Source organism: Dermacentor andersoni, chromosome 7 (genome assembly GCF_023375885.2).
Source record: "Dermacentor andersoni chromosome 7, qqDerAnde1_hic_scaffold, whole genome shotgun sequence".
NCBI classification, from domain to species: domain Eukaryota; kingdom Metazoa; phylum Arthropoda; class Arachnida; order Ixodida; family Ixodidae; genus Dermacentor; species Dermacentor andersoni.
Window position 1 is genome coordinate 82,430,201 of NC_092820.1, and position 104,154 is coordinate 82,534,354.

Genomic DNA, 104,154 nt, shown 5'->3' on the forward strand with positions numbered 1-104,154 from the left:
TATATATATATATATATATATATATATATATATAAACCAAACGTTGGATAACCAAACCAAGCGCTGTTATTGCCTCGAGTGGCCACTACCGCGGCAATTTCGTGTGCGTTCGCGGGTGTTACGTTTCGCCTACGACGCGCGGTATAGCCGGCGCGGACGCAACGGACGCCGGGGCTTCGTTCAAAGCGGCGGACATTTTGGCCCGTTCAGCGCCGCCGATACGCCTCCCCGCCAAGCGCGTCCAGGCGTGTTTCAGTGCCACGTGTCTTCGTGTGTGTGTGTGTGTGTGTGTGTGCCACGCTTGTCAAAGCGCAGCAGCCGGGGAGAGGAGCTCCCCAAGTGTGAAGCGAGGAGGTCTGATCGGCGCCGGCTCGGCGATGCGTCACTACACTCGTCTCAACATGTCTCTCAGCCTGTCCGGGCCCAGAGTCACGTGGTCTCATCCCGAGACGTTCCTTCTTGCCCTCAACTCCGAGAGTATAAGAGCAGCTGCCCCCGGACGCCGAGAGAGAGGCTCCGATTTCTTCGGTTGAGTAACGTGCACTCCCGTCTCTCCACTTCGGTCGACCTGACCGGCCGCTCTTTTGCGATGTTAGAATAAACAAGTTGTTCTGTTACCAGTTGACTCATGCTTTGCCGGGACCTTCGGATGCTTCCAGTGCCCCAGGCCGCCAGGCCAACGCTACCCTTGGGGCTTGCGACCCATTTGCAACAACGGGCGTCAGCACTGAGGTTGCAACAACTCGTGCCAGCGGTGCGATTCCAACAGCTGGTTGCCAGCGGTGAGATCGCGACAACGGAGGCCAGCAGCGAATATATGCGGTTGACTGTATGCTGAGCAGCACAACGACCATCCGGGAGCAGTGCAACGAGCCCTGTGTGATGACTGGTTGCCTGCAGCGGAACGACTGCGCTGAATTCTTGGCTGCGAGGTTTGGTGAGTGCGGGACTTTCTTCTACTGAGTTTTGCCAGGCTTTTGTTAGTGTCAGAAACAGAGCTGGTAATTGTGGTTGTCGTTGCTGCCGGGTTAGTTTGCGGCAAGACAATAGTAGGCAGTAGAGAAAGCAGCATTCAGAGCAGCCATGGATTTGAAGTCGTTGCGCAAACCGAAATTGCTGGAGCTTGCAAGAGAGCTGGGTCTGGATGTCTCAGACAAACTCAGAAAACCAGAACTGCTGAGGGCTATTCTTGAGTTAGAAGCTGAGGATGACGAGCTGTCGGAATGCCTTGAGACCATTGAGGAGAGGGAGACGGCAAAAAGACAGGAGCGCGAACTTAAAGAACAGAATCAGGAGCGCGAACGAAAAGAGCAGAAAGAAAAAGAAGAGCGCGACCACGCTTTGGAAATGAAGCGTCTCGAGGTAGAGATGGAACGCGCTCGTAATGGAAGTCAGGCACACGGTGCAGGAGAACGAGTATCGTTCAAAATGACTGACCTGATGCGGCCGTTTAAGCTCTGAGAGGACATTGGTTTGTTCCTGGTTAACTTTGAGCGAACGTGCGAGAAGCAGGGGTTCTCTCGGGAAACGTGGCCACAGCGCTTGCTCACTTTGTTACCCGGCGAGGAGGCCGACGTAGTCGCTCGCTTGGAGAGAGAGGAGGCAGAGGATTTCGACAAAGTGAAATCGAGTCTGCTAAAAAAGTACAGGCTGTCAGCGGAGGCATTCCGTCGGAAGTTTCGGGAAAATGAGAAAGGCAAAAGTGAGTCATATACAGAGTTTGCCTACAGGCTAATGTCAAACAAGCAGGAGTGGCTCAAAGAAGAGAAAGCGCTTGGTGACCACGAGAAAGTTCTGCAGTGTTTCGGGCTAGAACAGTTTTATAGTCGGTTACCTGAGAACGTGCGGTACTGGGTCTTGGATAGGCCAGACGTTAGTACGGTGGCTAGAGCCGCCGAGCTAGCCGAGGAGTTTGTGACGCGTCGGGCTCGCGGAGCTAAGGACGGTCAAAAGGGTGAATTTGGCTCCATGTTTGAGAGGCCGAAGTTCACGCCCATGCGAGCAAAGGGGGACACACGTAGTGCGGATGCGAGTGAAAGCAGTCCGACCGAACGTAAGGAGACGGCGGCAACCGAAGCCGAACGCAGAAAGAGGTTCGAGACGAGGCAAGCGCGCGTTTGTTATACTTGCCAGAAGCCGGGTCACTTTTCGGCGCAGTGTCCAGAAACAAAAACAAAAGTCGTGTTTTTGTCATTATGCAGCACTGACGAGAACATGAAGCTTCTCGAGCCTTACATGCGAGACCTCCTCGTGAACGGGAAAGAGTGCCGAGTGCTTCGCGATTCCGCAGCTACAATGGATGTAGTTCACCCCTCCTACGTAGAACCCGATATGTTCACGGGCGAGTGTGCATGGATCAAGCAAGCCGTGGAAGCTCATAGCGTGTGTCTGCCGGTAGCAAAAGTGCTTATTGAAGGACCTTTCGGAGCACTTGAGACGGAGGCCGCAGTGTCATCTATGCTGCCCCCCCAGTACCCGTACCTATTCTCGAACAGGTCCGATCACCTCCTGCGCGAGAAGGGGCTTTTGTTTGGTGAGGCTAGCGTTCAGGCCTTAACCAGATCGAAGGTTCGGGAGCTCGCTGCAAAGGCGGTAGTTGCGGGGCCGACGTTGTCGAACGATGAGAAAGGGTCAGAGGCGCAGCAAGCTGATATTCAGAGCACGCCCGAACTGGATAAAATTGAGCCTGTAGCGTTAAAGGCACCAGATACTGGAGAGGAAATTCCCGATGCGGGAAAGTTAGAAGAGCTATCTGCAGATTTGCTCATCGCGCCTACGTCAGACGGACTTAATAGGTTGCTAAAAGTCAGCCGGTCGGCTTTGATAGCGGAGCAAAAGAAGGATGGCAGCCTAGAAAACATACGCTGCATTGTCAAGGAAGGCAACGCCAAGAAAAATGCTCGCTTTGTGGAAAGAGGTGGGGTCCTGTACCGGAAGTATCTAGACCGCAGGGGAGTGGAGTTCGATCAGCTGATCGGGCCTCAATGCTATCGTCAGGATCTGTTGCACTTGTCGCATGGGGGTTCGTGGTCCGGACACCTAGGAGTTAAGAAAACTAAGGACCGTCTCTTGCAAGAGTACTATTGGCCAGGGTGTTTTCGGGACGCAGACCACTTTGTGAAGACATGTGACACCTGTCAGCGGGTGGGCAAACCAGGGGACAAATCGAGGGCGCCGTTGAAGTTGGTACCTATCATTACGGAGCCTTTCAGACGGCTCGTTATTGATACAGTGGGACCTCTGCCGGTAACAGCCACGGGATACAGACACATTTTGACTGTGATCTGCCCAGCGACAAAGTTCCCTGAAGCAGTGCCGCTTAAAGAACTCAGCTCAGTTGAGATAGTCAATGCACTACTGTCCATATTTGCGCGAATTGGTTTTCCTGCGGAAATCCAATCAGATCAGGGCACAGTGTTTACTAGCGCTTTGACGACAACTTTTCTCGAAAGGTGTGGGGTAAAGCTGTTACACAGCTCAGTGTACCACCCACAGTCGAATTCCGTTGAGAAGCTCCACTCCGTCATGAAGCGCGTGTTGAGAGCATTGTGGTTTGAGCAAACTGACTAGGAGCTGTGTCTGCCTGGAGTGATGTTTGCATTAAGGACCGCGCCGCATGCGGCTACGGGGTTTTCGCCAGCTGAGCTAGTGTACGGTCGCTCGCTGCGATCTCCGCTTCGCATGCCTCGAGATGGATCACTGCCCTCTCCAATGGCTGCAGACCATCTCTTCCACAAATGGCCTCCTCCTGCACTGGAGCCTCGCTTTGCAACAACATTCCTTTGAGGTGCGTTAAAAAAGGGGAGTCTCAACGGTAACGCCGATGGCTTAAGTCGAAGCCCCTAACGTGGGAATCAGCCTCAAAATTGTTTGTTACTGATGTTTTTCTTCCTGAGGCAGGATTTTTAACATATTGCTTTTGTGTAGTGTTTCAAAGTGATGATGTGCTTTCTAGTGCAATTTTCCGATTTGTGGACGCGTTCTGAGTGCTGCTAAACTACTGTAAGGAACTAGGCAGTAGTATAAAAGGGGAAAGAGCTTGGCAGGGCTTAGTGAGGGTTGTGCCGTGCTTGCTGACTGAGCGATTGACTTTCGGCGTAGTTCTAACGCTTGCCGGGAACGAGAACAAAAATGTCAACTCTCCCGAAGTCACTTTGCAGTGTCCTGTGTGAACCTGAACGAGAGAACGAGGCCTTCTCTGTGCGCTGCGCTCAAGAAACGCCGAAGGACGACCGACTTCGGTTATGAGCATCATCAAGCGACATCCCTCCGGACAGCGGATGCAGTCCCCTGACCATCGGGATCTCCTTCCCCCGGCGGGGCGGTCTGTTACGTTTCGCCTACGACGCGCGGTATAGCCGGCGCGGATGCAACGGACGCCGGGGCTTCGTTCAAAGCGGCGGACATTTTGGCCCGTTCAGCGCCGCCGATACGCCTCCCCGCCAAGCGCGTCCAGGCGTGTTTCAGTGCCACGTGTCTTCGTGTGTGCGTGTGTGTGTGTGTGCCACGCTTGTCAAAGCGCAGCAGCCGGGGAGAGGAGCTCCCCAAGTGTGAAGCGAGGAGGTCTGATCGGCGCCGGCTCGGCGATGCGTCACTACACACGTCTCAACATGTCTCTCAGCCTGTCCGGGCCCAGAGTCACGTGGTCTCAACCCGAGACGTTCCTTCTTGCCCTCAACTCCGAGAGTATAAGAGCAGCTGCCCCCGGACGCCGAGAGAGAGGCTCCGATTTCTTCGGTTGAGTAACGTGCACTCCCGTCTCTCCACTTCGGTCGACCTGACCGGCCGCTCTTTTGCGATGTTAGAACAAACAAGTTGTTCTGTTACCAGTTGACTCATGCTGTGCCGGGACCTTCGGATGCTTCCAGTGCCCCAGGCCGCCAGGCCAACGCTACCCTTGGGGCTTGCGACCCATTTGCAACAACGGGCGTCAGCACTGAGGTTGCAACAACTCGTGCCAGCGGTGCGATTACAACACGGGCTACTTTCACGCTCAGAACAACTTTTCTGTAACACGCATTTAACAACAGAAAGCTGTATCGGGAGTTTTTCATGTTGCTTTAGAATTTTCTCAGTGACACCTTTCATCTAATTATAACCTTTGAGAAGTTGATTAATTAAGATCACTTGTGTAATTATGCTCAATGCAATAAACAATATCAGTATCTCCAAGCGACAGCACACAACGTTACCTTGGTTCTGTCCAGCTACGTTGCATTTGCATATTTTTAAAACCTGGTGTATGGTACTTGGCACACCTTCAATATTTGGGTGTAGTATAGTGTCGCCCCCTGTCAGATCTCTGTGTCATCGTACATGTATGTTTTGTAGTTGTTTAGCTAGATGGCGCACCCCCCTTCTGTCATGTGACAAGCTTGGACCAATCGGGAGGTGTCATCTAGCGTGTGAAGCCTTTATAAGTAATAAACAGCCGCGGGTCGGCGGAGTCTTCGTTCCGGTTTTCATCGGGAGCAGTTAGCTCCGTGTCTCCTTCACTGCGCCGGCGCTAGCCGCGCGTTCGCCCGTCGAGGCCCCCCGCTTGCCTGCCGCTGCCGACACAACATCTTTTGGCGACGAAGATGGGATTCCCGCAGCGGTTCCGACCGAAGCCCCGGGAAACCAACCAGCTTCGTAAGTGAAGCGACCCTTCCCGTGTCCGCACGGCAGGCAAACGCCGCCGACGCACTTGGCGTCGCGAGGCTTCCGAGCCTAGGCCTTCTCGCCCCCTTTGTTCTTGATCCTTGCCCCACTCCTGCTGCGAGCTCCGGCTTGTTTACTGCACTGTCTCCTGCACGCTACCGGGCATGGCGTCTTTCACGGCGAACCTTCCCGTTTTTCTGGAATTGCCCGGGCCACCGTTAATTCCATGGCAACGATGGAAAAAAATTTTTCAGGCCCACCTCGAAGCGGCCGGCGGTGGCGACTGGACGGACGCGCGACGAGCGTCCGCGCTCGTCAGCGCTCTCGGGCGTGAGGGACAACGGAAGTACTTTGCAGACGAGGAGCAGGAAGCAGCAAGGCAGTTAACCAGCGCAGCGTCAGCTTCAAGCGAAGCAGCAAGGCAGTCGACTGGCGCAGCGTCAACGTCAAGTGATGCGGTCCCGCCAGCGTCAGAGTTTCCGAGACTCTTGGAGCGGCTTGACCGGCTGTTCGCCGCGTCAACAAATGTCCTGGCGGAACGGCACGAATTCACCAGTCGGAAGCAGTTCGAGGGAGAAGGATTCCTGGAATTCGTGACCGCATTGAAGGAGAAGGCGGTACAGTGCAACTTCGGCACAGCCTACAACGAGCGCGTCCGAGACCAAATCATACATGGCGTAGCGAACGTCAGCGTTCGCGAAAAGTTGCTGGCTCATGGCGAAACCCTGTCCCTGGACAAGGCAGAAGAAATTGGACGCTCGTTAGAAGCCTTGCATCGAGCGAACCGCGCGTTCGGCTCCGAAAATGTTCGAAGAATTGAGGCATCCCAACTTGGCGTTCCGTCGGCGGGCCAAGATGGCCGACTTCTTCCGGGGAGCCGCCAAGATGGCCGACGTAGTCCGGGAGGCCATGAAGACGACCGACTTCTTCCGGGAAGCCGCCGAGACGACCGGCTTCTTCCGGGAAGCCGCCGAGACGACCGGCTTCTTCCGGGAAGCCGCCGAGACGACCGGCTTCTTCCGGGAAGCCGCCCAGACGACCGACTTCTTCCGAGAAGCCGCCAAGAGGGCCGACATTTCGCACATGGCTCCTCCGGGAACCGTGGTGCATGCGATCGGTGTGGCAGCACGAAGCATATTGCAACGTACAGGAATTGTCCAGCAAGAAACCGGCGGTGCAACGCCTGCCACACGTTGGGCCATTTTGCATCAGTATGCCGAAAAACCCGTACTGTTCAACACGTCTCCTCCGCAGAGACGCTGTCTTCAACTTCCGCAGGGCAGCCGTCCGCGTCTGTCTTGACGGTAAGCGCTTTTGAAACTAAAAAAGATTTGGAAGTTCCAGTCGTAGTGAACGGCATCTCCATGCGACTGCCGGTGGATACGGGAGCGTCTGTCTCATTGATGACGGCCGAAGATTTTGGAAAGCACTTTGGTCGACAGCACAGACTGTCACAAACAGTGGACTTGAAAAATTTCTCCAAGCAATGCATCGACATTCAAGGCCTGTTTCAAGCCACTGTCCAGTTTTTCCAAAGGTCATGCTCCGTCACGTTCCACGTAACGACTACAGGAACATCACTGCTGGGTTTAGACGCCATCCAACGCTTGGGCATACAGATCGACGGTACGTCGCTGACATGTCGTCTACCATCGCTTCCTTCAGTACAGAGCCCCACAGGTGTGCCTCCGGGTTTTGATCACCTTTCCAGTGACGAGTTGGGCCTCGTCAACAACTTTGTGCACCGAATTCATCGGCAGCAAGATGCGAAACCAGTATCTTCAAAGTTGCGCCGACTACCCCTGGCTCTCCGTGACCAGGTCACACATGAATTGCGACGTCTCGAGGACTGCGACATCATCGAGCGCGTCGAGGCTACTGAGTGGGTGTCTCCACTCGTGGTGGTGCACAAGAAGGATGGAACCATGCGGCTCTGTGTAGATCTACGAGAACAGGACAGTCTTGTGTCTCAAGTGCAAGAAAGGGTCTTGCAGAAACAGTCGCAGACTAAACAGTACGTAGACAAACGTAGAGGTGCTCAGGCAACTCGTATCAAGGTGGGAGACACCGTCAGAATAAGATTTAACAGGAAAGGAATTTTTAAGTACAGTAAACCTCGTACAGTTAAGGCCCAGGTAGGACCATCCTCTTTTGTACTCAGTGATGGGAAGACGTGGAATGCGTCTAAGTTAACCACAGTAGTAGATAATTCAAAACATAGTACATTGTCCACAACGGATAAAGATTTTTTGTACTCGTATTCAAACCTGGATAGTCATTCCGATGACTCGTCTGTAGTGACATCGTCCTTTCATAGGCATCAGTTAAGTAGTTCGTCTGGCTGTATCACTTCCGAGTCTGCACAGTCAGCAGTCGTCTCTGATTCCGTGGAGGAATCAGTAGCCTCCCAGGACTTGTTGGGACTTCGAGAGGAGCCTCCTGGGCAACCCTCTCCAGCTTTGAGCGCTAACCACATTCAATTGTCCAACCAGGGGGAGGGAAATAGTAGTGGGACGACTGGGTCTTCGAAGTCGACCGATACGCGTCGCAACCCCCAAAGTTCTTCTGAGGTACGCACGCGTCCTCATCGTGACAGAAAACGGCCTCCGTGGCTCGATGATTTTGTTTATGTAGTGTAGAGTGTATTTCCGTCTTCGAAATGCCACGGCTAGGGGCCTCGTTGAGACAGTCCACATGTTTCATTAACACAGGTATAAAATGTGCTCCTTGTTGCGGTGCAGTGAGTTTTGTGCCGTGTTCTTTGTCAGACTTAGTGAGTGCCTGTGTTTTGGTGCCCAAGACTGGTGCACGTGTATGTGAACTTGGGCGGGGATGAATTGAATTTGTTGTGGACTTAAGTGCGTGCTTGTGCGCATCTGGTGCACGTGTGTGTGAACGTGGGGGGAACGAACTGAATTTGTCTTTGGACTTAAGTGCGCGCCTTGCGTGCGCGTTTCACTGTATGCTTGCTTTGTTTCCAGGGGGGGATGATGTAGTATAGTGTCGCCCCCTGTCAGATCTCTGTGTCATCGTACATGTATGTTTTGTAGTTGTTTAGCTAGATGGCGCACCCCCCTTCTGTCATGTGACAAGCTTGGACCAATCGGGAGGTGTCATCTAGCGTGTGAAGCCTTTATAAGTAATAAACAGCCGCGGGTCGGCGGAGTCTTCGTTCCGGTTTTCATCGGGAGCAGTTAGCTCCGTGTCTCCTTCACTGCGCCGGCGCTAGCCGCGCGTTCGCCCGTCGGGGGCCCCCCGCTTGCCTGCCGCTGCCGACACAACATTGGGTTCGTTACACGAATGTAACTGGTTGTTCGTTTCTTTCTTTCTTTGTTCGGGCTCTTCAAACTGCAGTGACATTAACCAAACGGCCCCACACAGTGATCGCTGCCGCGTACGAAGCCGTGTTTCAACACAAAATCGAGAACGTCTCTGCCCTATTCGATTGTAGCGCGGACCCTTCTGAAGTGCTGCCTGCCCAATAACCTCGGTGGCGCGGAGGTCGACACCGTTCTCGCCGACTGTGACAAAGACGTCAGCAACGGCAACAAGTTAATTGTGCATGCACTCGTCGCTTCACTGTTACCTACAACTGCAGTGCGCATGTGTAATCGATGAACAAAGCGTACTGCGGGCATACGCGCCGTTTCCTGTTTCTCGGCGAGATCCCTTTGGACCCTGTAGGGTGCACCTGCTGCGTATGCGCGGCGTGTTGCCGCGCCGTGCATTATGGGATGGCATACGACGCCATTTCTTTTTGGGTCGCGTGGTCGCACTCTTCCCGCAGCAAGAGCGCAGCTTGTGTTTGCCAGTTTTTTTTTTTTTTCGTGATTTTTGCGGTACGGAAGCAGCAAATCGCAGGCAATGCTAACTCGGTGAGGTTCCGTAGGCTGCGCGAATTTCAGGAGCAAAGACGGAGCTGTCACTCTGTTTAGATTTCTTGCTGCCGGCTTGCATGCAGCCAAACGAATTCAGGCAATGAGCCGCGTCATTCTCGGCGGCTGACCGCGGCCACCATCGGCCAACTCTCGAGTGTGCTGCAGACATTTCTTACAAGGTAAGTTACTTTCTTTTTTTTTTTTTTTCTGTGTAGTCGCAAGCAATGTGGTGTAGCGCCGTTAGCAAGCAATTGCTGGCCTATCCGTCGCGCAGTCAGTTTGGCGACGCTTTGCACGATCATTGTCTACAATGCATTTTTGTGGGCTACGAAGTAAAATGACGCCTGCATTTTTCGGGGATGGGCTGTAATCGTTCTTGCAACCTGCCATCTTAGTGAAGTTGTCGGCGCCGGTCAAGCGTTACGTACACCCTGCGACAAAATATTGCGGGGCACGAGATCCGAGAAAAAGCCGAATATATTCGCAGCCTGGTATTTGCATTTCTGGCATCGACTGGAATATGCTAATAGCATTGTCGTGTACAGTATTACTCAATACTGCTACAATACAATGCTTTCGGAAATCCCGTGGCCCGCAAGCTTTTGTCGTCTGCGCGTGAAGACCCGGCGACACGACGGATGCTTGAGTGCAGTTTATAATATTTTTTTGAAGGAGAGCCATCGCGTTTACCCACACGTGCCGTCTGTCTTGAATCACAAGTCGTAGCGGAGCCTTACCTCGCTTCAACAGATTGGGGGAGGGAAAAAAAAGGCGTGGTATACGTGTTACTGGGACGTGCCCCCGTCACCTGTCTTGTTCGTCATTAACCGTATTTAATCGTTGTGCGCGATCACGCAACTGACCGTACGTTCACTTGGATGACGCCCGCAGTTGATGGACTTCTTAGCTACTTTCATTCGCTGTGTTTGAATGCCAAACTATGGATCACGAAGAAGTCGTCGAACGAGGACGATATCGTCAGGTTGGAGCTACATTCCCTGCTTGACGACTTTTCATCCCTTAAATATTTCATTTCCCCCTGCACTCCTGTCCCTTGTTTGAATAACTGTACATTAGAGACACGCTTTCTGAGCAAGTTTGAAGCGATACACAGGCGCGGTGTCACTGTGCACCGCATGCTATCGCATCACCGCTCGCGTGAGGGCAGTATAGAAGCGTCGGACTCGTAAATTTGTTTATCTATTACTTCCCCATCTGCGTGATCGGCACACATTTTTATCCCGCGCTGTATTCTGGATTGTGCCGAGCTCTCACGTGTGATGGTGTGCTAATTTAAAATAATTTCCGGGGGTGATCTGATCACGAGGCGGAAGGCAGTTGGCGGAGGAGGGAGAAGCGCTCGCGGTGAAATGTCGGGCTTCCGTGCCAGCGGTCCTCTGTTCGAATCGAGTCAAATAAATTATTTGAAAAAAGAAGAACACTGGCAGTATTGCACGAATGGCAAGCCGTCAACAGCAACAGTGATAGGTTCAGCGTTGTGCCAGGAGATGATTCTTAAAGTGTACTATAGCGTGGTGTATCAGGCCATGACGCAGCTCTTAAGGCGAACTGCTGCTCGAAGCAAGTAACAGCACCCTGTCCTGCAACGTAACCTCTGACAACACTTGCGTGACGGCGAGCGCCAGCGATGGTGTTGTGCGACGGTGTGCACAAGGTGAGACCGAGTATCGGAAAAATGGGCCAAGCGTTTCCTCGCGCTGGCTGTCAGGCGGGAGGGAAACCTTTTTTTTTTTTTTTTTTTTTAAGGATGTTCTGTCCCGGTCACTCACGGCGTACCACGTTTGTGGGTGCGACTTATCTTTGCCATTACCGCGCAGTGGTTGCGAGAGAAACAACAACGAACATCAAGCTTCGAGTAAATTGATCATTCTGCTTTCCTAAGGTACACCCATTTCACGTCTGAGTGAAATGTACCGCTTCAGACGACTGCTTTGATGAAGGCACTACCGTGTTTGACGCGGGACGTTTGAAGTGAGGCGTTTCTGTAGCGAGTGTGAGATTTTTTTCCTCTTGTAAGGCTTGCGCCCAACAACTAATCTGCGCGTGTAAGTCGAGCGGATGATCCAATATTTTTCAACGAAAAAACGTAGCATGACTTACTCTACAATAAAGAAATATTTAGTTACTCTCCGTTAATGATGGGTCCCTATAAAATGGACAAAGTCAGTCTCATCCTACCTTGACTTGCTTTCGATGCAGTCTCCAGTACCTTGGCATAAAACTATGCGTTTCACAGATTTATCCACAGCCAAACGTAATTCGTGACTGAAGGGGCTATTCTGCCTAGTGTACCTGTGCGTTTGAGTAGCGCGCTTCTGCGGTGCTCGTACCGTGATCAAGGACTTCGCCTTTAAAAAATAAAGTAGGAAAGAGCTCAGGCGCTGCTTGGTTTTCGTCACCCCCCCCCCCCCTTTTTTTTTTTGGCTCACGAGGATATTCTCGCAGGCCCCCTGCTCACACCACCGCCGCATCTGTGGTATTTGCACAAGCACATAGAGGTGGCGCCATTGTTCGAGGAATCCCCCGTCGTGTAGGACCAAAGACCCTCTGTGACCCCTTTCCGGGAAGAGCGTCGGTCAAGTGGGAGGGCGCGCGACAACACCCTCCGCCCGGGAAGGATGGCGCGCGGCGCAAAGTCTCGGAGATAATGCCCGTCCGAGTTCGCATTAGTCCGCTAGGGGAAAGACGAGCGCTCGCGTCGGCGGAGGAACGAGGGGGTACACGCTGGCGAGGGAGACCAACGCCACCTAGAACTTGGCGGGAACCGCCACGTTTCTGTCTGATCGAGACAAGTGTGACAGGGAGGGGCAAGCTGTTTGCGCTTTTCTCTGCTCGTTTCTGACTGTGCAGTTCTGGTGACAAGCGGACTCATTTGGTTGTGCGCCCGCCTCGCCCGTCTCCAAGGAAGAGACCACGCCACGTGAAGCACCGTCTCGCCGCGCTCTGACACACCTGTAAGGTGAGCGACAACGTCTCCTTTCTTTTTTTTTTCGTTTCCCTAGATTAAGCAAATGTTCGAGCAATGTTTCACGCCGTATGTCCATAAAGTTGGTGTTTAAAACAAAAAGCACGCCTTCATTTAAACTTGAAGGCACTCGCACGACTGACTAAACAGGGTGTACTGTAGATGATGCAGCTCGTGGGCAGGAGAGATGTTTGGAGAGCTGAAACCTTCGATTGTGTCATTATTATTCAGGTCGATTCGTGCAAGAATTGAGAACTAGCAAAACCTAGGCATTTTGGGAAAGTAATTTCTTCGGGACATTAACATCGAACAAATGGATGCGTTGTGGTGTTTCGCGGCTGCTTTACAAAATGCTGCAGAAGTGGGGTATTCAGAGCAACACAAGGCACTCTCCCGATTCTGTCCTGCCAGATTAGAGAGAAGCTCTGCCAACGTGGGACGTTAAGAGCGCGAACTATTGATATAAGGGAATTGCTCTATTTATTCACTTATTACTACTTGCACCCCGCGTCACTGCAGCCGACGTCAGATTTCTAGCTTTGCAATGGTCAGCCTGGCGAGCACGATTATCGACATGGTGAAAGATAGCGGGGAAAGGTAGTGGGACGGGCATAGTGGAAAACGTGTCACGGAACTTGCGGCTCTTATTTCAGTGCCCCCCCCCCCTTTTTTTTTCTGCTTTCAATGAACTGCATGTCTAGCATGCTTCTCAATTTCCGCAAATACGAAAGTGGGCCCTTCAAGTGCAAGTCGCAGTGATTTTGCCTCCCTCCCCCCCTCCCGTATATGTATTTCGTGTGCTTGAGCTGTTCAGTATGTTGACCTTAGGTCCATCATTGTCTTGTGACGTAGAATATGACAGTGGATACTTGTGACATCTGCGTAAATTGGCTACCCTGCAAAAGGGCGGCGCGCCTCCCTAATTTCCTGCATCAAGTGCATGCTGCTCAGGCCAAGTGCTGTTGTAGCAACGTCTGCGACATTGGCATGTCTACTGTAATTTCCTGTTATATTTCCAAATGCCGACTATCTCCCGAAAAACACCCCCAACCCTACTACAAAGAAAAAAAAACAGCCATTAATTACCAATATGCTGGAAGCAACTAGCCGAACTCACATTTAAACCAAGACCCGTTATATTTTGGCAGTGTGGCCTAACTCGATTGGTTCGCTCCAGGTCGAGAAACGTGCCTCAAAGGCGCGTTAGGTAAAGTCGCAATACGCGTTACATAATCACCGGATTGTTTTGGTCAGCTTCGGCGCAATGTGGTTGTAGTTGTGCGGTGAAGCAGATTGAGTGGGAAGGGCCAGGGCCACTACGCATCAATTGAAGTCATAACGCTGGATTGACACGGACAAGAAAGACGACAGGATGTTCGCTAACTATCAACTGAATTTTATTTCAGAAAAGCATGGCAATCATACCGGCTCACTCAAACGAGTGGAAATCATCGCACGCGTAACCCAACATTTTCCAGCCGCCAGGCCATTTCCTTTCCGCTCAGAGAAATCGACGTAGCGCTGACACAGTTTGCACCTTCTTTTACAATCAAGCTTCCTTCTACAATCTCCCTCGTAGCTTTATCTGTATTTATAAACGCGACTACACAATTCTTAAACAGTTGTTTACACCCGCAATCATCACAATGAACGGAGACAGGTCAATCTCGATAACAGTTCAGTTTTTGCTTGTGTTCCCTTAGCCTGTCATTGAGGCTGTCAGGCCGCACAGATTCAAATCCTCAATGCCAATCGTGGGTGGTCTTCGCCGAGTTTGAACTTGATGACAGCCGCCTGCCTAAAGAATTATAACCCAAAGAAAAGTAAAGATACACAGAAAACTATAGAGACGTCCGTTGGGCTTTAGACGAACTAGAGGGAAGAACTGTCGGCGTCTAGAAAGAGAAAGTGCACAAAAGAGTCGAGAAGCATCCTCGAACTGTTTGGGAAATTAGAAGACGCCGCTTCTGTCGCCAGCACAAAGGCGGGCGACAACGCGGTCGGCCGGCCGGACCCTTAGGCGGAACGGGTGGTGCCGCGTGGGAGATTCCCCCCGTCGGCCTCCCCACTCGTGGGCGAAAAGACAGCTTGAGAGAAAAGCGATCAAGAAAGAACACTGCCACACAGCACAGGCGACGCAAAAAACGCAAGCAAAGAAAGCTACGCGACATCTCCCCTCTACAAGATAAGAATATCCCGACTCTTATTAAGCAGGAAGCTATAAAATCATAAGTGCGCCCACATTCAGAATAAAAAATCTAGAGAAGTCTATAATGCACTCTCGAAACACCATAGCACTCTCGCACAGTTATAAGAAAAGACATCATCATTATAACGTGCAGAAAAGGCGAATAAATCTACTAAGAATATTTCGCACATGTGAAAACCCTACTAGCACCTATACCAAGACTGAACTGCAGATGCTCAGAAGTAAAACTGGACTCAAAGCAAAATAGACGGCAAACATATGCCACTAACTAGCATTGCTGGGCACACATCTGTCTGAAGGCACACACAACGCCACATACAGTTTTAACTAGTCTTGAGTTTTAGTCAACATCACTTGCGGTGTAATAAATCTGTGTCACTGTCACCGGTCACCAGTTATTTCGGTTCGGTGTCGGACGGCAGTTCCCTGTAACGCGCACGCGGATCAAAGTACACCTCAGTGTCACTAGCTGAACGTTTCCTTCCGTGGTCACTGGCGGGCGGAACTGCTGCGCCACCCTGCGGCACTGTGGCGTCATAGCGTGCAGAACACTCGCACTCACCATCACTCTCATCGTCCGCGTCGTCGGCGAGACATGTACGTGGGCGACACAGCTTTAACCGCGCTATGTATACAATGTCCCTTTTGTTGCCGGCGCGGCTCACGACTTCACGAGTTGTTCTCCGCTACTTGCCGAAGGAGGCGAAACGGTCCACGGGAGCGGTGGAGGAGCTTTGTTGTTTTGCCCGTTGCTCGCGAGGGCATCCACACGTAGACGAATAGCCCCGGGCGAAACACTGCACCCCGCCGTCGAGCGTCGTATGCTTTCTTGTTTTTTGCTTGCTGGCCCATCTCGCGCTTGGCTACGAGCTCTCGGGCTTTGCGAAGCCTGCGCGCCACTGCACATGGGTCGATGACACCCTCGTCACCACGTTGAAGGCTGAGGCTCGCGTCAATGGGCAAAGTCGGCTCGCGGCCGTGCAACAAGAAAAACGGAGTGAAGCCGGTTGTCTCCTGTTGTGAAGAGTTGTAACCGAAGACAACATAAGGGAGCAATTCGTCCCAATCCCGGTGGTTTGCAGAAACATACATGCTGAGCGTGTCTGCAAGCATACGGTTGAGCCGCTTGCACAGGCCATTTGTCTGTGGATGGTAGGCGGTAGGTGTGATATGGTTACTCCCCGTTACTTGGAATAAATCTTCAATAAAATTAACAAGATTCTTGCCCTGCTCAGTGATTATTTTCTCTGGTGCTCCGTGTCGCAAAACCACTTGCTCCACAAAAGCTTGGGCTGCCTCAGTGGCCGTTGCAGCGGGGCAGGCGACCGCTTCTACCCATTTTGTGGGGTAGCCCATCATCACAATTACATAACGATTGCCACGTTTACTCTACACAAATGGTCCCACAATGTCCATGCCGCTTGCTCAAATGGCCGCCCCACAGGAGGTATAGGTTGTAGCAAACCCTTGGGTTTGCAGGGTGCTGCTTTTCTCGTCTGGGCACGTCGCTACATATTTTGTTACCGACGAAAACATTTTCGGCCAGAAGTAACGGCTCCACACCTTCTCCCAAGTTCGCGAACTCCGAGGTGACCTGCTGTAATGTCATCATGGCAATGTTTTAAAACCTGAGCCCTCAAGCGCGAGCGGTCTCCATCGAAGCCCTCGGCTTTTCGGTACAGCACTCCATCGATGAGCCGGAAACAACGCGCGGCTCTTTCCATCAATCTCGCGACGGGCGTATCAGGATTCTCCAAATGCTGTCTTATCTGCCTAATCAAGTATCACCCCTCTGTTTTTCACCGACGTCCACATAATACAGCGCGAGTAGCGGTAGTGCATTTCATTCACTAATCGACAAAGGATCATGGGGCAGTCGGGAAAGCATGTCCGCGTTCCCGTTCTTCAAACCTGGACGGTGCCTCATTCCCATGTCATACTCCTGCAGGAGTAACGGCCATCTCATGAGCCGTCCATTTGGATGTTTGACTCATCAGCCAAGCTAGACAAGCCTGATCGGCCACTACGGTGAAGTGGCACCCGAAGATATAAGGGCGAAACAGTCTGCAGGCATAAACGGCGGCGAGACACTCCTTCTCTGTCGTGCTGTAGTTGCTTTTAGCTTTGTTGAGGTGGCGACTGGCGTATGCAACGACGCGTTCCTGGGAACCCTCCTTCTCACCGAGCACAGCGCCGATTCCGTAAACGCAGGCATCTGTGTGAATTTCAATTGCTTTGCCCGGTTCGAACTGACGAAGCACCGGTGCCGTGGCTAATTTGGCTATGAGCGTTCGCATAGCCTCCTCACATGCCATATTCAATTCAAAAGCTTCATTTTTCTTAGTTAACGTTGTTAATGGCGGGGATATCCGCACAAAGTCCTCAATGAAGCGCCGATAATAGTTACAGATGCCGAGGAAGCTCTGTACCTGACTTTTGCTCTTTGGTGTCGGAAATTTCTCCATGGCAGATACTTTTTGTGGAACAGGGGTTATAGTGTCACCAGTGATCACGGTGTCCCAGGTACCTAATTACCTCGTGGGCAAACGTGCACTTCTCATGTTTTAGCCTCAAATTAGCTTCTTCTAGGGCAACAAGTACTTTCTCGAGGTCGTCCAGATGGGATGCCAGCGTCTTTGAGAAAATAACTATGTCGTCAAGGTACACCAAGCACACTTTCCAGAGGAGACCACTTAGCACTTTGTTTATCATCCTCTGAAAGGTAGCCGGAGCATTACACAGCCCGAAAGGGACGACATTGAATTCATAGTCCTCGCCCGCATGAAAATGCTGTTTTAGGCTTATCCTCCTCTCTGATTCTAATGTGCCAGTAGCCTGATGTCATTTCCAGTGTCGTGAAGTAGCGGGATCACTGCAGCACATCAAAAATATCGTCGATGCTCGGCAAAGGGTGCACGTCTCTTTTCGTGACGGCATTGACTCTTGTCAAATCGATCCAGAAGCGCCAGCCGCCATACGGCTTCTTTGCTAGAACCACGGGGGAAGACCAAAGGCTGTTCGACTCTCTGATCACTCCATCACGAAGCATCTCATCAACCTGCTCGCTAATCACTTCCCTTTCGAAGGCGGAATGTCGGTACGGATGTTGATGAATTGGAGCCGAATCACCTGTATCTATGGCATGCTCCGTGACGTCAATTCTTTGAATTGGGTTGTGTTTTCCGGTAAACAAATGGCGGAACTTATTGACAAGTGGTAGCAGCTCATCTCTTTCAGAAGGGTGCAAATGGGCGCCAGTGTCAACTTCGAAGTCGCTGCTACCGGCTGTGCAGTGCGGCGCGGTGACGCCCAGCTGCGCCTCATAAATGGACGTAGCCCAACCAAGTTTTGTGCCGCAATGTAGAGTCACTGGCGACGTAGTAGGATTGGCCACGTGGACAATGCGGAGTCCACTCAGCATATTGGTTACAGTTCGTGCAACTCACAACCCGTTTCTCAAAGTCTCGTTTGGCTCGACAATGTGGACGCCATCTATAGAAATTTGTACAGGCACAACCGTCTCGGTGCGCGGCTCTAGGCGGATCTGCTCTTCGCACCGCGCTGGAACACCACCGTGTGTGGCACTCTTCGACTTGACTTCAAGATCAAACACTTCCTTTCCAACTCGCAGTTTCTCCGCAGAAACATCTACGAGTAACCCAGCTGCTCGGAAAAATGGGAGGCCACCGAGCAGCTCGTAAGGGCAGTCCTTTACAATTAGAAATTTCTCAGCGATTTGTGTGGCACCGAATTGTATTATTCCCGCTTCCCCTCGGGCGAGAGGACATGTCCTCCGAATCCTCTTAATAAAATTCCATTCCCTCTCAATCGTTGAACTGAAGCGATGTTGAGCGCGAGATCTAAGGAAACAGCATTTACAGACGAGCCCGTGTCTACAATTAGTCTGCCGCTTGTTCCATTTGCCCTGACAGGCACAGAGATTAGTTGGTTTTCTGAGAGTGTGCAGACTGAACGGCCCTAGGCTGGCCTCCTATGCCCGGCCGTTCCCGTTTCCCGAGTCAAAGTGCTGCTCCCCGTTACGACTCTCCTCGTACCATTGCTGCCGCTGTTGGTCTTCGTACTGCATCTGGCATTGTGCGCGATGTGGCCGAGGCGATGGAAATAGTAGCACCGGGGGCGCCCATCGTCGCCGCGAGACGTCCTAATAGGCCGTGGTGCAGGTGGCCGGCACACCTCTGCCTCTGCAGCTTTCAGTTGTCAGCAAGTGAGCCAATAGACTCAGCGATGGCCTTCATTTCCATGTTGCCCGTGGAAACGCCTTGTCGGTAATTGTGGGTGTACGCCAAGCATGTCGACACAGAGTGTTGGCGCTCGTGAATGGAGAAGCTCGCCAAAGTGCTGTGCTGCGGCGGCGACGGTGGCTGGGCCGTTTGGTTCCCCGGGAATGGTCGCTGACCACGGCTGCGGGCCGGTGGGAGGAGGGTATTCCTTCGAAGGCGTCAAATGGGCACGGGTCATAAATGCAGCGTGGTTTCTACCTTGGAGAGATTGCAGAAATTCTGCACAGGTTGTAGGGGTAGCGAGGATCAACTTCTCCTGCGTATCGGCCCGAAGTCTGCGCAAAAGATGACGCAAGCGCTCCTCCTCCTTCATGGCTGCGTCTAGTCGGGCACAAAGTTGCAGCACACCGTAGTGACGCTGCTCTGGGCTCTCAGACGGCAGCTGCACTCTGTTTTCCAATCGCAGGTGCGCTATTTCTGCTGCGTGGCAGCTACTGAAGCAAAATTTCAGCAGCGCAGCCCACTTCTGCCACGTATTTGGGGCACCGGTCAAAATTTTGGTGGTGTACCATTTTTTCGCGTCGCCTTCCAAAGCCAAATAAAGAAATTTCCCTTTGGTGTCATCGTCCCAGGTGTTGAGTGATGAGATGTTCATAGCAAGTTGGCTACTCCGAGACTGATTCTTCAGGGGTACCTTTGAAGAGGGGGGGTCCGATGAATGGTCTTGATGTCCCAGCAGTTGGAAGGTGGGCCATTGTCGCAGCGCCGTTCGTACTGTTCTGGCTTCTCAAGGTCTGGCTCATCACCGTACAGGAAGTCGATACCCCGCACCTCCACCACTTTGTAGCGTAGGATGTTGTCCGCTGTGATGAGGCGAGCCCACTGGAGATCCGTAGACATTTCCTGATTTGTTTTATTTGAACTTTAGTTATTGGAATTAGACATTTAGGCAGTTGTACAATTCATAACCACATCTCAGCAGCACTCGCTGCGACCTGGTCCCTTGGCGTCTCCGGCTCCAACTCCCCTGCGACCCTCGGGAAACGTCACAACACCTCGTCAGAGAGCAAACAGAACTCCAATCCCAACTCCTCGTCGACCAGAGCCAATCAGGCCGCACAGACTGAAATCCTCACAGACAGTCGTGGGTGGTCTTCGCCGAGTCTGAACCTGATGACAGCTGCCTGCCTAAAGAAGTATAACCCAAAGATGCACAGAAAACTACAGAGACATCCGTTCGGCTTTAGACGAACAAGAAGGAAGAACTATCGGCGTCTAGAAAGAGAAAGTGCACAGAAGAGTCGAGAAGCATCCTCGAACAGTTTGGGAAATTAGAAGACGCCGCTCCTGTCGCCCGTACATAGGCGGGCGACAACGCTGTCGGCCGGCCGGACCCTCAGACAACTACAAAGAGTTGTTTTGGTTAGTCACTACAAAGCACTTGGTGGACTCCTTCACCTGAATTCGTTGACGAATCATTTAAGAAAATTTCGGGCGCATGCTGGGATCGCATAGCAGCTATCTGAAACTTCGACTGACATAACTGATGCCTCCCAAGTTTAATCCGCCCTGAAGAAAGGCTCCGTATCATGGTGGAAACAGAAAACAGCCAGTTAGGCTAAGTAGGACTTGTTTGCCCATAAGCCACAGTTAACTGCCAGCTCTTCGTTGGTGTACGGCTCCAAACAGTTGAAGGATGGAGACAGAATTAAAGCTTTGCGTTTGCGCACGAGCCTATATCCGACACGAACGTTATCAAACAGACACGCCACCGACCCGAGTACGCGACTATGTTGCCGCTGTAACCAAGGACCTGAGACAGCATTTCACATTCTACAGGAGTGTCCCAGCGTCCATCTTCCAAGAGTAGAGCGCCACAATTTCATCACCAGAAATGTGGTTCGCATGATAAAAGAGCGACAACCTCAAGCTACAGACCTAACGGAAATACTTCTCTTAACAAAAGATAATGTCCGCCTGAAACCAGATCTTGTGGTCAAAAATGGCAACCAAGTGACGATTCTGGATCTTGAAGTTAACGAGGGCATACTGCTTCGCATGTGTGCCGCCAAAAGAAGGAAGTATGCAGCGCTAAAAAAACTTTTTCCCGGAAGGACGGTAGGAATCTATGGGATGGCCTCTGGAGAAAGATCTATGCACTGCCGAGAAACGTTGAGAGCTGGCGAATGTCTAGTGTTGTCTAAGAGAGGCGCCGGGTGGCTATCTCTCCTAACCTTGTTCGGCAGCATTATTGTGTTGAGCAGATTCTCTACATTAGTTTGCTAACTTCCAACTATTATCTCAATTTTTTTCCTTCTTTTTCGTTTGGTTCTCTCTCAAGTTATATGCAGTGTCGATACCTAACTATAACTATATAATTTTCCTCATTTGCTTTTACCCCAGCACACAACAGTGTATCCAACCACACGAGGCGTCTTTTAAGCATTAGCTACCTGACGTCTCGCATGAGGGCATTGAATCCAACCAAGGAAGGGCTTCGGTCCTACCCGAGTGCGGACGTCAAGGCCCGAGCAACAGGGGGGCTTCTTGGGGACGCCTTTTTAACTCTGTGAATGCAAGGAAAGTTTTGTGATTAGCCTGCTTCCAGTAGCCGATCTTTTTGTCTCGAAAAACTCCCAGACATCCGGTGGGGGCATGATTTGAAGGGCGCATTCACAAAACATAGATTTGCGATTGCTCGCTCTCCAACTTTGAATCTGACGAGGCATGCGCAAGCAGCATCTCTGTTTTCCTAGGGTGATATTCCCAACAGCAATGATTGGCGGTCACGTTTAGTTTTATATCTAAAAACTAGATAACATTATTATTAGGTAGCTCATGTGTAATAACCATATTGTCAAGACAGCTACCTAAGCTATCAACAAAGACTACCTAACAGCGATACCAAGCAAAAATTTAACTGTTATCGAGATGGAATGTCTCCGTGCATTGTGATGATTGCGGGTGTAAACCACTGTTTAAGGATTGCGTAGTCGTGTTTAGAAATACAGATAAAGATACGTGGGAGACTGTAGAAGCAAGGTTGATTCCAAAAGAAGGTGCCAACTGCGTCAGCACTCCGTCGATTTCTATGAGAAGAAAGGAAACGGACTATCTGGAAAATGCTGCGTTAAGCGTGCGATGATTTCCACTCGTTTGAGCCGGTATAAGTATCATGCTTTTCTGAAATAAAATCCACTTGATAGTTAGCGCACGTCCTCTCGCCTTTCTTGTCCGTGCCAATCCAGCCTTATGACTTGAATTCATGCAAAGAACCAACTAGCCCAAAAATCTCCACTACTAGACATGGGTATGCGTTCGTTCTCAATGCGCCTGCTTGCGTGCCGTCTCTGGTCACATTACAAGCACTGGGGACGTCCTTACTGGCAGCCATTCGAAGCTGTTTCTGACGGTGCTGTGGCCCCAGGGAAAATGCAGCGATTTTTAAAAAAATAAATATGTTTGAACTAGCATCTGAGAAGGGCTCCCCCTTTTAATGCGTCAGCATTAGGAGTGTCAAAGTGTGCGTTGAGTGTGGGAAGCCGGTTATGCGTTAGGAGTAGAGAGGTGATGGGAGAGCTTATAATAGCGTATCTGTGAGCATTGATACATACATACATATATATATATATATATATATATATATATATATATATATATATATATATACTCTTAGGGTTAGTTCTAGCAGTAAAACATGAATGCCCAAGAAAGTGGATGGAAAAGGGCGCCGCGGTAGCTCATTTGGTTAGAGGATCGCACGCGTAAGGCGAAGACTTGAGATCGTTCCCCACCTGCGGCAAGTTGTTTTTTCATCCACTGTCATGTCCTTTAATTTATCATTTCTTTAATTTCATTAGTAAGCACAATTTTCTATGTTGTCCTTTGTGTCACTTATTGTTGGCTTCTTATGATGCGACCAATATATATATATATATATATATATATATATATATATATATATATATATATATATATATATATATATATATATATATAATCAGAGAGAGACAGAGTAAGTGAGCTTAACGCACGTGCTTCAAAAGGACAAAAGATGAAAGGTAGTTCAACGCAACCTCGAAGCGTATAGCATGGTTTTGTGCGATTCCCACTCCATCAGCAAATCAATGTACCCATGCAAATGTTCCACCGGGACGCTCCGGGTGCAGACCCCATGATGACCACATGATCGGTTGGGCAGTGCAAGGCAGAAACAAATTGAACATGCCCATTAGAAATAGACGTCCCTCCGTATCTAAAAAAATGGCACGTATGAAAGACGGAGTGGGACTTCAGGCAGCAAGTATTTATTTATCTCTCTTCGGAAACTGGATATGGAGGTCAGCTCGCGCCGTTTGTGTATCCAAACAACGGGAAACGAAACTGGTGTCCAGCAAAAGATTGATAGTACAAACCACACAGATATTAAGAAATGTTATTTTTTTTTAGAACGAGTCGCTAGCCTGGTATTTTCGCTACGCTGGCATAAACGTTACCATAGCCTTGACAAACGTGTCTTTCGTCAAAAGTAATGGGTGGTCATTACGTGCGACTGCGTGTAGTTCTTTTGCAGAGCAGTCTGAGGTTCCAAAAACCCAGAACACAGATTGTTTTCCATATCGCCTGCATAAAAATGCGCCGTCCACGGCCTTATAGCGAATTCGCCACCTTGACATCAGCAGCGCAAGTTTCTCTCCATTTGAGTTGCGTCTCATTTATTGTTATTATTATTCCATATGTGTCAGGGCATAAAGTGGTCTTATTAGGGGATGGAGATAATTACTTTTAAAAAAGTGAGGTACAGTAGATAAATACTGCGGGACTCATTGCTTCCATTCGTATGTGCTGCTTGAATGCAATGACTCGTTAATATTTTACTAAATATTCTACCTTCCTATACTCGTAGCACAGAGTGTTCCAAGCTGTCGTAACCAGCTTACTTGGTAGGGAAACTTCTCTTCATCTGCCGTCGTCGTCAGTTCTCCTCTTCCATCGGAGATGGAACGCCATAGACGTTTGCACTTAGAGAATAGACTTTATGTACACAATATTTACATCGACAGCTATTTACCGTGAGTCTGACGTATCAACTCGACATAGCCGATAATGCATAACACCGTTCGTGCGTCAAGACCATTCCGTTACACTGGGACCGGCGCCTTAACTCGGCAGAGCCGAAAGTGCAGAGCACTTTTCCTGCTCCCGGAACCGCCGTGAGGAGTCGGGAACATCACAGAGTATTTGGCTGAGATAGGATAACACTGCGAAAGAGAATGATATAGTGAGCTAAAATAACAAATTGCAGTTATTATTGGTTGCACACTGCCAAGAGACTATCACAGCTGACAGGATTAACTGTGCCATAGCATCACAGAGTATTCGGCTGAGATAGGATAAGACTGCGAAAGAGAATGATATAGTGAGCTAAAATAACAAATTGAAGTTATTATTGGTTGCACACTGTCCAGAGACTATCACAGCTGATAGGATTAATAATGTAAAATAAGGGTAGTAACAAGAAATGTACACAAAGTAATCTAGGCTATTTTGGGTAATATGACATAACAAAGTGATGCAAACAGAAATGAATGAAAGGCAAATATTCTTGCCTACACACAAAATGAAACGATTGTCTGGAGTTGCTGGTTTGGATAATATAGCAAAATAAAAAATGTAAACCAAAATGAATAAAATTGAAAGAACTTTGTCTACACACAAAACCTCAGTTGTCTGGACTAGCATAATAAGGTAGGACGGCAATAGTAACATTTAAAAAGAGCCTTTAGAACTCGTAATGACAGAAGTGGAATAGAATAAAATATCCATGACGCTATTTTGCTGGAGGTTCAGCACTGACAGGGGCGACGGTGGACAGCCACTGCACTTGCTGCAGTGCCCTGTAATTGCTAGCCACTCCACTGCAACAACAATACGAGCCTGGTACGCAGATTCGTTGGCCAGTGTGTTCTCTTGAACAGCTGCCATCCGCTCCAGTGCTGTGACCTGGCGTGCTTGCGAGTCGGCCAGTGCCTCTGTAGCAGCAGCCAGGCGATGCAGGGTAGCTGATTGGCCCAGCATCGTGTCTGCCTCTCGCTGGAAGCTTGTCGCAACTACACCCACCACGTCTTTAAGCTGCTGCAGTTCCTGTTTGTAGAATAGCGCTGACTGTTATATTACTCTTTCTTGCTAACAACCATGCAGCAAAGGGAATATGTACATACAGATTTGATTTCAGCTGCCAAGTCTAAAGACTGTTGATAGCCAGCAGCAATTTCTGGCAAGAAATCTTCAGCAGCTGGCCTGAGCGATGGTGTGCACCGCTCCTGTTGCTGGCTTGTCCCTGAGGATACGCACAGAAAAGACATTGTTGCAGCGCTTCACCTATGCAGTCTAGATCTGATCATCAGATAGCGGTTTATACAATGGCATGCAATGGGGAAGCTTGATATCATTGGTGACGAATCGTGTGCATTGCTGGACTTACGTGACAAGCCACTCTTACCGGGTCGATCTCCAACAGAAACACGTGATTTAAATCGTTGCCCTCGTGGAGTGGCTTGGTCACCAGGAGCTGTGACGGGCTGCACAGCAGTTGTTGGAGTGAGCTGCTTGGAGCACGCCCATCCAGGTATTGTGCAGAACACGGCAGGGTGCTATCCTGAGCACACAAGGCCACCACAATGAGCAGCGGTACTTTGACTCCATGGTCTGCTTGAATAACCTCAATAATTAATATATAATTGTAGAAAAGTGTTTAAGTAAATTTTTCTACCTCTTCCTACTCTCGTAGCACAGAGTGCTCCAAGCTGGCGTAACCAGCTTACTTGGTATAGATACTTTTCTTCAGCTGTCGTCGTTTCTCCTCTTTCATCACGGATGGGACACCATAGACGTTTTCATTTAGAGAAAAGACTTTATGTACACACTATTTACATGGACAGCTATTTACAGTGGGTCTGACGTATCAACTCAACATAGCCGATAGTGCATAACACCGTTCGTACGTCAAGACCCTTCGGTTACACTGGGACCGGCGCCTTAACTCGGCAGAGCCAAAAGTGCAGAGCACCTTTCCTGCGCCCGGAACCCCCGTGAGAGGTCGGGAGCCAGGTTTTAACCCTTCAGTTGCTCCTCCCAAATCCCCTCACGGCAAATCACGACACCCCAGTGACCTGATTGGGTCAACTGCGCTTTCACTAATTCGACACACTCTCTCTCACCCTATCCCTGCGTTTCTCGGAACGTTCAGAGAGATAGAGAGAGAGAAAGGAACCACCAAACAACAAATGAACAAATAACATCCCAAACATCCTGCTCTGCGACATGTATGGGAAAGTCTCCCAACACTTTGAAGAACACTTACGGGGAACGAACATCTGCGTCGCCCCGTTCTAGCTCCGTAATTAAAACCATCGCGCACTGCGTGCCGCAAAGCGCACCCCTGCCGATGCGCACCGACCGATTCACCATGCCGTCTTGTGCATGGTTCGTCTCCACCGGCGGGCCCATAAAGCTAAGTGCAGAGATGGATTGTGTCTCCGGAGCCAGCCTGCATTTCAAGAGACCGCGCATCGGGTCACCGATCCCTCTGGCTTTAAGTTGCCCCTTTGTACCCCAGGCATGCCCATTGACGCCCTAATGACGCCTTGCCCATGGTCCGTCCCAGGCAGGGCGCCTCCGTCCACGCTTCCGGGCCAAAGGGCCCCCAACTTCGCACCCTTTCATACGTTTCAAGACCGCACGTGCGACAGGTTAAGATGTCCCGAGGTGGCGGCGCGGGCTATCTGCCGCCAAAGAGCGCCTCCCGACTCATTACCAAAGTGCCCGGCTGGTTTTACTCTCGGCGAATCCCGAAAATGGCGATCTCCCACAATTCTGGGGCGAAATTACCTCTCAGCGTCCATGCCGTTTGTCAACATCCTTTACAGTTTAGAACAAAATATATTTTCTTAACATGGCACTCGACACAACATTTTGAACATGCTTGCAGTTGCATTTTTGCAAACTCAAACTAACTGGATCAATTAGACTCTGCATAATTACCCTGCAACGTTGGTCTGCATAAATAGTCTCCCAAAAATGCATGTGCGCTGTTGTATATATACAGTGCTCAATTATAATGCATTGGGAACTTTGTACCTGACTATATGTTTATTACTACTCCAAACAAAGGTGCATTCACAGTAAACAGAAAATTACTACTAACTAACGGATGTCTTTTTTTTTAAATGTCGTAAAAGGGACCGAGAAAAGTAACGCTGAAAGCATACCATCAGTTCATCAAATAGTTAAAACGTAGTCACTGGTCTAAGGATCGCGATTATTTGCAACCACCTCCATTTACTTTTGAAATTACTTCTGTTAGGAAATATGCAGTTCATGTCGAACATACCTCTTCGAAAAATCCGTCACACACGCCTACTGCACTTGAGTGGCCGACAAGATCGAGGATGCGGCCCCGCAACCCGCACAGACGGCCGCCGCCGGTACCCCTAAGAAGTAAACGAGCCGCTTGTTACGCAAAAGCAAACGTGCACTCCGGATCATTGCACTCACCTGTGTTCAGCGGCCACGACGGCTACGTCGTGGCGGGGAGTTATAGACTTCTTTTTTCCACAACTGGCGCCACTGGTCCGCTGTTTTCGTTGCTGGCCCCTCTGCATTTAAAATCTCTGCGAGCTCACGCCACAACCGCGCTTTGCTTGCTTTTGTAACTTCTGGCGTCAAAACAGATGGCCCTTTCACGAGTCACGGGTGTTGCTCCATCAACTCTACAAGCAAAGTACGCTGTCGCGGCGAAACATGTAGGCCAAGAGGCCGGCGAGTCGCTGCTCGTGCCATTGCGAATCTTCGTGTCAGAAACGGAACCAAAGGCAGACGGAACTTCAACGCGCGCGCCAAAAAGCCCACAATTTCCCAGATGGCACCGCGCGCGCGCGTATGCGACACCGTCTACCAACAGAAAAGAGAAACATGTATCAAAAGAAACGTCAAAATAGTTCTTTACTGCACTCTCTTGCACGTACTGTGACTTCTTATTAAATATTATGTATTACCATTTATTTGTGATATTTGATTTCTTTTTAAAACAACCTATATTTTAGTGTACGGCCCCCGAAAAAGCCAGCCAGTCGTGCGCCGGGCTCCCGCGAGTTCGTGCGCTCGCCGATTGGCCGTTCGCTTCCCCTTTCTCCTCGCGGTCTTCGCTGTCGTCATTTTGACGTCATTCCGAAAAGGAACGGTTCGGAGACGGAACCGAAGTGGAATCTGGCCCCTGGTTTCAGCCCTTCAGTTGCTCCTCCCGAATCTTCTCACGGCAAATCACGACACCCCAGTGACCTGATTGAGTCAACTGCGCTGTCACTCGCTGGTCACTCTTTTTCTCACCCTCTGCTTGCGTTCCTCGGAACATTCAGAGAGATAGAGGGAGAGAAAGGAACCGCCAAACAACAAATGAACAAAAAACATCCCAACCATCCTCCTCTACGACATGTATAGGAAAGTCTCCCGACATGTTCAAGAACACTTACGGGGACCGAACATCTGCGTCGCCCCGTCCTCGCACTGCGTGCCGCAAAGGGCATCCCTGCCGAAGCGCACCCACGGATTCCCCATGCCGTCTTGTGCGTGGTTCGTCTCCTCCGGCGGGCCCGTAAAACTGTAAGTGCCGAGATGGATTGTGTCTCCGGTGCCAAGCCTGTCTTTTAAGAGACCGCGCATCGGGTCACCGATCCCTCTGGCTTTAAGTTGCCCCTTTGTACCCTAGGCACGCCCATTGACGCCCTAATGACGCTTTGCCCGTGGTCCGTCCCAGGCAGGGCGCCTCCGTCCGCGCTTCCGGGCCGAAGAGCCCCCAACGACACACCCTTTCCCACGTTTCCAGACAGCACGTGCGACAGGTTACGATGCCCCGAGGTGGCGACGCGGGCTCTTTGCCGCCAAAGAGCGCCTGTTTACTCACTCACCAAGCGCCCAGCTAGCTGGTTTTGCTCTCGGCGAAGCCCGAAAACGGTCATGTTCCACAATTCTGGGGCGAAATTACTTCTCAGCCCCCCTGCCATTTGTCAACATCCTTTACGGAAACTTTGTAAATAAGCTATAACAGCAGCAAAACTTATGGCCAGGGACACAACTACAACGTCTGAGTACTCATATCACAAGACAAACATTCAGCTTACGTTCCACAGCAGTTCCTTTTTCCAAGTACCGTGAGCAGCCATAAAAGCCGTTGAACTGCTTCATATTGCTGCTTTTGCTGGAGAGTCCACGCAGCAGCATGTCACGAAGACTTTTGAAGTAATTTTTTCTCCAGCACGTTGCCAAGAAATCATGTTCAGGTTGTTGAACACTTTTACAAAAGTCCACGTGAACAGGTGCGCTGGAGGGTGGCCCTTCACAAACCACAGTGCTCCAACAACAATGTTGCAGAAGCGAATGGCAAATGGCAGTGCATTAATCAAAAGTTCAATGGGCCACGCACTGTATTTGCTGGACTTGAACACTGGTGATCCGTCAATCTTGATAATCACGGTAATGTCACACCATTCTGAATTCACACGTTCCCTGAAGCTGCGGTTCAGGCAACCATCAGTGATATCGGAATATATTCCATATACTGTGGATGCTGCTGATTTTAATCGTTCAAACAGTTCCGTTGAGGCTTGCGAGAGCACACTGAGCAGTTGTTTTTTCAAGTCAAAGAGCAAAAAGAAGCTGCCTTTAAAAAACAGCCAGCTTACAGTTTCCGTCAATCTACATTGGCTACAAGTGAAATCCCTTGATCTGTCCTTGAGATTTTAGGATCCAAGCTAACCATAACAACGCTGACAAAAGACGTGCACACCAAGTGACTTCATTCTGTTTTGCCACATTTTCCTAAACAGGTACTTTTTTCAGGCGCCACTTTGGTCCCACAGAGGGTATTAACAAGCTTCAGTAGTCCATCCACTTGTGACCATGTCAGTCCTGCATATAAAACAGGCCATAACAAGCAACATCTCTTGGGCTTTATTAATGGCCTGATTAGGCAAGGTTTCCTTCTCACGCATCTCGAAGAACTGTCTGACGACATTGTCGTCTACATCATCGGTCGTCGAGTCGTCGCTATGATCGGGGAAGTTTCGCAGTCGTCATCTTCCTCTTCTTCGTCGCGGTCATCAGCTTGTTCTTTGAGAAAGTCGCCACTAAATTCGCAGTTGTCACCTTCCTCTTCGTCGCGGTCATCATCTTGTTCTTTGGGGCCCTGAGTTTATCCATCGCCGCGGTTGTCAGCTCGTTGATCCTCGAAATCGTCAGTCTGTTCTTGGTCGCTGACGCCGCATTCTAGATATTCACACTAATTTGCAGCCTCTCCTTCGCAAACAGCATCTCCTGTTCGTAAGTCGACGCGTTCTTGTGGGATGTCGCCAACGTTTTCGCAATAAGAAAATTCTTCGTCCAGTTGGTCGACATAAGCCACCGGAAATTGATCCGAGTAGGTTGGCGAGTCCGGCCGGCGTTCGTCGCTGGCCGACGAGCTTTCGCTGACGCCGTCAGGGTGCACCGCATCGCCCTGCTCCACGCGTTGATTGTGACGTGTTGGTGAACATAGCGCGATCGCTCAGGCTCTAGGTACCGTCTGTACCGCTTCGCTCGCGGAGAACGCATGTTAATTGCGTGGAAGTTACCCACAAACAATCCTCAATAACACTTACACCGCGGACAGATTTATCATCCTCAATCGAAGAGAGCTGAGTAGGCTTTTTAACACAACAAAATATATTATAAATCGCTATGAAGGTGAGGAAAACGAAAAAAACAAGCAGAGTAAGATCATACGCACACCTCGTTGACGGGGGTTCAAAAGAGATCTTTATTTCAGCATCAAGAAAGGGACTGACAGATGGAATAGCACACTGTCGTATAACGTTTGTAAACGGGGATAAGGTGCCTAAGAAAGGCTGGCCAACGTTTCGATAGGAGGACCTATCTTCGTCAAAGGCGGCCTCGTCATCCTCGGCATGTTAGTTTTAAAGGATTAGTGCAGTGACGTCACGTGCCGTTTTTTGTCGGTGGCGGTTGGTTATAAAGGGAGATACTTCAGAGGTAATGAGCGCTGTCGCCTGGCGTCTGTGAGCCTCGTTCCCAAGACGAGGGGACAAGAGCAAGAGAGTGGGAAGGTGGGGAGAAAAGAAAGAAAAGGAGAGAGAAAGAACGGGGGGGGGGGACACCGAGAGAAAAAAAGGGGGAGGAAACAGAAAAAAAAAGGAAGGGGGCATGGGACGGTGGTGGGTAAGCGAGAGGTTAGGGACCATCTGAGGTGTCGTTGGCGGCATGTTCTTGTGGCATTAGAAGAGCCGGTCAGGCGCTCAGTGCGCGAGTAACACAAAAGCGCCCTCCCCCTCAACAAAAAAAGATAGAAACCTTTATTTCAGCGGTATTTTACGATCGGTGGAAGAGCACCTTTTCCAACTCCAGTTCCAGGCGTCTCACCGCCATGGTCTCGGGATCTGGTATGCTCGGAACCTGCGAAGCTCCTTGCGTGAATGAATGAATTTGTTGTTTTATGGCGCAAGGGCCTGTTATGACCAAAGAGCGCCAGGTCAGTGATTATGGGTTTGCGGTGGGTAGATGCATTCCGTAAGTTATTGTGACGTAACTGTAAAGGGGCCTAAAAGCGATCTCTGTAAAGTGCATAAAAGCTATATGTAATAAAATTATGGCAATGACTAATGAGTACTAATACGAACACAAAAGATACATTGTGATAGAATGATCATATCTTAAAATACTTGAAAGCAAACGTTTGCAAGACGCACTACTGCCTAAGAGAGCCCTTAAAACGGAAGGGCCTGAAGGCATGTGCTGTACAAAAATATCGCAGCGGCATCATCTTGAGAGATGATGTGCTACAATTTCGTAGGGCTAACAACATGTAAGACAACATCGTTTAAGAAACTTAGGACTGCTGTAGTGTGAAACAACAGTTCTTTACCAAGAAACATTACAGGCTGAAGGGGGATGTGCTGCCGGTATGCTAGCGGAAAGTGTTTCTTTCTCTCTGTTTCGGCTTGCCGACACTCCAGGAGGGCGTTGAGGACGGTGAGCCTTTCACCGCATCTACCCCAGGATGGTGGTTCATTTCCAGTTAGCAGGAAACGGTGTGTGGCATATGTGTGTCCTATTCTCAGACGACAGAATAGGACATCTGTTCGTCGTGTTTTTGTTGCGGAGGGCCAATTACCCACTTTTGGTTTAATCAAGTGAAGCTTATCATTTGCTTCAGCATCCCATAAGCGCTGCCAGTGGCTTCTGAGTTTCTTTCGGATGAAATGCTTTAGGTCTAAGGCAGATAGTGCAGTGGTAGAATGGATATATTGTGAAGCAATTGATGTGGCAATTTGGTCAGCCAGCATATTACCCTCAATGCCCCTGTGTCCAGGTACCCAGCATATTGTGACTTGCTGCTGAGACATGTACCATGTGCAAATAACGGAATAAAGCTCGGTAAGTACAGGGTTTCGATGATTGCGGAGGAACATTAGGGCTTTTACGACGCTTAGAAAGTCGGTGTATATAATGGCTTTGTGCAACTTTGCTTTCTTGATTTGTTTAACGGCAGATAGAATTGCGTAATATGCTTGTTTCTGGATGCAGTCCATCGGACTCGGAGAAGGATGGTCCGATTGCAGCATGAAACACGCCGGCATGTGATTTAGAAGCGTCAGTGTAAAACTCTATGCACGAGTACTTTGAAGTTCCAAGAAGTGCATTCGAATATGTACCTCTGGGGCATGTTTCGTCATCTCTACGAATTATGTATCGCTTTCTATGGGCTTCCACTGCCACGGCGGCAATGGCTTAGCTGGGACCGTCAGGTTTTGCTGAAGAATTGGAACTTGCATTTCCTCAGCAAGCTTTCTAATGCTCAGAGACAATGGTTCTCTTGCTGCAGGTCGATTATTAAAGAGCATTGCAGATGCCACGTCATTAATGCTTGCATAAGAGGGATGGTCGCAGTTTGCGTTCACTTTTATAAAGTACATGAAACTGGAGTATGACCTCTGAAGATGAAGCGACCACTCATTAGCTTCAACGTAGAGACTCTCTACAGGACTTGTCCTGAAGGCACCGGTCGCCAAGCGGATACCTAAGTGGTGAACAGGGTCAAGCATCTTCAAGGCGCTTGGACTGGCAGATTGATATACTATGTCCCAATAGTCTAAGCGTGTGCGTATAAGACTTGTGTACGCGTTCATCAGACACTTCCTGTCGCTGCCCCATGTTGTATGTGATGAAAGTTTAAGGATGTTCATTGTTTTTAGACATTTCTCTTTCAGGTGCTTTAAGTGTGGAATGAAGGTCAGTTTTGAATCTAATATGACTCCTAAAAATTTGTGTTGTGTGACAACTGGTATGTGCTGTCCATGTAGTTCTACACTGGGCTCTGCAAATAGGCCTCTTTTTCGTGTGAAAAGGACACATGAGCTTTTAACAGGATTCAGTTTAAAGCCGTTTTCCTCTGCCCATTTGCACACTTTGTTCAAGCCATGCTGGACATGTCGCTCACAAATAGAAAGGTTACATGACTTGAAATCTAATTATACGTCATCTACGTATACCGAATAAAACATGCTCTGCGTTATAGATAAGCGCAAGGAATTCATTTTGATTATAAAAAGGTTACAGCTTAATACGCCTCCTTGCGGCCCCCCAGTTTCTTGTGTAAATGGCCTGGATAGAGCATTGCCCACTCTAACGCGAAATGTACGGTTTGATAGGTAACTTTCAATTACATTAGGCATATTCCCTCGAATACCCATTTCTGAAAAGTCTCGCAAAATCCCATATCTCCAAGTCGTGTCATACGCCTTTTTCATGTCTAGGAAAACAGAAAGAAAGAACCGCTTATGGATAAAGTCGTCGCGAATGCTTGTCTCAATGCACACGAGCTGGTCAGTAGTCGATCTACCCTCTATGAAGCCGCACTGATGAGGGTCGAGCATTTTATTCGATTCAAGGAAATGTAAAAGACGACGATTTATCATTTTATCGAAGTGTTTGCATAAACAACTTGTCAGTGCTATTGGACGGTAACTTGAAACGTCGGATGGGTTCTCGCCTTGATTCAAGACCGGTATTATGATAGCTTCTTTCCATGGGTATCCAGCAGCCCAAACAGAGCTAAAAAGTGCCAGAAGTGTCATCTGTGTATCAGTATGTAGGTTTTTAATCATGTCATACATGATTTTGTCAACTCCAGGTGCAGAGCTCATACACGAGCTCAACGCAGCTCTAAGCTCGGCAATATTAAAAGGACAGTTGTATGGTAGATTTGGTCTGCATTTACGGTTAATTGACTCAATTTCTGCTATTTGCTTATATTTAAGGAATGTTCGTGAATAGTTTATGGAACTTGATACACGCACAACATGTAATCCAAGGGCATCGGCCTGGTTTTCCAAGGTATTTCCTCGCTCATCAATCAATGGTAATGGGTTGATCTGCTGCCCTTTTAGGCTTCTCAGCCCATGCCATACTTTAGCATCCTGGGTATAGGAATTGATGCCTCAGAGAAACCTCTCCCAGCTTGCTCTTCTAGCCTGCCGTCTCGTGCGCCGTCCTTGTGACTTGATGTGTTTAAATGCGATGCGATTTTCCGCTGTAGGATATTGGCGCAATCTGCCCCATGCCTTATTTTGTCTTTTTCGTGCATCCCTGCAGTCTTCATTCCACCAGGGAACACGTTTCTTAGATGACTGACCATTTGTTTGTGAAATGAAATTTTCAGCTGCATCAATAATAAAGGTGGTAAAATATGCTACAGCATTATCTATGCTAAAATCGCGTATAAAATCTTGTGATAAGTAAGTAGATTCCTTAAAACGCTTCCAATCAGCGGAGTCAAGTTTCCAGCGAGGTACCTGTGGGCGAATGTCGTGTCGTGTTAGTAAGTTTAAAGTTATTAAAAAGTGGTCGCTCCCGAATGGAATTTCTATAACATTCCAGTCTAAGTAAGAAAAAAGTATGGAAGATCCAAGCGCTAAATATATCGAGGAGTATGAATTATGCGCAATATTATAGTAGGTAGGTTTTTTCCTATTAAATAGGCACAAACCGAACGTAACAAGAAAGGATTCGATCAGTCGGCCCCTCGAATCAGTCCTGGAATCTCCCCAGAGACTGTTAGGAGCAGTAAAGTCCCCGACAATAAGAAACGGCTCAGGAAGTTTATTAATAAGTTCGTAGAATTCTATTTTGCTCATGTGATAGCTTGGAGGTATGTAGATAGAGCAGACGGCTGTTAATTTATTTAAAAAATTGCTCGAACTGCAAATGCCTCGAGAGACGTCCGAAGCGGCAAGTGTTGGCAAGCAATAGTTTTATTGGCAATTATGGCTACACCGCCGAATGAGGTGTTCACCTCCTCACGATCTTTACGAAAGATAGTGTGCGACCGGAGAAAATTTGTCTGTGTAGCTTTTAGGTGCGTTACCTGGACACACAGTACCTTTGGATTAAGTTTGTGTAGAAGTTCTGCTACGTCGTCAAGATTGTGGATGAGACTTCTCACATTCCATTGCATAATTTGTGTATCCATTTTGATAGAGTTGGATACTGTGTGTTCTGGAAAAGAAAGGTTAGTTCACGGGCCCTTTGCAAGCGCCGTGACGGGAGTTTTATCTCTTTTGGAGCGATCGAGAGAGCCTCGCCGCTCCTTAGGCGCTGGTGGTGCCTTCTTGCTGGTGGTTGTGTCCATTGCCTCTGGCGAGGCGCTGGACACGCGCTCTTCCGAGCGCTTTGTTTGACGTGAAGGCCTCGGCACGTTGGACGAGACCTTCGATGTCACCTGCCCGGAGGTAGATGGCCCCTTCTGCTGTGGTGACGGAGCAGCGCTAGCTGCAACCGCCGCGGGGGCAGGTGGCGTAACTGCCGACTCACTGCTTGTGGGTCGGACAGCCGCCGGAAGCCGTTGTGTCGCTGCCCCCTGACACGTCACATCGGCAAAGCTGCTCTTAGGCAGGTATGACACCCACCTACGTGCCTCCTTGAAAGATATGTTTTCTTTGACTAAGATTGTCACAATTTCTTTTTCTCTTTTCCAAGACGGGCAGCACCGCGAGTATGCGGCATGCTCGCCATCACAGTTGACACAATGTGGAGTGTTCTGGCACGTTTCGGAGGAATGTTCATTGTCACTGCACTTAGCACATGTCAGCCGGCCTCGACAGTTCTGAGAACTGTGGCCGAACCGTTGGCACTTAAAGCATCTAAGAGGATTGGGCACGTATGGCCTAACACGAAGTTTGATATAACCGGCCTCGATGGACTTGGAAAGGACACTTGAGCCGAAGGTGAGTATCAGGTGTTTCGTCTTGATCTCTTTACCACCTCGCCTCATCTTAATTCGTTTAACATTTATGACATTCTGTTCACTGAAGCCCTCGAAGAGTTCACCTTCAGTGAACTCCAGCAAGTCATCGTCCGAGACAATGCCGCGGGTGGTGTTCATAGTACAGTGCGGGGTTACTGTTACTTGGGTCTCCCTAAATGACGCAAGTTTCGGCAGTTTCTCATACTGCTTCTGATCGTGGAGCTCCAAGAGGAAATCACCACTTGCCATTCTAGACGCCTTATATCCTGTTCCAAAAAGTTCAAAGACTTGGAAACAAGGAACGGTGAAATGTTTCGCAACACTTTGTCTGGCTTTTCTGAGTGAATTACGTGCAATCGAGGAAAGTTGTGGACTTGTCCAAAAAACTGAAGGAAATCTTCGGTGCGCCCTCGTTTCTGAGGGTGATCAGGTAGTTTAGAAAAAGCATTTTCCATAAGTTAGTTGGGTTTTCGGCCGCGATGCGAACCACCCACCATGGAGCCCAACAGGGGGACGTGACAGAAGTTCCTGCGAGAGAAACCCTGCCAACGCCAGCTGTACTTCGCTGCTATTACCAAATACAGCATAACCAAGGCTGGCCAGCCACACAAGGTTAACCCTTGCCGCCAATGAAAAGGAAGTAAATGGAAGAGAGAAGGAGACAGGAAAGATGAAAAAGGCGACAGAGAAAGACGAAGATCGTAGAGGAGGACAGAAAAAGGCGACTGACGTTTCCCCCAGGTGGGTCAGTCTGGAGGTGCCGCCTATGTGAAGCAGAGGCCGAAGAGGTGTGTTGCCTCCGCCGGGGGGCCTTAAAGGTCCAGACACCCAGCATCGGCTCAACCTCCAGGATCCCCCTTTCCCCAGCCACGGCTAAGCCGCGCACGGCTACACGCGGGAGGGTCCAACCCTCGTGTGCTCGGGTACGTGGTGTCGCAACACACCAAACGCCTGCTCACGCAGACGCCCCTGTGGGGAGCTCCTTGCGTCTCACTAGCAATAAGAGTATCAGACGTCTAAGACTCGGTCTCTACGGAGCGTTGCAGTTCCTGCCGTCTCTGACGCTCTCTTTGTTCAGATGCAATATCAATGTCTACGTTAGCCTCCATCGCGTTTGCAATTTTGCGCATGAACATCATTAACCTAACTGAATAACATCCATGCCAACTTAGACAAAACGCAAGGAATCCCGTTCACCCGTTGATGCTGGAATCCCATTCACCCGTTGCCCCCTGACGTCCTGGCCCAAATGAATTGCAACCCTTGCGGAATTGGCTGGTGGCCCTCTGTTGCCTTGCACTTGGCTCAATGGACGCCTGCTCGTTGCGTGGCTTGCCGATCCTGTCGTGCTGCACCAGTAAAATTGATCTCGTTCACTTGTCGTCGCTTCTCCGTTGGAACATGAAGTTTCTAGGACGATGATGGGCAGTTGTTAATCGAATGCAGACAGGAAGCGATGGAGATCAGATGTACAAGAAATATTTATAGGTGAACTTTTTGTATACACAGCAGACAAAACAAATGTATTACAACCTGAACAATTGGGAAACAGTCTCACTCTTCTACTGTCGCAATGTCTGTTAGAGCCCAGACTCGTTCTAACGTACATGGTACGGAGACTGACTAATCTATCAGCAATTCTGATTTTAGCCAAGTCTCATGTACACGGCACATAGCCCCACTGATCTATCAGCAATCCTGATTTCAGCCAACCCTGAGGGACAGCATGTCGGCCCGATTATTATAGCCCTAATAGCCAAAGAAAAGGGCGGTAGGGCTGTTGGCCCGTCCCACAGATTAAGTTGCCAATGAGAGTCAAAAGTTTGTTAAGCCACAACCTAAAGGGATGAGTTTATTCCGAAAAACGAACATATTGGAAAACGAAACTATTTTCCTTCTTTCCTAAAGCTCCGTTCCCATCTCATTTCTACGTAGTCAGTGACGGCCTCAGAAAAACACGCCAGGCCCGCACAATTTATTGCTAAACCGTCTGAAACCCTGATGGCATCTCTAGACCGCAAATGCCTCGGAAGCCGGAGTTTCAACACCGCGTACTGCAGCTGCACTCAAGGTTTCTCCGCGTGGGAGATTTATGAGCGTCCACGGCACGTGCACACTGCATCCCTACCACGCACACTGTAAGCTCTCATTTGACACCACGCGGGCTTTTCTTCGCACCCAGCAACAAAGGCCGACGATTGTCCCCCGGACGAGTAGAACAATAGACCCCCGCTCCGTACGAGGTCAAAGTTGCTAGGCCCTTCTTAACCTCGGCGGCGTCTCCAATTAGCCACGGACTCGGGAGCCTGCGCCAGAACACAGCGCATACAAGTCCCATTCCAGGTTGGTCTGTGTGGACCTGTATGGCCGTAGGTGGTATGCCAGCTCAGTGCGCACAGTACCACCTTCCCCGAATCCGCAGCTCGCACTCCCTGACGCATGCCATGACTCATCACCCGACACCACGCGGTTCTTCTGACCCCTCATAAAACACAAACGGTTGCCCCGCGGACGTGGAGGGAAGTGGACCCCCTCTCTATGCACAAAGCACGTGGGCGGCTCGCGACACTTAAGTACACAAAACAATCAATGCGGCCTTACACTTTCTTTGCGATGATCCTTGACTTTAGAAAGGCATTCGACTCAGTGTCCCACAATTCTCTGTTCATGCCCTTCTCGGAGCGGGGTATTCCTGAACGTATGAGGTATATTCTAAACGATATGTATCGACATTGCTCCACTACATTTCGGTGTGGGGGCTTAACGGATTCACTAAGGGTTCCTGTGGGGCGGGGCATCAAGCAGGGTGATCCACTATCACCTTTCTCGTTCAACTGTGTCCTTGATCCTCTCTTAGAAAGACTGAACATGTCGAAACTGGGTGTTAAGCTTAATGGCACCCATATGTCAGCCATGGCATTTGCAGACGACCTGCTTCTGGTGTCCGACAAATATGAAGAGCATTCCTCACTGATTAAACAAACATTTCTTTCAAATGTTCGTTTCCAAATTAAGCCACGTAAATCCCAGTATTTTAATTGGCGGGCGAACCGTCAATCCAAAGGCTTTGACTATTGCATAGATTCCATGCCATTTGCAGGGACTGAGGTCCACCCAGTTTTGAAAAATCAACCCATCAAATATTTAGGACTACATTTCTTCGTCAACAAGGCGCCTTCTGTCGAATCAGATAAGGCGATCGAACTCCTGGAGCACATTGGAAAAGCCAAACTTAAACTCTTTCAAAAGATTGATTGCCGGAGACTGTTAGTTCAGCCGGCATGTCTTTATGGGGCCTCAAATTTACTTCAATTGCAAGCAGACGCAGGGCGCCTTGATGGTCGTCTTTCTAAAGAGATGAAGTCGACACTGCATCTTCCTCAATGCTTCCCAAACAGACACATTTGGAAGCCAGCAAGTGTGGTGGTCTGGGGATGTTGCAACTACAAAGAGTTGTTTTGGCTACGCACTACAAAGCACTTAGTCGACTCGTTCGCCTTGGCGACGAATTCGTTGAAGAACCATTTCAGGAAATTTTGGGTGCATGCAGGGCATTTGCAGACGCATAGCAGCTATCTTTGAAACTTCGAATCAGATAAGTGACGCCTCCCAAATGATATTCGCCTTGATATGTGAATAAGTACATTAATAGCGCTTGAAATTTAATTTAAAGTTTTCTTCTTCATTGCATACTTCACTGTTTAGCCAAGGAAAGTATCGTTTTTAGTACACAATTTTCACAGTTTTTTTTCAGTTTTCTCAGCCTCGGGTTCTTTAACATGTACCTAAATCCAAGTGCGCGAAGTTCTTGCATTCCACCCCCCTTGTAACATGCGGCCAGTGCAAACGGTAATCGAAACCTCAACATCATGCTTAGCAGCACAACTCCACGACCACTAAGTCACTGCAGCAAGTTGCGATATATATATCTATGTATTTTTCATTCAACTGTTGTTACCTGGGAACTAGTCCCCCAATCATTGCGGAAAATCCATACTGAAAAGGTTTGTTATCATGTTTTACTGCTGTGACCAAACTTGTTTCATAACACTGGATTCTTTTGGTGGTATTCAGTGTTGTGGAATTACCTGTCATTCAAATTTTGTATGTTTGCGTGCCTTCCCTGTATTTTCATACAGGCAAACTGCATCTCCCAATTTGGTAATGCTGTGATAATGTGAACTAGGCCTTATTAAGTAGACCGTAATGGTTTGCTGTATATATGCACTCTTGTGCAGTACTACGGCCATTGCATCTCTCACTTTGATAATGTTGTGGTAATATGAACTAGGCTTTACTAGGTACACTGTAATGGTTTGTTTTATATACATATACTTTCGTGCAATAGCAAGGCCATTACTGTGTTGTTTCCTTGTCTCGCCTGTTTCTTCGTACACGTGAACTGAATCTCCCAATTTGATAATGCTGTGATAATGTGAACTAGGCCTTATTAAGTAGACCGTAATGGTTTGCTGTATATATGCACTCTTGTGCAGTATTACGGCCATTGCATCTCTCACTTTGATAATGCTGCGATAATGTGAACTAGGCTTTATTAAGTACACTGTAATAGTTTGCTTAATATATATTGCTGTGCAATATTAAGACCACTGCAACTCTCAATTTGGTAACGCTATGATAAGGTGAACCAGGGCTTATGAAGTAGACCGTAATGGTGTGCTGTATATACGCACTGTTGTGCAATATTAAGGCCATTCCTGTGGTATCATTTGGAAAAATTTTCTAGTCTACCCTTCCTAACTAGTTTTTGGTCCAACTCACTGATAAAGGAGTGTGTGTTTAAACAAGGCACTAAAGATACCATGTTGATCACATGCGTGGCAGGTATTTGGGGCATTTTGTTTGATTTAAATGTTAGTTCCTTGTGCCAGTGTTTGTCCTGCTGGCTCCTTGTACTTGTGCAGCCATATTTTTTGTGTTTCTGGAACCACCCCACTTACTTTCTAGGTTACCACTTTTGTTTCCTTCATGCAGTTTCCTTGCACAGGACCTTGTGAACACCATTGTCTTTGTCGTTTACAACTATAGTGCTTCCTGTTTACCATTTCATATTTAGGCAGGTTTTGTAATGCGTTCGGGCCAATAAAAAATTTTCAAATACTCCTTATCACTGTTGCGATAATGCGAGACACCTAAATAACGAAGCAAGTAAAGAAATTTAGTTCCACCATCATAATGCCCGTCATCCTTGAATGATTTTTTAACGCAACTACACTGAATTGCACTCGTTCACCTAACCAACATCACCGCATTCCAGAAATAAGCAATACGAAATGAAATGCACAGAAGGGCCACAGAACAGAATATCGTAAATCCTGCGGCTCACTGCCAAAACATTAAGTAGGTAGCCCTGAAGAGGGCTGTTGGGTTCTTCATGGAGTCCAGCAGCGCGTGTTCTTGGCCTTGAGGCAGCCAGGTCTACACCGTCCTACAAGCTTGTCACCCGTGGCAGGTCCCACTGCCAAGACACCTGCCCTTCGTCCTTGAAATACTCGATGAACTGCTTGCGCACCGAATTAGCAGCACTTGTGCAGTTGCGGGCCTTTGCTCCCTGCAAACCAAACACAGCAGCAGTTGCCGCCCCTTGTCGCCAAGTGCCGTCACGGACACACCCGAACATGTCCTGGCAGTCTGCATATCCAGGAGGGCAGTAGGTCGCTGAAGCGCTGGACGTCACGGATAAAAAGTTGTGAAGTACGCAGGTTGCCTTCACAACACTCTCCACATTTTCCGGCTGCAGGTTCATCTGCCTCACGTATATCCGCCAGCGGGAAACGAGAATCCCGAAGGCGTTCTCTATACATCGTCTGAAAAAGACAAACATATTCCGACTTAAAAATGCACAAAATATGTAAAAAATGCACATGTGATTCTTTAAAAATTACGGTTGTAAACGTGCAGTAGAGCCCGCACCAAATTAAAAAAAAATGGAGCACTAAATGGCGATGACATGTTGTGCACTGTGGTGCACAAAGACACCAAACACCAGCATTGTATAGGCAATGTCACAATTTATAAATGTGAAAAAATATTCACGTAGTTAAACGGAATACATAAACAGAGGTATCATTGCAGGATTACGGTTTTAATGATTACGGTTTAACAATTACGATTTTAAACCTGATATGGTACAGACCTGGCACGACTGAGGCGGTAGTTGAAGATGATCTCCTCAGCTTTAGTCCGGGTGCCCGGAGGGCAAACTCTCGGAGCCTGGTAGCTTAGCTGCCCGAGGCAGATTGAGCTTGCCCTCGTGCAGTCGTTTGCCAATGGGGGAATCTTTGAAAATTCCCCCATCACTAAACTTCCCAGGTGCGCCCACATCAATAAGGCGAAACAGGTACTGGCTGTCGGCCACAGCCATGAGGACAATGGAGTGGGTGCCCTAGAAGCATTGGAAATAAGAATAACAACAAAGAATTCTTGTAATTGGAATCTTTCATTACACTTTGCTTCATTGCAGTGTTGCAAGGCACACATAAAAAATGGTTACCGTTTTACTATACTACAAGCTTTGCCTAGAGTATCTACATGATTTTTCCATCTTGTCGTCGTCCTCTGCTACTCGCATATATCATCCCCTCTATGCTACAACTAGTCAAACGGCACCCACAAGACACTATCTCCTTTGTCATCATTGCATTTCTTTAAAAAAAAACTCTCCCTTACTTTCCCACAATCATAAATAACGCTGTAGATGTTACATTCTCATGTCAGATAGATTGCTGCAGTCCTCTGCTTGCAGGTTGCAAAAAGGGAAGGATGGAATTGTATTCCCCCTTTTAACAAAGCGCACGAACAGGCTCTTCTCAAAGTCATTTAAAAGCAGTAGGCTGTGTCTTATGCACAAGGTTGTTCCCATACAATACTCCTGTCGAATTTAGGAGTGTTTGCATTTGCAAAGCTGACCCTTCAACTGCAAATATTCTGCATGCAATACTGCAATGTTCTGTTACATACCTTGTAGTTGAAGTACAGGCTCCCAGCCTTTCTTGGACATCTAATCCTCACGTGTTTGCCGTCCACAGCACCCAGGCAATTCGGGAACTGCCAACGACTGCCAAATCCTGAGGCGATGTCCCTCCATTCTCCCTCTGTTGGAGGCTGCATAATACAGATTTGAACTTTGATGCACACCAATCACCGGCAGACTTTACTTCTGCATTATTCACCTATGTACCCTCATGCTCTGTCTATCCGCATGTGTTATTTAAGTTATGCCGCTACTTCAGCTACTGCAAATCTCACTGTCACACACAGTACACTTTACTGCTGCTGGTTTCACCTAATTTAATCTGATGTCTTTGTATATGCATGTAAACGAGAAGAAAGGGGGCTAACCGAGTGGCCCGATTTTTATTAGGCATATCATAGGAAGCCAACAAACACGCACACCGGTGGATGTGGAACATCCTTTCTGCCGCAGGCGCCGCGAGAATGCGATCTTTTTGGGTGTGATATTGACCGGTTGCATTCACACAAAAAAATACGTTCTCGTGAAGCCTGTGGCAGAAAGGATGTTCCACATCCACCGCCAGGGTTTGTGAGTGGTGCCGCTTGCTACCACTCCCAAGGTTCTACTAAGAAAGATAAATACCCAAGACAGTGTATGGGGAAATGGCGCCGCGGTAGCTCAATTGGCAGAGCATGGCATGCAAAATGTGACGGTTGTGGGATCGTTCCCCACCTGCGGCAAGCTGTTTTTTCATCCACTTTCATCTCTATTAATTTATCGTTTCCTTATTTAGTTTAATAAAACACAAGTAATTTCCCCTATGTTGTCCTTGGTGTCAGTGTTTGTTGGCTTCTTATATGTATATGCATGTAGTATTTTAAGCCATGATCCATTTTCTAAGGACATGCATGTGTTGTACCATCTCAGACATTCGTGCTAAATAATACTGAACAAACAACACTAGCATTGATTGAAATCCACTCAAAATACTGAGAAAGGCGACTAATACTGAGCCATTGCTTAAGTGTGAACGTAAGACCATGCTTATTGGTACCACTCCACCTTGTACCATGTTATGAAAACATTTTAAGCGCACCTTCATGTACACAGGGGACAGCACCTCCCATGGCACATTGCACGTCAGGTGGATTGCCTTGCGTGCAGTCTCCAGCCCCACTCTGAAGGCCATTGCTGCATCTCGCACGAGCATACCGGACGACAGGTATCTGAAAGCACACAAGATCATACAGCACGATCGACGCAGTAAAGTTTTGTACTGGTGAACGGCGAGTTTCTACCGAATCTAAGAAGTACTGAAGTGACAAAATGGTCATACCGCAGCGTCAGTGCGAGGCGCTCGCCAGATGAAATCGATTCTCGGCAGACCCATTCCTTCGTCAGCCGGTCCCGCACCATGTCGTGGAGCGCGTCGAATGTCTCCGGCGACATTCTGTAGAACTTGAAGAACAGCGCGTCGTCGCCGTTCTTCATGAGCTTCATCTGTAACAAGGCAATGAAAGCGCATTAAGTTGTACTGCGTTGACGCATTAAGTCCTTTGTCTCTTACCGCTGTGAAGAACTCGCTTTCGTCCGCTCGCTTGGTCCAGACCGGCCGAACCCAGAGCTTGCGGGACAGCGCCTGCTTCCTCTTCATTATCAAAAGCAGCTGTAAAGCAGCTAGTTTTCTACGCCGCTCCATCACACGCGCAGAAAACTTTACAGCGGGGACAGAATTGTAGAATCATTGTAGCAAGTGCCACACCAGGTTTGGTGCTAACTCGATCCTCTAATACCGGCAACACTGGAAAGCCGTAGCGCGAGGCGGTCGCTCGCTTGGAGCTTGTCTTCTGGGCGACGAGCGAACGCGACATCCATCTCCATCGCGTCGCTTGTCGCTGTCGCGCGAGAAATCGCTTGCATGGGGTTTATACTTGACTCGTCACCCGACACCACGCGGTCCTTCTGACTCCTCATAACACACAAACGGTTGCCCCGCGGACGTGGAGGGAAGTCGACCCCCTCTCTATACACAAAGCACGTGGGCGACTCGCGACACTTAAGTACACAAAACAATCAATGCGGCCTTACACTTTCTTTGCGATGAGCCTTGACTTTAGAAAGGCATTTGACTCAGTGTCCCACAATTCTATGTTCATGGCTCTCTCGGATACGCGGTATTCCTGAACGCATGAGGTATATTCTAAAAGATATGTATCGACATTGCTCCACTACCTTCTGGTGTGAGGGCTTAACGGATTCACTAAGGATTCCTGTGGGGCGGGCTATCAAGCAGGGTGATCCACTATCACCTTTCTTGTTCAACTGTGTCCTTGATCCTCTCTTAGAAAGATTGAACATGTCGAAACTGGGGGTTAAGCTTGATGGCACCCATATGTCAGCCATGGCATCTGCAGACGACCTGGTTCTGGTGTCCGACAAATATGAAGAACGTTCCGCGCTGATTATACAAACAAACATTTCTTTCAAATGTAGGTCTCCAAATTAATCCACGTAAATCCCTGTATTTTGGTTGGTGGGCGAACCATCAATCAAAAGGCTTTGACTATTGCATAGATTCGATGCCAGTTGCAGAGAGTGAGGTCCACCCAGTTTTGAAAAATCAACCCATCAGATATTTATGACTACATTTCTTCGTCAACAAGGCGCCTTCTGCCGAATCAGATAAGGCGAACCAACTCCTGGAGCACATCGGAAAAGCCAAATTTAACCTCTTTCAAATGATTCATTGCCGAAGACGTTTAGTTCAGCCGGCATATCTTTATGGGGCCTCAAATTTACTTCAATTGCAGGCAGAGGCAGGGCGCCTTGATCGTCGTCTTTCTAAAGAGATGAAGTCCACACTGCATCTTCCTCAAGGCTTTCCAAACAGACACATTTGGAAGCCAGCAAGATGTGGTCGTCTGCGGTTGTTGCAACTACAAAGAGTTGTTTCGGCTACTCACTACAAAGTACTTAGTCGACTCGTTCGCCTTGGCGACGAATTCGTTGACGAATCATTTAAGGAAATTTCGGGCGCATGCAGGGCATTTGCAGACGCATAGAAGCTATCTTGGTAACTTCGACTGAGATAACTGATGCCTCCCAAGTGAAATCCGCCTTGAAGAAAGGCTCCGTATCATGGTGGAAAAAGTAAACAGCCAGATACGCTAGCCAGGACTTGTTTGCCCATAAGGCACAGTTCACTGCAAACTCTTGATTGGCGTACGGCTCCAAACAGTTGAAGGATGGAGACAGAATTGAAACGTTGCAGTTGCGCACGAACCTATATGCGACATAAACCTTATCAGAGACGCCAGCGACCCGAGTACGCGACTATGTCACCGCTGTAACCAAAAATCTGAGACAGCATTTCACATTCTACAGAAGTGTCCCAGCGTCCACCTTCCAAGAGTAGAGCGCCACAATTTCATCACCAAAATGTGGTTCACATGATAAAATAGCGAAACCCTCATGCCATCGTCCAAACGGAAAGCCTTCCTCTGACAAAACATAATGTCCGCCTGAAACCTGATCTTGTGGTCGAAAATGGCAACCACGTGACGATTGTGGATTTTGCAGTCAAAGAGGGCCTACTGCTTCGCATGTGTGCCGCCAAAAGAAGGAAGTATGCAGCGCTAAAATAATTTTTTCCCGGAAAGACGGTAGGAATCTATTGGATGTCCTTTGGAGCCACGTCTATGCTCCGCCGAGAAACGTTGAGAACTGGGGAATATCTAGAACTGTCTTACAGGGACGTCGGGTCGCTGTCTGCCAAAACCTTGTTGGCAACATTATTGTGCTTAGCAGATTCTCTACATTGGTTTGCTAACTTCTTCCAACTATTGTCTCTATTTTTTCATTTTTTTTAATTCACTCTCGAGTTATACGCAGTGTCGATAACTAATTCTAACCAACTTTCCCCATTTACTTTTACCCCAGCACACAACATTGTATCCAACCACACGAGGCGTCTTTTAAGCATTAGCTACCTGACGTCTCGCATAAGGGCATTGAATCCAACCAAGGAAGGGCTTCGGTCCTACCCGAGTGCGAACGTCAAGGCCCGAGCAACAGGGGGCTTATTGGGGTCACCTTTTTAATTCTGTGAAAGCTGGGAAAGTTTTGTGATTAGCCTGCTTCCAGTAGCCACTCTTTTTGTCTCAAGAAACTCCCAGGCATCCGGTGGGGGCATGATTTGAAGGGGGGGCGCATTCACAAAACATAGGTTTGCGATTGCTCGCTTCACCAACTTTGAATGTGTCGAGGCATGCGCAAGCAGCATCATTGTTTTCCTAGGGTGATATTCCCAACAGCAATTATTGGCGGTCAAATTGAGTTTTATATCTAAAAACTAGATAGCATTATTGTTAGGTAGCTCATGTGTAATAACCAGATTGTCAAGACAACTACCTAAGCTATCAACAAAGGCTACCTAACAGCGATACCAAGCAAAATTGAACTGTTATCGAGATGGAATGTCTCCGTGCATTGTGATGATTGCGGGTGTAAATCACTGCCTAAGGATTGTGTAGTTTTTATAAATGCAGATAAAGATACGAGGGAGATTGTAGAAGCAAGCTTGATTGCAAAAGAAGGTGCAAACTGCGTCAGCACTCCGTCGATTTTTCTGAGAAGGGAAACGGCCTATTTTGAAAATGCTGGGTTGCACGTGCGATGATTTCCACTCGTTTGAGCCGGTATAAGTGTCATGCTTTTCTTAAATAAAATTCACTTGATAGCGCACGTCCTGTCTCCTTGTCTTTGTCAATCCAGTGCTATGACTTCAATTCATGCAAAGAACCAGCTAGCCCAAAAATCTCCACTACTAGGCAGGAGTACGCGTTCTTTCTCAATGCAAGTGCTCGTGTTCCATCTCTGGTCACAGTACGAGCACTGGGGACGTCTTTACTGGCAGCCATTCGATACTCTTTCTGACGTTGCTGTGTCCCAAGAGAAAATGGAGTGATTTTAAAAAAATAAATATGTTTGAACTAGAATCTGAGAAGGGCTCCCCCTTTTAATGCATCAGCATTCGGAGTGTCAAAGTGGAAAAAAGTTGGTGTGCGTTAAGTGTGGGAAGCCGGTTATGCGTTAGGAGTAGAGAGGTTACGGGAGAGCTTAAATAGCGTATCTGTGAGCATTGATACATACATACACATTATATATATATATATATATATATATATATATATATATATATACACACACATATACCCTCCCAGGGTTAGTACCAGAAGTAAAACATAAATACCCAAGAAAGTGGATGGAAAAGGCCGCCGCGGTAGCACATTTGGTTAGAGGATCGCACGCGTAAGGCGAAGACTTGAGATCGTTCCCCACCTGCGGCAAGTTATTTTTTCATGCACTGTCATGTCCTTTAATTTATCATTTCTTTAATTTCATAAGTAAGCACAATTTCCTATGTTGTCCTTTGTGTCATTGTTTGTTGGCTTGTGATTTGACTATATATGAGAGAGAGAGAAAGTGAGCTTAACGTACATGCTTCAAAAGGAAAAAAAATGAGGGGTGGTTCAACGCTACCTCGAAGCGTATCGCAGGCTGTGTGCGATTCCCACTCCATCAGCAAATCAATGTACCCATGCAGGTGTTCCACCGGGACACCCTGAGTGCAGACCACATGATGATCATATGATTGGCTGGGCAGTGCAAGGCTGAAACAAATTGAACATGCCCATTAAAAATAACCGTCTCTCTGTACCTAAAAAAAATGGCAAATATGAAAGACGGAGTGGAACTTCAGGCAGCAAGTTTTTATTTATCTCTCATCTGAAACTGTATATAGAGCTCAGCTCGCGCCGTTTGTGTATCCAAACAACGGGACACGAAACTGGTGTCCAGCAAACGTTTGATAGTACAAACCACATAGATATTGAGAAATATTATTTTCTTTCGGAATGAGTCGTTAGCACTAGCTGTTCTGGTATTTTCGCTACGCTGGCATCAACGAAACCATTGCCTTGACAAACGTGTCTTTCGTCAAAAGAATGGGCGGTCATTACGTGCGATTGCGTGTAGTTCTTTTGCAGAGCAGTGTGAGGTTCCAAAAGCCCAGAACACAGATTGTTTTCCATATCGCCTGCATAAAAACGCGCCGTCCGCGGCCTTGTAGCGAATTCGCCACCTTGACATCAGCAGCGCAAGTTTCTCTCCATTTGAGTTGCGTCTCTTTTTTTTTGTTATTATTATTCGGTATGTGTCAGGGCATAAAGTGGTCTTATTAGGGGATGGAGATAATTACTTTTAAAAAAGTGAGTACAGTAGATAAATACTCCGGGACTCATTGCTTCCATTCGTATGTGCTGCTTGAATGCAATGACTCGTTAATATTTTACTATATATTCTACCTTCCTCTACTCGTAGCAGAGTGTTCCAAGCTATCCTAACCAGCTTACTTGGTAGGGAAACTTCTCTTCATCTGCCGTCGTCGTCAGTTCTCCTTTTCCATCGGAGATGGAATGCCATAGACGTTTGCACTTAGAGACTTTATGTACACAATATTTACATCGACAGCTATTTACCGTGAGTCCGACGTATCAACTCGACATAGCCGATAGTGCATAACACCGTTCGTGCGTCAAGACCCTTCCGTTACACTGGGACCAGCGCCTTAACTCGGCAGAGCCGAAAGTGCAGAGCACCTTTCCTGCTCCCGGAACCACCGTGAGGGGTCGGGAACCTCAGCCCTTCAGTTGCTCCTCCCGAATCCTCTCACGGCAAATCACGACAACCCAGTGACGTGATTGAGTCAACTGGGCTGTCACTCGCTGGTCACTCTTTCTCTCACCCTCTGCTAGCGTTCCTCGGAACATTCAGAGAGATAGAGGGAGAGAAAGGAACCGCCAAACAACAAATGAACAAAAAACATCCCAACCATCCTCCTCTGCGACATGTATGGGAAAGTCTCCCGACATCTTGAAGAACACTTACGGGGAACGAACATCTGCGTCGGCCTTGCACCTTGCACCTTAATTGCACCGTCGGCCTCCTTGCACCTTAATTAAAACCATCGCGCACTGCGTGGTGCCGCAAAGGGCATCCCTGCCGAAGCGCACCCACCGATTCCCCATGCCGTCTTGTGCGTGGTTCGTCTCCTACGGCGGGCCCGTAAAACTAAGTGCAGAGATGGATTGTGTCTCCGGTGCCAAGCCTGTCTTTTAAGAGACCGCGCATCGGGTCACCGATCCCTTTGGCTTTAAGTTGCCCCTTTGTACCCTAGGCATGCCCACTGACGCCCTAATGACGCTTTGCCCGTGGTCCGTCCCAGGCAGGGCGCCTCCGTCCGCGCTTCCGGGCCAAAGAGCCCCCAACGACACACCCTTTCCCACGTTTCCAGACAGCAAGTGCGACAGGTTACGATGCCCCGAGGTGGCGACGCGGGCTTTTTGCCGCCAAAGAGCGCTTACTCACTGACCAATCGCTCAGCTGGTTTTGCTCTCGGCGAAGCCCGAAAACGGTGATCTTCCACAATTCTGGGTCGAAATTACTTCTCAGCCCCCGTGCCATTTGTCAACATTCTTTACGGAGGCTTTGTAAATAAGCTATAAAAGTAGCAAAACATATTGCCAGGGACACAACTGCAACGTCTGAGTACTCATATCACAAGACAAACATTCAGCTTACGTTCCACAGCAGTTCCTTTTTCCAAGTACCATGAGCAGCCATGAAAGCCGTTGAACTGCTTCATATTTAATAATGAAGCTTTTGCTGGAGAGTCCACGCAGCAGCATGTCACGAAGACTTTTGGAGTAATTTTTTCTCCAGCACGTTGCCAAGAAATCGGGTTCAGGTTGTTGAACACTTTTACAAAAGTCCGCGTGAACAGGTGCGCTGGAGGGTGGCCCAACGCAAACCACAGTGCTCCAACCACAATGTTGCAGAAGCGAATGTGAAATGGCAGTTCATTAATCAAAAGTTGAATGGGCCACGCACTGTATTTGCTGGACTTGAACACTGGTGATCCGTCAATGTTGATAATCACGGTAATGTCACACCATCCTGAATTCACACGTTCCCTGATGCTGCGGTACAGGCAACCATCAGTGATATCAGAATATATTCCATACACTGTGGATGCTGCTGATTTTTATCGTTCCAACAGTTCCGTTGAGGCTTGCGAGAGCAGACTGAGCAGTTGTTTCTTCAAGTCAAAGACCAAAAAGAAGCTGCCTTTCAAGAACAGCCAGCTTACAGTTCTCGTCACTCTACACTGGCTACAAGTGAAATTCCTTGATTCCTTGAGATTTTAGGATCCAAGGTAACCATAACAACGCTGACAAAAGAAGTGCACACTAAGTGACTTCATTCTGTTTTGCCACATTTTCCTAAACAGGTACTTTTTTCAGGCGCCACTTCGGTCCCACAGAGGGTATTAACAAGCTTCAGTAGTCCATCCACTTGTGACCATGTCAGTCCTGCATATAAAACAGGCCATAATAAGTAACATCTCTTGGGCTGTATTAATGGCCTGATTAGGCAAGGTTTCCTTCTCACACATCTCAAAGAACTGCCTGACGTCATTGTCGTCTACGTCATCGGTCGTCGAGTCGTCGCTATCATCGGGGAAGTTGCCACTAAATTCGCAATCGTCATCTTCCTCTTCTTCGTCACGGTCATCAGCTTGTTCTTCGAGAAAGTCGCCACTAAATTCGCAGTCGTCACCTTCCTCTTCGTCGCGGTCATCAGCTTGTTCTTCGGGGCCCTCAGTTTGTCCATCGCCGCGGTTGTCAGCTCGTTGATCCTCGAAATCGTGAGTCTGTTCTTGGTCGCTGACGCCGCATTCTACATATTCACACTCATTTCCAGCCTCTCCTTCGCAAACAGCATCTTCTCTTCGTAAGTCGACGCGTTCTTGTGGGATGTCGTCAGCTTTTTCGCAATAAAAAAAAATCTTCGTCCAGTTGGTCGACATCAGCCATAGTTGAAAGGGAGCTAACAGCGCGAATGATTGGATATAGGGGAGATGACAGACACAGCATCTTCCCTCCCGTTGCGTCTTTGCGTTGCTCCATCACCTTCGACATGCCCCAACCAGCCCAGTCAAGCACACTCCTGCTGTTCAAAAATCGTAGTGACGTATGTAGACCGTAAACTGGTCCCTGGTAGTTTTCATAAGTGCGTTATGTTTTTTGCGGGCCAAGTAGTTGTATATTTATTAAATTTCATCGAATGTGTACTTCATAAATTCAAGTAGCTCGAACTCCAGTGTTTTTTTTTATGTCTTCGGGCACAGACGCAGTTTGTGGGCTAAGATTTGTCCATACAAAGAAGCCTCATCTCTGTCATCCATTGATCAGCTGATTTACTTTCCCTATTTCAAGCTTCCCGTGATTCCTACCTTTTGTGGTGCTCTTCCTCTTCGGTGTAGCAACACCGCACTGAAGTGTTGGTTCAGGGCAGCTTTCGTAGCTTGATGCGTGGGGGGTGCTTGGCACAGCATTGCTTGTTTCTTGACTCCTCATTTGTTGGCAGCTAGCTGGTACACCATGAGGCAGTACTTCACCCGAAAGCTCTGCTTCTGGCGCTTCCAAGCATAAGAAATTGTCAGACAGCAGACAAATTAGAGTGCATTAATTGTGCTACAATGCAGCATTTGTCAGCAGAATTTCCCAAAAACTTCAAAGGCACTTCTGACCAAGCAAGGTTGTATAAAAATACTTGATATTTATGCAAGCAAAGCGCGAGCTTTTCTATTTAGCTGATCATATTATAGTCATAGATCAGAGAAATGACCATTACAGTTCTACATTTATTTTGCACAAAGCACAATGAGTGACCATACGAAACGTTCAAAAGGTATAGCTGCCAACGATCTCAACAATGCGGCAGTGGTACATAAAGTGCCTTTGCGAGCAACATTTTTTAAGTGTCATTTTGTTTCTTTCTGTGGGACTATGCTCTGTTTAAAGAGGCAGAAGTCACGAAAGCTAGCAGTAACCAACTATTCGCTTTTTAATTCCGGGTAGAGTGACAGGCAGTACTATTCATTAAAAATGTCATACTCATTGCAGTAATATGCCAGTGCTGGTATGATGAGATCATTATTGCAAGATTCTGATACGAAGATTTTTTTTTTACCTTCTTCGCTGTACATTCCCCGCAGCAAACTTTCTGCCGTGTCTTCAACTGGCTCCCACATGTTGGACATGATCCTTAGAACAATAGAAGTGTACAAAAATATAAACATAAACAGCACTGCACAAACAAAAACGAACAAATCATGGCAGCGTCAAGGCTATCATAAACATAGAAACTAAATTTATCTCTTTGACAGCGCGATCCTTGCCTGGCTTAGACAGGAATCTGCTTATTATTCGATATATGATGTGCCTCAAACATTTCCTTCGTGTTTTGATCGCGCCTCCTGCACAATACAACAGTATTATAAAAAAAAAAAGGAACAGATCCCCCATTCTCGGCAATGCAGAACTAAGTGCAACTTTGAATTATTTTTACTGCATTTTCATGTTCATTAAAACGCACATTAACACATCACTCTATCAGGCCAACATTTTTACGGCAGCATGACAAACATTTTTTTAATTCTTTATGACCCACCTTTACGAGTTCTTCCAAAAATGAATCAACATTAACTCACACAATTTTCATATACAAATAGCCAAGAGACAATGTTTTGCAAAGTTGGGAAACGGAGTAATGCTAAACGAGCGAGTATACGGACATAAAAACACACATCATCGTGTGTTGCCATTCTCAATCAACCTTGTCTCTTTAGCTCAACTCAGTTTCCCTTTCTGACAGACCAACGTGCCAGATATTATTTCTTGGTCAACAATGCTTGGACAATGCTTGGACAATCAAATGTTCAATAGCCAGCAACGAAATACGTCCACATCGCAAATATTATGAAATAATATCAGGTGCCTCATCAGCATTTGTATCTAAATAAGACATACCACCCAAACGATAAATGGACACACCTGCCAATATCCATCTGGTCCTTCAGGAACATTAGCTGGTGGAAGTACAGCCAGCGTAAATGCTTTGACTCGCTCGCTCCAGAGCCACTGGGTGCACCATCCTTCCAAACGCGGTATTTTTTTTTTCTTAATGTGTCCCCGAGGCTCTTCCACCTTGCTTGGACATTTGAACCTGGATGCAGGGACGCGTTAATATTAACCGTACTTATAACACATCACAAGCCAACAGCAAAACAACATCTTGCCGAATGAATATTTCTCACTCTGATTAAAGCTAAACATTCATCGATTTCAGCTGTGGTTTTCATAGAAGCGCATCGCTCACCTGTTTGCGCGTCGCAGCCGAGCGTGATCATAAAATAACTTGGTAAAAAAAAATTAGAATAGTTACTAATCTAAACACGCGCGGTGTAAACAACGCCAGAATCTGCTGCACCCAAACACGGCCTGGCGCCCAAAACATTCCGTGTGTTCAAAACCAGTGCGCGATCTATGTGTGCGTGCAAACTATATTCTGAGATAAAGGGGAATGAAAAAGAAATAAAACAACAAGAGGAAAGCAGAAGGAATGAGTTTGATGGGGCATCAAGGGCTCAAGGATTATATAACTATCCTACAATTAGAACGGCAATAATGTGGCGCGACAAATATATAAATCAACGCGGTCGTGTACAGAAAGCACAAGGGGTGGTATCATCGGGTGATCACTTCCGGATATAAATTTGTTTTCATCAGTACCAACATTGTGAACTCACCTTCTGGATCGGTTCCGATATCGGCGACGATCTCTGCCCACGCCGCAGCTTTCTTTCGCTGGTCCATGTAGTCCTGGCGACCACAATCCCAAATTATGCCACGTATTTGCACTGCTGAAATGAGCTTATCATTGTATTCTAGTCTCGCTGCTTTACATGACTTTGCCATGGTTACAATGCTGTCCCTAGAGCACTTGGATACTGTGCAGCCTCCGCGCACCTCTTGCAATCCGCGACAACCGTATGCCGAGCGGGCGCTTTCTCTTCCTACCAACGCTTGGCAGTGTCATGTAGTTGTCTGGGACACCCGCTTTCTCTGTAAACTACTCCGACGCCTTTCGGCATTTCACGTGGAAGCAGAATCCTTCGGTATATTCACATGTGCGCTCCTTGGACGCTCCCCGGCGCCGTGGGTCACCATATGTGTCGCATTAGTTTCGTCTGCCGCTCACCTCGGAGCATACAGCTTGCCGCGTACCCTTCTGGATTTCGTTAGGCTTTTAGCGTACCAGTTTCAGGTGTCCCTTTGTATGCTGTCTTTGCCAGCGTCGCCTTTTCTATACGTACGCCGACAACAGCACGTGCAAGCTGCGACGCGGAAGTCAGCAATTTATAAAAGTTACTTTATTTAGTGTACGCATTTTTCTTTTTATTTGCTTTCGTACGTTCAATTTCTTTTCTCGTCCTTGTTACCGACCATTTTTGGAAATAACTCTTGGCAGCGATTGTATTAATAATAGCGGGTTGTTTCTGTGCGTCCCCGTACGCGTAGAGCGCTCTGTCTTCTCAGACATGATCAGTGCAAGATATTTTCAGTGTGCGGGCAGCGACAGAAGCGAGTGGTGCCTGAGCACGAATCTTGCACAACGACATAGTCTTTTTCGCAGCGCTAAAAATGAGATACTGCAACAACGGGGCCGAAACATCAAAGGTGGTGACAAATATTTGGATGATGCCACTGTAATCTGCGAGCGACACTTCGAAGCGTGCTATAGCCAGTCGAAATGCCACGCGATGTGCCTCAGCTGAAAAACGAAGCGGTGCCATTCCCATGCCATGGTGCCATCTTCCCCGATGTTCCAGAGTATGAATGGAAGCCTGCTACTTGGAAAAGAAAAGAGCGCAATCTGTGTGATCAAGCACCACCAAAAGTCGCGAAAAGACGAAATAGTAGTTCAGATTAGCCAATGCTAGCTCATAGCACCCACGCGACGGTTATAGTGGCGCTGGCGTCACCAGTAAATTCAAAGTGTTTAATACCCCATCACCCCCGACGAAAGTTAACTTCTTAAAACGGGGAAATGTTATCGAGGACATCGGCACCAATTTTTTTTTAGACTTCCATGACGTGCTTATTGGAGTTCGCCGGGTTTACTGCAATTTGACGTTGTAGATATGGGCAAAGTTTACCTTAACTATCACTTATTTTCCAGCATTTCGTTTAATAATCAACACTTACGCAGAATAAAGGTTTTAAGCAGGATATTTCACAGTAATTTCAATTTTTGAAAGCGTTGGTAAGAAAACTGAACCGCAGATATAATTATCTCTTTCGTGAGCACGTCACTTAAGTTTGTAGACTGAAAATACGTATACACAAATTTGTACTCATCACTTAATGCTCTCAAACATTCACCATTCGGCTGTAACGATCGATGGTGTCCTTTGCACGCGCAGAGACCAAAAGTGCGCGTCCAAACAAGCGCAAACGCCCACATTCTGTCGCTCCAGTGCGGCCGCGCGACGCACGCTCCCACGGAGGCACCAGCTAAAAAGGAAAAAAACCACTCAAAAACGTTTGGCGGCTGCTGGAAGTCGGTGGGAGACCGATCGTCGCGACGCCTGGTGAGCACGAGAGGCACTCCCGCCACTTCCGCCGGCGTCGATCGCCGGGCGTTGGCTATTACGACCGGACCGGATAGCCGGCGGGAGTCGAATTTTTGCACGCCGAGGGGCGAGCGTTCGACGCCGGGCGTTTTTCGCCGCCTGGACGCCGGTGTTCCGCTCCATGAATCCCAGGCTTTAGGTTGATTGCTCCGTGCGACCTCACGATCTCTGGTGGGACGGCGTTCTCGAGCAACACTGCAATCTCCGTGCCCAGAACTGCATCAATATGCCTATCCCTACAGTCGAAAGAACACGGGAATGAGGTCGCTGTGCGCAGCTACTGGCTCTCCTATTGGAACGTGCGCCGACAGCTGTCGCTCTCAGCGCCCGGAACGTTCGATGTTTGCTGCCCCAGGCCCAGGAGGCAATTCCACTTCATATGGCCACTAGAGCCGCATGAGAAGCAGCCTCTAAACTTGCGTTTTGTCTCCGCGACTCGACCTTCCCCTCCACCGCGACTACTTTGCTGTACGCCTGACTTAACACTCGGGCCTTGCGAATCTGCCGACTTTTGTTTCAGCTGCTTCCATGCGCTGTTTTTTGCCTTGCGCCTCCTCGAATGTCCGCAGTAGCGCGGCTAGGTCTGGTGCTCTTGGCCAGATTTTGCCTTCCTGCAGCGTGACGTACCGGAGCGCGTCATCTGACAGGTTTTTCTTCAGTTGGTCTGCAACCAACAGTTTAACCAGCTCCTCATACGTTGACACGCCTCTCGAGACAAGGTAAAAGTGCAGGTAGCTTTGAAGGCGAGTAGCATAAGGTCTCCATCCTTCGTGCATACACTTTCCTGACCCCAAGAACCTTTTCAGGTATTCCCCTGCAGAAAGTTTGAGCTCGTCAAGTACTGTTTCCTTGATTTTCGGATACTCCTTGTGTTCCATCGAGCTAAGTCTCGTGGACAAAAACGGAACCTTCTCCGCCACCAGCGGGAAAACAATCGGTCCCCAAAATCCCCTCGGCACTTCATACGCCTCCAGGGCACTCTCAACCGACTCAAACCACACCGGAGCCTTGGCCTCTGACGAAAATTTGGGAAGCAGTCCAGCGAGACACGTACGCTCCAACCAGACGTACGCGTTGGAACGCGTCCGCACGCGCCGCGCTCACTCGACGTCACGTCGCGCCCGACGGAGGAAGAGGGCGCGCACCCAAACGATGCACGACTTGCCGCGCGCCGGCACGCATTTAGTTGCGGCGGCACAGTGTTGTTAGGTTCCTGTGTTGAAAGCAGCCCACCCTTCGCCTAACGGTCACATTAAGCAGTTTGCTAAAGATGGCAATAAAACACAATAAGGTTTAACTTAAGATTTGTTTTTATATTTAAAAAAAGATATTTTAGGATTCCTAGTGGTTCAGGTAGCTCAACTGCGACTTAATACCGAATATTGTGAACACGGTGAAACCTGCAGCAGCATCTGCATAGCATCACTCGCGTGCTATATGGTCTACGTGTGCTGGACGCTGTGTCAGGTCCCGAACTTCGGCGATGAACATTTCATTAATGCAGTCGTTACGGCTGAAGACTTCAGTAGCTGTCACCATAAAATACCAATACCCGCGCGGAACTCCGTTCACAACGCACGCAGCATGCCCGAGCTTGCCTGCACGCCGCACGAAGAATCTTTCCGGAAGTAACGTTGGTTCGCCGTGGTCACGTGAGGCGCGTCGGGCGCGTGACGCGGGCGGCAGACGAGCAGCAGAAAGCACGAAGGAAGACAGCCCGCCAACGCCGCTGGTGGGTTCGCCCCGCCTTGCAAGAACGAGAGAGAATGGGTCATGCCAGTGCTTTGATTCTTGTATTCAGTGTCCTTGTATACGTCGTGTCTCTTGTCATATAGCATCGAGCAACATTTGATTGTGTCAATCAAAAGTGCAGCGCAAAATCCAGCTGTCTCGGTGGAAGCCATTTTCAGTCGGCTTGTCTCCTAGAACCCTGGTTGACTGCGGGAAACCGGGAAGCTCCGGCGGGGCGGTCAAAATCGGTCCGAGAGCGATCGGGCTGCCCGCCTCGTTTTCCGCCTGCTTTGCCCGCTCGGCGAGGGGTATTTATATTGTACGGGTACCGGAAACTGTCAGCCTTTGCGTACCTTTAGCTCCTGCACCTTTCTTGAACTGTACTCAAGCAAAAATAAAGATTCAGTTTACAACATCACCACAGGAGTCTGCTACGCATTTTGTGGTGTAGGAAGGTTGGTGTGCGCCCGTTGCCATGAAACTGCACCTTCTTTTATAAAATATGCCGCGGAAATGTTTCGTGTATCAGCAGAACTTTTGGTGTACTTTCTTGATAGTGTGGCTTCCAAGTCAATCAGGTCACTTAACAGGGTCTGAGTCTTCTGGCTCCCTGTTGGGTATGCACATACAAATTAGAATTTCAATACTTTGACAGTGTTCAAAAGTGCATAAAGGCAACGTGTTCCAAGAGTACCAATGGAACTTTTCAACAATGTAACGACACTGTATTATTTCCAGAATATGGTCATGCTGCGCCACAAACAATCTTGGTAGTTTCAGGTTGAAGGTAGTGGGCATATGTTGGTAAACCCATCAACGGGCACACACAATAAGCACTTGCCTGATGTCTTCATCAGAAGCCGCTGTGTCTGCACCTTCGGGGAACCTTCATTGCAGACAAAGGATGTCAGGTTGGCAATAGAGAAGTAGCTCTGAGCACACTTACATTTGCGAAAATAGTGTTTGAGCCGTCGACTCATCACTTGGGTCACTGCAGCAGTACGGAGAATAAATTTGTATCCACTCTGGACTCGCGAAGTCACTGCAAATAATTTGTAAATACTTACTCCTCCTGAAGTGGGGTGCTTACGCTGCAGCGCAGTACTGACCTGTAAAAAAGCAGCTGTTAAGTCAATTTGCAAAAGAAAAACATAAAATGGTCATTTATTCATTGTAATCTTAAAACGATGTGCTACATATATCGCCACTGGTTACCAGGTACCTTCGTTCTGTTTCCGGTACATTGGTGGAAGCCCTGAGAGAAAAAAAAAGAGGCGTGAAAGAGCGCAAGCGACAGCTGATTGAAAAACAAGCATGCAGCGACTCCTGACAGCGCGCACTGCCTTTTCTACATGCACCAAACAGCGCTGTAAAACAAAACCGGGGAACGAGTCGACAGCGCCCCCCGTCGTTTGGCACTGCATGACCTGGCAATAGCGATAAATGCACGTTGAAAGTTACCCCTCGGAGTAGCGGGCTGTGCCCCTCAGCATACAGTCGACGATACCATACAGCGCCCACTTGGGAGTCTTGTTCGCAGCGCTGCCTCCAGCACCACTTCGCGCTGTGCGATCTTGCTCCGTTCATATTTTGTTCCATCGATCTCTCGCATGCCTGAACTTCGTCATAGCCTGATGACCTAAAGCAAATGGAACCATTGTCTCAGCCCGCGCGCACATTACGTCCTTCCACAGCGCGGGCGAAGGAGATGCTACATGCATACATGTGCTTGCCTGTTGCAAATTCCTTCCCGATTAGGTGCCACCTGTTCATTTTCGCTTCCGTGTCTTTGTAGTCGTGGTTTGTTTTGTCATATAAAAATGGATACTGCCGCAAGACTTCGAAAAATCTCTCCATCGGGAATTCCATTTATGTTTATCGGAGAGCGTACACACACGAATATGGACCCTAGCAGACAGTGCCAAGCGCGCGAACTCAAGCGGCGGTGCGGTGACGTAGCCATGACAACCACTCCCCGGTCGCTGATTGGCCACGTAGCCGTACGGCAGCCGCACCAATGGGTCCTCGTCCCATCCTCCGAACGGCAAGGAAATCTCGCCGTTCAAGAGCAAAACCGCCGTCGCACGGCGGCCCGCGAACGGCAAACGGCGTGCGGCGAGTTGCCGTGCCGGTAACGTGGACGCGCATTAAGTGCAGAGATGGATTGTGTCTCCGGTGCCAGCCTGTCTTTCAGGAGACCGCGCATCGGGTCACGGATCCCTCTGGCTTTGAAGTTGCCCCCTTTGTCACCCATGCATGCCCATTGACGCCCTAATGACGATTTGCCCGTGGTCCATCCCAGGCAGGACGCCTGCGTCCGCGCTTCCGGGTCAAAGAGCCCCCAAAGTCACACCCTTTCCCACGTTTCCAGACCGCACGTGCGACAGGTTACGATGTCCCGAGGTGGGGACACGGGCTCTCTGCCGCCAAAGAGCGCCTCCAGACTCACAAACCAAGCGCCCAGCTGGTTTTGCTCTCGGCGAAGCCCCGAAAACGGTGATCTTCCACAATTCTGAGGCGAAATTACTTCTCAGCCACCCTGCCGTTTGTCAACATCCTTTACAGAGGCTTTGTAAATAAACTAACAGTAGCAAAACTTTTGTTCAGGGACACAACTGCAACGTCTGAGTACTCATATCACAAGGCAAACATTCAACTTACGTTCCACAGCAGTTTCTTTTTCCAGCAGCCATAAAAGTCGTTGAACTGCTTCATACTTAACTATGAAGCTTTTGCTGGAGAGTCAATCCAGCAGCCCGTCACGAAGATTTTTGAATTTTTTTCTCCAGCATGTTGCCAAGAAATCGTGTTCATGTTGTTGAGCACTTTTACAGAAGTCTGCATGAACAGGTGCGCTGGAGGGTGGCACTTCGCAAATCACAGTGCTCCAACAACAATGTTGCAGAAGCGAATGTCAAATGGCAGTTCATTAATCAAAAGTTGAATGGGCCACACACTATTTGCTAGACTTAAACACTGGTGATCCGTCAGTGTTGATAATCACGGTGATGTCACACCACTCTGCATTCACACGTTCTCTGATGCCGTGGTACCGGCGCCCATCAGTGATATCAGAATACATCGCATATACTGTAGATGCTGCTGATTTTAATCGTTCAAACAGTTTCGTTGAGGCTTGCTAGAGCACACTGAGCAGTTGTTTCTTCAAGAAAACACCAAAAAGAAAGCTGCCTTTCAAGAACAGCCAGCTTACAGTTCTCGTCACTTTACACCGGCTACAAGTGAAATTCCTTTATCTGTCCTTGAGATTTTGGGATCCAAGGTAACCATAACAACGCTGACAAATGAAGTGCACACCAATTGTGACTTCATTGTGTTCTGCCACATTTTCCTAAAAAGGTAATTTTTCAGGCGCCACTTCGGTCTCACAGAGGGTATTAACAAGCTTCAGTAGTCCATCGACTTGTGACCATGTCAGTCCTGCATATAAAACATAAGCCATAATAAGCAACATCGCTTGGGCTTTATTATTGGCCTGATTAGGCAACGTTTCCTTCTCACACTTCTCGAAGAACTGCCTCACGTCATCGGTCGTCGAGTCGTCGCTATCATCGGGGAAGTTGCCACTAAATTCGCAGTCGTCAACTTCCTGTTCGTCGCGGTCATCAGCTTGTTCTTCAGGGCCCTCAGTTTGTCCATCGCCGCCATTGTCAGCTCGTTCATCCTCGAAATCGTCAGTCTGTTCTTGGTCGCTGATGCCGCATTCTACATATTCACTCATTTCCAGCGTCTCCTTAGCAAGCAGCAGCTTCTGTTACTAAGTCGACGCGTTCTTGTCAGCTTCTTCGCAATCAAAAAATTATTCGTCCAGTTGGTCGACATCAGGCACCGGAAGTCCGGCCGGCGTTCGTCGCTGGCCGATGAGCTTTCGCTGACGTCGTCAGCCTGTGCCGCATCGCCCTGCCTCATGCGTTGATTGTGACGTGTCTGTCGGTGAACAGAGAGCGATCGCTCAGGCCCTAGGTACCGTCTGTACCACTTCGGTCGCGGAGAACTCATGTTAATTGTGTGGAAGTTACCCACAAACAATCCTTAATAGCACTTACACCGTGGACAGATTTATCATCCTCAATCGAAGAGAGCTGAGTAGGCTTTTTAACACAACAAAATATGTTATAAATCGCTAGGAAGGAGAGGAAAACGAAAAAAAAGTAGAGTAAGATCATACGCAAACCTCGTTGACGGGGGTTCAAAAGTGACCTTTATTTCAGAGGTCTTTACGATGGGTGGATTTCCAACTCTAGTTCCAGGCGTCTCATCGCCATGGCCTCTGGATCTGGCATACTCGGAACCTGCGAAGTTTCTTGCGTCTCACTAGCAATAAGAGTATCCGACGTCTTAGACTCGGTCTCTCCGGAGAGTTGCAGTTACTGCCGTCTCCCTTTATTCAGATGCAATATCAATTTTTACGTTAGCCTCCATCGCGTTTACCATTCCGCGCGTGAACATCATTAACCTCACTGAACAACAGCCATGCCAACTTAGACAAAACTCAAGGAATCCCGCTCACCCATTGCTGCTAGGGGCGCCGCCTGACGTGCTCGTCCAAATCAACTTTAACACTTGCGGAATTGGCTGGTGGCAATCTGATGCCTTGCACTTGGATCAATGGACGCCTGCTCGTCGCGTGGCTTGCCGATCCTGTCGTGCTGCACCAGTAAAATTTCTTTCGTTCTCTTTTCCTCGCTTCTCCATCGGAACGTGAAGTTTCTCGGAAGATGATCGGCAGTTGTTAGTCGAATGCAGACAGGAAGCGGTGAAGATCAGCTGTACAAGAAATATTTATAGGTAAACTTTTGTATATACACAGCAGAAAAAACAAATGTATTACAACTTGAACAATAGAGAAACAAAGTGTCACTCTTCTACTTTCTCAATGACTGTTAGAGCCCAAACTCGTTCTGACGTACATGGTACGGAGCCTCACTGATCTATCAGTAATTGATTTTAGCCAAGTCTCATGTACACGGTACCGAGCCTCATTGATCTATCAGCAATCCTGATTTCAGCCAAGTCTCAGGGACAGCATGTCGTCCCGATCATTATAACCCAAATAGACGAAGAAAAAGGACGGTAGGGCCGTCCCACAGATTAATTTGCCAGTGAGAGTCAGAAGTTTGTTAAGGCGCAAGCCGAAGGGATGAGCTTACTCTTCAAATTAAACATATTGGAAAACAAAACTGTTTTCCTTCACTAAAAACTCCGTTCCCATCTCATTTCTACGTAGTCAGTGACGGCCTCAGCAAAACACGCAAGGCTCACACAATATATTGCTAAACCGTCTCAACCCCTGATGGCATCTCTAGACCGCAGATGTCGCAGAATCCGGGGCTTCAACACCGCGTACCGCAGCTGCACTCAAGGTTTGCCCGAGTAGGAGGTTTATGACCGTCCATGGTATGTCCACAAGTCTAACCCCCGAATGCACAGATCTAACTTGGCTCGAACTTGACTTTCGCTGACTCGAGCTGCTTTCGACTTGACTTGACTCGAGCTGCTTTCGAGTTTGCTTGCCACGCCACGGATACAGCATTTTCAGAGGTGCATTCCTTACCAAGAATTCCGCGACCCGCCCTACGTGACCGAGGGAATCCGATGGAGCTGTACGACGACGAACAATTCCTCGGTCGCTACAGATTCACGAAGAACGCCGTGCGGCAGCTTCTCGCTATGTTACCTATCCGGGAAAGTGGAGACAACAGAGGACAGCCTGTGCCTCTCATGCTGCAGTTGCTGATGGCTCTGAGGTTTTACGGGGCTGGCTCGTTTCAAACAGACACCGGGGATCTGGTCCCCGCATTCCTCAGTCAACAGTGTGCCGCGCAGTTGGAAAAATGACTCTGCTCATCGCGAAGCACCTGCACCCCATGTTGGTGCGCTTCCCGCAGTCAGCGAGACTTCCCAAAGTGATGCGGCATTTTTATGAAGTGGCTGAATTTCCTGGCGTAACCGGATGAGTTGACTGCACACACGTGTACCTTAAAAGCCCCGGCGGTAACGACGCGGAGGTCTTCCGTAACCGCGAGGGCCTTTTCTCTATCAACGTGCAGGTAAGCAATGAAAATTGAAACACACTGAACAGTTTAGCTCGCCTGTATTTCGTGCACTGCATGTGCTGTGCTTTTTTTCTCTTTTATTATTCTGGCGGGACGTACATTCATTAGCTCGCTTGTATCGAGCGCTGGCGGAGTAAATAAGAATATATATAAATGCAGCTAATATGTAGGGGCTCGGAGCTTGTACCTTCGTCGCATGTGTTGCTGCGCTCGAGGTCCGTCATTTTATTTTAAATGGAGCGATTGTATTAGAATGTACCTTCGTTTCTTATAATGTGCATGACTAGAACGTTCTAACACTTTATTTTTTTTTTCGTTTTCTGTTTGCCCATTAATGCGGGTTTCCCGGGGGTTCTTGAAGGAGGGCTACTGTCTGCGGTTCGTGATCCAAAGACTTTTTTTATCGACATTGATTGAGCGCAACAACATGCATCCGTACTACACGGGTAGTTTATCCCGAACTCACGAAGTAAATGCGCCTTAATTCTGCTGAATGATAAGTTGCTGGTTTGATGCAGGCTGTCGCCGGACCACAATTGCAATTTTTTGACATCGTTGCCGGCTGGCCAGGCTCGGTGCACGATATACAAATTTTTGACAATTCTCGCTTGCGGGTGCTCTACGAGGAGAGCAGGGTGCCTAGAGTGTTGTTGGGAGATGCAGGGTATTCATGTCAGCCATTCTTGCTGACATCGCTCTCAGACCCTGGCCCAGCACACACACCACAAGGAAGGTAAGTTAACATGTCGGTGACGTTGCATGACGGAAACATTGACCATGTTGTTGAGGTGTGGAATCGAATCGTAATGCTTGTAGGGTAACGTGTAATAAACCTTTACACAAACAGGTACCACAAAGCCCACATAAGGACACGCAACATTGTTGAAAGGGCGTTCGGCGTCTGGAAGCGCCGTTTTCCTTGCCTGGATATGGAGCTGCAGCATAAGGAGGGAAACATCGTCCTCATTATAACAGCCTGTGCAGCACTGCACAACTTGGGCTGTCTGCTGAAGGAGCCGCAGCCTCCTGTTCACAGAGTTCCCCCAAGCCCCTCCAGCGTGACAACGGCAAAGCGAACACTGCACTTTCCACCAGTTGATCGCCTCACTGACAGCTTTTCAGGAATGCAAGCACCGCAGCTGCTTATCCAGAAGAGCTTCACTTAGGTAAAGACTACAGATTTCTCCTCAGTGCGCCATACATCTGAACTCAAGCATGATTGCGAAGCGCAGCTACGTGTACGACTACCGACATCCTATCGTCTTTTGCAAGAATTAGAACGTGTTTTATTTTCTTCTTAGCTTGGGAGGCTGTTGAATCACAAATCAGTTGCACCTTACAGAGCTGTTTTTCCTTTAAAATCATCAAGTTCAAGCTGCTGCACTTGTTATTACGTTCGCTTTGATTAAATTCTCTCACAATGCTGTATTGATCTTTCAGAAAATGAATGCTATTGAGGAAATATTTGCTGCCGTCATTCTCTGTTGCTAGTGTGGCTGCCGAAGCTGCGCCACATTTTCCCTAATCTTGACTGTTCCAAAACGTGCTGCCTGATCACCGTGCATATCAGTGGTGCAGTTGATTGCTTGACAGGCATGCAAAAGCTTCTCAGGACTGCTACACTCGGCCATGCACTTTTGAACAATGGGTGCATCCAAACGTACTGTTGCGTGGTTTCAGCACACCACATTTTTGCTGACAGATTCTTTTATTTTTCAGGTGTCGCAGTACACCGCAGCCTGCGGAGCTGTTCGTTTATAATTTCTTTTTCTATTTGAAGAATCTCCATGTCCAGCTTTTGTTTCTCCAGCTCATTTTTTTGCTTCATAAGCTCAGGCTCTTCTACTTGCTTTTGAAAGGCCCTTCTCGTTCGTGCAGCATGGCGGCGTGGTCCTCCTGAAACAGCCGCACACGGAAAGCATGTTCCTCCCTCAGCAGCTCTAAACGGACGTCGTTTTCAGCGTTCAACGTCTTTTCCAAAAGGTCCAACCGCCCCCTTGGAGTCCTGCAGACATCCCCAGTGGCAGTTGCTGCAGCACAACTGCAGCTAACAGCAGCTCCAGAAGCATTGGAGCTGTTGGTGTGGCCTGCTGCAGGAGCGTTTTGGTCGGTATTGGGCTGCACGATTGAAGAGGAGGTGTTGTCCTCATTTGTTTCAGTACCTGCTGGTGGCTGTGATTGCTCAGCAAGGCTGGCGGCATCCCGCTGATCATCTGTAATAAACGAAAGGTGGTGTAACGTTACATATGGAGCACTATATGACGCAGGCAATGAAATCCATCACTGCATGCAGAGAAGAGTTATGCATTTCTGGGAACTACATATTGAAACTGTTCACAGCTGCAAAAATTACACAGTTGAGAATGCTTAAAACATGAGAAACAATCACCAATTAGATGAGAATATCAAAGCATGTGCACTTAAAATGGTAATCATTCCGAGGAACCCAAACTGGTTTCCGAGGAGCCCTAGGGCTGTGAACACACGTGCCGATGTAGCAGTGATTCCTCACCTTCACAATTTCTTCCATAATTTCAGAAAGCTAGGTAACCATTCCAAAGCTAACTTCTTTGCTCCATGCAAACAAAGTAGTTTGTGTCGTTTACGATACGGTGTTGATTGTATGAGTAGGTGTAATTAAAACGCAGAGGAGTTTGCCAGTTGTATCTACAACGCGGTTTACAAGGTTTCGCTTTCATATCGTAAGCTGTATATAGATAAGATGGGTCGCTGCCTTAACGATCGCGTTCGTGAGTATGCAAATCGGGTGAAAAATACTCGTGATGGTTGGCTGGTGATTAACTGTACAAGCTGTGGATTCAAGACTTCATTTGACGCATGTACTGTTGTCTGTAAGGATCGCAACCGGTTGAGACCTTAAATTATCGAAGCCAATGTGATTTTAGGTCTTGGCCAAAACTGTGTAAACTCCGTCATTGCTTCTGAGTAATAAAGAGAATGACTTCCTGAAACGGTGATTTGCGCTGTCACGTGATGTCGCCTAAATGTACATTAACCGTTGTTTCTTTAAACAAAGCTTGTTGGAAGTTAGCGATCTGTCTTTCCTTGTATCCTTCTGACGATCTTGAGCTATGCATCATTCTTTACCGCTCACTACCACCTCACAAGAGCCTTACCCATGCCTTCTGCTACAAAACAACTTCACGCCAAATGCACGCACGTCGCTTGAAAAAACAAACGTGCAATGTGCTACCCAGTACAGAAACAGCTTGAGGTAGGTCACCCTTTTGACATCCCACCGATGCAGTCATTTTATAGTTTCACAGTCACACAAGCGTATCTACAGTGCCTCTGTACAGTAGTGTTTCCTATCACCTTGGGGTGAAGTGCCCGCTGGAAATGCAGCGTACAGCGCTCTATGTCTATGTAGAAACCACATTCCGCAGCAAAAAAATAATCCCTTTCTTATGACCCAAGGGCATTTCACATGCAAAACACCCTACCTTGAAAGTCAAAGTCCAGCTCATTTTGCCCATCGACCATTGGTTACAGTAGCTTCACCACAGGTATACACTTTCGACGGGGCGCTGGTATTGGGTCCCATCTGAATCGGAAGGGTTATCTACCCTCGTTGCTATGTGGCCAGCAATCGATCCCACCAACTGGTGGATGGGGGTCATGTTCGAATGTGCCGGTCCACCTCCTAACGAGAAATAAAGAAGTTTCAGCACAAAACAGACGCACTTTTCAAGAGCTGCTTCAATAAATAATTGTACTCCGCCACTTTTTATCTTTGGAGTGTAAACTGCTTTACCGGAACCAGAATAATAACGAAGGAATACGCAGAACACGCCTGCCCGACCTCATATGCGCTGCTTTAGTAAAAGTGCTGCTCAAATATCTCTAGCAGTCCAACAAAGCTGATTCTTGAGCTAGTTGGTACGGTTTACTCATAATGGCAAAGCCTTTAGCGCAATTCAAGAAGACAGCGCCGTCACAGAGACACAGGACAGCGCTAACTTTCACCTGACCTTTATTGAAACACATAGGCAGATATATAGGGAAGCAGGTATTAAATATTTGTATCTTTTGTATCTTTCCATACCTGCTTCGCTATATATCTGCCTATGTGTTTCAATAAAGGTCAGGTGAAAGTTAGCGCTGTCCTGTGTTTCTGTCACGGCGCTGTCTTTTTGAATTGTGCTAAAGTCTTTGCCATACCCAAGCAACAAAAAGTCCGTGGCAAAAAGTGTGCCCGACGTCTCCGGCCGACTGCAAAACGGTTGGCCCGACTTCGGCAACGAAGGGCGGCCCAGCTTTGGGGATTGACATAGGTCTAACGTCAGCCGATCGTCGGCAATCGATGTAGGCTCGACCACTGTGGCCGACTTGGCCGTCGGCGTCCCATACGAGGGCCTACCAAGGTTTTAGGTACGTAGTCAGCCGGCCAGCCGTAAGGCCGTTCTATTTGGCCAACGCAGCCGAGCGCATGCCACACGCGGGCAAGCCACGGCCCTGACAATAATGGTCGGCATTACATCGGCCCGGTGCTGAAAGCCGACGTTGCTTTTGACGCTCCGAATAATCGCAGCATTTGCATCATGCATTTACAACAGCATGCGCATCATGCATCATGCTTGTGTGGTGGCCGGCATAGAAGTACCACACGAAAGCGAACGCTTTTTTGTACTTTTCATGCCACATAAATGCCAGGCAAAAGATTCTGATACAGGTCTTTATTTCTTGTAATTGTATATGTACACCGACACGTTCACAAGTTTCAAACACTAGTTCATATTTGGTGGGCTTGAAGCAGGGTCACGGCGCCTTCTTTCATTCCGGCCTCCATCCCTGTCAGCTGCTCCAACCAACCAGCGTTTTGCGACTCCAGCCACTGATGCTAGTGAAGCGTCAGGGAACGTGCTCCTCACAGATGCTGCAATAAAGCGACACATAAGAAAGCTGCCTCCGCTTTATAGTTCAGTTGGTTAGTCGCATTCCATTTGAATAATTAAGTGAAACAATCAAAAACATCATAAGCCAGATATTCACGAAACATTAAAGAAACAATAACAAAGCAATGTTAGGGACGTGCAAATCAGGATCGAAGCTGTCAGGAAGAGTGGCTGGACGACACAAATCGTGTAAGTAACGGATAGTTAGTAATTTATATGTCGTTAGCAATAGGGGGAACTCAACCCAGAACCATAACAAAACACGCATACACAGTGGCTACTGTGTCTATAGGTAGCGCGGCTATTTACACCACGATCGGTTTTGTTGCTTCCCGTGAGCACTGCATGAAACAGCCAAGTTGAAACGCTGAGACAAAGAACGCGCTGGAGCACGGAGCACCAAGCGGCACAAGAAGGTGAATAGGTGAATGTCTGGAGAGGCAAGAGGGGAAGTTTATGGCATGATACATATACTTGCTGACATAATGGCAACGATGATAGGTCTATGTTTTGCAGAAAACAGTTAGCATACATGGGTTAAAGCAGAAACAGCATATACAGCATATATTATATGGTGAAGCAAAACAAACTCCTCAAAAGCAGTGACAAAATATGGACGCCGCAAGTAGAACTCACTTATTACGGCATTATTTTATTAAAGAAAGTGCTAATACTGGACGCAGCGAGATGCAATAAGCAGCAGCTTGTTTGAATAAAGAAAAAAAAAAACGAAGCGTGCAGTTGGTACCGATGTTCGCAACGTGCACAAGAAAGCTGATTGTTATGCCATATTTCTTACTTAGAATGAGATTCGTGATGGCCGGGAGCTTCACGAAGGCGTGCTTCCTCCCCTGCGACCCTTTCCAGCTGAACTGCAGTGCAGCTTCGTTTGTAAGTATGCCCTGCAGAAGAGTGCGCATGGCATGACCGGTGTCTGTTCCTCCGTATCTGGAAAAAAGTTCACCTGCACGAACCAGCGCATGTAGAGTTAAACCATACATCCAAATACGTGGTTATCGTGGTCTGTAAAAATAATGGTCAGGATAAGAAATATGATCGCTCTCGTTTTAAATGTTTTAACCACATAAAACAAATATATCTAGAAACAACGTTCTATGACAGAACGGCATATGGCTGCGGTATTGTATGAATTACAAAATGAAAATCAACCAAAAATTGACATGCTGTGTCTTCTTTTTAGAGAAACTATGTATTCATGTTTACTCACCATCTGTTCCATGCGGGTATCTGAAGCTAAATATTCCTCTAAGATACGCTTTAGAGCCACCCAAGGAAGCATGAGGACAGGAAGGATAGATTCACTGACTTGGCTCAGAATATCATTGCAAAAAAAAAAAAAAAAACATCCAGGCAGCGCGACAAATGAATGCAACACATAGTTGCACAAACAAAATAGCACGCAGACTGCCACGAGACAAATGTATAGGTATACATAATGTCGAGACCGCGGTGACAAAGTATTACACGTAAACTACGAAAATGCAACAACAGAAACATTGAGGAACAACTTACATATGGGCTATCCGCAGGGTTTCGCATACGTGGCTTCTTGTCTGATGTTCCTAGATCTACTCTAGTCCACATGCGGTGAAGCGCCACACACAATCCATTCTTACCTGCAATGCACCAGACGTATATCGTACAGGTATTTACAGTTTTGTTTTTTCATCTGTGGAAAGGAACGAAAGCAACTTCTAAATAATTATGACTTTTCCGCAATGACAACCAGACAAGCGTCTTACCTGATTTCTTCCCGAATGGTGATAACAGTTCCGAGCGTAGCAGGTCATTCGCACACTGTGCTTCAATTTAAGCAGTGTCGTTCCAGTGTTCCCTAGAGAAAAATTAAGGAAAATAGAAGACGAAAAAATATTATAAATATATACATGAAAGTACGTCTCACATTTCCCTGTTCCAACTCTCGAACGCTTGACCCGTTCTCATATAAAGCCTGTTTTTTTCTTTTTTCTTCCTGTCAGAAAAAATAAACACAATAAACAAGGAGTTTATCATACGTTGCAAAACAATTTACGCTATACAAAGCGAATTTTGTTCACTTGAAAGAGAGAGTCATGCATTACACAACGTGAAATTAAAATGCCACTTACGAGTACGCATATATTGAACGGCGAGATACGGCGGCTCCACTGCATGGAAAGGGCTTGCGCTGTTCTTGTCCATGTCACTTTTGTGTAGTTTGCGTTTATATGCGCAGTCCATGATAACAGAAATGATCCAACTAGTCTACCAAGAGACGCGGAACGAGCTGGCATCTAGCATTTGGCGGCAACTCGCGCCCCTGCTTGCGCCTCCGCGCCATTTGGCGGAAACTCGCCTGTGCCCGTGCGAGCTGGCGGCGTTGCGCTTGACGAAGAAAAAAATAGATAGCAAAGAACGCCCCGCTTCCCTTTCTCGCCCCATCCTCGCTGGTGGGAACTGTCTAATTGGTGCAGCTTTCCAAGAACCTCTTCATTCCTTCTGGGAGAGGGAGATGCGAGCGCGCAAGACGACCGTGGTTCCCCCAGTCTATTCCTTTTTTTTTTTTTTTTCAGGCGCCTCCTATGAGCGCGTCGCCGTTTCCTTTTCGTGTGTGTGTTGGGCGCGTGCGTGCGTGCGTCTGTGTAATGAAAATCTGCGTTCTATATTTTACAGGGATTGGTAGCTCTATACGAATATGTATGTAGCTTATGTATACAATAATTTTGACCTTCAATGCGTCGAATAGTACTTTGGGTGCCATGTACGTTAGCATGTAGGTTTTCTTTTTGGGAAGTATCGTCTAAATATTGTATAATCTTGTTTTGTTTCCTTTTGTACTTGCTCATTATTGTATAACTGTTATTACCGTGTGCAATTATCTTTGTTATAAAAGTCTCGCTGTAAAGGCTCTGCCAAGCGAAAGGGGGCTGCGGATTTGTCCATCTGTATCTGACAGCTTTTTCTGCGCCTCCGCTATCTGTGCCTTTACAAGGCTGAAATAAATAATGTCAATTTTAATAAATATTTATCGTCAAAGCATCACGTCTATATGTGCACGAAGTTCGATATGCGCGTGCATGCATACACAGTCAATACGCTCAATACGCTTTCCAGGGAGCTTTGCACAAAAATGGTAGATAGGCTTAACAGGAGACGGCGCTTGAAAAGACACCCATGATATACCATGAATTTATTAATTCTGAACTGCTTGATTGTTGAATGTCATTAGTTCATTGAGCCAAAATTGGAAGAATTTGATCTAACTCTAGTTTTTCCCTATCAAATCCACGTCGACAGCAGAAATGCTCCATTTTATGACTTACATTGATTGGCATACAGCCTTAACTATTCTTAGACGAATCGACAATAGCTACAAAATTTGCAGATTTTGACATCTCTTCACAATTCGGCTTCGTATAATCGCTTCTTTCACCCTCCCCAGTGAAAACATCTAACAAATGTTTCCTAGAACTCTACAGTCCACGAGTCGCCTGCGCTTAGATCGTTTGACGATTTTTGCTGTGCTGCGACAGGGCCGTTTACAATTAACACGCCGTTCGCGAACAATTTTGCTTGACTCTTTCCGCAGTTCAGATTACTATTACGAGAACTGTCTAATGCAATATGCACTTGATTCAATTTTGTTCCTCGTTAAATAGTTATTTTCTCGATAGTTTAACTACAAAAGCAGCTTTGACAAAAAAAATGGATGGAGTCAAAGATAAAATGCTGTTGTGTTGCAAAAGACGCATGCAGAATTAGGCCGCGGCCGATCGAGCGCGGTCTTCCGGTTTTGTGAAGAACCAAAACTTGGCGGTCTCTACTTTAGAAGTGACAATCTGCAACAATATGCAGAAAATAACAAAGCCCAAGTGCGCACAAGAGCAACTTCGCCATTCACAGTTTAAAATATCAAAACGTTATCGTGGAGCACGTGCACAGCCGGAGACAATGCCTGCCGATAGTTAGGCGCACGTAAAGCTAGCAGAACTTTAATCTGTCGGCGGCAAGAGGTATTTGAGCGCAGTTCGCATTCACAATCCATGGCCCAAAACATGGAAACCCGGCACCACGGCGCCTGCGAGAGCGGACACGCACGAGGCCATTGCAAGGACCGAGAAATTACACATGCTAGCAGCGAGAAAACTTGAAAAGCAGCTAGAATATGTTTATACAACGTTATAGCAATCGCACTTACCAAAGTTCCAAAATTTGGGCCCGGAAAAACCCGTCCCGAACGCTGTCCGTCCACTTGACGTGATACAGCTTCCCCGGCGTGAAGTCCTTAACCGAAGATGGGTGAAAGCAAGAAATGTCTTCAACTGGAACGATGTGCCGCTCGTTGTCGTCCGAGAAATTCACATAAGCGTACCTGACCTTGCTAGCAGCCATACGACAAAAGAAGAAAAGCTATAAAGCCACACCATACAGAAAAATAGTGCCACATCCACCGCACATATTGTATGGCCCCTAAATTGGCGCCACAAAGCCAATGCGCAGCGTGTGCAGTTTTGGATCTGTCCTTTCAAGAACGACTTTAACCGCAAATAATTCCTTATGTTAAAATGTAAAAAAAAGGATGTCTAAACAAAAAAGCAACAGTAAATAATAATTTGACTGCAGCAAATTATTTTAGTCGCATCACAAAACTACTCCGCCATAAACAGCACATGTTTGGCCCAAGCGAAGCCGCCGCTGGAAACAATGAGCACGAGAGCGAGGATACGGTGGATCTAGCCACCATAGCGAGGACGAGCTTGGCGCGCATTATGGCGCGCATGGACGAAAAATGTTGGCGTGCAGTTAGCGCAGTCTGAATTCTTTCCGAAGCCGTACCACGCTGCTAGCAGCTCCTGCTTTATCACCCACTGCTTAAACGAGAACCGGCACTTTCGCCGGGATCTGCAGAGGGCAACCAAAAATGTATCGCACAGTACTGCCGTTAGGAACGCCTGTCTCCAGCCAGCCGCCGACACACAAAAAACTGTAGGTGATTAAGGCTTTTTCGCTTCTCCTAGTGTGCTACATTAGCGCTGCGATGGCCACTCAGCAATGTGCTACTAGCAACGCGTCTGCCGTTCGGTCGAAAGGACGGAAGCTGTGCCTCGAGCCTGACGCAGAATTCAGTATGCCGCGGTCGACGAAATTGCGAGGCAACTCGCGACCGCCCCTCGTGTCACAGCCTGGTGGAAACGCAGCAACTGTTCCTGCAACTCCTACGGAATCAACCGCGGATTGCCACTCCCGTGAGACATGCAATTTTTCCAATGAGGACGCCCTCGACCTGACGTGCTGCAGCTACCCGTGCGATGAGCTGACGACCGGTACGTACGATCTTGTTTCGGAGCCATGTTTTTGTTATTTTCGTTAACTCACTCTGCAGTCAAACGACCTCAACGGCAGCGGCAGCGACAACCTTCCGATTACAGTGATCGGCGCTTTGTGCGCAGATGAATACTTTGCAAGAACTGAATGCCAACATCGCAATGAAAAATGAGAGCTTGTAAGTATACTTTGAATATTACATTCCAACTACATCCCCTGTCTTCCATCATATTTTGGCCTTTCCCAATGTTCAGTTTATACTAAACATTATTTTCTATCTGAGTGTTCTTGCTAGTTTCTGAGAACGCAATAAAGCACGCATAGAATCAACCTTGGCGTCATAGGGATTTGAGCAGTGATTGTTTTGTTTCAGTGCGCACGTCTAGCGAATAGATGTATCAACACCAAACTAATCATTCCTTGATGAGAGTTTTTGCTGAAAGCACTCGGTGCACGGGCACGTTCGTGTTCGCTGCCTCGCGCAAGTTTATCGCCTGACCAAAGCTTAGACTCGAAACTGGCTTCAAAGTCAGCTCCTTAAGGGCTAGAAGTAATATGTTTACCTTCCGTCCTTTGGTGCACGCAGACATCCTTCTGCGTCATACATGATTCCAGTAATGAACAGAGCAGCTAGTCTAGCATTCCCGATGTTCCCACGTCGAATTCTATATTTTCTTTCTTCCAAGGTTAACGTTTTTTTACTAAGTGCATCTCTTCTACCCGTTTGCAGCATGGCTACCATCGCGTTCTTCGCCGAAATGGTTTCACGGAATCCTATTCTGCGACGCCTGAGGCTGCCTTCGACGGACTCCCAATACTGCTCGTTGGCCACGATCCCAGTGGCCCACCAGCCGCACCCCGACGCCGCACAATACATGGAGCTGCGGCTCAGCGCTGTGCGCAAGCCCAACTCGGAGCTCGTCGAGCTTTGCATTCACTTGCGGTGCTTCGGGGAAGCAGAGTGCTCCGCTTTCTTCGGCGCTCTCGCGATCAACGACACCCTGAACTTGGTCACAGTCTATTCCACGATGCCCATCGGCAGTGTTTCCAAAGTCCGCAGAACGATCAGAGAGAGCGGCCTGTTTGATAGGGTTATCATCACCGACCATCACGTGAACCTCGCCGACGTTGCAGTGTTGCCCCACTGCCCAGAAATCAGTGGCGTAACCATCGCGTCGAGCCATTTCCTCTTCGAGGTAGTGAACCTGGAGCCACTTTTCTCGGTGTTTGAAGTGCTCAGTCGCTGCTAACACGTGACGTAACTTTGTGTTGGATGCGGGCATTTCGATCGCTCGGCATTCTCCGTCTTGGCAGCGTGCATTTAAGACAATTCTGCACTCGCGGACGTTGTCACAGAACTGGATTATTGTTGGACCGAAGTGCCAGAAGAGGAGTATAGGGAAGTTGAAACCGAACTTTTGTCGGCGCTGGCCTCCAACCCAAATCTCGTCAAAGTGAGCGTCGACGGAGCGATCTAGTGCGGCGACGGCTTTAACCTCCTCTCGGATGGCTTTCGCAGCAGTCGGAACCTCGTCAAATTTCGCCTAATACCAAGCTGTATTAGTGGTGAGATTCACGACGACGAGTGTGCTTGGCATCTAGTCCAGCGGTGAACTGAAGCAAGCAACTCCAGGAACATCGGGCTAACTGGAATTCAGGTACCCTACAACGTTGCTGGTTTCGTTCTTTTTCTAATTAAGGGCAAATATTTAGCTTAGCGTAGACAGTACGTAAAATTGCAGATCACAGCCGCATTTATGATTCCCCACTTCCTTTAAAGCTGCGTCAAAAGATGCTGCCATAAATTCAAAAGAAGGCTTATATAAATTACAATCCTATACGCCAATTCTACACAACTGGCTAGAAGGTCCCGCGGAAAAATGATAGGGCTTGTTGATATTTAGCTGCAACTACTGCGAAACTTAAGACGAATCAACCGTGCAAGCGATGTTTGAACGATGACGACAAGCGACAGCAGCGAGTGACAACTTCAGCTGTCCCGGACTGCGAGCTGTCACAGTCGCTTGTCATGCTCGACGGTTGTTGTCGCCAAATAAAATTTCCCCTCTCTCCCGTAGGCGAACGCGGGCATAGCTTCCACCGGCCACCGTAATGTTAGTGTCAGGCTGCCAGCTTCAATCGAAATTCGCCCGCGTTGCTCATTCTCAGGTTACATCATTAAATGTTGAGTGATAAAATCAGCCATCGCTTAGCCTCATCTGGCGCTGAGAAAAACGGAAAATGTTCGTGCTTATCAATTCTTATATTTATTTTTTTCTGGGCATTAAGCACAGTCGCGAATCTCTCTGTGCACACAGGAATGCACCACAAGGAACGAGTCCCTGGTTCGGGCGGCAGTTCATTTTTTTCTCGGCGAGCAAGATGATGTCGAGGGCGCTCGAGCCATCGAGCTGGTGCACAACCACCCGAGAGTCCTTGAACAAGTCCGGAAATGTGCTGCTGCAACAAAGAGCGAAGCCACGAAGATGATCGCGAGCGCCCTGTTTCGCGTCCACCACTGCAACGTCCAGGACTTCATGTGACTGATCGGAGTCGTCAAGGGTGAGGTGCGGTGCCTGGACCAACCCATAGTCAAGCTCCAGCTTTCCGACAACAACGATGATTGCTGGCTGCACATCCGCAAGTTCCCAAGGATAAACGGCGTTGTGGAAGTTTAAGACGTCTGGACGAGAGAAAGTTCGAGTGGTTTTTCTCATCTGCTGGGTATGGGAAGGCTCGCTCATTACATTATGGCGGAGTGTACGAATGTAATCCATGAAAATATCGTATTCGAGGCAACTTCAGCATATTTCAGCGCTAGCTGTGCGAGAGTGACTGATTATTCCTTGAGGTGATACCTAAAATTATGTAAGTGCGCACTTTTCCAGTGACCTAAGTTAATGCATCCGGTCTGGCCAAACTTCCCATTAGTAGTAACGTTAAAGGCGAACTATTCGTTTCGAAAGTTTGGATAATGCTTGGATCGGTAAGGTCCGGGGCACTAGTCAGCATGGTGTGGCCTACTTTATATTTTTATCCCTAGGTCCGACACCCTTAAGCATGTTGCTAATTCTAGCAAAATGTTTAAAGAGGCGCCCTAATGGATTTTTATTCTGTTCTATTCGCAGGTGTATTACATTTAGCTATCAAACGTCATCGTAAGATGCGTTCTACCGGAATCTGCCTCCCATATGACAGCGTAGCTGCATATGGCTAGGTTCTGGAAAATATTGCGTGCGTTTAACGAGCCGTGTAGAACGATAATTTCCCGACGCGCCTGGCGTCGAGCGACGATTCGCCCGCGCACCGATAACGTCAGACTATAAACTGTAAATGCGCATTTATAGGCCTACGTTATGTTTGCGCCTCTCTGCTGTGACATCAACATCGGCGAACGAGCGTCTCCAGTGACGTGTGCGCGTGGTGGAAATATTCTTCCGCAGAGCGCACACTGCGCATGTGCAATGCTTCCAGCGATTGCCGTGACGCGGCGCTAACAGTGCCGTCGGCCTAAAGCCCCTTAAACTTCGTAAAGTAGTGACACTCTCCTCCTCGTTTGTCCTCTCTTTCAAGCTCCCTCCTCGACCGTGGCGCCACCTACACTGCTCGAGCGTTGCAACGGCGCCAACATGCACTCCTCCCCACTACGTAGACGCTTCTCGAGCAAAAATGGCACTGATGACGGCGCGAGGGCCCACGTGATGCTATTAGGCCAATAGCGACGCCGGGTCAGCCTCGGCCAGAGCGCGAGAGGAGGAGGCGGCATTCTTCAAAGCGTGGCACTACTTTACGAAGTTTAAGGGGCTTTACGTCGGCCACGCGCTAGCTTATTCACCCGAACTGTGCTCATCGCTGTACGTCCAAGAGCGACATCGAAGCGTCTCTGGCGGACGTGTTTGGTTGGGTGACTCTCAGTGACGCTACATCCATCGTCATTGTAGGAGATTTCAACTTAGGCCTATCCAGACCCGATGGAAAGTGTTTAATCTCCTCCATGTTGGAAACGTTTAGAGTGAGGTGTTGCAGTGAAGTGAATGTGCCAACCACGCGTGTAACCGGTCGTGCATCGATCTAACCTTCGGCAAGAATGTGGCTAGTGTGCAAGTGCAACCGACTGCAACATAAGTGGTCATTCACCAGAAGCCTCAGTGTCCATTAGCATCTATTTTCTGTTGTATTCATTCCTGCCCATATAATTACTAATTTCTTATTCTTATCAACTTTATGTCCCTTACATGCTGTATTACTGTATTACTCAATATTTTATATGTTCCTGAATAATTAGGATTTGCCAAAGGCCTTACTGTGCTGCTATGTCTACTCCTATGTTGCACTGCCATCATTGAACTTTGTTCTCTCCAATGCTAATCCTTTTTGTTTGTTTACTAATCATTTGCGGCCTGTGTTCTTTCTGGCTTTTTGTAAATATTTGATCCCAGCTTGTATCTGTACGCCCACGCTGCGAAAATCTCTTCCTGGGACTGCAGTATCAATAAATGAATAAAATAAATAGACATCAGAGAGCTTTGCATTCACTGGTGCTGCTTCGGGGAAGCAGAGTGCTGCACTTTCTTCGGCATTCTCGCAGACGACACCCTGAATTTGGTCACGGTGCATAACATCACGCCCATCGGCAGTGTTCACGAAGTCTGCAGAACGATGAGAGAGAACGGCTTGTCCGATAGGGTTATCACCAACCATCACGTGAACCTTGCCGTCGTGGTAGTTTTGCCCCACTGCCCAGAAATCAGTGGCCTAAACATAGAGCCATTTTGTCTTCGAGGAAGTGAACCTGGAGCCAATCCTACCCAGGAGCAATCAACGGGGAGCAGAGCGCGTGTCCCTTTAGAACTGCCCTGCAGCTGGAAAGATTGACGACAGTTTAGGAAACTATTCATGCTGCGCGCATAATTCCATTTTTGGGGAACCAGTGCAGGTCTGTGCAGTGACGACACCCCTTGAGCAGAGGAAAGTGCGAAGGTGCAGGAAGTAAGGGAGAGACAGACAATGGACAGGCAACAGTGTCGTTGCCTTTCCATTCCTTACTTTCAACTCAGTTGTGCTGTTTTCTGCTGAATTCAGGAAGGAACTAGCTCAAGTGCGCAATCATCTGATGCTTCTTCGCTTCGTGTGCGCACCTTTGTGTCCAGGGGATGCGCCTCTTGCCAGTGGTTGGGATAGACGAAGCGGTGCCTTTCTCGTGTATTTTTATTGTATTTTTTTCCTCTGCTTCTTAATGATGATTTCGCAATTGACACAGCTATTTAGCAGCCTTATGAAGAAGGCCTAGCTCTCTATTGACAAAGCTACATGGCTTTGTCTGTCCCTGATTGACGCTGTTCATGTGCACTTTTCACTGCTTTACTTACTTTACTTTACTCCCCCTGCTTTTTCATGAGCGCTGCACAAATCACAAGATGAAAACTACGGCTTCTTTGTGTGCCTTATTGAACGTTACACGACGGACTTAGGTTTATGTCCACCAGGTGCATTTCAGGGCTGCTAATTGCGGATTATCCGATTATCTGTAATTACCTTTTTCTCAGTGCAGACATATGGTGGCTAACGTTTGTAACCCTAACTGCGCATCTCTGAACGACGGGTGCCGCATAAGAAAGAAAAAAAGCATGGCCTCATTGCGGTACACGGCACGAACTCATTCAAGTAGCACATTTGCGGCCCACATTGGTCCCGACAGTATTCAGCTCAAATCTTCGTACCTGGCCTTTAGGGAGCCTAGCATGTGAAGCGACGTATACATTTAAAAAATTTTCCACCAGCGTGTTCGTGTTTTGAAAACAATGTATACTTTAATTACTTTTGCATCATGTATCAGTTCATTTGAATTGTCGACGCTCTTTTGTCTAGCTCTATGTCGCGATTTCCATTTTCTTTCGCGTGATATTTTTCTTCTCTCGTAGAAAAAAATAGACCTAGATTCTCCCGATAGAAAAGTGTTATTGCTTGGCTTGTACACATACCTGCGTGGAAAACGTGCAGACAAGCGTTAATGTGCCAATGGCTTCGATGATTGTTAACACAAATGTCAAAATTTACTCAAAACAGAAAACAATACCAGCGTGTTCCTTCTGCTTAAATAAAATATTTTGCAATGCATCGGTTGCCTCACTTCTCTTGTCTACTTTGTGGGATAGTCGTGGCGGTGAATTCACGACTATCAGACGCCATCCGGAGTAGCAGATTCCTACTTGCTTCGTTTGGCGTGCATGTTGCTGACGATGCAGGATTTCTAATAGTGCCGAGATTTTTTTCTAGCGGCACCGATGGCAACACTTCTCATAACCTGCCTTCACTGGCTGCTCAGTCCAAGCTCCTAAACTACGACCTCAACAATGCTTGAACAAGGAATGATTCTGAAGAAAGTTTCGACGAGGGGACTTCGTCAGGTCAATATAGCAGGATTGGCGTCTTGGTTGGACAAGGCCATTCAAGCTCCATTGCTCAAACGGAGACATTTCTCTTTGTCGAAACGATGGCTTCAGAAACCTCTCTTGCCCTGCTGATCATTTCAAGGCTTCATCTTACTGCGAACCTCCGTCTTGTTCTTAAAGTAAAACACTGTGCAAGACCAACGGCCGTATTCACAAAAAGCACTTGTACTCGAATTGTTCTTAAGAGCGAATGCCAGCCAATCCTGATGCCAGACCTGTCAGTGAAGTAGGCCGAGCAGTGGCAAAGAGTGCTTACAAACAAAAGGATTTGGTCGGTCGGCTCCGGATATTTGCTTCTTGCGCAGACCGCGAACATGTCGTTTTTGAAACAAACTTTGCTCTCAGCAGAGCTTTGCCGGCAGCAACGAGGATCGAAGCGATGAAGCAGTACGTTAAGTCGGATTCGTTTTTCTCATTCTTTCGCTTCTAGTCCTGGTACAGTCCTGTGAAGCAGTGCTGCCCATCTTGGGGTGATGAAATTATAGTCCTCCGGCACCCCGCCCGGCTCGCAATATTAAGCAGAAACATCCTCAGCTAAACGGGGAAACGCTGGCAGCGAGAGCAAGGGCACCGAGTTGTATTCCATCTATGGCGATGACTCCTGTGACGACCAATTCGAGATTGCCTTTCGTCGCAAGGCCCAAAAAAGAATTCCCAAGTAATCTTCCGCGTCGTGTATGCCCATGTTGAAGACCGAGCCTAGTGCTGACCGCATACAATCTTGTTCGTGCCAGAACGCTCTACAAATATTGTGCGTAACCTGAATAGGTCAGTAATTGTGTCGAATCGGTTAAATTTGTGAATGATTGGGTCCAAGAGACTAGCACGATGCACGTGTCTTGAACCTAGCAGCAGTCATGAAAGCTAACAGAGCAAGCATTGGGATAATTGAACCACTCGCCGCAGGAGCATCTGCGTCAGCATGCGATTGGTGCGTTGCGACAACGCGTACTCAAGCACATGGGTGCCGCGTTTAACCGTGTGCGGCCTAGCCGGGTCCGGGGAAAAGGTGATCCTGGGGGTTCAGGCGATGGCAGCTGTTTGGACCTATAAGACCCTCTGCCGAGGAAACAAAACCCTTTGGCTTCCGTTTCACGTAGACGGCACCTCCAGACTGACCCATCCGGAGGTAACTAGTAGTTGCCTTTTCCTGTCCTCATCTCCAACCTTAGTCTGTATTTTCATCTCTTTCATTTACTTCAGTTTTTCCAGGAAGCAAGGGCTAACCTGAGTGGAACAACCAGCTTTGGTTGTACATATTTAGTTATAGCGAAAACGTAGTTCGCGCTCGCAAGATCTGCTTCTCACGAGTACTGCGGCGCCCGTTGTTGGGTTCCACGGTGGGCGACTGGCGTTACTGCCGAACTCTGCCATTATACTTACGGACAGTCCGTTCCAAAAACTATGATCACCCTCAGAAACGAGCGCGCACCGAAGGAAACTCAATTTTTTGGCAAACAAAAGCGAAACCTCCCGCAATTCCATCGACGTGATCCATTCTGACAGACCAGAAATGACTGTCTGGATGATATCACCCTTCTTCGTTTAAACATTCTTGAAGACCTGGTGCAGGCTATAAATAACGAAGATGACGAGCGGTGATCTTTTGGGATTTCGGGATAAGAAGCAACATCCAAAGCTGCCTAACCTAGTGTCGTTCGCGGACATATCCCAGCGACAGTATCGGCACACCACATTATGAATACCAACCGTAGTGTTGTCTCGGATGATGACTTGATATAACTGACTGGAACTGAATTATTACAAGGCTGGAGCGTGCAGAATGACGTCAGTGTTAAAATAATTAAGATGAGGCGCGAAGAGAAAGATCAACACCAATCATCTAATCCTTACTTTTGGGTCAAGTGTACTGCCTGAGAGTATTGAGGTAGGGTGCGTCAAGATCCGGGTTAGGCCGTTCGTATGTCCGAAATCATGTGTGATACTTAAGTGTCAGTGGTTCGGCCACAGTTCCGAAAACTTCCGAGGCCAACAGACATGTTCTAAATGTAGCGTCCGTGATCATTCATCCGAAACATGCAAAAACTCTGCACATGTCAACTGTGGTTGCGAACATGCCGCATCTGGCGGTCCTGTCTGTCGTGGAAGAAACAAAAAAAAAATCACCGACCACTTCGATACTCCCCAATGCGAAATTTGAGCGCAGCTCTATGAGTGGCTTAATTAAATGTAATTATATTATTGGTAGGAATAAAATTCTGGATTGGGGAATCGCGGCAGCAGCGAGCGAATTGACCTTCATGCATCTCTCGCTTCAACGCAAACGAAACGTCGAAAGCACAGGGCATACGAAGCTACCGGTACTACGTGCACTCTGCAGACATCGCAGATTACGTTGAAGATTAGGCCCGCGCGGGCGCGCACTTTGGCCCCGTCGCAGACCGCTTTCAAGATGATAGTGATCTTAAGAAAGGAAAGACGCTTGATTCTGCAACCCGTGAGGCACCACGGAGAAGCGTCTTCAGGGGAGACGGAGTGGGAAGTGAAAGATGATAGAGAAAGAGGGAGGATGTGACCTAATCGACTCCACTATGCGCGACAGGTGGCAGTCTTCAGTAAAGTGGCCAGCGTTGTAGCGGGCGCTCACAGGTTGCCTATCGCGGTGGACTTTATAAACTCCAGTAGGCTTCGCAGCGCAGGGACCCGGTGACACACCGGAAACAACAGGCCAGTCTCTGTGGCCGATGGAAGGCCGTGGCGTCGGTAAGTACTGATCAATATATGGAGCGTTCCCGCCTTCAAGACAAGTTCCGGCAACGCGTCCCTACGGCGTCCGCCAAAGGCTTCTACTACGGCGTCCGCGATTCGCGTGGCCGGCGCCGTAGTAAACGCCGCGGTTGTCTCCACTCTGTTACGGAGCTGCAGGCGAGGAGGACATCGAGGCACCCTAGCAGCCACCGGAGAACGCCCCTCCTCCCTCGCGTGACCCCCCTGCCTCACGCGCGACAGGAGGGCACGCATCCGGGCCGCGTTCATCGCACGCGAATTTGAACCGCGTTCGCCGGCTCTCCCCCCCCCGCACGCTTTCACTCATACGGAACCTCACGGCGACGGCAATGTTAATGACAGAAATGCACCTGGAGTGTCCATGTAATTAAGAGAGCAAGCTGGGAGAGGTTTTAGTTCGGAATGGTTCTCACAAGGCTAAAAGGGCCGCAAATCCACCCGCGCCCTTAATACCTTGGAAGACCAGGCTCAAACCCTAGGCGAACACTTAGAGCGTGTATCAAGCTCATACACAATAGGATCTGACCTACTGCCCGCCCAAACAAGCATCTTTAATGCAGAAGCCCATGCAGTATTATCTGCGGTGAAACATATCAATACATCGAAACTAGAAAAGGCAATAATATTCACAGACTCGTTGAGTGTTGCAAACGCTTTATGTCTCACCAAAAACACAAAAATTTAATTGTTATTGAGCTGTATTCAATATTATGCACTATTTATCTCATATACGTGCCAAATATGCTGTAGGTTCCTAGGCACAGAGACAATAGGGACAATGCTTGCTGACGAAACCGCTACAACAGTAGCAACAAAAAATACTAATTCCTCTATAGCTGTACTTACCATTGACTTGAAACCAAGTATCTGCATATTATCTTTTGTCGCTACTGATGTGATTGTCTTGTGGCCACCCGTATCAAGTGTACGACGGCGGTGCGACATATCGGCAGTGCCACTAGATGGCGCAGCGTGTGGTGCGAGTGTTCTGGTGCTAGATGGTGCCGAGTATTGTTAGAAGAGCGCGTGAGAGGATTCGCGCTGCAGCACACACCTCATGCCTAACTCATGTTTTCGGTGTGCGCCAAAGCCTGGGTTATAATCATCATCATCAAGAGCAGCAGCAGTAACCCGAGCAAGCACGCGGCACTGACGTAGAAGAAGCACGAGTCTCGTTCCAGTCGGCTGTCGGTTCTGCACACTCCGGAATAGCAGGATCAAGAGGTACGGCCGCCTGATGCATCTGTTGCAGGGCTAACTGCTGCATGTTGCCTTTGAATTTCAGCGTTGTAATTGTGCGCAGCGTCCTTCACACCGTGGTGGCACAGTGCGGTGCACCCAAGGGAGGCGCTTCAACTGTGTTCCGTGCCGGCAGGGTCGCCATTTGCACGCGCCATTCCGAGGTCGCGTCCCCATTTCAAGCACTTTTCAAGAGCAATGTTACATGACCTCGTTGATCTGATGGGAGCCGTCGCGCTCAACATAACATCGCTGCTGGCCTGGACTCTACCTAATGCGTGAGTACGTAAGCGCGTTGGGTTGCTGTAGACAAGCTTATAATGACGAAGTTGTACGGCCGTATGACTTCCTAACTAAACTTGTCTATGGCAGCCCTACGTGCTTACGTACTCACGTAGGTTGAATCCGAGCCAGCAGCGACGTTATGCCGAGTACGATGGTTCTCATCCGATAGACGAGCCCAAGCGGCACTGTTCTTTGTCGGTGCTTCCGAGGCAGACGACTTGGGTTAATTCCGGGTGCTGAGTGCTTCCCTGCCGGCATGGGACAGAGTTTAAGCGTCTCCCTCGAGCGTGGCCTCCGAGGCTGGAAGGCGCGATCTCAGAAATCATGCCCTGAGTGAGACGACCACGGTGTTCGCGCGCAGGTGTCGCCTAACTCAAGTCAGGCAGCATGAAAACGCTACGATAGTGAGCAGCAGTGCACTAGAATCTATGCAAGCGCTAATAAATTGAAAGCTGCTACTTCCCGGCGATTTCGCATCGGCGTGGCTCGGGTAACGTTGCCGATCCGCATTGCTGCATTACTTTCCCGACGCCAACTATTTGAACGAGACACGCGGGAGGTTGCAAATAGCGGTCACCGAAATCGGGTCCGCGTGAGTAGTGCAAATAGAGCTGGATTTGCACGACGGGATGAAGAGCTGAATCACTCGCTAGACTCAGGTGCAACGAGTCGCCCCGGTAGCAGCAGCTCATTGGCGGCGGCGTGGTCCCGTGGCCACGAGGCACGCACGTCGTGCTCGTCCGCGGAATGTATCAGCTGCAGTTCCTGTCGGGTGAATGCCCGCCTTGGAATATACCTCTCCGAAGTGGAAACACGTACTTCGTTTCGAGCTCCGAATCTCTCCCTAAGAGGAACAGACTGTAGAAATGTACGCTCCAAAAAACAGCCTAAAGTACCATCCAAGCCGTCCGAAGGTGAGGACTAGTGGCCAGGAGCACGGCAAAGCCCGACGTGGAAAGTGTGGAGGGCTATGCGGTTTATCCTGAAAAAGTCGGAACCTCTACCGGTTCATTCAGTTTGCGTTGATCACTTTTATCAAGTAAATCGTATGTATATAACTTATTTGTCCATGAAGCATCTAGACGTGCGCTTGTAATGCGTTACCGGCCCATTTTATCGAGTGGAAAATAAAGCGCCTTCTTGGGGAACGCCACGCGATAGCCAGCGAGCTTGCTTTTTGCGGCCAATCCAATCCTTTCTAACGCCGACGCTGGCCAACGTGCTGCGCAGCCCGCTCCGCTCAGGCAGCTTGTAAGCGGACCGTGTTTGTCGCTCCGCTAGCCCGCTTGCGGGCGCATGCGCATTCGTGCTTCCGCTCCGCTTAGCTGCTGAGCGGAACGTAAAAACGCCAAACTAAAACACTATGTGTTGCGCTGCTGAACTTAGTCACTGGTTCCTTACTGCCGCTGCGGTCATACGCATACGGGGGCGAAAAACAAGAACGTTCGTGTACTTAGGTGCCCGTTAAAGAACCATTGGTCAAACTTAATCCGGAGTCCCGCACTATAGGGAACGCATCATAACCACAACGCGGTTTTCACGAGCGAAACCCCAGAATTTACTCGTTCTTTTTCACTGTCGAAACGCAGACTCCAGCCCGAGTTGCGCCCACTCGTATTCCCACCCTTTCTTATTGGACCACTGTCAAACAATTGAGTAGATATTAGAAAGATGACCCAATTCGCCCCGTTGCGTCCGGGAAGTGGCCACTCGCGCTTCGCGGTGACTACAGTCACGCAGTCATCTATGTTTCACTGCTGCACGCGCAGTTCTGGCTGGCGACAACGGTAAAACACTTCAGCCGCACTTGACGTCGTCACACTCATATGAGAATGGTGTGATTGTTGCGACGCAGGAGGCATGCTCGGTATTGTGGTCGATGGGCCGGCAGCTCGGGCTATAGGTGGAGCTGGTGCTCTCATGCCACTAAAGTCCCTTGATAATTTTAAAGTAGCGACACTCTTTGAACTCTGCCGCCGCCGCGCGACCTCCTCGCCTCCACCTCGCCCCTTGCGCGTTCCCCCCCGGGCCACCAGTTTTGCCCCCCTTTTTCTGCACGACGATTGGTCTCCCTGCCGTTGCCCTTGGAAACGCGCGGATCTTGAGTTTTGCTTGTGTTTTTCTTTTTCGTTCGCGCCATTTTCCTCCTGAGCACGGCTGGCTCGGCGCTTTAGCTCGGCGTAGCGAACGTTGTACGCTGTGTTTCTGGTCTATGTGCTAGCGCTATGCCGGGCTGTTGCGCATATAACTGCAGCAAGAAGCCTGAAGATGGTTATGCCGTTTTTATGATACCACAATGAAAGCGTGACGGCTTGCGTAGGAAGCAGTGGCTGCATGACATTGGCCGAAAGAACTTTGTACCGACAAAGAACAGCGTTATTTGCGAGCTCATGAGTCTTTATTATAGCTCGTAGCAAAGCATCCCGTAATGCGGCATTATTTTTTCATTCTTCCGGCCTGCTCACCAGCGTTTTTGTTGCGGTTGTCCTCAGTATGCTTAATATTCTGGGGCGGCTCCATCACTTCGCCCGTCGCTAACTGTTGTTATTCAGTCGGAAGTGCAGTATTATTTATTCTGCTTTGCGCCCTGAAAAAATTAGTGGCAAGTATGCCCGTAGTATTGCAGGTGATGAGCGTTAACTAGTCAAAATTGAGCTTTTTTAAAGTTTTAAGGCGAAAGCCTTTAGATCTTTGTTTCAAGGTCGCTTTGTAAACGAAGTATCACGTGACCCAAAGAAGGCCAGAGGGGACCCAAAGCATGTCCACCCCTGTATAAGAGAATGATTACCCATGTTAATTAATGAATCATTAGTGGTTGACATAAGGTGGATTAGGGAGGATTAAGGTTGATTAGAGTGTATTAAAGAAGATTAAGGTGGATTAGAGTGTATTACGAAGGATTAAGATGCATGAATAAAGGTTAACGTGCGTGGAGGAGGATTAAGTCGGATAATGGTGGATTAAGGTGAAGTGTTGATGAAAGGGTATTAAGACCGATTGGGGTGGATTAGGGTGCATGAAAGGGATTAGGGGGATTAAGGTGGATAAAGGAAGATTAAGGTGAATTGGGGTTGATAAAGGAGGATTAAGACCGATTTGGATGGACTAGGGTTGATTAACGTGGATTAGGGACCACGGAGCTGGATTAGGTTTGATAGAGGCGGATTAGGGTGTATTAAGGTAGATTGGGACCATTAAGCAGGATTGAGTGGGATTAAAGTGCGTGAATAAGGATTAAGGTGGATGAAGGAGGATTAAGGCGGATTATGATGGATAACGGTTGATAAAGGAGGATTAAGACCGCATAGGGTAGGCTAAGTTGCATTAGGGGCGATGTAGGTTGATTAAGGTGGATTGGGAGTATTAAGGTGGATGAAGGAGCATTAAGGTGGATTAGGGTGGACTAAGGTGAATCGGGGTTCATTGAGCATTAAGACTGATTAGTCTACCATAATCCTCCTAATGCACATTCACCGACCTCAATCCTCCTTCATTCACTTTAATCCACCCTAAGTCCTCCTTAATGCACCCTAATCCACCTGCATCGACCTTAATCTACTCTAATGAACCGTAATGCTTCCTCATTAACTTTGATATACCCTAGCCCACCATAATCCTCTTTAATACACCTTAATTCCTCTTAATCCACCCTTATCCTTCTTTATGCCCTTTAATCCACCATAATCCACTATGAGCGTCCTCAATGCACATCAACGCACCTTCATCCACCCTAATTAACCTCATCGACCTTAATCCTACCTAGTCCTCCTTTATGCACCTTAATCTACCTTCATTCACCCTAATGTAATGCACCTTCATCGACTTTAATCCACCTTAATCATCCTTAATACACGCGAATTCATCTTAATCCAATCACTAATCAATCATTACTTTGCTAATCATTAATCATCTCTTATACGCGGCTGCATATGCTTTGGTTCGCTTCCCGCCTTCCTTCGGTCACGTGATGTTTTATGTAGCTCACAACGGGACCTTGAAACAGAGGTCTAAGGCTTTCGCCTAATAAGCCACACACAAAGGGATGTGTCACAAGCTATACTAGATCAGACGCACGAAGTAAAGCGTCTGATCGTGTGGCAGAAAAATTGTCTGGAGTATAGAACGCGCCTCAAAGCTCCCTTTAAACCAGTATACCCCGCTCATACGGCTTTAAGAAAAAATCAACCTCCTCATAAACGTTGCCTCCAGCATTATCGATGGTGTTATTAGCATTTCTCAAAATTTTCAACCCCACTGGGGCGCGCAACTGGCCCAAAATAACACACCTCCATAGAATCCTGCGGCCCGTCCGCGGGAGCCGAGGAGGAATAGCGTGCCGTGCGCAGCCGGCGGGCGAGGAGAATCGAGGAGGAAAGCGCCGTGAGGAGGAGAGTGTCGCTACTTTCAAATTATCAAGGGGCTTTACATGCCACTATTGCGCTGCCGATATAGACACATAAAAGAACACATTTTATGGAAGACACGAAAGAAGCTTGTGCATGCACACGAAGAGCATTTTTCTTTTTACATTCAAACGCGCGAATAACTTGTTTCGTATTAACCTTGAAGTGCGTTTTGTCCTCGCCGAAGTCGCCCAGAACTTGATGTATTCTAAAACCAACCCGCCTGGCAATACGTGGACAGTGCGCGTTAGACATAGCTTCTAGTGGTTTGCAAAAGAAAAATATAGGAGATAACCGACATCGCCCTGTATAATAACCACCTTTTAGTGATCGAGAGTCCAGCATACATAAAGTAGCCCACGTCCATAAGGCACCCTCAGCTACGTTTATTTCTTTTCTTTTTTTTTTTTTGACGAGGCGTTTGAATCTAGATGTGCGTAATTAAATGCAAAGAAACTCGAACTTAATCTAGGAGAAAGCAGAAACGTTTTTTTCTGGGCCAAGGCGGGAGCTGTCATTCAGGAGCGCCGAAGAACACGAACGGTTGACGCCGTAAAAGAACTGCCAGAGTTGAATTTTCGTGGCAACTCTGGGCACCGAGTAAGAGAGGCCGGTTTTAACGCGAAAGCGTTAAGGGTCGCGTGTCGCAAAATATGTGATGTCGTCGGATGTCACTTGGCGAAAAATCGTTCCGAACCACAACCACGCAGGCCCTCCGCGTGGCGCAGAGGCGTTACTGAAATAACTGAATTTCTCAAAGTAAAATACGTCAGAAAAAATCTTAAGGTACAACCTAAGCACAACATGCAGACATGAGCGTCGGAGTTTAATTTGAATTTAACGCAAAACACAATTCTGTTACTCGGAAACTCAAACACAAACCCCTTTACCGAGCGGCGCGGCCCGCTCTGTTCCTTGCGACAACACGAGCGCGCTCGCGTCGGCGCATGTGCAAGAAAGCTGCGTTTGCCGGGAAACGTGACAAGAAACCAGGGATCGTTGATATATCTATCGCGTTCCACTCTTAAAGGCGAAGCTTAAGTGCCCGCCAATTTTTTTTTTACTTTTTTAGCTGTACCAAATGATCACCTGGGTGTCTTCACTATGTTCACAAAGGCTGTCGGACCGCGGCAATGTTCCTGTAAGAGAGAAGCCTTTCCAAAGTGCGCTTCTCCTGCGGTATGACGAATGCGGTGTTGCATCTCTCTCCCAGAGACCGCGATGTCGAACGAAATGAGCAAGAAGAGCGAGCGACGTCGCCGCCACCACCACCGCCCGAAGAAGACGACGAGTGACGCTCCGGCCACGTTGCCAGTGACCGTCGCGTCTTCGACGGCTGGCTCGTTCCAGCCGAGCCCCGCGTCCCTGAGTGGCCTGGTCAGCCCCGTCTCGGGAGTGCAGTCGCCCGTCGTCCGCACGTCCTCGTCGGCGGAGAGTGCCATCGCCGGGCAACCGGCGATGTCTTCGGGAAGTGCCACTCTCGGAGAACGGGCATCGCCCGGCGGTGGCAGCGGCGGACACCCGGGTCAGGGAGGACAAGTGCCTGCGACGACGGCTTCCACTTCATCCGGCACCACCGCCGCGGTAAGAAGGCAGTGTACGGCGCAGGGACGGGATTCGTAATGGAAGGGAGAGTTGAAAATACTGGATAAAGGACACCGCAGTAACTGTCTCGCTCCGGAGAGGGCTCTCCAACCGTGCAGCACAGGGGGCAATGGGGGTGAAGAGGGAGAGAGCAGCAACCGAAACCCCGCAGGCGGGAGGGGACGGGACGTTAAAGTGGTCAGGAAGGGGGACGTCCTTGGCGAAGGTTAGAAAATAGCGGAGGAGGTTTGTGAGCCTTGGGGCCAATAGGCGCTTTTAAAGTTACAGAAATTTAGACTCTTCCATATATATACACATTGTTCAAGGGTTGTTCTCACAGTGTCTTTAATTAATTAACCAGTTTTTTTTATATGTTTAATTATATGTCGGTTTACTGTACTTTATACTTTTCCATTGTACTTGGACCATGATTTTGGCTATGTTCTGTATTCGTTCTCCTTTAACAACCAACCACTCCAATTATTACGCTTGTGGGTTCGTGTCACGTGTATACGTAATGCAATAGTTACATATCCTCTTTTTGTACCTGTTCTACTGTAATATTTATTAGTTTCGTATACGACTGCATTTTTAATTTGTTAATTGTCGTATTCTTGTAATCATATTCACACTACTATAGCTCGGATAGGTTGCTTAGATAGGTTCTAGTATGGCATACTCAGCCCCACCGGCGCGGCAGGCGGTGTAAGCTGTTAGCGAATCCGCTTAAACGTGGTACCTACAATGAGCTGAATCTTGCCTTCCTTCCATACAAGAAACGCCAAGCTATTATTGCCAAAAGTTCTAAGTTAGTGACGGTATTATCGGTAAACACGAGTGCGACAGTGGTGGCAGTCGACTTAACGTCATGGCAAGCTACAGCTGCACCGTGTTCAGAATTGGCAGCGTCAGCGCAAAGCTTTACGACCCCGTCACGAGCAAGTGCGCTGGACAGCGTCGCATATGGCGCTTTACAGCTGCTTTACGTCGTGGTGCATTGGCTGCGCCAGTGTTCTTTGGCAAAGGCATCCCATCAGCCTAGTCAATCAGTTCCCACGGCGGAGCAGGGGATGGATCAAGGTTTGTCTGTGGAGTGGCCCAATGTCCGTAGGATTTGGCGACCAGCCGTCGTCGTGGAGAGACGGACACACTGGGCTTGCAATTGCTGCTCCGCCAAATCCCGCAAGGCATTGACCCGACTACCTGCATGTGAGTCGGCGATGGGCGTATATCGGGGTAGCCCAGGGATCAAGCGAATCGTTTTGCGATTACTTCGTTTGAGCTGGAACGTTTGCGCACGGTTGGTGTGCCCATACGAAAAAGTGCACATTATTTTTAATACCACCAGAGCTAACGCAATCTGACGGAGGCCCGCATCCTTGATCCCCTTACGCGTCAAGGAACGCGCCGCATGAGGTGTAATACCATGGTGGCAGCTGCGGGATATGCTGCGAAGACATGTTTTGGCTCCCCCGTCCTGGTCAATTTTCATGCCGATAATGCGTACTAAAGCCCCTGCATCTACGCGCCACCGCCGCTTTCTTAAGTAGCGACAACCTTTGTTGTGCGCCGCCTTTTCCCCTCACGCCAAATCCGGTTCCGGTATTTCCGGTTCCGGTATTTCCGGTTCCGGCATTGCCGGTTTAAAAATTTCCGGTTCCGGCGTTTCCGCTTCCTGGAGTTGCGCTGCGGGAATTTCCGCTTTGACTGCTGTTAGACGATGGTGAGATGCCCGCGCGTGCTTAGCAGAGCTGTGGCAGTCACCATAAGAAGAATGCAAAGGGGACAAGCTGTTGTATTCTGCTGAAGTAGTAGTTCGCGGTCGCTGTTGTCCAAATCCACGAAAAACGGCAGTGGTCTCCAAGCGCCCAGGCACTACATTCCACTGTACGTTGTCGCTCGTGTCACAACCCGTCGCAGGTTGACGCGAAGCAACGAACACGAGCATATCGCTGGTTACAGTAGGCGGTGGTTCTTGGATGGAACCGCATTCACAGTTTCAACCGCAGCTCGTGCAATTAAAGCCTCTCCAGCGGCGCGAAAGTAAACAACGCTAAAAAACAGTGTCACCTCCACTCGGAACAGGAAGCTGCAGCTACGTAAGTTCCGCTTGACGCCGGAAGCTAAGGGGGTGAGTGGGAGAGGAGTGTGGAGGAGGAGGGCAGGTTGGCAGTACTTAACCTGGTCGGCGGAAACGTGTATGCAGGGGCTTTAATGCGTACTGTCTCCTTGCGGGAAATGGTCGAATTACCCAAGCGAAGAGAGAACACGTTGCGCTCTGGCTCGACCTTTTGCTTGTGATCTTTAATGACTTTGAAGTACCCTGTTTTTTTTTTTCTGGATAAGTTTGCATACATCATGCGCGGATATAATCGCGGATCACATCAAGACCTGCCTGCATGCGCGGTCTCTTGCTTCCTAGGGGACCCAGTGTTGGTCCAGAGTGAAATGTATTCCGCGGATATAGCATGTCATAGTCCTATTATTCATTGCAATAGTTTTGGAAGAACTGAAAGCGACACTGAATGTGGCCGGTGAAATAATGGCACCTTGAGGGACGCCTGTCACGTTACGTTGCCGTCTCGTATCTCCGACCAAAACTGAAAAGGTGCGTTGAGCAAGAAATGTTCAAGTATAGTGGCATGTGGAAGAGAATCGAAATTTTTTTTATGTCTACTCCTACTATAACTCGAAGCTGGACCCCACTGGGCTCTGCCAGAACATCGGCATGTACTCTTCTCTAAGGATCTCCTGGGCACAGAGGCCTCGACAGAATTGTACTCCAGTGTAAGAGGACGTTATGCTTTTCTCCAAGTACCATTCCAGCCTTCGCAGAGCCATTCGCCCCATTACCTTACAGATGTTCGACGTTAGAGATATCAGCGTTAAATCTCGCAGTTTCAGACTGGGTTCACCTGGCTTTGTTATAGGAATCACCATGGACTGCTTCCATGTAGCGGGTAGATGACCCATTTCCCAGTACCTGTTAATTTCTTCCAGAAGGGCAAATGTATGCGTCTGTGGTAAATTGCAAAGCGTTGAGTAGCGTACCCCATCCGGGCCACGAGCGCTGCGGTGGTTATAATCACGCAGGGATGCTTCTCGTCTATAGTGAAAGGAACATTGTACTAGCAAACACCGAGTGGTGGCTATGCGTGTAGAGCCGTTGCTTGCGTGGGCTGGGGAAAAAATTCTCCCGCTTGTAACGCCAACTCATCGGGGGACACTTTCAACTTCAGTGCCATAGTAAGTGCTGGCGGATTCGGACGCTTGCGTCCCAGCATGGCTCTGAAGATCTGCCATGCCTTAAACATATGACTTGTGTCGCAGACGAGTTGCCAGTCACGAACAGCAAGAAGGGCAGTATACTGATCCACCTCTTTGGTTATGCGAATAAGAATGCGCTTACGACGAGCTGAACTTGTGATTCCACAACGTCAGTAAGTGAGAGTCCGGTTTCGGAGCATCAAACTTGACAGAAAGCTCGATTGTGGCATTCTGCTTGGCAGCATGAATCTGGGTGAAGAGCTCGTCCATTTCTCTGGGAAAGCCGCACTCGCTAAGAGTCTTGCGGTACTTGTCCCATCTGACATGCTCCTCGTTTCGGTAGCGTTCCTGTAGTTGTCGTAGTTTACGCCCTGAAGAGGCCCTTCACCCGCCGTGGTTGCTCAGTGGCTATGGTGTTAGGCTGCTGAGCACGAGGTCGCGGGATCGAATCCCGGCCACGGCGGCCGCATTTCGATGGGGGCGAAATGCGAAGACACCGGTATACTTATATTTAGGTGCACGTTAAAGAACCCCAGGTGGTCGAAATTTACGGAGTCCTCCACTACGGCGTGCCTCATAATCAGAAAGTGGTTTTGGCACGTAAAGCCCCATAATTTAATTTTTAATTTTTGAAGAGGCCCAAGACAACACTAATAGATAATGATCACTGTACGCCAACAGATCCTTCGCATGAGTCCAAGTTATTTCTTTGAGATGGCCCATAAGAGGTCTGTGGAAGTGTCTTGTTGGCCTCTATGTTCACCAAAACGAGCTTGTAAGGTTGAAGCATTGGCGAGAAAGAGTGTAGCTCTTCTTATCGGTTGCTGTAAGTGCTGACCGCGTGCATCCGTTGTGGCATAATCCCAACACGTGTGCGTCGCGTTAAAGTCCCCGCGTACAATTACGCGATCTTGGAGGCAAATAATCCCGAAGTGTTCAACTCATGGTATATGCACTCCATGTTTGGTAATGCCGACAGTCCTCGCGTAAACCGAGAAGAAAAGCCAGAGCTTGTACATTTGTATCTAAATAAAGACGTACCCCTGGTACCTGTCGTGTCTGCGAGCACCACGACGAAGTGTCGAGCTCAGCGTGAGGAACTCGCAAAGAAACGCATGCTTGACCCATAGCCACTAGGGCTGCAAGTTGCGACCGTTGTCCGGGGTGCCTGTGCTCTACGGAAGGGGTACAGTGGGCCACATAGCGGAAGAAAGCTGGTACGCGTGTGCCATTTTCCCTTAGCAAAATGGCTAGAGGCAGCGTTGGCGTCACTGATAGCCCCCTGATGAGCTCCGCACCCTTGAGCCAGATTCCCCGCCAGCTTCCCACAAGAAACCAAATCGGGGAATCTGGTGAAAGAAACGTCGCATGGTTGTGCACATGGATTCGCCACCATGGTTTCCGGTGATGGGTATGAAGATAGTGCAGAGACTCGCTTAGACTCTTGCCTAACGAGAGGAGTTTGCATCCTGAGAAGAGGGAGTATGCGCTTGACAACCTCAGCCAATGACCTGTTCGACAATTTGCTTCGGCTGATCCTCGTCGAGGGGCGCGGTGCTCGAGAGATCTGCTCTGGGAGGCGCTTCCACGTGCTGTCGCGCGGCGCGAAGGACATCGGCATATATTGGGTGCACAAGTGCCTATTTCGATCGCTCGGATCGTTCGTTAGTTGGCAGTGCCTGTGTTCGTACACCACAGGTGCTACTCTCACCACTGCCTCCCGTTGCTTCGTGTATAGTACGTGCATCGAGGGCGCTGCTTTTATATTTAACCCCATGTCTCCGAGACTCGTCGACGGCGTCGACCGTGGGAGCATTTCGAAACAAGACGACAAATCACGTTCTCGCGTCTAACTCGCGCTGCAGTCTGATTAACTTCATGCAGTTCTGGTTCCTCTTGTTGGTGCATGCGGCTAGAATGCGTCGGCGCGTAGCATTCGAGTTGCCTATAGTGGCCTTCCGCAGAACAGGGCACTTTCTGTCTGTCGCTAGATGCTTGTCCCCGCAGAGGCGGCACAGAGGATTTGCCTTTTCTGGGCGGTTATCTGATTCCCCATGCGAAAGACGGCCGCAGCTGTCGCACCGTCGCTGAAGTGTAGCTGGGCATGACTCTTTCCTGAGTTTATGGCACAGTTCACCGATTGCCGACTTCAGTTGATAAGCTATCACTGGTACGAGTACACTGTAAAGATAAATTTTGCATGGCAATTTATAGCCCTCAAATGTATTAAGAAGTGCGCCTTTGGTGCCCATAGACCGAGCGCTATCTTGCACGAGTAACAAGTGAGGTTAGCCATGAGGACTTCACTGGTGAGTCCACAGGCGCGATAGATCACGCCATTGATCTCACCGTGATGAATAGTCTCGCAAGCTTGAATTCGTATTTTGTTGTCACAAACGTAGGAGTTTTCATTGCAACTAAATGGTCTCGGAGTGTGGCTGTGACATGTCGACAGAAAACTGATTGCTGCGTGCCAGTGGACGCGTACTTTAAGAGGAAGCTTTAGCTCGGGTGCTCCTATCTAAATACATGTAAAAGGAGAATTCGTGTTTCTCGGCAACCACTGCACCAAATTTGACGGGGTTTGCTGCATTTAAAAGAAAAACTTAAAATGTAGTGATTGTTGGTTTCGAATTTTTGAATTAGGTTGTCAATTTTTTATTAAAAATTGGTGAAAATAGAAAATTTTCAAAAAACGAAACTATCAAGTTTACAACTCTGTAACTCAACCACTAAAATGATAATACAATTCTGTGAATTGCATCTAATAGTACATCTAAAGCGGACAGAATTGATATGTTACACATGAATATAAAAAATTTAATCTTAGGGAAATACAACTTTTGCAAAACCGTTGTAACCAACGTAACAAATTCACGTAAGATGTAAAATGACATATTGCATTTGTCCGCTTTGAATGATCTAATGGATGCCGTTTACAGAACCGCGATATCAGTTCTTGATGCAGAGCTATGAATTTGTAAACTTCGTGCCTCTATTTTTTTCAAACGGTCAAATATTTGAAAATCGTTTTAAGAAAATTCAAGCCCTAAATCGAAATTCCGCTTCCAACAGTCACTAGAATTTAACTTTGTCTTTCAAGTGCAACAAATTTCATCAAAATCGGTCCAGGGGTTATCTCATCAAAACGTTTTTGCGTTTTTACATGTATTTGAATAGGCCGCGTCGGAGTTGGGCCCGAGCTAAAGCTTCCTCTTAAACCTAGTATGAAAATGACTTTTGGGGAGTTCACGGGCTATTGAAGCATGCAAAAGAGGCGCATATATTGTACTCACTTGTCCAGGCGACGCCAACTTTATTAACGCAGTATATTTATATGATATTGCAGCAATGTCCTATTATTGTTTTTCCGGTTAACAGTATGCCAGCCACCCCAGCGTTAGTTAGAGGTGAGTGTGCCGCGACGATTGCTATCGTTATTGCAGCGACATGTACTGCAGGCTGCCTGGTGGCAGTCGTGCAATTTCTTGCCGGGCTGTAGAGCGTTCGTCTGAACTATCCTGGATGCACTTAAAGAGACACTAAAGCAAACAAATAAATCAGTTTAGACTAATGGAGCATTGTTTGAGAACCCTGCAGGCAGTCATTTAAAAAAATATCTTGATAATTAGATGAGAAAATGAAGGTCCAAGTATCAGTATTTGAATTTCGCGCCGATACCCCAGCGCCGGTACGTCAGCGTGACGCCAGGGATTCCAAAGTATGTTTTCGCATTTGGGCCGCGTTGGCTGAATAAAGGTTCTAGTAACTTGCCGTGTTTAATATTTGGTTCCTTTAGAACACAATGTAGTCAATCTGTACCACTATATAGAATTCGTAGGTCCTAGAAGATGCCATCAAAATCCAAGACGTCACAGCCCCCATGTGCGGGAACTCAAGTAGGCGTCGCCACCCGTATTTCGTTCTTGCACTTTTTCTGGCTTACCAAACGTCTTATCGTTGCAAGAGTGGTGTTTTCGGTGTTGTAGAACGGTAAGTTACTGATGCAGACGAAATAATTTTTCACTTTAGTGTCCCTTTAACCCTGCTTCGAGACCTTTAGCAGCTTTAGATGAATTAGTGGTATTTGGTCCTACCTCAAAGAAGTTTTTCCCAGCCATGCTTTCAGCGTCGAGGAGGCAGGAGGGGTTGGAGACCGGTATCGCCGGAATTTCTTGTGATTACTTTTCTGCCATGCTGGTATCAGCGGGGGCAATTCCTGGAGCAGATTCCTCATCCACCATGCAGGCGTCAGCGGTGGGCGTATCCGGGCTGTCATTACGACTTTCCGTGCCTGCTTTGCAAGCAGAAGCGCCAAAATTGCTGTTCCTCGGCGACGAAGACCACGGTGGTGGTGTCGCTTCCATTTTCGGGGCGTACACAGAGCGGAAAATTCCCGGCAGAAACAAGGATATCTCGGGAGCGATACGAACATGCATCCGACCGGTTGCGACTCAAAAGTCGCTTTTCACCATTAGGAAGCGCACTTCTCACGTCACTTTATTCTGTCTGTTATCAGAATTTGTCGCCGAGTATCGCGACACCGTCACCGGTGCTGACAAAAGTGGGCGTCGCCATCACGGCAGTCTCGGCCACCGGCACCGCGGCGGCGCTGTTGGCGTCGTGGAAATAAACCGCCTCTATTCTGGAAAGTAGCGACGCCCTCCTCCTCGCACGCGCTTTTCTCCTCAATCCTCCTCAAATTTCACTCTCCCACGGGTCGGCGTGTTGCGCACGCCACGCTTTTCGGTCCAGCTGCCGCTGGGCGCCGCGGAAGCTTAATAAATGCGCGCGCTTGTTCTTTCCATTGTTGGAAGCGTTACTGTGGAATTAATCTCGTAACGACGCTGATAGGACCATAGTAAACTTCCGATGGGTCATGTTGACGAATATTTTCAAAAATAAACTCGGAGATAAACTAGCGGAAGTGCTCTAAAAATGACCATCGTTAGGCGGTTTGCTCTCCCTGGCCGAGACGCTTGGGTGGCTAAGCCACCCTAGCGCCGCTTTGGCCATCCATGGCGCGGCGGACTACGGTATGCAGAAAACTTCGGCAGCGCAGACAACTAATGCGTTCCTTTCACATGCGTAGCTTCTAAAGAAAGCTTCAAAAATCTTAAACATAAAGAAATCCCCACCCAAGCACTCCCTACAGATGATTAACCAGCGAAGCTGAAACGTGCGGCCCCGGTGTTTGTTACTGGGTTAATCCCGATGGTTCATCAAACGACGGCTTCGTAGGCTGCCGGATACCCGGTACGCAGCTGCTGCTGGCGCTCGGCTGCACGAGCCTGCTCTTGTGCCCGGGCTGTAGCATCGGCACGCCGTAGACGAGCTCGTTCCTGGTTCTGTTCGCGGCGTTGCTGATCGAAAGCTGCCTGCTCCTAAAGAATACGCATGACGCGTGGCCTACTCGGAGTCGGAAAGAAACTGCTGCGCGCGCGCTCGGCTGCGACGGAGAGCAACGACGTCACTACTGGCACAGCTAATCCAACGCCACCTTCACCAGAACGCCTTTTCGCTCCGATCCACGCCGTCCTGTTACCTGGCCCGACTGCCATAGAATCTAATGGGAACCCGCCGTGGTTGCTTAGTGGCTATGGTGTTGGGCTGCTGAGCACGAGGTCGTGGGATCGAATCCCGACCACGGCGGCCAGATTTCAATGGGGGCGAAAGCACCCGTGTACCTATATTTAGGTGCATGTGAAAGAACCTCAGGTGGTCGAAATTTCCGGACTCACCCACTACGGCGTGCCTCATAATCAGGAAGTGGTTCTGGCACGTAAAACCCCCTAATTTTTTTTTTATTCTAATGGGAATGCTCCCCAGTAGGCAACAGTGATTTTGACGTCAGCGCTTTGATCACACCAGCCTAGTAAATGGAAATTTCCGGCGAGGTAGCGTAACGTCATGGATCGAAGTAAACAGGTCTTGTGCTATTGAGGTGGTGCTGGCTAATAACGCGCCTATTTCTTTTCTATTCTCGCGCATGCGCATGGGGTTGCGCAGAAGGGGTTTTCGGCGTTTGAGGCGACCGACAGACAGACGGACGAATCGGCTAGCCATATACAGCTTCGCTTTCATAAGCAAGAACATGAATAATGGTTCTTTATAGTAGTAAATGTACCTTTATAGAGAGCACCGAAAGCACTTGAGCCAATGCTAGACGCATTCTGGGCTTGCGCGAGGAGTCAATAATGTAAACAATGCACGCGCTTGAACTTCGCTTACGACGTTTCACAATAAACCAACAGCATGCAACATGTACATTTTACCAGAATTAAGGAATGCATGTGGCTCGAATTCTGTGACAAGCCAGGAATAAAGCCCGTCAGTTATGCGATGTTTTTCTTGTTGCTGTCGGCCTACTGCGCAGCGGATGCCGACATAACATTTAGCAACGGTTAAGTGATATTTGTTTTTTGTCATTCGGAACATCACAAACTGAAGGATGGGCGCCTACAGCACGCGTTTGCAAAATTAGGCCACATTTTCCAATTCAAGCATAAGAACTTAACATTATTTAGTTTCAAAGGATACAATTTCTTAAGCGCAATTTTTTTTTCGTCAAGCTATTCAACGCTGGTGTTCCAGAATTTTCGACACTTAACTCTACGGAACTGTCGAGCCTCTAGGGATGTCAGTACTATCAATGAATGAAAAAAACCCTTCAGATATTTGTAAGCGTTACTAGGCATTGGCGACTGGTAGCGGATTCGCCAAAAGAAAATAAAATGCTCTCGGACACTAGCCTAGGAGTAGTTATTGCGATCTGAAAGCTTTTTTTTTTTCCCTTATTGGTGAACATAAGTTTATGAGATAAATGCAGCTCCCAAGGACACGCGAGTAAGATTGTAATGAATCCGAAATTTAACTTGCGCTAAATATATGCGCGATGTACTGTGCCCAGTGAACTAACACCATGCATGAAAGCTCACTGCACTGGTTATAACAGCCAGTCAATCTTTCGGCAAACGAAGCTTACCTAACTTGCAAAACACACGTGTGCCGTGGCAGCGCGATCAACCCGTAGCTCGCGAATGGCGGCCGGAAAAAGTAAAAATAGCTAAAACTTTTTCAACATAACATAACAGAGAAATTTTGAGCATAATTTGAACATTTTGAACCTAACATAACTCATTTATTGTCTTGATGGGTGGTGATCGTGACGGAAGGTACGAACTCATTTATTGTCTTGATCGGTGGTCATTATTTCACTCGCCACTGCAATCGCATTCCTTGATAACGTCAAATCGATGCACGTACGCCGCTGGGTGGTCGGTTGGACCGGATCGTTGTGGCATCGCAAGCGATCTGTTTGCAACACGGAACGCGTCAACCGCTCCCTTTTCGGTACCGACACATCCACGTTCAAATCACCGACCACTACAACTGGGGTAGTGTCATCGCAGCTAATTCACGCAAAGTGAGTAGCCATGAACTTTACGGGACAATGAGTCATTGCATTTTTTGCTTGCTTCGCTCACGGGGGTATGAGCCATTGATGATGACAGTTTTCGTCATGCTGTTCTTCATGTTGTATGCGTGATTTGAGCACTGTTCGCTTCACTTTCCTGAGTGCTTGTAGCCTCTGCCTTACGGGGCTATGAGCTTTTGCATTTTTTGCTTGCTTACGGGAGCATGAATTGAGTCATTGATGGTGATAGTTTTTGTTCACGGTGAACACAAATACATGGAACCCTATAGCCATATATAGCTTCGCTGTAACAAGTTTCATGACGTTTCCCTCACGTGATATGGCGGTATTGCGCGCCGCAGCCAATCAGCGCTGGTGAAGCGCCGTAGTGGCGACAGCGAGGGGTAAAGAGGAGTACAGTGGTGCTGGTGAGGATGCGGCGGCCAGGATGTAAGAGTGTCGCTACTTTCCCGAATAAAGGGGTTTCGCGTGGGAAGAGCGCGAACGCGGTTATTTTTCATGTTGCCACTCATTCTTGCCGCTCTTCTGAGCACCTTACATTAAAGCTCTTTCAGGGCGCTGTTGTATAGTGCGGTTAGGTGGTAGACACCTAACCGCACCTAACACACCTAACCGGTATATACATTTTCGTTATATAGCCCGAAAGAACAGGCACGCGACTGTCCCATTTACGAAAACATATTGTTCCATGCTTCTTATCATTGTCTACAGCTTCCGAATTGACAGCTTTAAAACTATAACAATTCACTTACCAGTTAGGAAATTAATCATAACTATATCAGTATTCGAATGTCACCAATAAGAATGCTACCGGCGGGTACTCAACTCCGTTGTGTAGCTACATCAATTCGTTCGCGTACAGGTGTCCGAATTCTAAATCATCTTAATGCATGGTAGCTGGGCGACGCTATGCAAAGTAGCATCTATATGCTGAGAGGCATGGGCTGTGTCATCCGGTAACGTCCTCCCACATCGCGCGCTGTCAAGTGTCCGGCTCGGCAACAGTATTGACGGCATGATCGTGCGCAGGTGCAAACACCGAAACCGAACGGCGAACAGCGCACCCAGCAGCGGCGGAAGCTGAAGTCCGAACGCGGTACGACGCAGGCGAAGAACCCTGCGATGCACGGCGGCGTCACTTCGGCGGTCGCTGCAGCCCGGTCGAGCATCAGCCACGAACCCACCGAGCCAGCTTCGGCCAAAGACCGCGACCGAAGCCATGGTCGAGCACCCACTGGTTACTCGCACGCCGGCCAAACGCGTCCATTCGAGCCGAGCAAAGGGACGTGCTTGCTGAAGACAATAACGGGAACTATGGGCATAGCGACCTCGACGCGTGATCCGACAGCCGGAGTTGTGGGCCACGTGCAGCAGGTTGGGAAAGAAATGTTTCTTTGATAGTTTCGCTGGTCCTTAAAGAAGTGTAGGCGTGACATTTCCAAGTTCTTTCTTTCTCTCTCTCTTTCTCTCTCTCTCTCTCTCTCTCTCTATATATATATATATATATATATATATATATATATATATATATATATATATATATGTATATATATTTACGGTAAATAGAGTTACAAACCCTCTAAGCCCCGAAAAAGCACTAACAAGCGGAAACACGCCCTTAGTAATTCTTTACTATATTTCTTTCTACGAACCACGGCACGAATTCGCAAAAAAAGAAAAACATCTTACGCGAGAAATGTTTGTAGGAGAAAATTTCAATTCGATCATCCATGAACTTATTGTCATTGACGGCAATGACGAAGAACACTTGAGGACGAGGTTTGTCAATCTGGCCCTGCAGGTTCG

General features: G+C 48.3%; 1 protein-coding gene, 2 long non-coding RNA genes and 1 pseudogene across 3 annotated transcripts; 3 read left to right on the forward strand and 1 right to left on the reverse strand.

Moving 5' to 3' along the window:
- Positions 1–12,110: 12,110 nt before the first annotated feature.
- LOC140219288 (uncharacterized) lies at positions 12,111–67,742 on the forward strand. The gene is made up of 2 exons (XR_011895442.1): positions 12,111–12,498; positions 66,570–67,742. It is a non-coding gene; the product is annotated as an uncharacterized lncRNA (long non-coding RNA).
- Positions 64,545–65,857, forward strand: LOC126534794 (putative nuclease HARBI1; annotated as a pseudogene).
- A 1,631-nt stretch (positions 67,743–69,373) lies between the features above and the next one.
- On the reverse strand, positions 69,374–72,942 carry LOC126534216 (uncharacterized). The gene is made up of 4 exons (XR_008612988.2): positions 71,737–72,942; positions 71,371–71,462; positions 70,407–71,297; positions 69,374–69,588 (listed from the first exon to the last, which is right to left on the reverse strand). It is a non-coding gene; the product is annotated as an uncharacterized lncRNA (long non-coding RNA).
- A 12,328-nt stretch (positions 72,943–85,270) lies between these two features.
- LOC129385834 (uncharacterized) lies at positions 85,271–103,746 on the forward strand. Its single transcript, XM_055072992.2, has 3 exons — positions 85,271–85,356; positions 91,273–91,643; positions 103,378–103,746. The coding sequence occupies exons 2-3, from the start codon at positions 91,281–91,283 to the stop codon at positions 103,744–103,746; spliced, it is 732 nt and encodes a 243-aa protein (XP_054928967.2). The 5' UTR covers positions 85,271–85,356; positions 91,273–91,280.
- Positions 103,747–104,154: the final 408 nt, after the last annotated feature.

Bases quoted from the DNA above. Each gene is read 5' to 3' on its own strand.
- LOC129385834 (XM_055072992.2), top strand. From the start codon at position 91,281: ATGTCGAACGAAATGAGCAAGAAGAGCGAGCGACGTCGCCGCCACCAC. The intron at 91,644-103,377 runs GTAAGAAGGCAG...GATCGTGCGCAG, and splicing joins CATCCGGCACCACCGCCGCG to GTGCAAACACCGAAACCGAA.